The sequence below is a fragment of the Symsagittifera roscoffensis genome, chromosome 1, assembly GCF_963678635.1.
Source record: "Symsagittifera roscoffensis chromosome 1, txSymRosc1.1, whole genome shotgun sequence".
Lineage (NCBI taxonomy): Eukaryota > Metazoa > Xenacoelomorpha > Acoela > Convolutidae > Symsagittifera > Symsagittifera roscoffensis.
Window position 1 is genome coordinate 91,900,191 of NC_087062.1, and position 144,179 is coordinate 92,044,369.

Below are 144,179 nucleotides of genomic sequence, written 5' to 3' on the forward strand. Positions count from 1 at the left end.
AATTTCTCCAGTGAATGATCTTCTGGAGCTTATTCCTCAGTTTAGCCGTAAGGCTTATCGTCTACTCTTGTGTCGGCTCATTTGGCAGGTTTAGTTTGCCTCTGAGATGTCACTTTTGCGATAGACTGATCCCACACTCGTTTTGATTGTTGAGTCTTTTTCTTCGGCAACTCTTCGTTTGAGCGGGTAAGTGAGCGGTCTTCCGCTCTTCTTTTTCGATATATGTTCTCAGATTTTTTACAGTCGTCTTGCCGCTAGTTGGATTAGTAACTTTTACCTATGGAAATTTTGAAAATCGATCAATTGCCACGAGAAGGTTTATTTTCTTGCCCCAATTGTTTTTCATCGCCCCGCATAGTCTACCTTGAGTTCCTGACTCCGCATCGTGAGCAATGGTAGTAGTTTGGTGATTAGTTAGCGTTCTTAGAGTTTCTAGTTCAACTGTGGCGTTGCGCTGCAAGATTTACTATATCTTCATGCATATGGAGCCACCACAAGTTCGACCTTGCCAGCACTGCTTCTTGACACGAGTGCCCTCTGTGGATTATTTTTATAACTGCTGGTCGCAGCTGAACCGGAACATCCAAACTGTTATCCACTAAAAGGCAGTCATCCACCACTGCCATTTGGTTCCATATCGTTTCGTATATGATTACATCAGCTCAAATCCCTGCTCGTCCCCTTTTTCCACAACTCGTCTGAGTCGGTTCATCCACGCATCTTCTAATATGATCTCCGCTAGCAAAATATGGTCGAACAATATCGAAAGATTGGTCATACCTTTTTCCCGAAGCTGCTTTGCTTCGTTTTGGCTTTTTAAATTACTCCTTCGACTTCACAATCATCGGGTTCGCCTGAAATCTTTCACTGAGAACTCCGCTTCGGCTTGTCGTAGGCACCTGCAGTAGCTGCTCTCAGTGCGAGTCAGTCTCCTCTAATTTTTCCAGTGAATGATCTTCTGGAGCTTATTCCTCAGTTTAGCCGTAAGGCTTATCGTCTAATCTTGTGTCGGCTCATTTGGCAGGTTTAGTTTGCCTCTGAGATGTCACTTTTGCGATAGACTGATCCCACACTCGTTTTGATTGTTGAGTCTTTTTCTTAGGCAACTCTTCGTTTGAGCGGGTAAGTGAGCGGTCTTCCGCTCTTCTTTTTCGCTTCCTCCCTGAAAAACGTCTTTTTCGGAGATATCGCCGGGTTCTCTCCTTGTCTTCATTGAACCATTTTTCTCGCTAGTACATTAGTTCTTTCTTAAGCTCCGGGTTTTTTGACATGTCGGATCGCCATTCTCCGAATGTCGTTTTTTGCCGCCTCACTTCTCTCCTCGTTCCAACTTGTGTTTGCTTCGACCAGGTTTTTCAGCACTTTTATCCTCTCCTATTATCTTGCTGTTGACAGTTGTTGCTTAAATAGCGGGCTGGTGTCTCTACTCGATGACCCTTTTCTAACTTTTCACACTTTCACGCGACAGGTCAATCCTCCTATTAATTGTCAAGCCGTAAGGGTAGATCCTTCCAGGTGTGCATTGTCTAAACGATCAGAAAAAGCAAATCATTTATTCCTAATAATCTAGAATTCCTTTTTCGGCAATCTGTCCGAAAGGTACATGACACAGCGATGTCTGGACCGTTTTCTGTTAATTCCATAAAAAAGTGCGACTAATTGCGCTGAGGCAAATCTTAACCGAGATTTTACGTTCTTCATAAAACATTACTTCAAGCCTATGCTTTTTTGTTTGAATCGGTTGTTCCGCCAATATGCACCCTCTATGGCCGTCCACTGGGTTGAAATTTTGCTCTAAATTGTGTTCAGTACACATATGTTTTATAGTTTTGCCCTTGAATCCCAAGAATTGTTCAGCAGACTTCTTTAATTCCAACTTACCGTGCTGATAGATATATGTTCTCAGATTTTTTACAGTCGTCTTGCCGCTAGTTGGATTAGTAACTTTTACCTATGGAAATTTTGAAAATCGATCAATTGCCACGAGAAGGTTTATTTTCTTGCCCCAATTGTTTTTCATCGCCCCGCATAGTCTACCTTGAGTTCCTGACTCCGCATCGTGAGCAATGGTAGTAGTTTGGTGATTAGTTAGCGTTCTTAGAGTTTCTAGTTCAACTGTGGCGTTGCGCTGCAAGATTTACTATATCTTCATGCATATGGAGCCACCACAAGTTCGACCTTGCCAGCACTGCTTCTTGACACGAGTGCCCTCTGTGGATTATTTTTATAACTGCTGGTCGCAGCTGAACCGGAACATCCAAACTGTTATCCACTAAAAGGCAGTCATCCACCACTGCCATTTGGTTCCATATCGGGTTCGTATATGATTACATCAGCTCAAATCCCTGCTCGTCCTCTTTTTCCACAACTCGTCTGAGTCGGTTCATCCACGCATCTTCTAATATGATCTCCGCTAGCAAAATATGGTCGAACAATATCGAAAGATTGGTCATACCTTTTTCCCGAAGCTGCTTTGCTTTGACAGTTGGAAACTATCTTTCCTGGAAAGCTGGCTTATTGAGCGACTTGGTTCGAGTACGCTGATTTCCTCAACCTCCTCTTTATTTTCCTTTGTTGTTGTCAGGTCCACTTCGATGAAATGTATCACTTTTGCTTCTGTCTGGTTCGCTTGTGTTTCACACAGTTCGGCCGTTTCCAGTCATATCTGATTAGTTTGGAGATTCCTTCCTGGAGATTTCTTCGGTTTTTGACACGAGTTCATCATTGCTTCTAGATTGTTTGCTGGTGTCTCCCCCAAAAAATTGCCAGAATGAAAGCAGTCGGTTGTGACTCTTTATTACTCGTCGATCATGGTGCGTTTCACTCTCAGTGGTTGTTTTTTAGTCTCGCTTTCTGAACTGTCGCAGTTTTTCCGGCTTTCCCGGATTGCTTTCCATGTTCTCTGTACGGTTTTCGTCGCTACTTCCTCCTCCAAAAGGGTGTTTGCGTTACTACTTGCCCTGTTTTATCTTGGCTCTATGAGGCTACTTTTACGGCTTTTATCTTTTCATCCCTCATCCGGCATTTCGTTTCACCAATCGTAAATCTCGTAAACCTTCGTTGTCTCGTTCTTCGGGTTTTTTCTTGAAAATTATTGACGACTGATTTTTGTGGTGAAATTGAGTGAAACTGGTTGTTTTCATCCACAAGCTGTTGTTTTTCAGTTTTAACGGTCGCCAAAGTCTATTTGTTTCGTTCCGGTCAAACTTTGTTTGGTTTTGAACGATTTTGTTGTCATGGCAACCATATGATGTCGTGTTTAATTTTTCTCTCGGCCTTAACCTTCTAGATTGTTGTATTACATTTTCTTTCCGGTTGAGCAAAGTGTTCTCTAGAGGCTCATACAGTCTACCGCCTTATGAAATGCGTCATTAGCTGTAGCAACGAATCTTTTTTCTAATTCAGATTCGGGCCATGGCTTTCTATATTGTTCTTTAGGGATATAGTCTATTAACCTGATGTTCTTCACTGGACACTAAAATTTTTTAAATGACTATGCAAAAAATTATCCACCTAATCGTTCATTCTAGACTGGTTGGTTGCTTTCATGGATTCTTGGCCTAGGAGATTTTGTTTGTAGCGATATACTACCCAAGCAACGGAGGTAATTCTAAATTATAAGTTGAACTTTTTTGATTTTTAAGTACCTATGAATGAATACTATTGGTACCCAGTCCTCCTCGTCCGTTTTTTGTTCTAAAATGGCTCACAAACCATTATGAATAGCATCACATTTGATTCTCGTATCCTTTTTAGAATCAAAATAGTTCGATGCAAAATGTTTTCTACTGCCCCCTTCATGTTTTCAAAGATAGCCGTGTGTTCATTCAACCGCTCCAATATTTTTGCCTAAGTTGTTTAAATGTTCTCGGATGGCTTAAATTTAGAATCGCTTCAATTTTTGTTAGTTTCCATGTCAACCCCGAGTCGGATAAATCATTTCCCAACCAGTCAACTTAAATCCCTCAGAAGTCCCATTTCGATAATTTTGAAGCAAAATTTTCGTCAAAACGTTCCCTTTAACCTTACTAACTAGCTTTTCATGTTCAAACTTGTCCCTTATTGAGACGATCAGAATTTATCGAAGAAACAAAACGTGTTTTTCGCGTTATTTAACGTTCTATCCATTGCTGTTTGAAACTCAGCCGGTATGTCCTTCAAACCATACAACTCCGTTAGGAAGCGCAAGGTTGCCGTTACTATACCTCCAATTGTGTTGAAATTACATTACTCTGCTACATCTGCAGCTAGTTTCAATTGACTATAAGGGTTAGTAAAATCTAGCACTGTAAATACATTATATCAATGAAACAGTCGCTCGTGCTTTTGTCTAACTGCTCAATGTGTCCTCTGATAAAAAAAAATTGATTTATGTCTGAACTTCATCTTGAATGAGATTAGGGATTCGTCTCTCTTTTTCTGGGATTGGGCACAAACAATATTCAAAATGTCAGCTTTCTATATGTTTTTTTGATTTACCCTGTTGATTGAATAGTTATTTAGAATTTATTGAAAAGGTTTCTTTTCAACCTTCCGACTGCTCGCACAGTAGCACGTCAAACCTGGATAATTCACCTAGGGCAGTCCTTTGTGCGGCCGAAAATCTACTGCGATTGTAGATCCAGTCTCATTACGCATCTGGCCAGCCGTTCTGTTTTCAGGAATGATGCTCCTTTTACTTTCCATCTAACTGAACAAAAATCTATTTTAAAGCCCCCAAAAAAGATCGGTTAATTGTTTTAATCCACAAACTAAACTGCCAGAATAGTTTGTCTGCTGGAATATATATGGTTTTCCAGGATAATGTCTAAAATTAATTTCGTTACGGCCCAGTTTGGAAATGAAATTGGACTGCCAGTATCGAACTCAGCTGGAGAATGTCTCTCAATCCGAACTAAAGGATTAATGGTTCGTTTTGTTCAAATTTTGGTCTCGCAAAAAGCAAAAAATCCGAATCACCACTTCTTTTTCCTTCAATTTTTCTCAATTGAGTGTTTTGTTATTCATTCTTGAACATACTGTGAGATTTTTTCCACGATTGAGATACCTGTCTGAACTGAAATAGTTTAAATTTCGTCGCAGGAGTGGAAGTCTCGTTCAATTAGATTACATTACTCATTAATCTGTCAGAATCTTCTGCTACCTCACTGTTTTATTGTGACCTGCATAATTTTCATTTTTGCACAGTGATTAGGTTCTATGCAGATTTTGCATGTTGTTTTTTCTGTCGCAGGGCAGTTTTTCAGCTGTCTCTCTGAGAATGCTCGACTAAAACTGTTGCATGATTGCTTCTTGTTTCTACTTTTTTTTAAATCTGCAACTGTTCTGGTTTTTTTTTGGATTCCTGTTTAAATTGACTTCTTTTTTCTCCAATCGAACTCTTTACTGCCACTTTTGCTTCCTGTTGGATTTTTTTCCCCGAATTCGATGTGTTGTATTTTTGCTCTGCTTTAACAATGTCCCATTTCAATTTTTCTTCGGCGTGACTGTTTCAAAAATCACAGCTTCTTGAAGTGTTATCTTCCAAAATCTTTCAATAAACAAGTCTCGCACTAGCTCATCTTCGAATGTTTCTAATTCCAACCTAGCTGCTAGTGTAGTTAGCGCTGCATCGAGCGCTTCCGGTGTTTTTTCTTGTTCCAGATGGCGAGTAAACAAATTGTACCTTCCAAAGGTCATATTTTGTCTTTTTAGAAAACGTCCCTGACCATTATCAAGACTTCTTTGAAGTCCATTTTTGATACCTCCACAGGTGATTTTTGCAAGAATTTTTTTTTTGCTTTCAGTCTCCAGCTAGAAACAGTCTTGACACTAATCGTTTTTGAACCTCATTGTAATAGATGCTGTCTCCGATTTTAGTGGCTCTGGTTTTTTGTTCCCATTTGTCATGCCGGATTTTTTAGAGCTAGTTAATCTCTCAACTCTCTAGCTAGCAGCTACTGCCCCAGCATCTCCGCCATTTCTTGGGGTTTCAGGTCTATGTGGTGGATCCTCCAATACCTCTTTTGCATTCTCTAAATGTAATTTCAGGATTTACGCTTTTAACCGTTTCCTCCACCAAGAACTGCTTCAGCCAAATATTGAGTTGCCATGGTGGGTCTGACTTTGGTGACGCCCAGAATAAATGTAAGCAAATGTCCGTTCAAATATCCTCTGTTTAAACTTAATGGCCCGTTTCAAAATCTCTTCGGGTGTGATTGTTTCGAACGACAATGTTTGTTGAAGCGTTATGTTCCGAAGTCTTGAAATAAACAAGTCTCGCACTAGCTCTTCTTCCAAGCTTCATAGTTCCAATTTCGCTGCTAATGCCGTTAGCTCTGCATCGAATACTTTTAGCGTTTTACTTTGTTTCAGAATGCGAGTGAACAGTTTATACCTTTCAAAGGTCACACTTTTGACTTTTTCGAAGCCACCCTGACCATTACCAAAGTATCTGAACTTCTAAATAACAGACGCGAACGTAATCAAATTAAGAGCTAGTAGAAAAACCATCAAAAACAGATTTTAAAAAATATCTTTTCTCCATTTTATTAACAGCTCAAACAGCTATTCGCTTCTTATATTCGCTATTAATCATTCTAAACAACCTTTCCAAACAATTTTATCTTGGAACTACGAAGTTGTTTTGAAAAATTTGATTATCAATTGTCGAGTCCGAAAGATAATCGATACAGCGTTTGTGAGATAAGCTGGGCATCAATTCCATTTTGAACAACATCTCAGATTGCAAGATTCCTGATATTATCAAAAACCGCGAACAAAACAACCCTTCATCGCTAAAACACTACATATTTCATGAATTGATTCATATTTTAACTGATTGAGACTGACTTTTAAGAACAGGCAAAATTTAAAAGTATGTTTAATTTAAAAATGAAAATTAGTAGAACAATTATTGGTATAACGTTTTGGTAGTAGAAGGTCTCGAATTTGATAACAGATACTTGGAAAAAAGTCGAGAGATAAAATCTACTTGGAGATGAAAAAATCTAAAAGCTCCTGATTCTGAAATTTAAAAAAGCAAAAAATGATGTTTTACGATGTATCACAAGAAAAAGATGTTGTTTTTTGCAGAGGAAAACTCTGGTTACAATTGACTTTCAAATTTTTCTGACCAAACACATGTTTTTCAATTGTAGAGCGTATTTTATCTTTTTTCGATCAAATAAAATGTCTGAAATAATTCAAAAAACCAAAACAGCCAACAGACAGTTGGAAGAAAACCCAAAATAGGGTTGCCTTGAAATTTTTTCAATTTCAAGAACCATTTATAGTTGAAACTTTTTTTTGATAGAGTTAGAATCCAATTTGAGAAATCTTTAGCTTAACTTTTTCTTTTTTATTTCGTCAAGAAACCTGGTAATTGAATTCCATTTTCAAAATAAAAAACTACTCGTGACTTTTACTCTTTCGCTGTTCGCCAGTGGAGTGATCCTTTACATTGATCAAAAGAAACGAACTAAAATTTAAAAACAATCATAAATCAAACCAAAAAAAATTTTGCGTGAACAGTTTTTAAGATTTTTCTCAAAAAATCATCCCTGGAAAAAAAACAACTAGATAAGAGCTTGGATATAAAAAAAACAGAAGTGAGCTTAAAAAACCACATCCTGCACAAGATTCCTAGTTTTTTTTGACACATGACAACATTTGATTTTCATGATCTCACTACACGTGCACAATCGATACTGAGGAATATCAAATATGGCAGCATAAAGCACCTAAGCTAAGAAATAATTTGAAGAAAATTTTAAACAGGGATTTAAACACAGAGCAAAAAAAAGAAATTCGGCCACCGCCGATACGATAAACTTATAACATTTGAAGCTTGTAAAAAAAAGAAAAAAAGCAGCTGAAAAAAGGAAAAACTTTCGGAAAATCAAAGCTACAAAAACTTCAAAATTTTATGTGCCATTTTGTAACAAAAACACCTAAAGAGCACAATTGCCAGTGTTAAATACTCAAAAATCATCAAGCAGTTCGTAGACCGCCAAAAAATTAAGTCAACATCCCTAGAGACAAAAACAAAAACGTTCTGAAAAAGTTTTGAAAATTCTGAACCTGAAATTTTTCACTCCCACCCTCAGGATACGCACAAATAGAATACTCACTTTTTCTGCCAAATAATGCAAAACTAAAACAATAAGCCGGAAAAACTTGGCCAACTAGGCCGACGAAAAATAAACAGCCAAGCAATAAGCAGACCATTTTTTGCGTACGGAATTCTTCCCGTTTAAAAAAACAGGTTCTGGTCATATTTGTTGTCTCTAGAACAAGTGCGCCAAGCAAGCTAGAAAACTTGGATTGCTAATCAGCTAAGCTGTCAAATGATTCACCTGACGCTGTTGCACAAAATGGTTCAAAAAAGAAGTCTACACCGATTTGAAAACACTTATACGGTTACGTTTAGCATTGCGAACCTTCATTTTTGATCGTTAAACTCAGCTTTTAGAACTTTAGACATTCTTTATATTAAAACCAACGAATCGCAGAAAAATTTTAAGACAATTGAGGTGAGCTCAAAAAAATGAACGGTTGATATTTTAACTGACTATGCACCTACATTTTTATTTCTCCAAGTTAATGGAAAAATATTCTTTCGTTGTAGCCCAGTTTAGGAATGACACTGGAGTGCTATGTCGACGTCAACTGATTGATCTGTCTCTCAATCCGAACTAACGCAACTAATGTTTCATTTTCTTCAAATTCGATTCTCGTAAAAGGCATTTTTTTGTGACACCACCTCACGCTTCTTTAATTTGTCCCTATTGAGTGTTTCGTTTTTCTTTCCTAGACATACTTTGAGATTCGTTTCCCGACTGAAATACCTATCTGAATTGAAATAACTTCAATTTCGTCGCAGGAGTCAAAATTTTCTTTAATCAGATTATATTCTTCTTCTGATCTAACCGAATCTTCTGCTACCTCACTGTTTTGTTGTGACCTGTACTTTTTTGCGAAGTGAGTAGGTTTTATGCAGATTTTGCATGTTTTTTCTCTCGCTGTTCAATTTTTCAGCTGACCCTCGGAGAACCCGCGTTCCCATCTGTTGCATGGTTGCTTCTTTGTTTCCTTCCTTGTAATTCTGAGACTGTTTTATTTCTTGTACTGTCTCCTATTCCCTCCGATCGGGTTCTTTACCGCCATGATTGCTCCCTTTTTGATTTTTTCCCGAGTTCGATGTTGTTGCTGTTCCTGCAGTTGCCGCCGCATTCCTGTTCTGGAGTGAACACAAAGGCGAGTGTTGTCTGGCGAGTGTTGTCTGCTTGCTCTGTTCTAACTTAGACACAAAGGCGAGTGTTGTCTGTTTGCGCTGTTCAAACATAATGGCCCGTTTCAATACCTCTTTGCGCGAGAGTTTTTCAAAAGACAATGTATCTTGTAGTGTTTGTTTCGATTTTTTGAAATACGCGAGTCTCGCTTCAGCTCTTCTTCTAAAGATCGTACCTCCGTACTTGCTGCTAGTGCAGTTAGTGCTGCATCGAATGCTTTGAGCGTTTTCCTTTATTTCAAAATGCGAGTGATCATTTTATGATTTTCATAGGTCACGTTTTCGACTTTTATGAAAGTTTACTTGCCCATTATCACGATGTCTCGAAAATACTTTTTTCATACCTCCACTCGTGGACATTTGCAGGAAATTCAATTTGCCTGCCGTTTCGAAAGCTAGAAACAATCTTGACACTAATGGTTTTTGAACCTCATTGTAATAGATGTTTTGTCAGACTTTAGGGCCTCTGGCATTTCGTTCTTCTTTCTCGTGCAGGTTTTTTTCTACGGAATAGTTTATCTCTCAACTCTCTAGCTTGTTGTTACTACCCCAGCTTCCTCGCCAGTGGATCCTCCAATACCGTTTCTGGATTCTGCAAAAATAAATTCGTGGTTTTAGAGATTTTTTTAACCGTTACCTCCGTCAGGAACTGCTCCAGCAAAGTTTTGAACTGCCATGGTGGGTCAGAATTTGGTGACGGCCAGAGTACTTTTAAATGAAGTTCCGAGCAATTGTCCCGCTCTGAAAATCGTTCTGGCTGCGCCATGTGATATTCTGAAGAACTCTCGTTTATGTAAAACATTGGTAATCTAGAAGTAAATCAATTAACCTCTGATTTTTTTCCCGTTTGTTGTCAGCTTAGATATAATTGAGCCAAAACTTCAGTCGGAATCTTCCAGCAGCATAAACAATACTGTCTACAGTTACCTTGATATAAATATAATATGTCATAATTTTTTTTACATAACATTAAGCCATCAAGGTTACTGCTACCACAGTAACGCAAGCACTGAAGCTTTGCTGATTTGTCAAGGAGCTGATTCATTACTTCGATACTATTTGCACAGAGATGGTACAGAATCAGCTATGCTTGAACATTGTTACCTTTCTGCATTTTTAAAGATTGCTATATTGATGCAGTAGTGATCATTTCTGCTATGTCTTTACGGAAGTCGTCATTTAAGCGGAAACTACAGCATTGACAGAAAGAGTAGATCTTGAAACGGATCTCTACTTACAAGTTTCCAAAACGCTTTTTATCTTCAAAACTCTTAAGGAAACGTTTGATATCAGGCAACCGAAGATTAACATGAGAGAAGCCTTGGTTAAATATGAACCATCACTTCCAAAAAAGAATTTACTAGTGGTCTTTCAATGTGTCATATGTATAATTTGTGATATTTAATGAGAAATTTTAAACCAGTTTTTCTGAAAACTAAAAAAAAAACTTTTGGTTTTATTATTTTTTTGTAAATTGAATCATGGCTATAACAACTTCAAAACACAGAGGCAAAGCTGAGCTTCACACCACTTGTGGTTCGAAAACGAATGACTTTGATTGAAATTGAATGAAAAAATTTAAAATCGTCTTAACTTCACTTCGCTTTTGTCAAAAAAGTTTGCGAAAAAGCCCAAAAGATCCTGAAAAAAATTAAATGCACTTGTAAAAGCTTCTTAAAGATTTTATGATCGCTAGAATAAGTCTGCTCTTCAAAAAACACCTTTCTGTGCATAATAAGTTAGCAAAAATAAGCAGACCTAAATATCCAAGAAAAAAGCAGAAAAATTTCAATTTGCAAAGAACCAGGTCCCGACTGGAATCGAACTCCTGAGCTCTGTTGTCTCAAGCATAGGTGTTAGAGCAATTTGGCAGACAGTAAAAATTTTTGGAAAAAATTTTGGCTACGGGAATCGAGCCGACCAAAATGGGCGGACCGACGATAGGCCAAAAAAGCACAAAAAATCAGGTTTGCAAAACACATGTCTTGGTCGGATTCTAACCAGAGGCCTTCGCTGTTTCAATCAAGTGTGCTACCTCTATCACACATGCACCGGTTGGTTGACTGCGATTAAACTTATAATCAGAAATCATGCATTTGAAAGAAAACTGATAATAAAGGGAAACAAATGAAACAAAAAATCGCTTTTAAATTTTTTCTTTTCAAATTGAAAATTTTAGCGTGCATAAAAAAAACGCGAATAAAGAAGCTTTTCATCGGGTTACCTTTTTGAATTGAATTTAAGAATCAAGTAAACAAAATTCAAAAAGTACCCGGCAAAGACGCCGACAAAAATTAGCCCGAAATCAGTTAAACCTACAAAAAAGCAATTCTACAATTACTTTTTTTTTACCAGTATATCCATTAACGGGTTAAGTCTAGGCACAATTACTCTAGGTGTTAAACCTGCAAGATGCTGAAAAAGGAGATCTTCCTGTGCACAAAGTTGTTAATGGGAAAAGAAGTGTAATACCTGATTGCAATACCCTGGCTTATCGCAAGGGTAATGATACAACATCATATCAAATTTATATCTGCGCCATGTTGATTCATTGAGAGTTGGTGACGTGGTCGCATCAATAATTCTTGTTAAAAAATTGCAGGTTTTCTGAGCAGGTAGCAGCGAAAATTACAAACAGTGTTACTAGGATAACACTGTTATTAAGAATTGTTTTTAAGAATGTTCTGGCTGCGCCATGTGATATTCTGAAGAACCCGCGTTTATATAAAACATTTGTTATCTAGAAGTAAATCAATTAACCTCTGATTTTTTTCCCTTTTGTTATCAGCTTAGATATAATTGTGCAAAACTTCAGTCTGAATCTTCTAGCAGCATAAACAATATTGTCTACAGTGACCTTGACGTAAATATAATATGTCATGAATTTTTACTTAACATTAAGCCATCAAGGTTACTGCTACCGCAGTAACGCAAGCACTGAAGGATTGCCGATATGTCAAGGAGCTGATTCATCGATTACTTCGATACTATTTGCACAGAGATGGTACAGAAATAGCTACGCTTGAGCATTGATACCTTTCTGCGTATCTAAAGATTGCTATATTGATGCAGTAGTGATTATTTCTGCTATGTCTTTACGGAAGTCGTCTTTTAGGCGAAAACTACAACATTGACAGACAGAGTACATCTTGAAACGGATCTCTACTTACAAGTTTCCAAAACGCTTCTTATCTTCAAAAAATCTTAAGGAAACGTTTGATATCAGGCAACCAAAGGTTAACATGAGAGAAGCCTCGGTTATATGTGAACCCTCACTTCCAAAAAATAATTTACTAGTGGTCTTTCAATGTGTCATATGTATAATTTGTGACATTTAATGAGAAATTTTAAACCAGTTTTTCTGAAAACAAAAAAATATTTTTGGTTTTTATTTTTTTTTTTGGAAATTGAATCAAGGCTATAACAACTTCAAAACACAGAGGCAAAGCTGAGCTTCACACCACTTGTGATTCAATGACTATGATTGACAAGAGGTAGCACTTGTCAATCATGATTGACAAGAGGTAGCACAATGACAAGAGGTAGCACTTGTGATTCAATGACTATGATTGAAATTGAATGAAAAAAACTTCAAAATCGGCTTAACTTCAAATCGTTTTTGTCAAAAAAAATTTTGCAAAAAAGCCCAAAAGATCCTGAACAAAATTAACTGCACTTGTAAGAACTTTTTAAAGATTTTCTGATTGCTAGAAAAAGTCTACATTTCAAAAAAGTCCTTTCTGTGCAAAGTAAAATAGCAAAAACAAGCAGACCTAAAAATCCAAGAAAAAAGCAAAAAAATTTCAATTTGCAAAGACCCAGGTCCCGACTGGAATCGAACTCCTGAGCTCTGTTGTCTCACGCATAGGTGTTAGAACAATTTGGAAGACAGTTAAAACTTTTTAAAAAGTTTTGGCTACGGGAATCGAGCCGACCAAAATGGGCGGACCGACGATAGGCCAAAAAAGCACAAAAAAAGTTTGCAAAAAATATGTCTTGGTCGGATTCTAACCAGAGGCCTTCGCTGTTTCAATCAAGTGTGCTACCTCTACCACACATTTACTATTAGTTTTCTAGCTCTAACAGCGACTTGCCTCCTTTAATCAGTCTAAAAGACAGTGAAAACAACATTTTTAAACAGTTGTTTCTTGACACTACGAAGTTGTTTTGAAAATTTTTGATTATGAATGGTCGAGTCCGAAAGATAATTGATACAGGTTTTACAAGATAAGCTGCACGACACTTCCATTTCGAACAACATTTCACATTGCAAGCTTTCTGTGAGCACCAAAAAACCGAGAACAAAACAACCCTACATCAGTAAAACCCTACTCGTACCGAGAAAAATCTTTATTTCTGACATAGAATACTTAATATCTAATCTAAATTTCTGGCCAGAAATCTTTGTGAAAAGTTTTCACAAAGGCGAAGAGGCGAAGTTTGATTAGGTAATCTATATAACATTTCTATCTAGAAAAACATCCTTCATTGGGCACGGTTACACACTACATGACGTGATCGATACTATAATTGTTGATAGTCTGGAAATCAATGTTTAGAATGGCAAAATAAAAAAAATTGTATGAGTAAACTAATGAAAATTTGTAGAACAATTTATCAGCACAATTTACTCACTTAAATTTGCAAATTTTTGATACAAAGTTTCAGAAATCAGAGATGAAAACAAATTTAAAAAATTTCTTATTCTGAATTTTAAAGAAGCAAAGAATCACGTTTTACGATGTATCTCGAGAAAAAAAACGGATATTTTTTGCAGAGATATTTTATGATTAAAATTCATTTTCGAAACTGATGAATGTTTTAATTGAAAAGCGTAGTTTGACTTTTTTTATCAAACAGTCCAAAGTATTTTAAAAAACAAACACAGCCAACAGAGAGTTGGAAAAGAGTCAATAAACGCAAGTAAGCAAAAAAAAATAATGATTTGTTGTTTGATGAAATTTCACTTTTCGAACTTCTAAGAAAAAAATGCCTTGAAGCTCATTCTATTTCAATTTTTTAGATAACATCAACCCAATTTGAGAAATCAATAGGTTACATTTTTAAATTTTATTTCGCCTAGAAGCCTGGTAATTAAATTGCATTTTCAAAAAAAAAAGTTGGTCACGTTTCTCGTGACCTTCTCTTTCGCTGCTACCTAGTAGAGTTTTCCTTTATCTTTATTAGATGATATGAGCGAAAATTAAAAAAAAACTTAAATCATACCACAAAAAAGTTATGCGTGAACAATTTTCAAGACTTCCCTGAAAAAAATCATCCATGAAAAAATAAAAAAAACTAGATAAGAGTCTGAACATCAAAAAAAACAGACGTGAGTATAAACAATTTTTAATTTTTTCTTCTCAAAAACCTAAGCAACCACATGCTTTTTAAGTGTCTTCGCTTTTTTACTGACAGTTGACCTTTAATTTTATGATCTCACTGCACCACTAGCGCAATCGAGACTGAGGCATATCAAACATGGCAGCAAGCGGCACCTAAGTTGATAAATAGTTTGCAGAAACTATTAAACAGGAAATATAAACACAAAGCCGAAAAAGAAACTCCCGCCGTAGACAAAAAAATTTTGGCTGCAGTTTTGTCACAAAAAACAACAAAAAGCACAATTGCAATAGTTAAGTACTCAGAAAAATTCATTAAGAGTTCATAGGCCGCGAAAAATTAAGTTATGGAATATTTTTGAATCTCTAACTTTTCACGCCATGCCTCCGGAGAAGCATTAAAATCTCAATTTTTCTGCCAAATAATGCAAAATTAGGCCACTAAGCCGAAAAAAAAACTTTGGCTGAAATATTTGAGGGCAAATAAATTTTTTGAGGCCAAACAGGAAAAATTTCAAGAAAAATCCCTCATGCGGCAACTAGGCCCACGAAAAATAAACAGTCAAAGCGATAGGCCTTCAATTTTTTGTGCACGGAGCTTTTCACGATTAAAAAAACAGGTTCTGGCTATAACTGAACCCTTGAACCTTTGGACTTCCCAGTCGTAGTTGTTACCGCTAGAACAAGTGCGACAGATGAGCTGGAAAATTTGGATTATTTATAAGCCAAGCTGTCAAATGATTCACGTAATGCTGTAGCACAAACTGTCATCTAAAAAAGAAGTCCATTCCGATTTGATAACACTCATACGGATACTTTCAGCATTAAGAACGTTCATTTCTGTCAGTGAAACTCAGCTTTTAGAACCGTAGACAATCTGGGTATGAAACACAACGACTCGCAGAAAATTATTAAGACACTTGAGTCCAAATATGTCCAATGGAAAGTTACTCGTCCAGAAAAACAACCGGCTACACGGCAAACAAAATGCCTTACTTATTTTGGCTATAATTAACGCTTCGCTCTAATTTCGCCAAGTTCTGAACTGTTTTTTTTTTTCAAAATACAGACAACGTTTCTGAATTTTAATTGCAGCTCGAATCTTGGTAGTAACGGCTTGAACAATATATCACTCAACTTCCAACATGATAACTGTAACTTAATTATTGTGGGGAAAAACTCCTGAATCCGAAAATCCGCACCGAAATTCAACACAGAAGCTGAGCTTCGCATCACTTGCGATGAAAAATCGAAAAGGTCGAAAAAATAGATCTTTGGAACAAAAACATGACAAGACAATAGAATGTTCAATAAGCATCGAAAGATAATGCATCCAGCGGTAACAAAGCCAAAAATACATTGTCAGAAACCCTTTAAGCCGAAAAAAAATCAACAAGACTTCAGACATCTGAAAAGTTAATACGTCCACCTCAACCTGAAAACACTTCATTTGCTCGTCAAGCAAACAAAATGAGGACACTAAGCTGATATAGAATAGGCCGAAACCTATTAGGCCCAAAAAAGGAAAATAAAAAAGCCGGAAAAAAAACCATTAAGACTAAGAAGATGTTAAGTACCCCTCAACCTCAAAACACAGACACGCACACAATCTTTTTTCGCTTGTCAAAAGACGCAATATGAGGCCAATAAGCCGATACAATATAGACCGCAACCTATCAAGCAAAAAATCAATGAAGCCGGAAAAAAATTACTTCTATTTTAAAATTTAGCATTTTGCGCGATCCAAAATATGTTTCCGTTGAAACGGCTCGACATTAGATCACTACGCCGATAATAATTAAGCCGAAATAATTTGTGCAGAATAAAGTTTTTAAACGAAATATATATATATATATATGTATATACGAAATCAATTTTTGTGAAATTACAAACAGCAGAGGTTTATCTAAAAGCAACTATAATGTAAAAAACTTTTTGAAAAATCTACAATATGGAAACTAAGCAGACAATAAGTCGACAATTTTTTTTCGAAACGGACTATTTCCCGTTTAAAAAAAAACAGGTCCGGTCAGTGTCAAACCCAGGACTTTTGGCGTCCCAGGCTTATTGGTTACCTCCAGGTTAAGTGTGCCGGAGACGCTTAGAAATTCGAATTTATTATGAGCCAAGATACCAATTGATTCAAGGGATTGTTAAACTAGTTGTTTACCCGAAAAAAAAGTCTATATTCCAGTTTGATAACACTTGCTAATCGCAAGCGTAAAAAAAATGAACTCTCGGGGGTTTAACTTCAAATTATCGGGAGAATTCAAAGCACATTATCAACTAACATTACTGACTTGGTGAGATGTGACTTTTGCCCATTCCACAAAAACTTTCAAAGTGTGTTGATATATTTTCATGTTCGTTCATGTTTTGAAATCATTTCGGTTAAGCTGGCTGTTTTTATGTTGCCTTGATACTTTATTCTAATGCAGCAATAAATCTTTGAGCCGGGTTAGTGGTTCCTGAAGCTTATACCGATTTGTTTTCTAAGGGATACTTCAAAGTCATAGGGTAAATTTTGATATTATGAACATATGGTAACGAAGCATAGGATAAGTTGGATGATAGAGTTAGAGTTGCATAGGGGTTAATTGTCATGTAACCAATTGAATATTTGCGGATTGCATTCGATTACTAATATCCGTCAAAATTAGGCCGTACAAAAAATTATATTTCTTTCCAACATTCAGGTACTCATACAAACAAACTTCTGTATCAAGTAATTCAACTTCCTTAATTTTTATCCCGAATTGAAAAGTTTAGAAGCATATCAAATTATTGGCTCCTCTGATGTATTATTAATATCATTTTCCAGTTCAACTTGGATAGAGAGGTAGAGTACGTGTTGAATCACTGAGTAATAATAGCACGTTAAGACATCAAACACAGTATTCATATACTATGAAGTCAACAAACAGTAGTGAAGAGCCGCTTAGAGAATCATTTCCAAATAGATTTGAGGAGAAACAGCAGAACACAATGTATTTAATGAAGGTGATGAGGATGAGTCTTCAACAGCTAACTAAACTAATTTACAGTTTAAATTGTGATTCAGCAGTTCAAATTTTTGTTACTTTTGCTTAGTTTTTTTTTCCATATTACCTTGCCAGAGTCCTAATCAGATCCGCGCACATCTCGAAGAACTCCATTGTCTGATGTTCTCGCATGGCCTCGCTATTATTGGTCACTAAATTTGCGAACTCTTCCGGAGTCATGTCACTTGGACCCGCGAAAAACTGATTGGCATTGAAGGACGATGACATCGACCTCGGGTGATCAAACGCACGTGGCGACTCGCATATACTATCTCGGCTGCCCGATCTCGTAGTGTTACTAGTCAGACTATTCGCCCTTTGTCTCTGTCGCATCGACAGCTCTGCTTGTTTTATATTCTTGAAGTCCAACAGGTAAGACTTGTGGTCAACTTGATAGAGTTGAAGTCCTATTTTGACAAAGCTTGTAGGTTTCTTCGGGTTTTGCCTCCGCACTCGCACACAATATGGGTTCACAACTTTCCACTCGAACCCGAGTTGTTTCATGGCTTTGAAAACCTCTGACATTATATCAGCTGGTCGACTCTGGGACCTAATTCCCAAGTGCCAACGTGATCTTTTAGGAGGGGCGGATGGCACCACCGGTTGCTGTGTATTATCAAATGGTGTGCGTGAAATCTTCTGAGTCAGCCGCTCCGGGTGCTGTTTTGCATTCGACGGCAACGCTGCCAACTTTGACCTTAGGGGACTAGGGTGTGCGTCTGGAGTACTGGCAACGAAGAACTCTGACTTCATTTGTTCTTTTGCCGAATCAGCATTCGATCGTTTCAACTTCAGTTTTTCGTCAACGATCAAAAAATATGCTATCACAAACTGATTCGATGGATCTCCCAGGTAGATATCAGCAATGACCCTGTCTAAATCTTTGTTAAACGCCTCTGAAACTTCCTTCGCAGCCTCTTCGTCTATCGCTGTGGTGTCGTGTCCATGCTCCGGAAAAAGATAGGGCGCCAGATCTTTCTGGAACCACGGATTCTCTTTGATGTCCTTTATCGATGCCCGTTTCAGAGGATCCACATTGAGCATGGAAAGCATCAACTTTCGAACATGCTCTGAGATGTAGTCCGGGATGAAAAAGTGGCCAGCTTTAATCTTTCGGAACAAATTGGGCACGTGATCGTCATCGAACGGTAAGCTTCCACATAACAGCGCGTACAAAATAATACCCGACGACCAGATATCTACTTCTGGGCCCGCGTACAACTTTCCCGAGATGACTTCGGGCGCTGCGTAGTTCGGTGAGCCACAAGATGTACGGAGGAACTCGCCGTCCATCATCATATTACTCAAGCCGAAGTCTGCGACCTTGACGTTGCTGTGTGAGTCCAAGAGAAGATTTTCCGGTTTGAGGTCCCTGTGTACTATCATATGTTTGTGGCAGTATTCCACCGCTGATATGATCTGCTGGAAAAACCTTCTTGCTTCTGACTCTTTAAGTTTCCCTTTTTTCACGATGTAATCGAACAATTCTCCGCCAGCGACATACTCCATTATCATGAAAATATCGGTTGGCGTGCTGATAACTTGATAAAGCTTAATAATATGTGGATGACGAAACAACTTTAGGTTCTCAATTTCCCGCTTTATCTTACTCACGACATCCAAGCTTCTGATTTTCTGTCTATTCAGAATTTTCACTGCTACTTTATGCCCTGTAAGTTTGTGCTCTGCGATTTTGACCTTTCCGAAGGTACCCGAGCCAAGAGTCGTTCCCAGAACATAGTGACCGATTTTAATCTTGCCTCGATCTACTTTATCCATCACTGTATAATCTGAAACCACGAATAAAATCAGGTGATGATAAATCAAACAGAACTTGGTCGAGTAAGCAGTGTAGATAATCAAAAAAGCTACAGATTCGAAAACTTTAGATTCTGAAACAGGTTTTACTTTTAAACCAGTAAACTCAACAATTATACTTTTAACCAAAAAGATTTTCCTGCTCAGTTAATTGATTCTCATGAATAAACTTAGCCAACAGAAAACTGGAAAAGTGTCAATTAACAAGAGGAAACAGAAAAAAAAACTTTCGAATTTCGAAGACAAAAATTTATCAGTTTAAATCTTTTTGAACTTGTAAGAAAGAAACTCGTTCCGACCATATATATTAGAAAAAACTACAGAACAAAAGTTTTTTCTTCTAATTAGTGTTGTTTTAATGCGGGGTGTGACGAGAGAACAATACAATTGCCTCGAAAGTTAGTGAACTATACATTATCGACAGCCTTTGTTTTCAAAAAATAATAAAATTAAACAAAAAATTTTCAGTTTTTATTTTCATGAAATCAAGTTTTCTTAGCACTGGTTCGAAATTGGACTGAAACTCAAAAAATTCGATTTAGTTTTTATCATTAAATTTACAATTTGATGAAATTTTTTTTAACGTAGTTCGAATCACGATGCAAAAGGCTTATAAGGACGATGCAAAAGGAATGATATAGCAATAAATATTTTCGATACTTGATTTTGCGTGGAAATCAAAAGAAAAAAAACTGAAACACTCATATATAAAGTTCCTTCCCATTTTCATTGGTCGGAACAAAAAGGAAACATTGAAAACAGCAGACTCATGTTGTTGCACCTTTAAAAAGTGCCACACATTGGAAGGTAAAAGTTCACCCTTTGAATATTAGTTACCACCCATTGGTTACCAGATATTGAACAAAATAAATTTGAACCTAGCTAGTTCAGGTGCTTTTTACGTGTTCATGAACTACATGAGCCGAATGCCATAAGAGCAAAAGAAACGGAATAATTTTCAGAGAAAATTACGCAATTTAGCACTTCCAATACAAAATTAAGTATTAGCGAGAAATTAAGACAGATGTCCACTAACTTATTTCTTAAGATCACTTTCATAATGCAAGATAGCCAATCAGAGATTGGAAAAGAGCAATGAACGCAAGTAGACATATAATGAACGCAAGTAGACATAAAAAACACTAAGTTTCTTCAAAAAATCTCAAATTTCAAAGAATAAACTGGATACACTTTCAGCTCTTTGAATTTCTAGAACAATTTAAAACTGGCGCTTTTTCGATAAGATGAACTAAACTAGAGAAAACTGGACCAATAGATAAAGCTTTTATTCCGCTGGAAATCTTAAAATTAAATTCCATTTTCAATCGTTCACCGTTTTTTGTGCCATTTCCACGTTCATATTTGGAGAGGGCTATTTACGTCACTTTCAGCAGATAAGTTTCAATTGAACTCAAAGCTGCATATATACCTAAGCGTATTCACAAATGCATCAATATGCATGAATGCACATCTGTAGTTATTAGAGACTTTTAAGACTTTTTCTGAAAAAAAAAAACAAAAAAAAAACAGCAAGACCTCAATTAGAGTCTTCACTACGTTCAGTAGCGCGATCAATTTTGGAGCTGCAAAAACGATACTCTTAATCAGCAAAACAACAATTCCATACATTTGATCAAAAAATCCTGTATTAAAAATATCAAAACATTGAGAAAATTACGGCAAAAATGTCGCTTTCATTTAACTGCATCATTCGGAATATCAAAAATGGTACTCTAGAACAATAGGAAATAGCTGAAACTTCAGAAAACGCCGTTTTTATAGCCATTTTTCCTTATGTTAATTTGTCATGAAGAAAAAACGAATAATTACGAGGCCAAACTGTGTACTGGATAGGCGCACAATTTTGTGTCTGTATGTTCCTGGATTCAAGCGACAACACAACATGTTAAAAATTTGCCGAAACAATCAAAGCGAATGAAAAAACTTAAGAAGAACAAAAGAAGCGTCCTTGTTGCGGAATAAGCTTACAATTCACAAAACTGAACAAAATCAAGCCGTGAATAATCAATTTAGTGCGTGAACGAGAGAACCATTTTTTTAAAAAAACTTCTTGAAAAAAAAACAAGCACAAAGACCACAACACCGAAGTGATATGTTCAGCGTGAACAAATTTCAGGAAACAATTTTTCACGCTCAACATAGATTTATCTCGGATTGATTTCTCATTTATTTTAATGTTTTCTTTTTAATTAACATTTAAAAATGCTTTGAAAAACGAACTTTAAATTCACTTGAAACATTTGTAATACAGTACAAACAACAAAGGGTAGTAACGCTTGCATGTAACGCTAAAAACAGATTTTTAACATTGGTCGTTTTTTTTTCATCGGTGTCCTCTACACAGCGGCTCAAATGCTCCGTTGGAATAGGAATACGTAAATATGAACTTCATTTTATTTGAGTTCGACTGTAAATAAACCCCCGTTTTAGTGGGCGGAAACAAGCTCAATTGAACATGGTGAAAATATCTCTAAAACAAACCATTTCTGCTTCAGAATTATTGATTCAAAACTTGACAATTCGATCCGCTATGCCTATTAGGTTAATTTAAGGACTTTGAAAAATTAAAATCTATCCAAATCAAGCGTCTATCAATGAAAACTCAATAAGCAGAGGTAATAATATTAAGAGCAGTGATGTTCAGGGGGTGTATAAAATAAATCGAGTTTCTCGTTCTCAAATCGGTCGAATCAAACTTTGCATCGCTCAGTGTGGTTCGAATTGGCTTCAGGTGATCGCATGGCCTTCGTTTGTTCAATATGTATGTAGTTGAATCGATCAATCACCTGCTGCTTATGAAGAACTATTTGCGTGGTCTCATTTACTGAAAATATATCAAACATTTACTTACCAATTAGAACTCAAAATAGCTCAATGGAAAAATGAGCTGCTGAAACATGGCTAACGAAAGTTTCGAAAAATTTACCACTTCATACAGACACATGGCGACCTTAGCATTTACGGCCTAATTAGGTCCAATGTACATAACCTTCGCATTTAATGCCCAATTCGATCCTATGTGCATACCACCAAAAACAAGGACAAGTTTGCCCACGAAGACATTAAGTGTTGATTACATACATTGATATAAATACAGGAATTTTTCCAAAAGCCAATCAAAGTGCAAGACTTTTTAAAACCACAACCAGTGAGTGCTGTCGCAATTTCATTTTTTTACCAAATATTTTCGGTTGTTTGAAGCCATTACTCCACTCCCTTTTTCTCTTCATCGGGTTGCACCCTATTACAACACACGAACATATCATATATTGGCTTATGCAACAACATTATGTAACTAAATTATGCAACAATCTTTGCCTAATGCAACAAATCATTTTCTCTTCATCGCCTTGTTCCCTATTACAACAAATCATTCTTTGATTCATTGTCTATTGATTATGTGATTATGCAATCTTGACAAATCGACTAAAATCATCCGAGACTGCAATGAATACAACTGAACCTCACTAGTGAACCTGACCCCCCCCCCCCGCATATTTTTTTACTAATAAAAACTTCATTCACAATATTCCATTGTTTCAAAAAATGGCTTGCTCGCGAACAAATTGATTTCAAAAGGATTTGGTGTTCATTTTAAACCTAGTTAAATCACTTCGTTAGATCACCAAAGTTGATGCTTATGTGAGGTAACGATAAAGCTGTGAACCCTCCCGCAAACTGTTTCTATACAACACACGACTTGAATACTTTTCAGTCGGTAATACTGAGGTGCTTTCAACCCACCAGCCAACCTTCCCCGTCATTCCATTTTGAGAGCCCTTCTTTTTCTCAACAAGACTCTTAACTGGCAAGACTTTTCGATTGCTAGTAAAACAGGGAACTCCACTATTTATTAATAACCATAACTACTACTTCGTATTTATAAATAATCATACGGTCTGCCAAGTATATATCTTAGTTTTATTACCTGTTGGAAGATTTCGGTGGTTTATCATCGGCAGATGAACTTTTTTTCACCTTTCTGGGAAAAATCAAGAAGTTTTTCAAAATAGGTAAGCGAAAATGTCCTAATGGCTGAAAAAAAATACTTTACGGTTTGCTTCAGAATCGGCAGCTAAGAATAGGACTTTTTTCCAGTTTCCCACAAAATTTAGTTTTCCTTGTAAAATTCCAATATAAAGTTTTTGAACACTTTGTATAGAATGAGCAATTTCTATGCAAGAAATGCTGCTCACATTTACAAAAGAGCCCAAAATTTTGTAGTGGCGAAATTTTGTAATTATAAGGCAAATATCAAACAGGTTTAGGAAACTTTTGTAGTTTTGTTTTTTTTTGTAGTATTTTAACTGAAATGAAATTGTAGGAGCAAACCCATTTTGCCTAATTTAAACGAAACATGTATTACTTACTTAGTCCAAGTATCTCTGAAATCAAAGAAACCCAAGAAACTCACCACGTGCAACAGAGTAAAATTTTCAAGACAATCACCCATACTGACAACAAGAAAGCTGCTACTACAGTATATGTGAGACACGTAGCCTTTAAGGAATTAATTCTAAACTCACCTGGTGGACTTGGATCGAGATCTGGTGTTCTCCTTCCTCTTGCGTCTTCCGAATCTGTCCCTCGAGGAGTTAGACCTCGACCTGAACATACGAAACAGAAATGAACAGCAATAAGAAAGTGCTAGAAAAAATAGAAATTAGCCTTGAAGAGCAAAAATTCGACTAGGTCTAGGATTTGATGATCTGCGACTAACTGCAATTAGGAGATTTTGGGTCTCATGCACTAACCACCGAATAAAGCAGCTAGATATGCTAACAAATTGCCAATTCTATTCAGCAAAAGTGGCAGCAAATACAAACAGACTCAATTTTGCGAGTAAAATTTGAAATATAACAAAGTGAAGGCATCCACACTAACTTAACATGTAACAAATCGCAAAGCATAAAGCTGCATTATGTATAAAAACCGCATTCAAAAAATTGTGAGACATATTGAATTACAAAATTTATTACTAGTCGAATGTCAAAGATATGCTATCAAAAAGCTTAAAGGTGCTCCAAAGATGGGACCAATATTTGCGACTTGGGTTAGAAAAAAAGAAGGTTCTTAATAATAAACTTATCTGACTGTAGTGTAATAACATTTAAGAATCCAATGAAAACTCACCTCGTTCTCTGTCTTCGTGGTGAAGATGTACTCTTCGACCTGAAACAGGAAAAGCGTGAACAAACTATGAACTGCACAGATCTGTCACATCTTTTAGCACCACATCATCTATCACGACAAACGGCCATTCAGCCCCTGTTACCTCGATTACATACATACACTGAACAGAAAAAGCGAAGATCTCGGATAGATGAAGACTGTTTAGAGACAAGAGTACAATGAAATAATAGCAAGTAAGAAGCAAGTATGCAAGTCATTTTACCACGCTTTCGAAGCAGTAGAGATGTCTAGAAGAGTGGTTGCTCATTTCGCCAGTGCTGTCGCGACTGACGAGGATCTTTGCGGAGCGGTGCGCAAAATAAAGTTGAACAGATGCTGACCAACTTTGATAAAAAACTCTATTTGCAAAAATGAAAGAGCTCTTCATTCATTTTCATTTTACGTGGAATTTAACACAGAGGCGAAGTGGAGCTTCGCATCACTTGCGATACAAAAATGTACGACTATGAATTGTATGAAAAATTCCTGAACCAACTACTTGCATCAGTAGAAAACTTCACAAGGAGCTTTCAAAACGCCTAAAAGAAACCGAACCTTTTAGCGGGACCTAAGCCGGCTTAAAATTAGCAGACACGAAAGTCTTTCGAAAATTTTCAGTTTCGACAAAAAACAGGTCCCGAGTGAAATCGAACTAAGGGGATTTGTCGTCTCAAGCAAAGGTATTACCACTGCACTAAATGCACAGAACACTCCTTGAATTTGTAAAGAAACAATTTTTCAAATTTTTTTATGAACAGCATGAAAAAAATTTAAAAAGCGAAAAAAAATAGGCAGAACTTCTTGGAACTCAATTCCTTCTTGGAACCCAAAAACTTCTTGGAACCCAAAACCGGACACAAAAATGTTTTTTTTTTAATTCGAGAAAAAATGCCCAAATTTTAGGCGAACTTGGCGCTGCGGTAAGTAGGCTGGCAAAAAAGCAGACACATATTTTTTGACGCGAGGACAAATTTCCGTTTACAAAAAAAGGTCCTGCCCGGATTCGAACCATTGACCTTTGTCTTCATAGACAAGGATTACCTCTTCGCCACATGTGCGAAATAAAAAGCGATTTATGATTTCATGTGAACCAAAGGTAAAAAATGATTCAAATGATTCTGTTATAAAAATTCTACATTCAGGTTTGATAACGCTTGCTCATCGCAAGCGTAAAAATAAACTCTTTAAAAAATCCGAACCTTGATGGACAACAAAAAGAGGCGTCATTATCTAAAACTTGCAAGATAATTTTCCCCCTTTTTAGCTCAAAAAAAAACTTGATGCGGCATCATGGCGTGGCGTATCGTGATCAGTGATCTTAAGACCCTTTCGCCCTACCCCTTGAAATAATTGGGACGTGGTTGGTTCTCGGAAGATTGGGGGATGTTTTTGCTTTGCCTGAAGTTCAGGAGACGTGGCGTGAACAGAAGAGTATCTGGCGCTGGCGGAGAGCAGAGAGGCGGAGGAGGAAGAGGGGCGGCGAAGGAAGGACGGAAGGAAGGAAGACAAGGAGCATTGAGAAGAGTGTGATGAGATGATGATGCGAGTAGTTTTAAGAAGTGGAGGAGGAGGATGTTGACCTACAAGTACACATTCATCTTTAACCTCATTCATCCTCAGCATCTATACACTCCCCACTTCCAATGATTAAGAACAGTTAAGTACATCCTATCACACTAACCTAATTTCATATTCCAAAAAATCTCACTCGTGCGCTTCAATTATAAATCGGGAAAAACAGAAATCACGAACGAATTATACCATCTCATTTTTTTTAACATCAAGGCATCCTTTATTCAATTAACTTTACATTAAATATCGTTAGCCAATTGCCAAAAAACAGTACGAAATTGTTGCGGTGGCGACTGCGGCACCGCCGCAACAAACATTCTAAATATATTCATCACGTTCTACTGTATCAATATTCGAAATCACATGCATGCATTCTCTACCCATCAAAAAACATTGATAGCAGCTTAAGGGTGACCAATAGATGGAGTGATGGATGCATGAGGTTGTGCAGCCTACCTTCTTCCACGGCCTCCTCGTCCTCGGTCGCGACTGCGGCTCCTGCTCCTGCTTCTGTCCCTGCGTCTTCCGCCACCACCGCCTCCGAATCTATCTTCGCCTCTTCTCTTCCCATGGGACAACTCAACTCGCACTCGGCATCCACACACAGTCCTGTAACGATTGCTTAAATGGTTCATTTTTAAAATACTGCTTGTTTTATTAGATTTTGCGGGGATTTATAAATCTCAATATCACTCATAAAGATCATGCCCAGAAAACAGTTTTGAGTTTCCTTTTTCAAAGCCATGCCGAACATCATAGCATTTTAACATAAATTTAGAAAATTATTGCTGCACCCGATAGACCAAATATTGGATATTATAAAATTTTGGATAAATTAAAAAAAATTTTAAATTTATTTTTTTTCCTTGAAGAACGCCTGAGAACTCTAATAGTCAGTAGCAATCCTTGGCACCTGCATAACAAAGTTTCAAACGTGAGTGATATAACTTACGCTCCATCGAGTTTGTCGACGGCGTAGTCGGCGTCCTCTCGCTCGTAGAACTCGACAAATGCAAATCCGGGGGGCGAGCGGGCTATCCAGACTGTCTTGATCTCCCCACACTTCTCGAACTTGCGTCTTATCTCGTTCTCCTCCCCATTGTTGCCTAGATTGCCAATGTACACTTTGTGCACTTCGTCTCCTCTGCCGGGCATTGTTGATCAGTTCACACGATTTGATCTGAAATCACTAACTGTTAAAATGGTTCTTTTTTCGATACTTGGTTTTTTTTCAATTCTCTATAATTTTAAATTATTCAGTTTGTTAAACCGAAAAAAGAAACATTCACTACCACCGAAAATAGAAACTACACAATAGAGACCTGCTTTTGCTTTTTAACTCACAGCCAGAAAAAAAAACTAAAATGCATCTTTTCAGATAATGCACTTCTATTCAATCAGTCATATTTAAAATTAACAGAGGTGAAATAGAGCTTCCTCTACTTTGCTAAAAAGTATTTCAAAGAAAAATATTACTACTAGGAACAATCATCACATACTCCTCCGTCGATTTTACTTGCAAAATTATCGAAACTACAACCTGTATCAGACGCATACAGACGCAAACCGGAGCTTCGCACCACTTACGAAACACCGTCAATATAGCATGGCTAACTAGCTCTTAAAAATGACAAAAAAGTTGAAAAAAGAACCAAGTATAGAAAAAATTAGGTATATCATTAGATCTGTCATACAAACAATAGCTAAAAAAAAACTTGAGAAAAATTCAATTTTATTTTCATGAAAATCTATTTTTGCCTTGCAAAACGACCCAATATGAGGCAACTAAGCCGACAGAACATGCGCCGAAACATTTATAGCCAACAGTACCAGTTCAGTAACAAAATTCAATTATGCTAAGTCGTAATCGTTATAGGGCAATAAAGAATCAAGAAAAACTTTTTGGCACTGAAAAGATATTGATTGAAAATATATTGGTTGCTGCGCAAGGAGCAGAGAAATTCCTACCACAAACCACAATGACTGTTCTTTACTTGACTACAGTTATCATCCACAAAACAAATCACTGAATGAATTTTTTTAAATTCAATTTTGAGGTGCATATACAAAACAGTCCCATACAAAACAGTCCAATTCAAAACAGTCCGGTTTAAGGTCGCCGGTGGGCGCGCGTCGCCGCTTTGCGGTGATAACCGGCTCTAAATTTCGTATTAAGTCCTACCCTCTGTTGGCAAGCTCGCAATACGTTGGCGCGACTGCGGCGGTCACTATTTTGTTCATTATGCTTGTTGAACAAAGGACAATTCTCGGCCTCCCGGCTTGTTAAAACAATTATTAATTGGGACTGTTTTTCGGACTGTTTTGTATTGGACTGTTTTTTCGTTCATTTTCATACTTTTCCGGACTGTTTTGTATTGCACTGTTTTGTATGGGACTGTTTTGTACAGACACGAATTTTGAGATTTGCAACTGACTGAAAAGCAAAAAATTTGTTACTAGATTAGTTTACTTGTGTGGTCCCTCAAAAAAGCTGTAGTCCCTAACAAAACCGTAGGTACAGTATTTGGTTAACTCTAACAGTAAGCATCTTAACTTCTCTTTGCTGTTGACAAAACTGGCCAAGTTAGCCTAGAGGGTACGAATCCGGTTACCGACCCCAATGCAGATGCTCGAAACCCGTGCGGGCTTGTCTTATTAGAAAATAGGCGGGAGCAACCATCTCAACTAGTTTTGTCACTGGAACAAACAAGTTAAATAGTACCAAAACTAGTGCCAATTTTTCTCGACAACCGAAAACAAAAACAAGCGCCAAATTTCAATGGTGGGAACAGTTACACTAATTACTGAAACTGTAGAAAAAAACTGATAGCCGTTCATTGGAAAGACATAAATGAAAAACCCAGAATGTCCCACCAAGCATGTTTTAATTATGAAACTTAATTCTGTGTAAGACATGCATTTCATACAAACGCATATTTCATACAAATTGAATTTTCATGGGATATAAAATTAGTTAAATCGACGTATGGATTACGTTTCGATAACTAAATCTGTTACTTATCTTGTAAAAACAAAGTTATCTTGTGAAAAATTCTTTTTCTTTCCCTAAATCCATTTGAGGGAGGGGGTTTGATTGTACGATTCATCTGCAGAAACCGTATTGACGTGTCGGAATAGCCGTATCGAAGTTTTTAGAAAAAAACAATTGATTTCTTTTGGAAAACGTTCACCCTCATGCAATATCTGGTGATAATACAAATGATAATTCTGTGTTCATTAACAGAACATAGCAATTAGGTCGGTGGCAAATCAATGAACAGAATTGTCTAAGAGCAGAGAAGGTCAAGGAGCAGAAAAGCAGACAAAAATCTATCTATATGATATTCGATAAAAGCAACTATTAAAATCGTCAATAATACCAAGGAAATGAATAAATCATACATGAATTGAACAAGACTGCTCGTATCAGGGCGAAGCCCTGAATGTTCCGACTGCCTTTTAAGGTTTATGGAGCAGCAGTAATAACATAAAAAATTAAATGAAAACAAAACTAAATTTATTTTTTCTTAAATTTGAAATTTTTTATGAAAATCATCCCCCCACACGCCATATAAAGTACAACAAGACTGCTCGTATCAGGGCGAAGCCCTGAATGTTCCGACTGCCTTTTAAGGTTTATGGAGCAGTAATAACATAAAAAAATTCAATGAAATAAAAAAAAATGAAAAAAAAAATAGGCAAATAGGCTTCTTTTAACCAATTTGGAACGATTTGTAAGATGGATTAACTCTCCGCTTACGCGTTAACAACGCGAAATATATCGCGCGCTAATTGTCCCAAATTGGCCAAAATGGCAATCTTTCAACCCCCGTAACTTTACGAAAAATGATCACAGGTGAAATATCTTTTCAAATTTGAGCTCAGGACAACAATACCTTTCGAATGATATAAAAAATTCCGTCAAAAATGGCTAGTTAAAAAGTCGAAATTTGTCTGAAGAAAAAAAAACCCACCCCGAGCACAAATATTCCGTTACTTTCGTATCGAAAGTCGGAACAAAAAGATAGATTTCGTACCTTGTAACAAATCAATTATGGCAAATAAGCTTCGTTCAACCAATTTGGAACGATTTATAAGAAGGATTAAATCTCCGCTTACGCGTTAATAGCGCGAATTATATCGCGCGTTAATTGTCCCAAATTGGTCAAAATGGCAATCTTTAAACCCTCATAACTTTACGCAAAATGATCACAGGTGAAATATCTTTTCAAATTTGAGCTCAGGACAACAATACCTTTCGAATGATATAAAAAATTCCGTCAAAAATGGCTAGTTAAAAAGTCGAAATTTGTCTGAAGAAAAAAAAACCCACCCCGAGCACAAATATTCCGTTACTTTCGTATCGAAAGTCGGAACAAAAAGATAGATTTCGTTCCTTGTAACAAATCAATTATGGCAAATAAGCTTCGTTCAACCAATTTGGAACAATTTATAAGATGGATTAACTCTCCGCTAACGCGTTAACAACGCGAAATATATCGCGCGTTAATTGTCCCAAATTGGCAATCTTTAAACCCCCGAAACTTTACGAAAAATGATCACAGGTAAAATATCTTTTCAAATTTAAGCTCAGGACAACAATGGCTTTCGAATGATATAAAAAAATTCCGTCAAAAATGGCTAGTTAAAAAGTCGAAATTTGTCTGAAGAAAAAAAAACCCACCCCGAGCACACATATTCCGTTACTTTCGTATCGAAAGTCGATTTGAGAACTTTTCATGAAATTATTGTTCCGACTCTGACATGAAAAGTTTCTAAAAAAGTCTTGATCAATTTATTCAGTTTATGCAGTATCTATTAGTTTTTTTTAGTATCGAATGATATTCATCAGTTTTTCTGTTCTTAGACTCAATCTTCGCTTAGAACATTCTGTTCATTGAGTGGCCACCAACAATTCGTATCATTCTTTTTCAGATTAGCTTATAAAAATTAATATTTTTCTGCTCTTTGACCATTTTTCTTATTGCTCCGCCTCTTTTTGTCTCATAAAAATCTTATCAATTTGTAACATACACTACGCGTTCACAGAAAAATGACAAAAAATCTGCCGCAAATAATCCCGATCCCAAATTGTCAATTTTCATTTTTTAATATTACAAAAAAGGAACGCAGGTGAAATATCCCGAGCGCAAGGCATACGTATTTTCGAAAAACCTAACAGAACGCCCTGAGCAAACGTAAAAACATATATTTTTTTCAAGTTCCAAACGTCTATATTTTTTATTTCAACCTGTTTACTTCAACTGTTTTTTTTATTTTACTGAAAGTGGCAACTTTTTTGGAACACTCAATCAAATATACAAGCAGCGAAATGAAAACCTAGTTCGTAACTTTTACTTACCAATTTGAAATGGATCCAGATTTTTACAAATTTTACTGCTCACCAAAATAATTAATCTGATAGTTACATAAGATAATTTTTTTGCTTAAATGTTAAGCAGTTTTCCTAATAAATACAAATGATTTCAGCACCAAGGGGAAGATAATGTTATGTAAGGACGATAAGCGTGAAAGAGTCAGGACAAGGAAAGAGAGGAGACCACGTAAATAAGATATCAGATTTGTATCGATGGAACAGAGCAAATTGTTATAACCAACATGGCACAGTCGGGCATAACATAGATTTACACGGGACAGAGGAAACAACAATGAATGAATTAGCACAACTCACGCAATTGGAACTTGGTGACTCACCGAAATAAGTTAAGACACCAGTGCCTCATTTAAAACATACAGCTGATCATTATATCAAATCATGTCAGGACAAACAATAATTCAAAAAGACACAATACATACCAACTAATCGCTCACAACCACGTAAATTCATAATTTAGAGATTATGGTACGATATTGTGCATCTTATTCAGTGCCAACAATCAAAAATATACAAAGACTCAATTTGGTCCCAACTGAATACAAAAGTGCTTGGTAAGCTTTAGTGAAAAGTAGAAGTAATAATGGGATAATGAATAGCACTTATAGTAGTACGACCAGCATAAAGTTGCCACCCTCTCCCTGTCCAAAAGACCTTTCGTGGAATTTTCATCGCATATGTAGTAGAATCAGAAACAGAGAATAGTCACACTATACTAATGACGACTATAACTCGTCTCGCATGTATGCTATGGCATCCTTCATGCTTTGCTTCACGAATGACTTCAAGTTGTCTGTCGTCTTCTCAATCGCAGAGTCCATCTTGTAAGCTTTAGTACCCATGTAGAACATCACAAAAGTTTCGTCGTCACTAAATGCCTAAAACAGACTAAATGGTTCAGATAAGCTCCAAAAGCATCTAATCAAAGACTGAGATGGTGCTTTCGAATCCATGATATAGCTATAGCAACACCAAGTAAAAATCTATATCTCTGAACATACCTCAAAAATACCTAGCCATGATGTTCAGGAGGGATCCAATCCCCCCCCCCCCCCCCCAAACAGACCAAGACCAAGCATAGCGTGTAAAATGCCTCTCCCTTAAACCCAAAAAACAGCTACGTGTTGAATGATCTATTCTGATTGGCTAAAAATTCGAGCTTATTATCCTTCCCGCTAGAGGGCTTTGGGCAGGAGGATGTTGACTTTGTCCTTCATAGTGACAAATTCATAGTTCACTTGAGGAAAATCGAGGCTACTCATTTCTCACTAACAATTCTCAATCCAGAAATCGATCATAAATGTGCATTGTGATTTTATTTCAGAGGCAACTAGATGTTAGCTGTGACTAGCAGAAAAGTTTGAATTTTTCTGAGATTAATTTGATCATTATGATGTTATCTGATGAACTAGCGCGACCTTTTGGTGCTTGCATAGCTTCTCGGCCACTCCACAGTCCACTTCGTAAAAGTCCACTCCTTTCATGAGTCTGTCTTTGAAGTCATGATACACGTCCCTGTCCTTCACGTGCTGGTCAATACTGCAACAAAAATTACTCTGAGTAATGATTAAACTAACACTAAAAAGTTTTCATAATAAAAAATAACAAGACTGCTCGTATCAGGGCGAAGCCCTGAATGTTCCGACTGCCTTTTAAGCTTTATGGAGCAGTAGTAACAAAAACAAATTAAACAAGACTGCTCGTATCAGGGCGAGGCCCTGAATGTTCCGACTGCCTTTTAATATTTATGGAGCAGTAATAACATCAAAAAATTAAATTAAATTAAGAAAATGAAATAAAAATTTCTAAATTTGAAATTTTTCATGAAAATCATCCCCCCACACGCCATTTAAAGAACAAAAGGATAGATTTCGCTCCTTGTAACAAATCAATTACGGCATATAATCTTCTTTCAACCAATTTGGAACGATTTCCAAGACGGATTAACTCTCCGCTTACGCGTTAATAGCGCGAAATATATCGCGCGTTAATTGACCCAAATTGGCCAAAATGGCAATCTTTAAACCCTCATAACTGTACGAAAAATGATCACAGGTGCAATATCTTTTCAAATTTAAGCTCAGGACAACAATAGCTTTCGAATGATGTAAAAAAATTCCGTCAAAAATGGCTAGTTAAAAAAAACTGAAGAAAAAAAACCCACCCCGAGCACAAATATTCCGTTACTTTCGTATCGAAAGTCGGAACAATAAAAAAAAATGAAAATTTTTTTTCTCCAAAATTTGAATTTTTTAATGAAATTATCCTCCCACACGCCATATAAATTAGAAAAGAATAGGTTTCGCTCCTTGTAACAAATCAACTATGGCAAATAAGCTTCTTTCAACCAATTTGGAACAATTTCTAAGACGGATTAAATCTCCGCTTACGCGTTTATAGCGCGAATTATATGGCGCGTTAATTGTCCCAAATTGGCCAAACTGGCAATCTTTAAACCCCCATAACTTTACGAAAAATGATCACAGTTGAAATATCTTTTCAAATTTAAGCTCAAGACAACAATACCTTTTGAAGGACAAAAAAATTTCGTCAAAATGTCTAGTTAAAAAGTCGAAATTTGTCTGAAAAAAAACCCACCCGAGCACAATATTCCGTTACTTCTTCGTCCCTCGAAAGTCGGAATAATAATAAATTTGTTTTCAAGCTATGCGCGCTACAAAAATGTATAAAACTATATTTTAACATTCAAAGAGCACCAGCTTAAGTGGACACTGAAGGATATCCAGCCTGCTTAAACTGCCGCAAACAACCTTTCAATTCTTGAGAAGCATATGTTTGTCACAATTTGTTTGAATCGTAAAAAATGTTCCTTCTGTTACTTTGAAATTCGTTGACTATCTGATCATTTTGAAGAAGCTAAGAAAATAGGATATAGAACTGCAATGCTCAAAGCAAAAAAAGTCAAAAAAAGCAAAAAAAGGGTCTCAGATATGAAGACATATCAGGCAGCATGATTCATCAAAACATGTCTAAGTTAAACACTCGTTAAATTTACAACCGATCAAACAACAAAATGTCTACCAAAAATATCTGTGAAAAGTTCCGAATCAACTATATTGTTGTCTCTTAACTTGTGCAAAAATATACTGAAAACTGATTCATTCAAGTCAATAAATTTCGATAAATTTCCGTGTCAAATTTAGCCAGAATATTTAAAAAATTACGCGTACGTACAGATAACCGCTTTTTTTGTTATTTTATACTCAATTTTTGCTTTGTTTCGAGACAGTTGAGTCGTGTCTCTTCTTTTAAAGAATTAAGTGCTCCAAAATTTTCAATGAAGTTGTTAACGGACTCACTGCAATGTTGATATCATCTGATTTTACTCAGAAATTTTAGAAATTCATATACATATAGCTCAAACAAGGAACAGATTTGTTCGTTTCATCTTATAGTTCTTACTTCCTCAAACTTTGGCCGCCTAAAAATTACTCACAGGAAAAAATTCTGCTGACGTTGTAGAACATTTAACACTGTTTTATTTGAAGTGCCATAAATCGAAGTCGCATACTGATAAAAGGCAATAAAATTCACGAAAAACTCAATTCACTTTACAGAAAGCAAAAAATTTCAGCGTAGGAACGATGGTACAATAGACAAAAAAAAACGAAATATTTTGTACGTCTGATATTCTTTTACTAATAAATTCAATTCTTGTAGATAATCATTGGATTTTTACGTTTTCAAAAAAAAAACAGTCGGAAAAGCAACTCTCTCTCTCGAAATTTATTGTTTAAATTGAATCAAGACAACTAAAAAAAACCTGCAGCTCATATCATTGACAAACGAAAGTCAAATTTTCTTCTACCCGATTATATTAAAACGGAAACAGGGCACGAGACTTACGATGCGTGATAGAAGATAGTGACGAAGGCATGTCTAATGTCCTTGCGCATTGTCTCAAATTGTTCTACCGATTCCAGAGTTCCCACCTGTCGAGCAGTCTCCTTGCCCTGTTTGGACCCCCTCTCAGGAAGTACAATTGCGGCTAATTTGTTCTCTACAAACTCGCGTAAGGCCTCGAATTCCCTGGCACCTGAGTAACTTCCGAGCTACAACATCATATGGGATCCAATAAATGAGTGTGCATAGTAGCAGATTTACAGGATAGTCCCCTTTGAGTCTACATTACCATATCCTTTTGAAACATGATCTAATGAAAAACTTTAAAATCTTACCTACATACATTGCAAATTACAGAAACCTATGTTTTACCAGACAATAAATATCATGGAATAATTTCTGAGCCGCACTAATTTACCGCCTACGCTACGGGTTTTAAGAGAAATCTGGTAAAAGATACGCATTAATTATCCAAAATTGATAATAAACAAACGCCTATAACTTACCGAAAAGTGATCATAGGTAAAATACATTTTTAATTCTGAGCTCAGCATATCGATACTCTTCGGATGTTATAAAAATCCCGACGAAACACAGCGAAACAAAAGTCGAAATTTAATCGAATAAAACCGCAAAGAGCTTAAATAATATTCTGTCACTTTCAGATATTGAAAACATAGCCAACAAACAGTTGGAAAAGCTTCAATGAACTCAGCTAAACAGAACAAAAAACAAATTCAAAAGTCAAAAAAAAAATCTGAAAATAGAACTATACCACATTTTGTTGATCAACACTTTTTTCATTAAGGTAGCTCAAGAGAAAACTGAATTAATGGGTATTTTTTTTATTCCACTGGAAAATCCTTTTAAAATTAAAATCGACATCCGAACCTTTGAGTACTTCGTTTTTTTAGCGAAACTTCCGCTTTCTTAATTGGAGAGCGTAATTGACTTTAAAATCTTTCTACCAAATGAAATTCAATTGAAGCAAAAAAACAAATAGTCGAATCGCAAAATTCAATTTTACCTTAATCAACAACTTTTTTCTTAGAAAAACTTTAAAAATCAATGCGACAAAGGCTAAGCTTCGCAAACACTAGCAAAACACAAAAAGCAGCTCTATGGTGCACTAAGAAAAAATAGAAATAGGACTCGAATTAGTAGAAACTAGCGCAGATCTCGAACAAATGGTGCTTCAAATAGATCGTTGAACAAAAAAAGAAGTTCTGAAAAGATGTCCCAACACAGCAATATTTAATGAAACCATGAAGATAAACTGATCGTCTATCTCGAAAACCAAATTTATTTGAGCAGACTAAATTAGAGGGCAGCGTTGTTAACCTTTATTGTACCCTGACAGCATTCCACCATAGGGTTGAGAATTTCAGTTTGTATTAGTTTTTTAATCTAAGTCTTTGTGAAGTATTAAAAAAATCACGAGAAACGCCAATATCGGAAGCAAAACAGATTTGAACAATAAAAGTTAGAGGCCAAATAGTTTTTTTACCCTGACAGTGCCCCTGAACAAACCTTGACAGAAACACATGGTTAGGGTTGAGAAATTCAAGATTGTTTAGTTTTTTATCTAAGTTTTTTTGGCAAAATTGAAAAAAAATTATCATAAAAATGGTCACATCTCGGAAACCAAAAGAATTTGAGCAGTCATATTTTGACGCAACAATTGCAACCCTTGAGTTTGCCCTGACAGGGTCCCACTATGAGGTTGAGAAATTCAATTTAACTGTGGATTATATGCTATATTGAAAGAGTTATTTGTAAAAGACAAAAAATAAACTCAAAAATGCCAGACCAAGGTTGGGAAAAAAGTGAACTCGTAATGTGACATTGGCATGCTTTTGTAATTTGAAAACAGCATAGGTTTACCTCTTTCCCTTGTCTGAAGTAGATCAAAGTCGGGAATCCTTTCACTTTGTATTTGGCACAGCTCTCCTTGTTGTTCGTACAGTCAATCTGAAGAACATACAAATCTTACAGATAAATATCCATATCATGTCATTTGTTTCTGTATGATTGAGAACCTATGTTCCTTTTTTTATCATAATCAGAAGTGGGATTCATTGTACTTCATTGTACTGTATTTGCACAACGAATTCATCGAAACTTAAAAAATTACTTTGTTAATAAACACTTTATCATTAAAATGATTGAAAGACACGATTTCAGGGGTTGATCAGATTAAGTGCCTGGCTTATTTAGTAGTAATACTCTTCGTGATTTATATTGTACGAGTAAATGAATTCAAATAAAAATCCGATATTCCAATTTGATCATGATGGCTTTCCCCATTAGAACAGTTGATACACACAAAGCTGCAATCTCAATTTCGCTCTCTCTACTCATCTTCACTTACTCGACTTATTCTGATTGACAAATAACTCTGGTAACTCTCGGCCAGTTTTTCCCATGTCGGCATCAGCTTCTTGCAATGCCCACACCAAGGCGCGTAGAACATGACGAAGGCGTCGTTGTGACTGATATGGTGGGCGAACTGACAGTCCACTAGCTCCCACATTCCCTTCTCATTGGGTTTGGACTTGCTACACTTCTTCTTTGATTCCTCGACCTGATCCCCAGTCGAAATTTCTGTTCCGTTCACGCGGTTGTTTAGGAAGTTTGTCAGAGAAGTAACGTCTCGGCCTCCTGTATATTTTTCAACCTAAGACCATGGACTTATTTGAAGAAAGTGAAAAGAAATCAATTAGAAGGTCAACAAAGCGCACTGTTTATCCGAAATATTGCAATGGCTGGTAACTAAAAACATAGTCAAGTTTTTGTTGCTTTGTTAGAAAACATTTCGAACCACAGACGCAGCAGAAATGATGTTTGAAAGGCACGATATTTCAAAAGGTTATTCTTTTTGAACCAAAATTTAGGAGCTCACTATTCGATGCTCAATGGACAGTCTTCTGAGAAAGACGTAGCTCCGCCATAGAAATAAATATAAAACACAACAACGAAAGTACATTTTTTGAGCGGAATAAGCAGGGAAAGGTATGCCTAGAAGACAGCTTTTTAGGTCCACCGAATATAAATTATCTTCCTTCGGAAATTTTGAAGCTGTTTGGCATCATAGTACCTTCCTATATTTTACTACCATACTCCAAATGAATAGAACGATAGAGTTAACCTTCAGTTTTTGAGAAATGCAACCAAGGCTGAGATGATTTAATTAAAAAATTCAGTTATAACCACGCCGGCAAAGTAGAATCGATAACAACTGTTTCCACATGTGAGAAAAAGATTCTAACGACTGCTCACCTCTTTTCCGTCCTTGATGTACTTGACAGTTGGGAATCCGTGGACGTCAAATTTGCCACACACTGACTTGTACTTGGTGCAATCCAACTTCACAATGTTCACATTGTCGACTGAGGCCAAGTTAGCAGCCAACTCTGCCCAAGCAGGCGCCATACGCTTACAGTGGCCACACCTGAGCGAAAACAACTTCATAATTATCATCAATAATTAGAAAAGAAAAGATTGCAAACTGACTGTTGGGGGGAAGCAGATCAATGTTTATTGAATCGAAAATGTATTGCAGGCTAGCGAATAGAAAATGAGAACTGTAAAAATTTCAGATCAATCGTACAATTACCCCCCCCCCCCCCCAATCGATTTAGGGGGGGGGGGGGGGGGGGGGGGGGATGAGAAAATATGGATTTTTCAAAAGCTAACATGAAGTATAGTCTAAATGCCTTTAAATTAAACGTATTACTTAGTAAAACTGAACTAAAAAAAATTATTTGTGTAATTAACAGCAAACATATGCAATCCCGCATAAAAAAATGTAATAACCAATTATATTTGCTCGTTTGTATGAAATGCATATTTCATAAAGAATTATTTTTCAGAATTAATACATGCTGGGGGAGGGCAATCTACGTAGGTCACTTAGGGTGGAGATTGTACGGTTGATCCAAAGTTCCATGCAAAAAAAACTGTCTAGGAACACAACCACCAGCATTAAACAAGCTTTTATTATTTACCGAACAAACATTTAGCTGACAAAACGTGGGTACACGCCAATTGAGCCGATAAAAAACAGCCACAACCCACCGAAATTATTTTAATAAAACTTATCAATCTTTGCCCTTCAAATAACTTAAAATAAATTGAGTCAGAAAAAAATTAAGGGCCGAAATAGTTTAGGCTGGATAAAACTTTTAAGCGAAAAGAAAAACAGAAGTGCAATTTTTACTGGAAAACAGATTTGTCAGAAAGTTGTTACCAGGAAACAAAGTCTAGTTCCTTTCTTTCGCAAATTGTACTTAATTCATTCAGTTAGTGCAAAAAGATGAAAGCATGATTGAAAGTAAAATTGTAGAAAGTAGTAAGAAACCTCGAATTACTAAAAACTCGAAAGCATAATATATCGCGGACGCATAATATATCGCGAACACTGGCCACCATTAAAGCAGAGAACAGATGCTATGAAATTTCCAATGCTACAGATTGTGATTATAGCAAAAAGGCCACCAGATAAGTGGAAACTTCTATTGAACACTTTTATATGCGAGTTAGGTAAAAAAAGAAGATTCGTCCTAAAAAACTACGCTCGCAAGTGTAAACACATATACAAAGATGCGTTTCGCAAGCAACAGCGATGAAATGGCAAAAGGTAGCTATTAAAAAGTTTCAAAAAAGAGACAAAAGAAAAGAATAAAAAAAACTCTTGCTTGGAGCCTCCGACCAGGTTCGGGAGATAATGAGACTTACTGCTATCTAGATGCTATAAAAAGTAAAGTCTATGCAGCAATGTTATCAAATGAATTAAAACTATTGCTACATGTCGGAATTGAATCCCCCACCTTAGACTAGGTGCAAACGATTTGCATTGAAACAAGATGATCACCAAGAGAGCCCCTTTTACTTGCAAGTTCGGTTGGAAAAAATTAGAACTCGCTATAAGACGCTACACTCGTTAACTCGCATGTGTAATTAGTATGGAAACAAATATCTATTCCAGCCGTAGTCAAGACAACACTTAGGTTGACGACAATTGAGCCGAAAAAACTTTCCAAGCTTTACGCCCCACCAAAAAATAGCTTTTTCAGACGGTAAATTATGAGTCAAGCCAGTTAAAAAATCAGTATCTACCAACAGAAAAAACCACCTCGAGCACAAACATTCTAACAACTTCTCAAAAAAGTCAATTTCGATTGGCTGAACTTATAGAAAAAACGATTTCAAGTTCGGGTATAATGTTATATCTTTGATATTATACCATTACAGGAACTTCAATTGTTTCTGATCGAGATTTTTTGCCGGTAATGATGATAACTTGGCGCTAATAGTCACTCTCTACGAATCGGCTTTTTTCCAATATATTTTAATCCGTCGCTTTCAACGAGTTGTCGCCTTTCCCCAATTAGAAATTCCTGAATTTTGACTAATATAAAATTACCATGGAGCGTAGAACTTGACCAAACTGTGGCCAGTCTTCACGCCCTCTTCGAAGTTACAATCCTGCAGCTCTAGAAGTCCGTTATCACCAGATGGCACACTACACGGCTCCACTGTCGGTTCCGGCTCCTAAAACACTCAGCACAATTGTCTCCAAACTCGAAAAAAAAATTTTTTCCAAGGAACCGCTAAACGAAGCTTCTAAAAGTAGTTTTGGTTCTTAAAATCAAGTTTTTTTTAGCCTAAATGGTTCCGGCTTCTAAAACACTCAGCACAATAAATTAACTGAACGACACTGAAAAACAAATTGGCCAACTATTAGAAAAAACTATTGTTTCACTGATTTTAAATGCGGATCTAACTTTTTGCATTTCCTCATGTGAAAAACTAGGAAGAACAAAAAGTTTATTTCTCTAAATACATTTACTTCATTTCCAATAATTTCTATTCGGTTCGTTCAACAACAACTCGTTCAATTTCCGTTCACGATAAGTCTTAGTTTTTGCCAATATCACATCCTCGAGCTCGGCTGTAAACTCGAATAGCTTCATGTAGACATTTTTCTGACTGCCCTGAAAGATAGTTTTCAGTTTCTGGATTTTTCCATCCGACAAAGCGCAATTCAGACCCAACTCGTAGCTGAATTCAACAATGAAATGCCCCGGAAGCTCGCTAGGAATGAATTATTTGTTCGCGCATTGGTCGCATTTTATCCCTTACCGGTAATGATGTTTTCATAACACCTTTCGAATTTATAAATATCATCAATTCACAAAAACCCATTTTATTTACCTAAAAATACACGCCGTTTTTTTTGCTGCGTTATATTTGCAATCGATTAAAAGTCATTAAAAGTCAGTTGCCAAGAAAATTGGTCCAATTTCACTGTAGTTTATAAGATCATACAAAGCTTTTAGAAACTTCAGATTTCTCAGGGAAGCGACCAATACTCATGAAATAGCAGAACACTACTATCATTTTGGCTCTCTTTCTCTCGCGTTGAAAAGGAATCCCAGTGTAAATAGAGTATTTGGAGACATTCAGTACAGTCCCAAACTTCTCGAAGTGGTCAACGATAGCATCGCAGCTCAGGAGATTTCCATCTGTCCTATAAAGCAATAGTACTTTGTTTTTTTTTAAATAGACGGCAGACTTATGTTAGGAAATCCATGCGAAGTTTTCTTCTTTAATTCGTGTTTCATAGGCAATTGTTATAATGAGAAGCGAATAGAAAAACTTCAACGCCAGCGGATCCAAGATACAACTCTTGAATTTTCAAGAAATCCCCATTTCTCGTTGAAATCGCTGGACCAAATTGCAGAAAGCTATAATTACATAGGCGTCGTTTTGATCAGGAGTTTGTGATCCCGTGACGTTGCGGGAGTCTCCAGTTGACGTTCAGGTTCCACAGATGCTTCAAACTGGAATTGAGCTGTCAACACTGAACTCCGAGGTGCATCCAACAGCATCTGAGGAGCGGTAGAAGTCATCATGGACTCTGTTGGACAACGAGGAGTCATGGCTTCCAATGGCGTTTCAAATTGAAACTGAGGAGCTGCGATCGCAACCTTTTCCCGAGTTTTTTCTTTAGAGCTGTCTTCAACTGCCTTAAAGGAAGGCGATAAATTGTCGTCGCTTCCTTCACTTTCTTCATCCGAGTTTAATTGGTTTCTTCTCGAGAACCGGCTAAAAACTGCTGCATCAGTTGAGATTGAACTTTGCTGACCGCTTAGTAGTTTCGGCAAGGAAGTAAGATACCGCTCTTCCTCCGCAACTTTCAGCTCTATTTTCGGCTGTTTTCTTGGGATCTTGAAATCTCCCCTCAGTCGATTTTCACTCGAAGTAGTTTCGTAAGACATTGTCAAACAGTAATTTTGGATGATTAATTGCAGTCAAGAAAAAGCAGCGAAGCTGTGCTGTCTTTTCGAAAGAAAAATTTAGTTGAAGGTCGAGGAAAAAAGAGCTTTTTCATCGTCTATAGTTTTTAACAAACTTATTGGACGTCTTAAATTTCTGAAATAATTCTGGCCTTGAGACAGTTAAATTGAGTTGAAAATACAACCCAATTTTCAAAATTGCGTTTGAAATGTCACAAGAACAAACCAAAAATATTGCGCTTTTTCAGAGGTCAGTTTTTTTAATATAACTTCAAGCCTTTAATTTCAAAAATTTTCATTCAGCAGCAATCTCACATACAATTTTTCAAAAGTACAAGAACACAAAAAACGCCAACAAAAAGGCAATTGCGAAACTTCGAAGAACTATTGCTCATAAGTTTAAGCTTGAAGGTCAGAATTGTTTCGAAAGTTTAAGACGTTGTCCGACAAATTTGTTGAAAGCTATATTAAATTATGCCAAAATGATGGCAGTATAGTTTAGTATAACACGCAGCAAAAAGTTGGAACAAACAAATACAATTTAAAAGACCAATCTGCCAATTTTGAGCAACGTTTGCATGCAAATTTAAATTTTTTTCTTGACTTAGGCTTTCTATGCAAAATTTGACTCAAATAGGTCTTTTGCTCTTTTTAATTAGTTTTGTCTGTTGCAACGTTTTGCAACTCTCTATTATAATTAGTAGCAAAAAGTTCGGACAGACAGAAATAATTAAAATGAGCAATCAGTGCTTTTTGACGCTTTTTTGCATGCAAAATCTGAAGCCGGACAACTTTGAACTTTTTGTCAGACCAAATTCGAAAAGCAAGATCGTCGATTATCCGAGTTTTTATTTCCGCTGATGTCTAGGCAATTGCTCTTTTTAATTAATTCTGTCTGTCCGAACTTTTTGCAATTCTCTATAACGGACAGCGTCTTAAATATTTGAAATAATTCCGACCTTGAGACAATGAAAGGGCGTTGTATTTTAATTTGTAGCAGAAAAAAAGTCGCAGATAGAAGAAATTAATTAAAAAGAGTAGTTGACCTATTTTGAAAAAAATTTGCATGCTAATGCTCTTTTTAATTTTTTCTGTGTGATCAAACTTTTTGCACCTCCCTAAATCTCAATGTGGTCTGAAACATCAAAAATGCATGCAAAATGAAAATATTGCACGTTTTAGTCATCTCTGTTAAAATGGACAGACTGCTCTTTTTATTCATCTCTGTTTGTCTGAGCATTTTGCAACTCTCTAGGGTATTCGAATTGTCAAAAGATCAATGCAACAGGATAACGCTTTGTCGGATACGTCCATTTTTTGCCTAATTTCAAGACAACAAATAAAAAAAATCTATTCAACAATGACCTGCGGTCAGAGACGAAAAGAATAACACAATTCCTCAAAGAGCTATTTTAACTTAGTTTAAGCTTGAATGTCAAGTTTTTCAAAACTTTCAAACGTTGTCCAATAAATTTGTCAAAAACTATATCTTTTCGGCAGTCAACGAATCAGAACGGTTGACTAAATAAGGACTGCTCAATTTGACAATGGAAAAGAGTTCTCAACCCTTTAAAATATTCAAAATCTCATCAAACAAAATCTTACAAACAGAGCAACTGAACTCCAAAGCCTGCGCGAACTTCTGGTTTCAGGTCGAAATCCCATGGGAAATTTCAACATAAAACTCTTAAAACACCTCAAACACAATCCTGAATTAAAGAAACATATCAATTTTTCAATCAAATGGCACAAATTAAATTTACTAAGCCGAAACAATATTCAGCCGCAACCAATAAAACAAAAAAAAAGAAAACAAGGATATCCGGTTGCTGCACAAATAGCATATTATGTTCCGACCCTCATTCATAAACTACAAAAATAGATTGTTTCTTTTTTCTTCAATTAGTGTCGTTTGTCGTGCGTGGTGAGAGAACTACACAAATGCGTAGAACGTTAGTAACTCAGGCAAAATCTATAACAATTGTCTCCAAAAAATGAACAAATTTTTCCATTTTTTGCAGAAAACTTTTTTGAAAACCTTTTTTTGCCAAGGAACCGCTAAGTGAAGGTTCCAAAACTAGTCTTTGTTTGTGAAGTCATGTTTTATTAGCCTAAATGATCAATTTTATTTTAACAAACGTTCGAAATTCAGCTCGCTCGAAAGAGGACAAAATTTCAAAAACTCAAACAGAGGTTTAATACTCTAAAATTTCAACACAGGGATAATTTGTTGACATTTATATGTTTCGAATCTGGACTGAAAAAGCTTTAATAAGATATATCACACGAATTATTATTGGTAATTAATTTTGCATGGAAAACTAAAAAATATGAAGAAAAAACTAAACTACACAAGAATACAAAGTTTCTCTCCATTTTCAAAGGTCGAACAAAATCTTATGCAAAAAAAACAAGTTAGTAAATTGACCAAGTAACAGGACATCTGCGTATTATAGTAATTTAGTAAATAGTAAAAATTTTCATGCTTTAAAAATTAAGACAAAATTAGCATACAAACAAAACTCGAATTCAGATCTTTGGGTGCAAAGAAATCCTCGCTCCCTATAGACCAAGCCTTGGAAGCTGTTCAAGTTCAATAATAAATCAATTCAATGGTATGATGGAAAGTTGTTTGATTACAAGACACCTGCTCTCGAGAGTGTTATTAACCTTAAATTAGTACTTGAAAGCAATTAAGATGTTTAAGTTGGCCGATAGAGCCATGAATTTGGCAGCAATTGATTTAAAAAATAAATTCCTTTCTCATTAAACTAACCACATTAACACAAAGGCAAATTCAAATGAGTTGCCGTGCAACAAAAAATGTTTTATTCTCCTGAAATATGTTCTCGAATTTTTTTTTCTGTGCCAGAGCACAATCGAAAGAACATAACCAAACTGAAAAGCTCTTTAAATTCAAAATCGTTTACCTTTCAAATCTGATCTAAAATTAGAGAAAAAATGGTTGCCTTCTTATTATAGACGTAGTTTGCTTCACTACGACACCATAAAAATCAGAAATGGCTCAGTATAAAACTAACCACAGATTCTGGGTTCAAAGTTGCTTTGATGAACTTCTCAAACGCTTCAATTTCGCGGCCGCCAGTATACTTGGTCCCGTCAAGAATGCCTTTCTTGTACATCTTCAGCCTAAAATAATGAACATGATAAAATTATAAGCAAATTCACTTAGGTGGTATATAAACCAGCTGAAGTATTTATTAACCAGCTGCCATATAAGCCAGCCGATATACGGAGCTGTCACATAATAATGAAGTTAAAGTTGTAACAGCTCCGAAAAATATGCAAATTTTCACTAAAATGACGTAACTTTGGCTGGTTTATTCACACTCGTTCACTTACCATCAAAACAGTTTCAACAAAACTGTATATCGGTTTATTTTAGTCGGCTTAAAATGCTGAATGATAACAGGAAAGTTTTTTTCAATCGAAAAAACCGAAATAAAATTATCGAGGATGCTATCTTATTAAAACGCAGATTAATGAACATTAAAAAAAATGTTTTTGAAGAAATTAAGACTTAAGTTACTTACGTTGGATATCCCGACACGCCATGCTTCTTACACGTGTATGATTCAACGGTGCAATCAACGGCTGCAATCTTTGTCTCCGAAGTTTCAGAGTTCATCTTCCCACAGAACTCATTCCACTTGGGTTTCAACCTTTTGCAGTGGCCACACCATGGAGCATAGAACATCACAAAGTAGTTTGCACTTTTAACCGATTCCTCGAAGTTGGCTTCATCCAGAACTTCACAATTTGCTATATCTTCAGATTGCGCATCGTTGAATCCAAAGCATAGTAACAAAAGCAACGCAAATCCAGCAACAAACCGACTCATTGTCTCACAGTAGCAAAGAACTGAAAAAATCCAGTGACATTAAATTGTGATAGCACTTGCTACTCGCAACTGTAACTATGTCTACATTTTGTGTTAAGTACAATGCGCATAGTGGTATTAGCTGATTTTTTTGTTGACAATGATTCATCAAAATATGATCAAATTGAAGTGAAATACGAAAACTGATTGAATTTCGATGGTTTTTAAATAATTTACACTATTGCTGATCTCTTGTATCTTTTTGACTATCTCTTTGCAAAAGGGGGGATATTTTTTATTAGGCGCAAAATTAACATATTTTTAGCCATTGAATTAGTCCCTTACAGGGGTGGCAATTCGTTACTAGGTAACAAAGGGGGCGACAGTTAAAGAGATCCGGTATCTTTTACACTTTACGGATATATACAAACTGTTCGGAAAAGAAGACGACATCTGTTAAGACGACAATGTTTTGGATGGAAGTTTCCAATTGTATTTCTCAAAGACATAAACCGCTATAAATTCGAACAGTTCATTTCAAATGCTGTAAACCTCATTTGTCGTCTCAGTATGGATAGCTAAGAAACAAAAATTGTGGATGGAAATTGTCAATTGCCCAGTTGACAACCGTAATTTATCTCAAGGAAAAACTCAGCTAATCGAAAACACATTTATTAAACAACAAAAAACTAAAAACATCAGAAAAACTTGAACTAAAAATGAGCCCACCATAACAGACATCAATAAAATAATAAGCAGATTAAAACTTCGCAATGCCTATTTAGAAGAATAAACTATAAAAAAGACTTCTCAGCGTTGAATAGTCAATTTGGTCCCACAAGTCCTGTTTCTATTAGAAACATAAAAACTGTACAATTAAGCCGGGAAATATTTCATAACCAGGACAAATTAGCAGACAGAAATTGAGACGAAAACCGCTGTCTAAAAAAGTTTTGAGACAGAGGCGAAGCTGAGCTTCGCATCACTTGCAATACAACAAGCATATGATTAAACAAGCATGACGCCGAAGTAGCAAGGAAGACTTCGAGCGAGCAAAAAATTAAAACGAAAGAAGAAGTTTTTTCATGATTAAATGCATTTAAGTTTTTTTCAATAGGACCTTAAAAGGTTGATATTAAGCATTCAAAAATATATAGCCAGACTTATATATCTATAAAACAAAACAGAAAATTTGTAGGAAAAAATAGCCGAGAGAAAACTACAACCGACAGCCAATAAGCTGAAAAACAACAGAAATTTACTGCTTATAATGTATAACTAGCGCGTCAATCGAACCTCCGGTGCTACAAAACCAAGTCTTCAGAAAACAGACAAACCACAATTCTAAAAAAATATTAGGATTTGAAAAAAAAAATAAAAAAACGCAATTTCTCGAAAATCAAAAAGATTTGAGCAGTCATACATGGACGCCAGATTTGCAAGCCCTGAATTTACCCTGACAGCACCCCACAATAGGGTTGAGAAATTCAAGTTCGGTTAGTTTTTTAGTACCTAGTTTTTTTTATATCTGAATTTTTTTGAAAAAAAATTATGAAAAAATCAGAAAAAAACGCCATATCTCGATAAAACCAAAAAGATTTGAGCAGTCATACATGGACGCCAGATTTGCAAGCCCTGAATTTACCCTGACAGCACCCCACAATAGGGTTCAGGAATTCAAGTTCGGTTAGTTTTTTAGTATCTAGTTTTTTTTATATCTGAAATTTTTTGAAAAAAAATTATGAAAAAATCAGAAAAAAACGCCATATCTCGATAAAACCAAAAGGATTTGAGCAGTCATACTTGTACTCCAGATTTGCAATCTCTGATTGTACCCTGACAGCACTCCACTATAGGGTTCAGGAATTCAAGTTCGGTTAGTTTTTTAGTATCTAGTTTTTTTTATATCTGAAATTTTTTGAAAAAAAATTATGAAAAAATCAGAAAAAAACGCCATATCTCGATAAAACCAAAAGGATTTGAGCAGTCATACATGGACGCCAGATTTGCAAGCCCTGAATTTACCCTGACAGCACCCCACAATAGGGTTCAGGAATTCAAGTTCGGTTAGTTTTTTAGTATCTAGTTTTTTTTATATCTGAAATTTTTTGAAAAAAAATTATGAAAAAATCAGAAAAAAACGCCATATCTCGATAAAACCAAAAAGATTTGAGCAGTCATACATGGACGCCAGATTTGCAAGCCCTGAATTTACCCTGACAGCACCCCACAATAGGGTTCAGGAATTCAAGTTCGGTTAGTTTTTTAGTATCTAGTTTTTTTTATATCTGAAATTTTTTGAAAAAAAATTATGAAAAAATCAGAAAAAAACGCCATATCTCGATAAAACCAAAAGGATTTGAGCAGTCATACTTGTACTCCAGATTTGCAATCTCTGATTGTACCCTGACAGCACTCCACTATAGTGTTGAGAAAGTGAAGTTCGGTTAATTTTTTTTTACATCTAAGTTTTTTTGAAAAAAAAAAAAAATGAAAAAATCATAAAAAACGCACTTTCTCGAAAACCATAAGGATTTGAGCCTTCAGTTATACTTGGACGCCAGATTTGCAACCCCTGAATGTACCCTGACAGCACCCCACTATAGGGTGGCGAAATTCAAGTTCGGTTTTTTTTAATATCTAAGTTTTTTGGAAAAAAAACTAAAAAATCACAAAAAACGCAATTACTCGAAAACCAAAAGAACTTGAGTAGTCACAATTGAACGCCAGATTTTCAACTCCTGATTATACCTTGACAGCACTCCACTATAGAGTTGAAAAATTCAAGTTCGGTTAGTTTTTTTGTATCTAAGTTTTTTTTACATCTGAATTTTTTTGAAAAAAAATTATGAAAAAATCAGAAAAAAACGCCATATCTCGATAAAACCAAAAGGATTTGAGCAGTCATACTTGGACTCCAGATTTGCAACCTCTGATTGTACCCTGACAGCACTCCACTATAGTGTTGAGAAAGTGAATTTCGGTCAATTTTTTTTACATCTAAGTTTTTTTGAAAAAAAAAAAAAAATGAAAAAATCATAAAAAACGCAGTTTCTCGAAAACCATAAGGATTTGAGCCTTCAGTTATACTTGGACGCCAGATTTGCAACCCCTGAATGTACCCTGATAGCACCCCACTATAGAGTGGCGAAATTCAAGTTCGGTTTTTTTTAATATCTAAGTTTTTTGGAAAAAAAACTAAAAAATCACAAAAAACGCAATTACTCGAAAACCAAAAGAACTTGAGTAGTCACAATTGAACGCCAGATTTTCAACTCCTGATTATACCCTGACAGCACTCCACTATAGAGTTGAGAAATTCAAGTTCGGTTAGTTTTTTTGTATCTAAGTTTTTTTACATCTGAATTTTTTTGAAAAAAAATTATGAAAAAATCAGAAAAAAACGCCATATCTCGATAAAACCAAAAGGATTTGAGCAGTCATACTTGGACTCCAGATTTGCAACCTCTGATTGTACCCTGACAGCACTCCACTATAGTGTTGAGAAAGTGAATTTCGGTCAATTTTTTTTACATCTAAGTTTTTTTGAAAAAAAAATGAAAAAATCACAAAAAACGAAATTTCTCGAAAACCAAAAGAACTTGAGCAGTCACAATTGAACGCCAGATTTGCAACTCCTGAATATACCCTGACAGCACCCCACTATAGGGTTGAGAAATTCAAGTTCGGTTAGTTTTTTTGTATCTAAGTTTTTTTTATATCTGAATTTTTTTGAAAAAAAATTATGAAAAAATCAGAAAAAAACGCCATATCTCGAAAACCAAAAGAATTTGAGCAGTCATACTTGGATTCCAGATTTGCAACCTCTGATTGTACCCTGACAGCATTCCACTATAGTGTTGAGAAAGTGAAGTTCAGTTATTTTTTTTATATCTATGATTTTTGAAAAAAAAATCATAAAAACACATTTTCTCGAGAACCAAAAGGATTTGAGCAGTCAAACTTAGACTCTAGATTTGCAACCCCTGAACGTTACCTGACAGCACCCCATGATAGAGTTGAGAAATTGAAGTTCGTTCATTTTTCTTATATCTGTTTTTTGATCAAAAAAATGAAATCATAGAATACGCATTTGCAACCCCTGATTGTACTCTGACATCACCCCACTATAAGGTTGAGAAAGTGAAGTTCAGTTAAATTTTTTTTATATCTAAGAATTTGAAAAAAATAATTGAAAAAAATCATAAAAACACATTTTCTCGAGAACCAAAAGTATTTGAGCAGTCAAACTTGGACTCTAGATTTGCAACCCCTGAATGTACCCTGACAGCACCCCTTGATAGAGTTGAGAAATTGAAGTTCCGTTTATTTTTTTATATCTGTTTTTTGATCAAAAAAATGAAATCATAGAAAACGCAAATTCTCGAAAACCAAAAGGATTTGAGCAGTCATACCGGGACTTCAGATTTGCAACCCCTGATTGTACTCTGACATCACCCCACTATAAGGTTGAGAAAGTGAAGTTCAATTAATTTTTTTTATATCTAAGATTTTGAAAAAAATAATTAGAAAAAATCATAAAAACACATTTTCTCGAGAACCAAAAGAATTTGAGCAGTCAATATTAGACTCTAGATTTGCAACCCCTGAATGTACCCTGACAGCACCCCCTGATAGAGTTGAGAAATTGAAGTTCCGTTTATTTTTTTATATCTGTTTTTTGATCAAAAAAATGAAAAGATCATAGAAAACGCAATTTCTCGAAAACCAAAAGGATTTGAGCAGTCATACTTGGACACCAGATTTGCAACTCCTGAATGTACCCTGATAGCACCCCACTATAGGGTGGCGAAATTCAAATTCGGTTAGTTTCTAATATCTAAGTTTTTTGGAAAAAATCTAAAAAAAAAATCACAAAAAACGCAATTTCTCGAAAACCAAAAGAACTTGAGCAGTCACAATTGAACGCCAGATTTGCAACTCCTGAATATACCCTGACAGCACCCCACTATAGGGTTGAGAAATTCAAGTTCGGTTAGTTTTTTTGTATCTAAGTTTTTTTTATATCTGAATTTTTTTGAAAAAAAATTATGAAAAAATCAGAAAAAAACGCCATATCTCGAAAACCAAAAGAATTTGAGCAGTCATACTTGGATTCCAGATTTGCAACCTCTGATTGTACCCTGACAGCATTCCACTATAGTGTTGAGAAAGTGAAGTTCAGTTATTTTTTTTATATCTATGATTTTTGAAAAAAAAATCATAAAAACACATTTTCTCGAGAACCAAAAGGATTTGAGCAGTCAAACTTAGACTCTAGATTTGCAACCCCTGAACGTTACCTGACAGCACCCCATGATAGAGTTGAGAAATTGAAGTTCGTTCATTTTTCTTATATCTGTTTTTTGATCAAAAAAATGAAATCATAGAATACGCATTTGCAACCCCTGATTGTACTCTGACATCACCCCACTATAAGGTTGAGAAAGTGAAGTTCAGTTAAATTTTTTTTATATCTAAGAATTTGAAAAAAATAATTGAAAAAAATCATAAAAACACATTTTCTCGAGAACCAAAAGGATTTGAGCAGTCAAACTTGGACTCTAGATTTGCAACCCCTGAATGTACCCTGACAGCACCCCTTGATAGAGTTGAGAAATTGAAGTTCCGTTTATTTTTTTATATCTGTTTTTTGATCAAAAAAATGAAAAAATCATAGAAAACGCAATTTCTCGAAAGACAAAAAGGATTTGAGCAGTCATACCAGGACTCCAGACTTGCCACCCCTGATTTTACCCTGACAGCACCCCACTATAGGGTTGAGAAATTGTTGTTCGGTTAATTTTTTTTTTAATGTCTAAGTTTTTTGATCAAAAAAATGAAATCATAGAAAACGCAAATTCTCGAAAACCAAAAGGATTTGAGCAGTCATACCGGGACTTCAGATTTGCAACCCCTGATTGTACTCTGACATCACCCCACTATAAGGTTGAGAAAGTGAAGTTCAATTAATTTTTTTTATATCTAAGATTTTGAAAAAAATAATTAGAAAAAATCATAAAAACACATTTTCTCGAGAACCAAAAGAATTTGAGCAGTCAATATTAGACTCTAGATTTGCAACCCCTGAATGTACCCTGACAGCACCCCCTGATAGAGTTGAGAAATTGAAGTTCCGTTTATTTTTTTATATCTGTTTTTTGATCAAAAAAATGAAAAGATCATAGAAAACGCAATTTCTCGAAAACCAAAAGGATTTGAGCAGTCATACTTGGACACCAGATTTGCAACTCCTGAATGTACCCTGATAGCACCCCACTATAGGGTGGCGAAATTCAAATTCGGTTAGTTTCTAATATCTAAGTTTTTTGGAAAAAATCTAAAAAAAAAATCACAAAAAACGCAATTTCTCGAAAACCAAAAGAACTTGAGCAGTCACAATTGAACGCCAGATTTGCAACTCCTGAATATACCCTGACAGCACCCCACTATAGGGTTGAGAAATTCAAGTTCGGTTAGTTTTTTTGTATCTAAGTTTTTTTTATATCTGAATTTTTTTGAAAAAAAATTATGAAAAAATCAGAAAAAAACGCCATATCTCGAAAACCAAAAGAATTTGAGCAGTCATACTTGGACTCCAGATTTGCAACCTCTGATTGTACCCTGACAGCACTCCATTATAGTGTTGAGAAAGTGAAGTTCAGTTATTTTTTTTATAACTATGATTTTTGAAAAAAAAATCATAAAAACACATTTCTCGAGAACCAAAAGGATTTGAGCAGTCAAACTTAGACTCTAGATTTGCAACCCCTGAATGTACCCTGACAGCACCCCATGATAGAGTTGAGAAATTGAAGTTCGTTTATTTTTCTTATATCTGTTTTTTGATAAAAAAATGAAATCATAGAATACGCATTTGCAACCCCTGATTGTACTCTGACATCACCCCACTATAAGGTTGAGAAAGTGAAGTTCAGTTAAATTTTTTTATATCTAAGAATTTGAAAAAAATAATTGAAAAAAATCATAAAAACACATTTTCTCGAGAACCAAAAGGATTTGAGCAGTCAAACTTAGACTCTAGATTTGCAACCCCTGGATGTATCCTGACAGCACCCCATGATAGAGTTGAGAAATAGAAGTTCGTTCATTTTTCTTATATCTGTTTTTTGATCAAAAAAATGAAATCATAGAATACGCATTTGCAACCCCTGATTGTACTCTGACATCACCCCACTATAAGGTTGAGAAAGTGAAGTTCAGTTAAATTTTTTTATATCTAAGAATTTGAAAAAAATAATTAAAAAAAAATCGTAAAAACACATTTTCTCGAGAACCAAAAGGATTTGAGCAGTCAAACTTGGACTCTAGATTTGCAACCCCTGAATGTACCCTGACAGCACCCCTTGATAGAGTTGAGAAATTGAAGTTCCGTTTATTTTTTTATATCTGTTTTTTGATCAAAAAAATGAAAAAAACATAGAAAACGCAATTTCTCGAAAACCAAAAGGATTTGAGCAGTCATACCAGGACTCCAGACTTGCCACCCCTGATTTTACCCTGACAGCACCCCACTATAGGGTTGAGAAATTGTTGTTCGGTTAATTTTTTTTTAATGTCTAAGTTTTTTGATCAAAAAAATGAAATCATAGAAAACGCAAATTCTCGAAAACCAAAAGGATTTGAGCAGTCATACCGGGACTTCAGATTTGCAACCCCTGATTGTACTCTGAAATCACCCCACTATAAGGTTGAGAAAGTGAAGTTCAGTTAATTTTTTTTATATCTAAGATTTTGAAAAAAATAATTAGAAAAAATCATAAAAACACATTTTCTCGAGAACCAAAAGGATTTGAGCAGTCAAACTTAGACTCTAGATTTGCAACCCCTGATAGAGTTGAAATGAATGTACCCTGACAGCACCCCCTGATAGAGTTGAGAAATTGAAGTTCCGTTTATTTTTTATTTCAGTTTTTTGATCAAAAAAAAATGAAAAAATCATAGAAAACGCAATTTCTCGAATACCAAAAGGATTTGAGCAGTCATACTTGGACACCAGATTTGCAACTCCTGAATGTACCCTGATAGCACCCCACTATAGGGTGGCGAAATTCAAATTCGGTTAGTTTTTAATATCTAAGTTTTTTGGAAAAAATCTAAAAAAAAAATCACAAAAAACGCAATTTCTCGAAAACCAAAAGAACTTGAGCAGTCACAATTGAACGCCAGATTTGCAACTCCTGAATATACTCTGATAGCACCCCACTATAGGGTTGAGAAATTCAAGTTCGGTTAGTTTTTTTGTATCTAAGTTTTTTTTATATCTGCATTTTTTTGAAAAAAAATTATGAAAAAATCAGAAAAAAACGCCATATCTCGAAAACCAAAAGAATTTGAGCAGTCATACTTGGACTCCAGATTTGCAACCTCTGATTGTACCCTGACAGCACTCCACTATAGTGTTGAGAAAGTGAAGTTCAGTTATTTTTTTTATATCTATGATTTTTGAAAAAAAAAATCATAAAAACACATTTTCTCGAGAACCAAAAGGATTTGAGCAGTCAAACTTAGACTCTAGATTTGCAACCCCTGGATGTATCCTGACAGCACCCCATGATAGAGTTGAGAAATTGAAGTTCGTTCATTTTTCTTATATCTGTTTTTTGATCAAAAAATGAAATCATAGAATACGCATTTGCAACCCCTGATTGTACTCTGACATCACCCCACTATAAGGTTGAGAAAGTGAAGTTCAGTTAATTTTTTTTATATCTAAGAATTTGAAAAAAATAATTTAAAAAAATCATAAAAACACATTTTCTCGAGAACCAAAAAGATTTGAGCAGTCATACCGGGACTTCAGATTTGCAACCCCTGATTGTACTCTGACATCACCCCACTATAAGGTTGAGAAAGTGAAGTTCAATTAATTTTTTTTATATCTAAGATTTTGAAAAAAATAATTAGAAAAAATCATAAAAACACATTTTCTCGAGAACCAAAAGAATTTGAGCAGTCAATATTAGACTCTAGATTTGCAACCCCTGAATGTACCCTGACAGCACCCCCTGATAGAGTTGAGAAATTGAAGTTCCGTTTATTTTTTTATATCTGTTTTTTGATCAAAAAAATGAAAAGATCATAGAAAACGCAATTTCTCGAAAACCAAAAGGATTTGAGCAGTCATACTTGGACACCAGATTTGCAACTCCTGAATGTACCCTGATAGCACCCCACTATAGGGTGGCGAAATTCAAATTCGGTTAGTTTCTAATATCTAAGTTTTTTGGAAAAAATCTAAAAAAAAAATCACAAAAAACGCAATTTCTCGAAAACCAAAAGAACTTGAGCAGTCACAATTGAACGCCAGATTTGCAACTCCTGAATATACCCTGACAGCACCCCACTATAGGGTTGAGAAATTCAAGTTCGGTTAGTTTTTTTTGTATCTAAGTTTTTTTTATATCTGAATTTTTTTGAAAAAAAATTATGAAAAAATCAGAAAAAAACGCCATATCTCGAAAACCAAAAGAATTTGAGCAGTCATACTTGGACTCCAGATTTGCAACCTCTGATTGTACCCTGACAGCACTCCATTATAGTGTTGAGAAAGTGAAGTTCAGTTATTTTTTTTATAACTATGATTTTTGAAAAAAAAATCATAAAAACACATTTCTCGAGAACCAAAAGGATTTGAGCAGTCAAACTTAGACTCTAGATTTGCAACCCCTGAATGTACCCTGACAGCACCCCATGATAGAGTTGAGAAATTGAAGTTCGTTTATTTTTCTTATATCTGTTTTTTGATAAAAAAATGAAATCATAGAATACGCATTTGCAACCCCTGATTGTACTCTGACATCACCCCACTATAAGGTTGAGAAAGTGAAGTTCAGTTAAATTTTTTTATATCTAAGAATTTGAAAAAAATAATTGAAAAAAATCATAAAAACACATTTTCTCGAGAACCAAAAGGATTTGAGCAGTCAAACTTAGACTCTAGATTTGCAACCCCTGGATGTATCCTGACAGCACCCCATGATAGAGTTGAGAAATAGAAGTTCGTTCATTTTTCTTATATCTGTTTTTTGATCAAAAAAATGAAATCATAGAATACGCATTTGCAACCCCTGATTGTACTCTGACATCACCCCACTATAAGGTTGAGAAAGTGAAGTTCAGTTAAATTTTTTTATATCTAAGAATTTGAAAAAAATAATTAAAAAAAAATCGTAAAAACACATTTTCTCGAGAACCAAAAGGATTTGAGCAGTCAAACTTGGACTCTAGATTTGCAACCCCTGAATGTACCCTGACAGCACCCCTTGATAGAGTTGAGAAATTGAAGTTCCGTTTATTTTTTTATATCTGTTTTTTGATCAAAAAAATGAAAAAATCATAGAAAACGCAATTTCTCGAAAACCAAAAGGATTTGAGCAGTCATACCAGGACTCCAGACTTGCCACCCCTGATTTTACCCTGACAGCACCCCACTATAGGGTTGAGAAATTGTTGTTCGGTTAATTTTTTTTTAATGTCTAAGTTTTTTGATCAAAAAAATGAAATCATAGAAAACGCAAATTCTCGAAAACCAAAAGGATTTGAGCAGTCATACCGGGACTTCAGATTTGCAACCCCTGATTGTACTCTGAAATCACCCCACTATAAGGTTGAGAAAGTGAAGTTCAGTTAATTTTTTTTATATCTAAGATTTTGAAAAAAATAATTAGAAAAAATCATAAAAACACATTTTCTCGAGAACCAAAAGGATTTGAGCAGTCAAACTTAGACTCTAGATTTGCAACCCCTGATAGAGTTGAAATGAATGTACCCTGACAGCACCCCCTGATAGAGTTGAGAAATTGAAGTTCCGTTTATTTTTTTATTTCAGTTTTTTGATCAAAAAAAAAATGAAAAAATCATAGAAAACGCAATTTCTCGAATACCAAAAGGATTTGAGCAGTCATACTTGGACACCAGATTTGCAACTCCTGAATGTACCCTGATAGCACCCCACTATAGGGTGGCGAAATTCAAATTCGGTTACTTTTTAATATCTAAGTTTTTTGGAAAAAATCTAAAAAAAAAATCACAAAAAACGCAATTTCTCGAAAACCAAAAGAACTTGAGCAGTCACAATTGAACGCCAGATTTGCAACTCCTGAATATACTCTGATAGCACCCCACTATAGGGTTGAGAAATTCAAGTTCGGTTAGTTTTTTTGTATCTAAGTTTTTTTTATATCTGCATTTTTTTGAAAAAAAATTATGAAAAAATCAGAAAAAAACGCCATATCTCGAAAACCAAAAGAATTTGAGCAGTCATACTTGGACTCCAGATTTGCAACCTCTGATTGTACCCTGACAGCACTCCACTATAGTGTTGAGAAAGTGAAGTTCAGTTATTTTTTTTATATCTATGATTTTTGAAAAAAAAAATCATAAAAACACATTTTCTCGAGAACCAAAAGGATTTGAGCAGTCAAACTTAGACTCTAGATTTGCAACCCCTGGATGTATCCTGACAGCACCCCATGATAGAGTTGAGAAATTGAAGTTCGTTCATTTTTCTTATATCTGTTTTTTGATCAAAAAATGAAATCATAGAATACGCATTTGCAACCCCTGATTGTACTCTGACATCACCCCACTATAAGGTTGAGAAAGTGAAGTTCAGTTAATTTTTTTATATCTAAGAATTTGAAAAAAATAATTTAAAAAAAAATCATAAAAACACATTTTCTCGAGAACCAAAAAGATTTGAGCAGTCAAACTTGGACTCTAGATTTGCAACCCCTGAATGTACCCTGACAGCACCCCTTGATAGAGTTGAGAAATTGAAGTTCCGTTTATTTTTTTATATCTGTTTTTTGATCAAAAAAATGAAAAAATCATAGAAAACGCAATTTCTTGAAAACCAAAAGGATTTGAGCAGTCATACCAGGACTCCAGACTTGCCACCCCTGATTGTACTCTGAAATCACCCCACTATAAGGTTGAGAAAGTGAAGTTCAGTTAATTTTTTTTATATCTAAGATTTTGAAAAAAATAATTAGAAAAAATCATAAAAACACATTTTCTCGAGAACCAAAAGGATTTGAGCAGTCAAACTTAGACTCTAGATTTGCAACCCCTTAATGTACCCTGACAGCACCCCCTGATAGAGTTGAGAAATTGAAGTTCCGTTTATTTTTTTATATCTGTTTTTTGATCAAAAAAATGAAAAAATCATAGAAAACGCAATTTCTCGAAAACCAAAAGGATTTGAGCATTCATACCAGGACTCCAGATTTGCCTACCCTGATTTTACACTGACAGCACCCCACTATAGGGTTGAGAAATTGTTGTTCGGTTAATTTTTTTTTAATGTAAGTTTTTTGATCAAAAAAATGAAAAAATCATAGAAAACGCAATTTCTCGAAAAACAAAGGGATTTGAGCAATCATAGTTGGATTCCAGATTTTAATACTCTTCTAAGATTTGAGTAACATCTGTATACACCCTGACAGCACCCAACGATAGGGTTGAGAAATTGATGTTCGGTTAATTTTTTTTACATCTAAAATTTTTTTTAAAAAAATGAAAAAATCATAAAAAACGCAATTTCTCGAAAACCATAAGGATTTGAGCAGTCATACTTGGACGCCAGATTTGCAACCCCTGAATGAACCCTGATAGCACCCCACTGTAGGGTGGGGAAATTCAAGTTCGGTTAGTTTTTAATATCTAAGTTTTTTGGAAAAAAAACTAAAAAATCACGAAAAACGCAATTTCTCGAGAACCAAAAGGATTTGAGCAGTCATAATTAGACTCCAGATTTGCAACCCGTGAATGTACCCTGACAGCAACCCACGATAGAGTTGAGAAATTGAGTTTCGGTTATTTTTTTATATCTGTTTTTTGATCAAAAAAAGGAAAAAATCATAGAAAACGCAATTTCTCGAAAACCAAAAGGATTTTAGCAGTCATACCAGGACTCCAGATTTGCCACCCCTGATTTTACCCTGACAGCACCCCACTATAGGGTTGAGAAATTGTGGTTCGGTTAATTTTTTTTAATGTCTAAGTTTTTAGATCAAAAAAATTAAAAAATCATAAAAAACGCAATTTCTCAAAAAACAAAAGGATTTGAGCAATCATAGTTGGATTCCAGATTTTAATACCCTTCCAAGATTTTAGTAACATCTGAATACACCCTGACAGCACCCAACGATAGAGTTGAGAAATTGATGTTCGGTTAATTTTTTTTACATCCAAGTTTTTTTTTTTTTTAAAAAGAAAAAATCATAAAAAACGCAATTTCTCGAAAACCATAAGGATTTGAGCAGTCATACTTGGACGCCAGATTTGCAACCCCTGAATGTACCCTGATAGCCCCCCACTGTAATTCAAGTTCGGTTAGTTTTTAATATCTAAGTTTTTTGGAAAAAAAACTAAAAAATCACGAAAAACGCAATTTCTCGAGAACCAAAAGGATTTGAGCAGTCATAATAAGACTCCAGATTTGCAATACGTGAATGTACCCTGACAGCAACCCACGATAGAGTTGAGAAATTGAGTTTCGGTTATTTTTTTTATATCTGTTTTTTGATCAAAAAAAGGAAAAAATCATAGAAAACGCAATTTCTCGAAAACCAAAACGATTTGAGCAGTCATACCGGGACTCCAGATTTGCAACCCCTGAATGTACCCTGAGAGCACCCCACGATAGAGTTGAGAAATTGAAGTTCAGTTAGTTTTTTGTATCTAATTTTTTCTATATCTAAATTTTTTTGAAAAAAAAAACATGAAAAAATCATATAAAACGCCATATCTCGAAAAACAAAAGCATTTAAGCAGTCATAGTTGGACTCCAGATTTGCAACTTCTGAATGTACTCTGACAGCACCCCACTATAGGGTTGAGAAATTGAAGTTCGGTCAATTTTTCTTTATCTAAGTTTTTTTGAAAAAAAAAATCATAAAAAACGCAATTTCTCGAAAACCAAAAAGATGTGAGCAGTCATACATGAACGCCAGATTTGCAACCCCTGAATGTACCCTGACAGCACCTCACTATAGGATTGAGAAATTCAAGTTCGGTTAGTTTTTTAATATCTAATTTTTTTGAAAAAAACCTAAAAACCATATCTCGAAAAATAAAAAAAATTTGAGCAGTCATTCTTGGACGCCAGATTTCCAACCCCTGAATATACCCTGATAGCACCCCACTATAGGGTTGAGAAATTCAAGTTCGGTTGGGTTTTTTTTTCTATGTTTTTTGAAAAAAAATTTAAAAAACCAAAAAAGCGCCAAAAACAATATAAGGATTTGGGCAGTCATACTTGAACGCCAGATTTGCAAACCCTAAGCGTACTTAACAGCACCCCACTATATAGGAATGTATAGAACGTATGTATATATAAAATTTTCAAATCTTGCAATTTTTTGGCCTTTTAACAGATCAACAGACTTAAACATGAGCCAAATGAAATTTCTTAAGCATTTTAACCTACGGTATAGCTTAAACGTGCAAAAACATTTTCGTTAAATATGCAAAAAATAATATGTTGAAAAAAATTAAACATGCAAAAATAGGTACTTCTTAAACACGTCAACATAGGGACTTCTTAAACATGTGTCACGTGAAACGCCAATTAAATAATAGATAGATAGATTCTGCTTATAATAATAAATTGATTTTGAAATTATTATCATAAACGAACTAAAAAGCCGAAAATTGATTTAAACAGGGAATACCTAATAAAACATTAGGAAAATAAGCCGACAGAATTAAAGCCGCACGATCTCAGTGCCGAAAATCTACAAAAAAATTTCGAATCTGATAAAAGAAAAAAGCAACTCGTAACGTAAACACAAGGGCAATAGATTAACCATGCTGATTAATTAATCATGCTGATTACCGTTTGACCATTCTGTGACCAAAAACAATTTCGGGGGGAAAAGTCTTGATTGAACCCTAAATATCAGATATGAGGGGGTATTTTTTTGGTCAAAATTGTAACCCTTTGCCTGAGCAGAAAAATTTATTGAAAAAAATATTACTGCCCCTTTTCGCCTCATAATACACGCACGCACACAAAAAATTTTGATCCCAAAACGAAAAGGCCACTAGGTCGATATAAATTGAGCCGAAACTTGAGCCGATATAAAGACAAACGTAAAAACCGAAATTCTTACAAATCGAGTTGGTAAAATTACAACCAATGTACAACCAATGTAGATTCGGCCGGATTTTTTAAAATGCTAAGACACTTCAAATAACTACAGTGAACATTGTTTACAAATAAAAAGAGATTCTTAGATGGGGCATCTAAGCCGACAAAACAGGCAGACTAACAGGCCGAAATTTTTTTGAACCGGAATATTTAACATTTGAAAAAAAAAACAAGTCCTAGTCAGCTTCGAACCCAGGACGTATTCATTACCTTTGGAAGTATTCGTTACCTTTGCCGTCCGAGGCTTATTCGTTAATTCGAGGATAAATAATCGTTACCTTTGCAGTTTCGTTAAATCCAGGAACTTGAATTCACTGAATTCTAAAGAAACTTGAATTCATTAGGATCTAAGGTATCACCAGGAGTCCAGATGAGTCCTGTGAGCAAAATTGATTATGGGAAAAAAGTCTATTAACCGATTGCATTAACCTTGACCATCGCAAGGATAATAATGAGCATGGGTGGCACGTCGTTACTGCTAATACAAGAACTCCGTTGGTAACTCTTGCTCCTAATTTTATTTTTCTTCCGTATGATCTTTTCACCCAACCACTGTTTACCAATATTTAAATGTTATTTAACCGTTTCCATGAAACAGATTGCTTTACATCATCTACAATCTAATTTGAACACAACTTTGAGTTTGAGCTCTCCCAAAAAAAGTTGAATTGATGATTGCAAGCATGTTTTTAATTTTCCGGGTCGTGGACAATACTTGCTCGTTAATGACAGATAGATACCACGCATTTTCTTAGCCAACGCTTTAAGTCAGTAATATAAGGTGGGAGAATATTAGAGGGAGACGACAGGAGCAAGGGCGTTACTTGCTCGTTAATGATAGATACCACGCATTTTCTTAGCAAACGCTTGAAGTCAGTAATATAAGGTGGGAGATGTGACATTCGACCAGAATGGACAAAATGCAATCTCTGCAGTCTAGGAATTTTTAGCAGCGAACCTTCCGAGTTAGTGATTTTGAAGGATTAACGACGTTATTCGGATGATTAGTAGAACGGTGAAGGTCAAGATATTCTGGTATTTTGAAATTTTAAATTTTCGAAGTGATGACGTAACAATTCTGAGAAACGTCAGAAACGGCCATTTTGGCAGAAAAGCTAGAAAGCGACACAACAACGATAATTGCGCTGACGAAGACAACGAATTTTGTGATAAAAAACCACAGAGAGAAACAGAAGTAACAGAGACCGCTCCGAGTTGCAACTATTGTGTCGCTACAATAGCTGCAAGGCAGTTGCTAACAGTGAGGGGTGGAGACCAGCCTTCCGGATTACAGAGAAATCAAGTTGAACGTGCTTGGTTCAGTGGATTCGAGAATCCGGAGGGGTTTCGGGACTGAAACTTATATCATTTTATATGAACTTTTAGCATCCCTGTCATGTCCTGAATTGAATTTAATTAACATCCGAATTCATTCTACTAAGACGAGAAGCTAGGAGTAGGGGGAAAGGGTTGATCCATCTTCGATGGAGATGATGATTTTTATCTACTGAACAAAAACAAAAATAATTCAATAAATAGCAGTAGCCCTGTTTTTAGGAATGACCTCGTGGTCTGGGGATACTGAGATCCAGCCATGAGCTCACTAACTTTGCATGTAATTAAGTTAACTTGAGCGTTCTGGTCGAAGCCGGAGAGCAGTAACGTTTTTGTCGACCCGATGTTAGAAAGACCACCGAAAGTACTGGCTTGGTAGAGACGGTGAAAAGCATGTAAAGCTCTGTTTAGACGTTGGCCAGTCGTCTTAGGACTTAGTTTTATTTTCCGTCGATATGTATCTTCCGGGCGAATGTTACATAGATGTTTTTATGGCGCTCCTGGGTGTTATTCTTTTTTAACATCATGACCGGCAGAACCGTTAACGAGCACTCCGCGCCGAGCGGATGCTCACTTTAACGCCCTTAATAGGCCAAAACCGCCGGGGCGGAAGGGTAGTTCGGAACGCGGAAGCCTTCCGGATTACCGTGAATAGCTTTTTAACCTAGTTAAAACCGAATATTCACGAATCAGGAAGGGTGGGGGGATCGGCCATTCCCTCGTTCCCTGAGAGATTCGTGACCAAAAACACTTAAAGATATATATAAAACCAAACAAAAAGTAGTATAGTACCCAAGAAAAACTAAAAACAAAAAAAATTAAAACCAAAAACAGTAAAAAAAAAAGAAAAAAATCAGTAGAAATCATCCCCCCAGACAAGATGTGATCCGACCCTCCCGTTTGTTGTTGATAGATATATTGTTGTTACAGGCATTTATATCAGTCAGAATTGTTACGACCAGTTTTGTAGCCCGTTTGTGAGGCTTGTACTGTAGGGTCATTTGAGCATTTAAGCACGTTAATGATAAATTGCGCTCAATCCGGAAGGGTCAGCTGATTTGCGCTCAATTCGGAAGGGTCTTGGGAGAAGACTGATCCGGCAAGCAGTACAAGGAGCAACAAGAAGGGGCTCAACGACAACAACAATCGACTGTTGGGTATCGTTAACAAGTTTTGTATCCCTTTTGTTACAAAAATTAAGATAGTAATCTGTGGGGGGCTCGACAGTGCTGCACTGTAGTGACCCTTCACCGAACTGCGAATATCCGAGTTAAGCACCTAAATTCGGATATTAAACTAACCCGGAGGGGTATAGTATTACTAATATTATACTTATATAGCCTATATTAATACTCCTATATCGTTTTTCAGCGAAAAACACAGAAAGCAGACCGGTTGTTAGGGTCAAAATAGCGATATTTTGATCCCCACACAAATCGCGATTTTTGAGATATCGATATTTTTTGAAACGGAAAAAAGCGTTGAATTAGTGTGTTACATCGTAACTGCACTACTATAATAGATAGAACCGGTTAAGTTTAGTTCGGAAGTGGTTGGAACTATTTTGGAACCAAAAACCGAATTTTCGTGATTTTTGAGAAAACGGAACACTATTAATTCAGAAAATTTTTTGAAATTTTTGAGTTAGGACAGTAAAAATAGTTGTTCGGACAACGTCCACTAGTGAATCTACAAGTTTTAAAACCCGCTTCCCGAAAGCCTTCCGGGTTGCAGAGAAATCGAACTTAACGTGTTTGATTTGGTGGATTCATCAATCCGGAGGGGTCCAGGTAGCAGAGTTTTTCGCAAATTTTTTCAACTAAAGCGTTTTAGATCGGGTTTTTTGCATTGAACTAGAAGAGTATAGGCCTTTTGAGCTCGGATCGTGTGTGTGAAAAGACTCAAGTGAGAAACCAAGCAACCATGTTGTAATTGAAAACTGAAACATTTAGTTGAGTTTTGAAATTGTTGCATTTATAAATTTGCTTTTTGATTTTAGTTGAGTGGCTTTAGAGACATTTACTTACTATTTATTTAGAAAGGCTTAAGTAAAGGATTATATTTAAATATTCCAGCCTACATGACTGTTTTTAATCAGCAAGGAGAACTGATCACATTGTGGTGACATGAAAGGCTTGGGTAATCTCTCGAAGAGGGAGATTGTTTCATTGTTCTTTCTAACCACAAAGTTTCTTAGTTTTAATATTCAGGATAATAACAAGCGAGATTCCCGAAGGGAGGAAGCATAGTAGGATAATTTTAGCTTGTTGGTTGGCAGGACTGTCCTGCAAACCAACACCTTTTAAATCTAGGAGAGAAAGTTTTTAATCAGGACACTGACATTGGAAGTCGCAAAATATGTTTTATCTTAGGTCATATCCTCAATGTGCAGATTGATGAAAGAATTTGAAGGCTATAGTGAGGTAGTATGATGCCATTTATATTCTGCAGTGAGTCGATGTGACGTGGATAAAAGTAATTTCGTGCATTTTGTAATTTCTGTTCGATGACACTGTACCTATTTTACGAACGTTGCGAGATTCAATGAGGACATTGAACGGACTGTCCGGGGAGTATGTGACATTCGACCAGAATGGACAAAAAGCAATCTCTGCAGTCTAGGAAGTTTTAGCAGCGAACCTTCCGAGTTAGTGATTTTGAAGGATTAGTAGAACGGTGAAGGTCAAGATATTCTGGTATTTTGAAATTTTAAATTTTCGAAGTGATGACGTAACAATTCTGAGAAACGTCAGAAACGGCCATTTTGGCAGAAAAGCTAGAAAGCGACACAACAACGATAGTTGCGCTGACGAAGACAACTAAGATTGTGATAAAAAACCACAGAGAGAAACAGAAGTAACAGAGACCGCTCCGAGTTGCAACTATTGTGTCGCTACAATAGCTGCAAGGCAGTTGCTAAGAACAGTGAGGGGTGGAGACCAACCTTCCGGATTACAGAGAAATCAAGTTTAACGTGCTTGATTCAGTGGATTCGAGAATCCGGAGGGGTTTCGGGACTGAAACTTTTATCATTTTATATGAACTTTTAGCTTCCCTGTCATGTCCTGAATTGAATTTAATTAACATTCAAATTCATTCTACTAAGATGAGAAGCTAGGAGTTGGGGGAAAGGGTTGATCCATCTTCGATGGAGATGATGATTTTTATCTACTGAACAAAAACAAAAATAATTCAATAAATAGTAGTAGCCCTGTTTTTAGGAGTGACCTCGTGGTCTGGGGATACTGAGATCCAGCCATGAGCTCACTAACTTTGCATGTAATTAAGTTAACTTGAGCGTCCTGGTCGAAGCCGGAGAGCAGTAACGTTTTTGTCGACCCGATGTTAGAAAGACCACCGAAAGTACTGGCTTGGTAGAGACGGTGAAAAGCATGTAAAGCTCTGTTTAGACGTTGGCCAGTCGTCTTAGGACTTAGTTTTATTTTCCGTCGATATGTTTCATCCGGGCGAATGTTACATAGATGTTTTTATGGCGCTCCTGGGTGTTATTCTTTTTTAACATCATGACCGTTAACGAGCACTCCGCGCCGAGCGGATGCTCACATTAACGCCCTTAATAGGCCTAAACCGCCGGGGCAGAAGGGTAGTTCGGAACGCGGAAGCCTTCCGGATTACCGTGAATAGCTTTTTAACCTAGTTAAGACCGAAAATTCACGAATCAGGAAGGGTGGGGGGATCGGCCATTCCCTCGTTCCCTGAGAGGTTTGTGACCAAAAACACTTAAAGATATATATAAAACCAAACAAAAAGTAGTATAGTACCCAAGAAAAACAAAAAACATAAAAAAATAACCGAAAAAACCAAAAACAGTAAAAAAGTAAAAAATCAGTAGAAATCATCCCCGCAGACAAGATGTGATCCGATCCTCCCGTTTGTTGTTGATAGATATATTGTTGTTACAGGCATTTATATCAGTCAGGATCGTTACGACCAGTTTTGTAGCCCGTTTGTGAGGCTTGTACTGTAGGGTCATTTGAGCATTTAAGCACGTTAATGATAAATTGCGCTCAATCCGGAAGGGTCAGCTGATTTGCGCTCAATTCGGAAGGGTCTTGGGAGAAGACTGATCCGGCAAGCAGTACAAGGAGCAACAAGAAGGGGCTCAACGACAACCACAATCAACTTTTGGGTATCGTTAACAAGTTTTGTATCCCTTTTGGTACAAAAAGTAAGATAGTAATCTGTGGGGGGCTCGACAGTGCTGCACTGTAGTGACCCTTCACCGAACTGCGAATATCCGAGTAAAGCACCTTAATTCGGATATTAAACAAACCCGGAGGGGTATAGTATTACTACTCTTATTACTTATATAGCCTATATTAATACTCTTATACCGTTTTTCAGTGAAAAACACAGAAAGCAGACTGGTTTTTAGGGTCAAAATAGCGATATTTTGATCCCCCCACAAGTCGCGATTTTTGAGATATCGATACTTTTTGACACGGAAAAAAGCACTAAAGTGGTTTGTTACATCGTAACTGCACTACCATAATAGATAGAACCGGTTAAGTCTAGTTCGGAAGTGGTTGGAACTATTTTGTAACCAAAAACCGAATTTTCGTGATTTTTGAGAAAACGGAACACTATTAATTCAGAAAATTTTTGAAATTTTTGAGTTAGGACAGTAAAAATAGTTGTCCGGACAACGTCCACTAGTGAATCTACAAGTTTTAAAACCCGCTTCCCGAAAGCCTTCCAGGTTGCAGAGAAATCGAACTTAACGTGTTTGATTTGGTGGATTCATCAATCCGGAGGGGTACAGGTAGCATAGTTTTTCGCAAAATTTTTCAACTAAAGCGTTTTAGATCGGGTCTTTTGCATTGAACTAGAAGAGTATAGGCCTTTTGAGCTCGGATCAATAATTTTTAGGTCGAAAGGACCAGATTTGCGGAAAGTTAGGTGGAACCTATAAGAGAGAAATTTTTTGACTTTAAAAAAAAGACGTTTTTGTTAATAACTTTGGAACTACTGGGCATATCCAGTTGATCTTGGTACCAATAGATCAAAAATTAGCTGAGCTTACTGAGAGGGACAAAAGTTTTTCGGAAAAGTAAGCGTGAAAATTTTTTTTGAGATTGTTTTTAGCAAGTTCACCAATTTGGGAGGGTAGACCTTTCACGTTTTATAAATTTCTTTTAGAAAAGCCCTTATACCCCTACCAAAAGGTAATAGCGGTTGAATAAAGTAACTTTGGGCTGTTCTAGACGAAAAGGGAAGGCTAAAGGCACAGCAAAACCCTAATCGAGCCGAAGTTAGGCGAGCGATATGACCCTTCACCGTTAGCGTGAATTGTTAAATAAGAGGCTTAACTTCAATCCGGAAGGCTCTAGGAAAGCATTACATACCCCTTCCTAGTTAATTTAAAAAGCAAAATAGCATCGGAAAACGTATCCGGAGGGGTATAGGTTGAAAGAAGGAGATCTCCGAAAAGCTACTTTTACAAAACCAGAGGGCTCCCAATCCGGAGGGGTCAAAATTTTTTTTTCAAATTAGGAGGGGTCCGAATCCGGAGGGGTCTTATATTAACTAACTCAGAGGGGTCCTAATCCGGAGGGGTCTAAATTTTGTTAGTCCGGAAGGGTCCTATTTGTGCCAATCCGGATGGGTATTATTTTATTAAAGGACTTAGGTAGACGGAAGAAAGACTAAAGTGAGAGGTATTAGGTTATTAGCAGACAGGCTAGGAATCAGTGACTGCACTGGTAACTTGCCTTTCAATAAGAACCAGACCAAAACAAAACAGGTCCGAACTCGGATATTCGCCCGACTAAAAGTACAATACACATACGTTTTTTTTTATAGAGGTATTCATATTCTGTCATTATATATATATATATATATATTTTGTTCTTGATTTTAAATCTACATAAACTGTGCTTGATTGGGTAGTGAGTACACTATCTTTTAAATTGACTGATAACATCATATTGTGCTAGTTTTCAAATCTTACGACCGATAATCGGTTAGTGTGAATAAATTATATACAAACTGTACTCTGATAACATACAGGGATTCGTGGTCACTATTTTATGGAATCTTGTGAAATTTATTGTTTTGTGTCATTATTATTGGTAGTCAAACTATAAGGTCACTAGCAATCCAATTGAGTGTATAGGCATTAAGAAGTGACAAATTGAGAATGAGTCTAGACAAGTCAAGGATACCTAAACGAGGTAATAGCTCTAGGAAATTCATACCTGAAAAGCAAAGAAAAACGATGACCGACCCTTTTGTAGATTGGATCAAAGGGGAGACGGTTTCAGGCAGAATGGTTGAAACAAGGAGTCAGAAGACCGCAGAAGAGCGAAAAGAACTGTTAGAAGTGGAGGTCAATACGGACCATGCCATCAACGACAACCAGGAAGTACATGGACTGGAAGGGAGAGGCGGAAGGCTGGTGAGTGAATCTACTCCGGTAGAACAAGGCCATGATGTTGCCACTTCCACCGGGACATTGGATCGAGAGGAGATGTCGGAACTGTCCGACATCTCAACTGAAATAGCGGCAACTAGAAGATCTCCAACAGACAACACTACGATGGCAGGCGGAACTGAGAAACAAACAACGTCATCATCGTTCTCAGAAAGAATGAGGAACACCTTAGGAAACATCTTTCCATTCACCATGGGAGGGGGCGCAGGAAATGAAGGTGAATCCCAGGAGGAGGAGGACGAAGAAGAGCAAGTGGACTTTGGGTCTCAAGTCAGCCTCAATAATTCGACCCAGGAGAATGAGGCATACGTCGGAAGAGAGACTGGAACCATGGACAATTTTGGTGTAGTGAGAACGATAAGCAAAGAGGTAAACACACCGGGCCAGTCAAGAGACTTCGCGATTATGACAAATTCAGAGCTGCAAACTGGGGAGAATAGAAACAGAGGGCTTAGGCAACGCATTGGTGGATCCTGAGGTGGATAATGAAAAGACGTCGAGGCAGAGAGTCAAGGCCAGGATCTCGACCAGCACGAAGCTACCTGGGACCGACTGACGCCACTCGTGGATAACGGGGCAGCACTAGAAGAACATCAAAGGAGGAAGACGTATGGATCCACTAGAGGCAGGGGGCAGTTCATCAGGCTATGCCACAAGGGGTAATACAGCATGGGGCCCGAACAGTAGAGCAAGTTCAACGGGGAACAGACAAACCTCGAACGAACGACCAACGCAAAGCACACATGCGACTGGGAGAAGTGACTCCGATAACAGGGGGCATGCAAGCCCGGGGAGGAGCCATGTGGGCCAAGCGGGAAACACTCACGGCGATTCGGATTGCAGGGATGCACCACATACAGAGCCTTTGACAAGGTGTGAGGACACTCAGGCGGGACACTCAAGGGATGCTACGGCAATGGCCATAGCCTTTGAACCCCTAAACAGGTCTTTGGAGACATTCTTTACAAGGTTATCCAGAACCAATGAACGCAGTGAGAAGTCCAGAAGAGTCTTTAAGAAACCAAGATGCTATAAAGATGAATCTGATGGCTGTATTGATACCTGGATAGAGGTAATGAAGCTGCATTTCGAGGAAGAGGACTTGTCGGGGAGACAGGAATGCAGTGCGCTCACCAGCAACTTGGAAGGGACAGCCCTGAACTGTGTCATGGCCAAGAAGCAATATCAGCGTAACACAGCTGAGAAAATCTTCGAAATCGTGTTAAACCGTTTCGGATCAGGGCTGCAGGGGCACCAAGCGATGATGCGCTTCGAGAAACGGAGGCAACGAGAAGATGAAACGATAGACAAGTTTCTCGATGACTTGGAAATGCTGAGAAGACGCAGCCAACCGGATGAGTCAAACCGAAGGATGAACCTGGCCGTAGCCTCAAAATTCATCGATGGTGTGAAGAATGATGAACTTCGAACGATGCTAGCAACGCATTACACACCACTATCAACCAATGCGCCAACACCAGAGGAGTTGAGGCTCAAGTCAAAAGAGTATCTTTTGTTGAAACCTCCTTCGAGATCTGGATACTACAAGAACAATTATGGAAATTTTAACAACGGACCAGCAAACCAAGGGAACAATTGGTACAAACCGAGGGATGACATGGACAAGAGACGCTCTTGTGCCAATTGCAGTTCAACTGACCATCATGTGTCAGCATGCCCAACTTACAAACAAGGCATGAAAGCAATAGGCTTTAGCCTCGAGGACGAAGATGCGTCAGAATTGGACCATGAGGATTTCATAAGAGGAGTAATTGCAAAATTCGGCCCAAGGTGTTTCTTTTGCAACTTGGAAGGTCATTTTAAATCAGATTGCACGCAATTCTGGGATGCAGTGGCAGACATCAAGTATCCAAGACATGAAGAAGCTTTGTCAGGAGTGAAAGCCAGCAAGGCTCGCCTTTTGAGTGAAGCGGAGGCACGCAGAAAGGATAAACCTCAAGAGCTGGCGGCAAAGAAAATGCAAGCGGTAACAGAGGAGACACGTGAACCGGAACCAGCAACTGCGGCTGATGATTTCAAGATCGATTATAGGGCAGCCGCGAGGGATGCTCTAAATAGAGTGCAGCAGGAACTGGTGACGAAAGAGATCGAACAAAAAGTGAAACTTGAACTGGAGAATGAGAAACTACAGGAGCAACTGAAAACCTTCGAAGCAACGGAGGTCGAGGAGACTAAAGCAACAAGCAGTTTGAGCATGAAACTTAATGTGATCTCCGGTCAGAGGTTCGGCATGGTGCCACAAGGAAGCAAAATACAGTCGATAATCTCAGTGGCCGGACATCAGGTAATCAGAAATCTGAGCGAACCATCCGAGTTCACTTTGATGCATTTGGACACATATGCAGATTATCTGAGGCAGATGGAGCCACGCACTGAGTCGAGAGCTGTGCGAGCACTACTAACAACGGGTGGCCCTCGCATGAAGAAACTTCATGGACGCTACCTAGAGGTCTATGGGCCGTATCAAGTGATGCTGAACGTGGATGGAATCAGTATCTACACCAGGACTTATGTAACAACAGATGATGACCAAATGGGGCAGATCTATTTGGGTGAGGAGGAACTCAAAGTCCGCAGGATAGGCCATGACGCCATGATGGAACAAGACGCAGTACACATTGGGTATGAAGCAGATGTGACCGCACATCTGCTCGGCACCAACGGAACAAAAATTGGAGTCACAGGGCTTCTGGACACAGGAGCGGTAGTGAGTGTGATGCCGATAAAAACTTGGGAAAGAATGGGCTTCACGCGGGAAGATCTAATTCCAACGAATCTAAGACTGGCCGCCGCCAATCGAGGAGCTATTTACGTAGCCGGAAGAACACCAATAACGGTCCTCCACATGGGAGGACGGGATCTTTGGATGAGCTTCCTGGTGGTAGAGAATTTGGGCAGAGATTTTGTCAGGAATTTTGACGTGATGATTGACTTGAACAACGGTCTGATACGGATTAGAAACCCGGACCGGAAGTATGTTAAGAGACCAATTAATAGGATAATAACAGACGAAAACAAGGTACCAATTTTTTTAGATAGAAAGGTAAAACTACAGCCGGGACAAGCTGTGGTGGCAATTTTTAGAATGAGAAATTTGAATTCGTTAAGTGATAGTAAACAGGTTTGCTTAGTACCGAATCCAAATAGTCAGAGTTCGGTGATTTTAGGCCGGAGCTTCTCGGTAACGCGAAACGGACTGTGTGTCAGTGTGTTATTGAACACACTGGACACCACGGTTTCAATTCAGCGTGGAAAAAAGCTTGGTTACGCTTTACCGATGAGGACCGACTTTGAGGAGACACAAAACTTGAAGAAACACAGTGTGAAAGACTGTCCTTATCATGCCAATAAAGATAAAATTTTAAAGAGGATTAATGAATTGTTTTCAATGAAATCCGAAACGGACGAAGGCTTATCAAGCTGCTCGAATTTTCCGGAACGCCCCTCGTCATATGAACAAGAATCTGACAAACTGATTTTGCCAGAGATAGAACATTTAAAGGGGAAATAGGTGAGGGAGATTTTGAAAAATTGCGGGACCTCCTAAATCGGAACGCAGATGTATTTTCAAAACATAAGGCGGATATCGCTTGCTGTAATTTCGTCGAACACGAAATCGAACTTGAAGAGGGCGCCGTTACCCATAGGGAAGGCGCAAGACGAATGACGCCACACAAATCGGAAGCGTGCCGAGCGGAAATAGAAATGTTGCCTGAATACGACATGATAGAACCCTCGAGATCGCCATGGGCTTGCGGGGTAGTAATGGCGAAAAAGAAAGGGGGCAGCTGAGATTTTGTTGCGACTTTCGTTACTTGAACGCGGTAACGATAAAAGATGCGTACCCGATACCACAAATCGACGAGAGCCTATCTAAGCTAGGTGATGCCAAGTTCTTCACCACATTGGACTTAGGTTCTGCCTTCTGGCAGGTCCCTCTGCGGAAGAAGGACAGAGAGAAAACCGGATTCGCGTGCGAATTGGGATTGTACCAGTGGAAGAGGATGCCCTTCGGCTTGTGCAATGCAACGGCCACTTTTCAAAGACTGATGGCTCAGGTTTTGACGAGAGTGACCAAGAAGTACGGGAATCTCGTGATGTGTTACGTGGATGACGTAGTCATAGCGACACCGACCCTGGAAGACCACATTGATAGGCTCGATGAGGTCTTTGGATGCATGAAAAGAGCAGGATTGAAGTGCAAACCATCGAAATGTGAAATCCTTAGGGATTCGATTAAGTACGTGGGAAGAATGGTGGATAGGCATGGTGTGAGGCCGGACCCGGAAGCAGTGGAAGCAGTGTTGACATGGAAAGCTCCCAGAACGGACACACAGCTCCTGAGCTTCCTAGGGTTTGCCAATTACTACCGGGAATTCATAAAAGGTTATGCGGACAAGTTGTATCCGATGCAGAAGCTGATGCGCAACAAGGGGAAAAAGTTCGAATGGAACGATGAGGCACAGGTTGCTTTCGAGAACATAAAGCGGGAACTGTGCGAAGCGCCAGTGCTAGGCATGCCTACAGAAAAGGGCATGTATGTTCTTGACACAGACGCATCGGTAGTGGCCATCTCAGGAATATTGCATCAAGAGCAAGAATGGAACGGAAGAACAGTTCTCCGTCCCATTGCATACGGCAGCAAGGTATTGAGTGACACAGAGATGAAATATGGCGCACCAAAAGCAGAAATGTTTGCAGTAGTCACCTTCGTGAAAAAGTACCGTGCATACTTGGGGAGCGCTCCCTTCAAGTTACGCGTGGACAACAGAGCGTTATCCTGGTTGAAGACCTACTCGATGGATCAGAGTTATATTGGTAGATGGATAGTAAGATTGGATGGCTACCATATGATAATCGAACACAGGATGCGTGATAAACACCAGAATGCAGACAGTCTCAGCAAGAAAACTGAGTTCTATGAAAAATTGGAGCAGAAGCAAGCCAATCAGGCAGAAATAAAGGAAGGATTTTTGTTTCTGGACAAAGAAACTCATGAAGCGCTTCCCTTAACGAGATGGTTGGATAAGTCTGGACATCCAATTCCAGGGCATCCTGAGTTACCTGTAGAGAAAGCAGCCGAGATAAACATCCTATCCAAGGAGGACCCGGTCCCCTTGGATCTGTTGCTGCGCTCAAACCTGGTCCAACAAGAACTCTCTCGCATGAACATAAACAGCCTCTCATTATTGGATAAAACGGTGCAGGTCACACTGCAAGTGATGCGGATGCTAGGTGGATTGTTAGAAAGAGAAGTGACCAGAGATGACCCCGAGTGGACAGCAGCAGTAGCATCGCTAACAGTCAGTGAGAAGTTGAAGATCATGCCGTCCAGACGACAGCACGAAGAGAACCAGATGGATTGTAGGACAATAGTTCAGCAACTAGTATCCTCAATACCCCACGAGATTTTAACCAGTACTTCTTATGGACAGAAAGAACAGGGGAGCAGCAAGCGAAAGAAAACCGTCACCTTTGTGGACCAGGATAAGGAAGGTGAAAAGGTAGAACAAAATCTGCTGCAAGACTATTTGTCCGGGGAGACGAATGATGAGAAGAACCAGCGATCACAAGATCAACACCCGGGACAAGAAAATTTGTCCGGGGAGTCTGAGATAGACGAGAAAATTCCTGATGAGAAACAGGACCTAGAGAACAAGGTTTTGTCCGGGGAGTTCAGATGGATGCGAAGAAGGCACAGACATGATCTGGAGGAGCGTGCAGTCTCCAGCACAACCTCTTTGACGGATGACAATTCCCGAAACTCAGGAATGGACACCTATTCAGACAGGATCTCGAACTCGGGATCGGAACTGTCCGAACTAGCGATCCACACACTCCTAGTGGAAACTCGTGCAAGGGATCTGGACAGAGAGGTGTACCAGGATCCTGACAGTGATCGCTACCTTACACCAAGCGAAAGAGTCTTTGACAACGCAACGGATGATTTGGAGACAATAGCGGTATCGAAACAATCGATAAGTCTGTTGCCACAAAAAGAGGTAGTCAGGACTGATCTTCAGCCGTTCAAGCAAGAAACACAGCCGCTGGCGAAGATTTGAAGCGTTAAGATGGAAGAAGACACACACCAGCCCAATGAGCTGAATAGTCAGATGAGGGTCATGAAGATGCACTTGAAGGCGAGTACTTCACGCAGAAGGAAGGGAGGTTATATTTGAACAAGGACAGGATTGTGGCTTGCAAAAGAAGAGAAGAAGACAGAGTCCTATACAAGTACAACGCAATAGTGTTGCCGCAACTCTATCAGAGAGAACTATTACTCAGGTCGCATGATCTGATGGGCCATCAGGGGATCGACAAAGTATATCAGAAGATCCTGAAGCGCTTCGAGTGGCCTGGAATGAAAAAGGCATGCGAGAAGTGGGTAACAGCATGTCTGTCATGCCAACAGGTCAAGGATCCAAGGAAGTTGCGATTTCCATTACAATCGATAGAGTCGTCTGAATTCAAGGAGGTGGTGCAGATAGATCACCAGAAGATATGCATGACAGACAGTGGATATAATCAGGTGTTGGTCATGATAGATCATTTTAAGAAGTATGCAGAGGCCGTGCCCTGCATAACTGCCTCGGCGGAAGAGACATGCGACCACCTGATCAATACGTGGATAGCAAGACATGGCTGTCCGATGACGTTTCAATCGGATAATGGAACAGCTTTCGTAGGAGAGCTCACGAAAGAGCTTATGAGACGCTCACAGGTCGCTCAGGCTCACTCCACGACATACCACCCTCAGACGAATGGCTTAGTTTAAAGACAGAATAGGACGTTAGTGTCGATGCTGAGAGTATATTGTTCCAGGTACATGACCGATTGGGACAGATACCTTCCACAGGTGATGGGAGCATATAACAGCACGCAACACTCCACCACTGGAGTCAGTCCACACAAGATGCTAACTGGACACGAAAAGTCTTTACCCTTAACCTTCTTCTACCCAGAGTCTGAGGGAAAGAAAACGTCCCCACAGTTCTACGTGAGAGATGTGATCAGACGCCAACAGGAGTTGAACGATTTGTGTAGACGAAATACTCAGCAAGCACAGGCAAGGCAGAGGAAAAGATTCGACAAGAAAGCAGCTGGTGGAAAGGCCTTACTCGGTGGGAGACTACGTATGGGTATTTCAGAACGTTATACCACCGAAAGGGACGAAAAAGCTCTTAAAAAATGGAGGGGATCCTTCATGATTACAGAGGTGCACCAGGAGGGACGCTTTTATAGACTGAGTACTGGCCGAGCCACCCACTACGAGAACATCAAGCCACACAATCCATCGACAGAAGACTGGTGTATACCTGCAGACATGGAAGAAGGGGATTATCTAATGATGAATCCTGCTTGTGAGGTCAATGAAAAGGGCACCAGGGAGAAGAACGATGGAAACGAAGTCGTAGAGGAAGGTACGGATACACCGCTGGTCCTGGATCCAAACGAGGAGATCGAAGCGGACGATGAAACCTTACCCTACGCAGAGGAAGATTGGCAGGATCCCGAACAGATAGAGGTTCCCAAGAACTTGGAACCGGATCTTCCGTTCACGATACAGACTCGTCAGAAGGACGGGACGAGACCAAGAAAGAAATACAATCCTTACGGTGACGACTTTGTAATGGATAGGATAGATCTGAAGAAGATAGTCGAGGAAGTAGTGGGTCTAGAGGAAATAACTGTGTCACAAGACATTGACATAGTCGATGATCACGACGATGAGTGGGTTGACGACTGGTCGAAACCCGAGGTAGAATTCGACGACGAGCAACAGCAGTCATATGAACAAGACTTGACGAACCTGCGTGTCTTAGAGTGGCTGAACGAAACGACCTCGGATCCTGAGGAGACCAGTGTCACGATTCAAGACGTCGATTGTGAAAGCATGAAATACATCAAGACCGAACGAGATGATCCTTCCTGGGCTGCCCAGGAAGGACGACTACTCATTCCAGCTTCTAACCTCGACTTGATACCCGGTATGCGATCGACGGGGACGTCGATGGATATTTTTGTCCGGGGAGTGGGGGTAGGACTTACCCACACTAAAAACTTGATTATAAAAAAATTAAGAATAGCAAGAGAAACAGGAGACTTGGAAGCAGAAACAGGCGAAGAACCTAAGAAACCTGACATTTGAGTGATATTTTAACTTACCAAATGAATATTCAAGTAACATAATACTAACAGACAGTGATTTCATTTTCACAAATAGAACATGTGCGATAGCAATCACAGCAGACATGAGTTTTAGGACAGCGTTAGCGGCAGACTTCAAGAGAGAATACAAAAACGTGGAATTCCTTTGGAAGCAAAGACCAGGGATAGGGGGCGTAGCGGCCTTACCTCCGGCGGCGTCGCAGATACCGGGCAAATACCTATGCTTCTTGGTAACGAGGGCGAAGGAGAAGTAGCACGTGGACCCAGAGAACCTAGTCTTGTCCTTGACGAGGCTGAGGGACTTCCTCGTGGAAATGGACGTGAAGGAGCTCTCGCTTCCAGTGTACGATCCAAACAGGGGAAGACTGCATCCTCGGGAATTGTACGCGCTTGTACACGTCATATTCTCTGATACGAATATACAAGTATATCTACATAAGAAATATTACTTAAGTATAGGCTGAGTGACGTGCGAGAGGGTGTTAGGCCAAAGACTAAGTTGTATGTAATATGTGATATGTGTGTTATGTTATGTTATGTTATGTTATGTTATGTGTTAGGTTATTAAGATCGTGGGTAAGAAGGGGTTAGTGACCATGAACAACTGAATGACGATCTTAGGAATTGATCCAAGATACAAAGTTTGGACTGTCCAATCTTAGGTCGAATTCCAAAATTTTAGAGAACGATTGATTTTAATAAATTTTAGGATAAATATCTTTTTATCTGAACTGTTTTTAAGCAAATTTTAGCATTTTAGCGATACATGTTAAGATGAAACTGACAAGTGTGATATTCGTGACCTCTTTTCTAGATCCTGATTGATCGTTTAATTACTCACTTGAGTCAAATCTTTGAATCAAAACCGAATCGAACTTGAAAGAATAGAATGGATAACTTCAAAATCAATGGATGAATTGATGGACCTGGCAGAGGCATATATGGGACCGATGGTAGATGCGATCTATCGTCGGCTGATCGATCGAGACTTCGCTCTGGAGGACCCAGAGGTAGTCATGTTGCTGACCGCCCTGATCAACATCTTGGGGCATGACAACCGTGGGGACCGCCCCACGGAAGTCCTGTTGATGGCAGCATATGGAGAGAGGGGAGTACTAGACCGCCCGAACATGAGAGTGATGAGGTGGAGAAACGGGGCTCTCTCAGGGAGTGACTTGGCGAATGAGCCTGGATTGGGAAGTTCTAGGACTTACCAACCAGGTGAGATGCCTATGCCCTCCAAGCCCAAACCTGGGCTGACGAGAATGCATCAGTAGATGAATAGCGAGGCCGCCTCGTCTGGTTCACCACTGAGAGCAGCTGTGCCAACAAAAGGGGCGAAAGTAGGACAGAAGGTTCAGACGAACCAAACCATGCAAGATCTGGATGAGATGAACGATGAACTGAAAAGTACGAAGAAGGAGCTGGACGAGATGACCAAAAGTATGGTCAAGATTGAGGAATATCGAGACATGTGGAGACAATTGTTCGAAGACTGCAACAAAAAGCAGGGTCAAGAAATTGAGCGCTTGAGGCAGGACTACAAAGAGCGATCGGATCAGATGGCGTTGACAACGGCCGTGGAGAAAGTGATACCTGCAAGGAATATTCCTCGTGGGCAGTCCCCGATGGAGCTCTTGACGCCTCGAGAAATGAGTCAAACAATAGAGACACGGCTCCCGACAGAGACAAATCGAGTGACGATCCCGGATCCTAGTGACACCTTGGGTGACCCAGTCGTGGAACAGACAGTGAGGAAGCTGATAGAGACAGCTGGACGATTGGTCGCCAACAAGAATGCGCCAGGTTCCGGGGTGACTGCACCCTATGGAACGATCGACGACACGGGCAGAGTACGACTCTCCCAGACCGTGATCAGACAGGGGATAAGTGACGTGACGCCACTCATGGGGAGCTCGAGGGCCCCAGAGAGAAGAATACAGAAGATGCCAGCGAAGAAAGTGTCTCGCATAATAGACGTGCAAAAGAATAATCAATTGAAATAAAATTTCACGGGAGTTCCGGAGACAGATCCGAGGGCCTGCTTCAATCGAGCGACTTGGAGCCCGGCAGTAAACCTGCAGCAAACACCACTCGGGACATCTCATCTGATACTGGGAGACAAATTGGTTAGAGTGCTGTCGAATTTGAGGACCTCGTGGGTCACCACGGTGATGGCCTTTGGAGGCGCGACGATAGCCCAGTTATATCGAATGGTGGAACTGATGAATCCAGGGAGGATCCCCAATGTGATGATCTTGGTTGGGACGAATGACATCTTCAGAGGTTCAGATGAGCAGGAAGCACTATGGGAGTCAATGATGGTGTGTTTGTTTACTACCCTCTGGCAGAAATTCAATTGCGCGGTACTGACCGTTTGCACTGTGCCAATGAATGCGAGAAGCCTGACAGCATCAGGAAGAAGGCACAACGAGGGAGTCGTCAGGTGGATTAACATCTTGAGGAACCTCGCAAGTCGGAACGCCAGAAGAATGATCCTCATGGACATCGAACATGAGTTGAGAGCTATGGATCAGGCCAGACTGACCAAGGACGGCATCCACTTCGACAGTATCGAAGGGCAAGCTTGGTTGAATCAAGTCTTCCAAGAGCGGTTGGACGAACTAGAAGCGGAACTCTTTGACACAGGAGTGCTGAAGGAAGAAGGAACGGCGAGTGACGCGGTGATTACCACCTTTGTGCCTCCTAGCCTGGAAACACGCTTGGGTACGGTCCCAGCCTTCACGAACTACAGGAAACAGAGCTCCACCGAACCAGGTCAAAGGACAGACGTACAGGATCGATTGGGAGAAGTGAACGCGAGACCATTGCAAGACGTGAGGTTGAATCATGACGAAGGGAATCGAGAAGAGAGACCTGGAAGATTTCTAGTGACAAGGGCACCGATCGGACAGCATGTGAAGATGTTCAAGCAACTAAGCTCACCCCCTGGTTATGTGAAGGAGAGAATATACCCAAAGCTAGTGAATCAAGATGGTGATGCCCAAAGATACGGCGGATTGAAAGCGATAAAGAAAGATGAGACCATCTTCGCCGCCTATGACAAAGCAGAAATGAGGAAGTCCAAGATTATGATAGTAGCGAATTCAGAGTTCGTGTACACCTCCAAGTCTCTGTTTTGGCCGGACGTCATAATGTTGGCAGCGGTCGACCTGGACCTACTGCAATCGATATCTCTGGCTATAGGGGTACAACGGCAGACGGACATGAACCCAATTACGATCGTGTTCGCTGGCATCAATGACCATCTACACAGTAGAGGTTTTCTGAGCAGACTCAGAGATCCTACAACGGCAGAGAACGCTGTATGGCCAGCGATAAAAGATATACTTGAGTCGATGGGTGAAGTGGTGGATGCGACGAAGGAGGGGTCGTTCACCAAAGTGACACCGAGAATAGTATTCGCGTTGTCTCCGGGATATGCACATCTCCCGGATGGACTGAAATTTGTGTATGCGATTGTGACCTTACTTTCGGAAGGAAAATATGATGTGATCATATCAGCCCCGAATCGCATGATAGAGATGGAGAACCTGAGGCCACTCAAGGCTGAACTACCCGCAGTGTGGTCAGATATCTCAAACGCGATGAGAGGATTCAAGGACCATGCGCTACACATGTTAGTGTTGGACGAGGTGCTGGGGTTGGAACTGTCCAATTTCAGTCGACAATTCAAACTGAAACCGGGACTAGACGACGACCATCGAGTGATCGCGGCGATGTCCAACGACTTGTGGTTCCGAGCAATGGAAGTGACAGGTGAAAACACGAGAAGGAAAAATTCACTAGAGACGAGAGCTCATTTGGATGCGATGGTTTTGAGAACCAAGCCGGAAGCCAACCAGTGGCTACACCTGAATCCTAGAGTAGCGCCATTGGGTGCAGATGCTTTTGAGCAAGGCCCCGTGATGATCACAAAGATACATGCCTACTTGTTGAAGGAGGTGAACCTGGCGGAAAATGCCGGGGAAAAGACCGCTGAATTTGTGAACAGAATGTGTCAGATTACTCTGGAAATCTTCTGGACCCAGGAAGTGAAGGGACAGGAGGGAGGGCTTTGAACGGACAGACAGCATGCTAGAAGGGTTGGGAGCCGGATGGACCGGGTTGGGAGCCGGATGAACCTTCCTGGCAAAAGTTTACCCGAAAGTCTCGCATTATTTGATAAAAGAATTCCTCCAAGCAGTAGTGGAAGTGTCGATAGTGGAACTAATAGCCTTGTTCGTGACATTTGGAGCAGAGAGTTTCGTAAAAGGACCGGCGATACTGCTCACCGAAGGAATTCAGAACCTGCGGTTAGATGGACTTCTGACATTGATTGCAATTACCCACGGAAACTTGGCAGGGCTGATGAAACTGACACGTTGTCCAGAGCAGATGAGAGAGAGAGAGTGAGGAACTTAGATAGGAAGAAGTCCACGGACTCGTGGAATAAGATAAGAGACCTGAGACATACTCTTATCCAGTATCTCTTACAACAAAATCGCTTTGGAACGGGAGAAGACGAGACAATTGAAAGAGAGGAAGATGTTAGACGACATGTTGGAGGCATGCCCCTGTTAACCGATCTGAGCTTGGCTATGAGAACCGATCCCTTGGCGCTGATCAGAGGAGTCACGGAGTTTGTGACGGTGATCTATGGACCAGCAGTCACGTTTGCGCACCTGAACCTCATATCAGCAGTGGACGGTAGTACACTGAACTGGTGTTAGCAGCACACATTGCGGGAGCTCATGAGTGAAGATCTGTTGCTTACGAAAATATCGAAGCCAGAGATGACAGTCATCAATTTTGACGATCACTTCCGTGATCGCATGGGAGAAGTAAAAGAGGACACATCGAAGTGTTTCCGAAGCTTTGGAATCTGAGACCCTATGATAAAACGAATGGTGAAATAACCAGAGTGCCTCGTCTCACTGCAGCATATCATAAAGTGAGAGAAGAGACGAAGGACTGGGGTGATTACAAGAAGCTGCCGGAGGCAATCCCTGAATTCCCTCTGATAAGAAGGATGTTGCTCGGAGCAGTCTCCGTGGTACAAACTCCTAGATTGAGAGCATTCGAAACCAATGAAAGGAGAGTAGGGAATTTCATGGGAACGATGGATCCATACTTTGTAAGGAGAAAAGCCGCCGTGTTACAATACACACAATTTGCATATACGGATCAAGCGACGAGAAGGCGAATAAGCAACGCCGCGACTCCCAAGCCTGGAAAATTTGACGAGGAATGGACGGGATTAGGTTTAGCTCCGATGAGGATGAGAGGCAGGACCGAACTGCCTGAAGCCTCCTTAATCCTGATTAGTGTGAAACCGGAGTTGAAAGTGGGAGGAACACTGCAGGCGAGAACCTTCCTAGCACCCTTCGGCTGCGAGGAAATCAAAGTGGTCTATGGAGAAGAGGAAGATAGATCGGCCGGTACATTGATCATACCGAGATTTCCGGAAGGAGCCGACAATAATGAACAAGGACCCTCGAGCTCAAACAAGGATATGTCAGAAGGAGATGACGGACAGGGAGGAAGCCGTCAAACCGAAAAATCCATGCAACAAGATGCAGATCAAGCTGGTGGGGAAGACGACAGGGCATCGACAGGAGGAACATCCAGCCTGGACTTCAATATCTTCAGTGATCTTGAGAACAATGCAGATACGTTGGAGACGACTGAGCCAGCGGATGAAGGCATCTCGACACTGGAGCCTCGGTCAGCCTTTATGGAAATGAAACGGAATTTGTCGGAGAGCAGCTCTCCTGGCAATTCAAGAAATAACGAACAAAGAATCTTCATGGAATCACCTAGAAGAAGAAGAATTAAGGGCTCAGCCAGAGTACCTTTCTTGGGAACGTTGCCCGAAGAAGAATGGGAAGTACATCACCGAGACCACGAAAGTAGGACGGGATGCAAATTGGACAGAGTGGCGTTCATGGAAGAAGTCTGGACAGTGGTTCAGAGCTAAGGGACCCAGTCCATTTTGAAAACAAGTCTCAACCGACCATTGATGCGGGAAGTCCATGACAAACTTGATGAGAGTGAAGGGAGATTGAGTGAGTTGTTGATTGACTCAGCCACTGATGAAAGTGAGGCGAACTCTCCCAACAAGATGACACCGCAGGATGATAAAAGAGAGGTGGTGTATCTGTCAAGAACCAGGAGGGGAACGATGCGATCGAAATTGGTGATTGATAAAATCAATGCAATGAAAATGAAGTTAGGCAGCAGAGAGAGCGGTTAGTGAGCCTTCCGCCTTCCATGGAAAGCAGTGGTGTTGAAGTACTTCGAAGAGGAGATGAGGACTGCGCCAAGAATACAAGCTCTTATGGCAGAACCCTACGTAAGAACCGAATTACAGCTGAGGTTCGCCTGGTGCATGATGGGATTAACTCGCGGGGAATATGACTCAGAAGAAAGGAAAAGGTCAAAAGAAGAGAAAGTTTTCCTTATGACGAACCTGAGGGATCTGATAACCCAAGAGGGAGCAGCAGTAGCGTGCGCGAAGCGGAGAGACGCTCTCTGTTTCATTCGATTCCTGATAGAGCAGATTTCAGTACCAGCATTGAACACCTGTGCCAAGATGTTGAGGGAGGGCGATGAACGAGCAAAAGCTTTACTCTTGCTAGCACCGCTGGATATGCAGCAAAGTAAATCGATGAGGGTGAACATGAAAGAACCCGAGGAATTAGAACCCATGAGAAAGATAGACGAAATCAGGAGATTCTCAAACAAGGAGCTGAGACTCGCTAAAGAATCTATGGGGGCACTGCCGAAATCCAGTGAATACTGTGGACCGATCAAGAAGAAATCGTATAGCTACGTATCCGGGATCATAGGGATAGCGTACAACCCTTTCCTGAGTGAAGACATACGCGATTGCTTCTTCGATTACGAGCAGGCGGTGTTGCTAAGATTCTGGACGTCCAGAATTGTAACGATTAAGAGCGTTAACAATCCACAGGCCAAATTGGGACTGGTCTTGGAAGAGGTGACTGCACCTTCCGTACCAAAATCCGACATAAGAGTGGAGTTTGGGTTGGGATTCTCAGATGAATTACTGAGAACGAGCTTGATGGCAGTGTGGGAATTGATGAGGCCATCATGGTGTCCTAGTCCCAATGCTGACTCGATACTACGGGCGACACAAGACGTGCAGAGGGAACTGAATGCAGACTGTAACCTGCGTGACCTTAACATCATATATAATGTGATGATAACGGCCTCTAGGAGCAATGGAGAAGATAAAGTGGAGTTGCCTGGTTGGGGACCAGAAGACTGGGTCAAACCTGGTAGCTGTCTGGCGGAAGTCTGTGGACTGGAGGGTCACGTTTGTGGAGGTCTGGACTGTGTGAAGACCCTGGAGAAACAACACAAGCAATTGACGGTATTGTTTGGAAACGTAGTGATGAAAGCAAGAACAGAAACGGAACTGATAGCAGATTGCCATGGAGGAACCGAGGTGAATCTAGTGACCGCACTAGGATTCTACAGCATGTTTTGTTCTTTAGAGTTCTATTGAATCTAGAACAGAAACATGAGATGGTCACAGCCATCAGTGTAGAAGTATTCCCAGGAGTTTTGCAGACTGAGCAGAAATACATAGGAAAATGGAGGGAAGCAATCGAGACGGAAATGAACATCAGACACAGTGAGACTTGTTGTAGACCATCAGGAGCACGATATTTGGTGGGTTCAACATTAGCTCCAATGTGCAAGAGCAGATACCCTGTACATTTAGTAGCTGTGGACGTAAAGAGTACGAGAACGATCGTGGATCAAGCCTTCTCAGTGCCGAAGTTTGTGAGACTGGCGAGAATGTCCGAGAAGTCTTACGAGTTGCTATGTAAGATGTTCTCAGCAGTTCCAGAGAGAACCAAGCAAGAGTTGGAGTCAATACTAGGAAAGAAATTCATGAGATATGTGAGCGGGAACTTCAGTGACTTTGAGAGACAGAAACAGAGAGGATCAACTGTCACAGATTACAATACAGTTGACGAGAATGATGAAGTCCACCGAGTGATGATGGAAGTGGAACCATTACTGGAAGCTTCGGGAAAACGTAATTGGAGGAGCATCATGTTGACACATGACGAGTTTCCCTGCCACTGCTTGCTGCAGACCTGGTGGTATCCCAAGCGTAGTAACCTGATGTTGATCTGGAACTCTGGAGAGCTGCTCTCCATGGGTTTACCAGACTCATCACAGCCCATAACAATAGTGATAGTGGGAGTTATGATGGCAATACGATGGCTGGAAGCTCATGTGAAAGAAAATAATAGACAGGAGGCACCGACGAGAGAACAGTTGCGGAAATTGGATTGTCTAAAAGATATAGATCTTTTTGAGACAACGTCCAAAATTCTAAAAATTCCGATGGAAGTGAAGAAGATATGGGCAAGAAAACGATTGATGCCATGGTTCAGAGCTAACATGACTGCATGGTTGTATGAATATGCTAAGAAGCATTTGTTGCAGCACGGTAGAGTGTACAGTGAATATCAGCTGGACATTGGAGCAGGAGCTTTCAAGCGAGCTCTCGTGACTCATCGGAATGCAGTGACCACCGCTGTGAAAAGAATTTCCAGGATAAGTGAACGTAGTGGAAAGGAGAAGGCAGAGATGTTAAAGGAAGATTTGGAGAGAAATGTGACGTTGTGTCTCCACAACAGCTTCTGCAGGAACAGAGAATCTAACGTGGATCCCCTACCTTGTTGCAAACAGAGGGTAGAAGAGCATAAGTGTTGGAGGACGGCTTCCAGCAGCGTCAGGATAGCTAACGACGTGTTGCAGGATACGGAAACTGAGAGTGCAGAGTCAGTATCACAGGAGGAAGAAATGGAACATTGACGAATGGCCGAAAAACGAGATGCAAAAAGAGATGAAATTAGAAAAATTTAGAAGTTTTAGAACTTCTAAACGACGAAAAAAGAAGAAAACAAAGGAGTGATGAAGAAAAAGTTAAAACTCAGAATTGTTTATGTGTGTGAAAAAACTCAAGTGAGAAACCAAGCAACCAAGTTGAAATTGAAAACTGAAACATTTAGTTGAGTTTTGAAATTGTTGCATTTATAAATTTGCATTTTGATTTTAGTTGAGTGGCTTTAGAGACACTTACTTACTATTTATTTAGAAAGGCTTAAGTAAAGGAGTATATTTAAATATTCCAGCCTACATGACTGTTTTTAATCAGCTAGGAGAACTGATCACTTTGTGGTGACATGAAAGGCTTGGGTAATCTCTCGAAGAGGGAGATTATTTCATTGTTCTTTCTAACCACAGAGTTTCTTAGTTTTAATATTCAAGACAAAAACAAGCGAGATTTCCGAAGGGAGGAAGCATAGTAGGATAATTTTAGCTTGTTGGTTGGCAGGACTGTCCTGCAAACCAACACCTTTTAAATCTAGGAGAGAAAGTTTTTAATCAGGACAAATCTATCAGAGAAAGTTTTAATTCTGGATTTCTTCCAAAATGGCCGTTTCGGACGTTTCTCAGAAATATGACGTCATACTTCGAAAATTTAAAAATTTGAAACACCAGAATATACTAGCCTTCACCGTTTAGCTTATCGTCCCAATAACGCTGTTAATCTCTTAAAACCGTCAATTCTGAAGGTTAGCTGCTAAAATTTCGAATCTGTTGAATCTGAATTTTGGTCCATTTTGGTCGAATGTCACATACTCCCCGGACAGTCCGATCAATATCCTCATTGAATCTCGCAATGTTCGTAAAATAGGTACAGTGTCATCGAACAGAATTTTTAAAATGCACGACCTTACTTTTATCCGCGTCATATCGACTCATTGCAGAATATAAATGGCATCATACTACAACACTAAAGCCTTTAAATTTCTTCATTAATCTGCACATTGAGGATATGACCTAAAATAAAAACATCTTTTCTGACTTCCATTGTCAATGCCCTGATTAAAACTTTTTCTCCTAGATTTTTAAAAGATGTTGGTTTGCAGGACAGTCCTGCCAACCAACAAGCTAAAATCATCCTACTATGCTCCTTCCCTTCGGAAATCTTGCTTGTTTTTGTCCTGAATATTAAAAATAAGAAACTCTGTGGTTAGAAAGAACAATGAAACAATCTTCCTCTTCGAAAGATTACCCAAGCCTTTCATATCACCACAAAGTGATCAGTTCTCCTAGTTGAATAAAAACAGTCATGCAGGCTGGAATATTTAAATATACTCTTTACTCAAGCCTTTCTAAATAAATAGTAAGTAAGTGTCTCTAAAGCCACTAACTAAAATCAAAATGCAAATTTATGAATGCAACAAATTCTTTAATGTTCAAAGATCAACTAAATGTTTCAGTCTTCAATTACAACTTGGTTGCTTAGTTTCTCACTTGAGTTTTTTTTCACACACATAAAACAATTCTGAGTTTTAATTTCGTCTTCTTCGTCACTCCTTTGTTTTCTTCTTTTTCGTCGTTTAGAAGTTCTAAAACTTCTAAATTCTTCTAATTTTTTTTTCTTTTTGCCTCTTGTTCTTTCGACCGTTTGTCCATGTTCCATCTCTTCCTCCTGTGACACTGACTCTGCACTTTCAGTTTCTGTGTCTTGCAACACATCGTTAGCTCTTCTGACGCTGTTGGAAGCATTCCTCCAACACTTCTGCTCTTCTACCCTCTGTTTGCAACAAGGTAGGGGATTCACGTTAGATTTTCTATTTCGGCAGAAGCTGTTGTGGAGACACAACGTCACGTTTCTCTCCAAATCTTCCTTCAACATCTCTGCCTTCTCCTTTCCACTACGTTCACTTATCCTGGAAATTCTTTTCACAGCGGTCGTCACTGCATTCCGATGAGTCACGAGAGCTCGCTTGAAAGCTCCTGCTCCAATGTCCAGCTGATATTCACTGTACACTCCACCGTGCTTCGACAAATGCTTCTTAGCATATTCATACAACCATGCAGTCATGTTAGCTCTGAACCATGGCATCAATCGTGTTCTCGCCCATATCTTTTTCACTTCCATCGGAATGTTTAGAATCTTGCACATTGTCTCAAAAAGATCTAAATCTTTTAGACAATCCAATTTCTGCAACTGTTCTCTCGTCGGTGTCTCCTGTCTATTGTTTTCTCTCACATGAGCCTCCAGCCATCGTATCGCCATCATAACTCCCACTATCACTATCGTTAAGGGCCGTGATGAGTCTGGTAAACCCATGGAGAGCAGCTCTCCAGAGTCCCAGATCAACACCAGATTACTACGCTTGGGTTACCACCAGGTCTGCACCAAGCAGTGGCAGGGAAACTCGTCATGTGTCAACATGATGCTCCTCCAATTACGTTTTCCCGAAGCTTCCAGTAATGGTTCCACTTCCATCATCACTCGGTGGACTTCATCATTCTCGTCTACTGTATTGTAATCCGTAACGGTTGATCCTCTCTGTTTCTGTCTTTCAAAGTCACTGAAGTTCCCACTCACGTATCCCATGAACTTCCTTCCCAGAATCGATTCCAACTTCTCCTTTGTTCTCTCTGGAACTGCTGAGAACATTTTACATAGCAACTCGTAGAATTTTTCGGACATTCTCGTTAATCGCACACACTTTGGCACTGAGAAGGCTTGATCCACGATCGTTCTCGTACTCTTTACATCCACAGCTACGAAATGCACCCGGTATCTGCTCTTGCACATCGGAGCCAATGTCGATCCCACCAAATATCGTGCTCCTGATGGTCTACAAAAAGACTCACTATGTCTGATGTTCATTTCCGTCTCGATCGCTTCACTCCATTTTCCTATGTACTTTTGCTCAGTTTGCAGAACTCCTGGGAACACTTCTACACTGATGGCTGTGACCATCTCATGTTTCTGTTCTAGAATCAATAGTGACTCTAAAGAACAAAACATGCTGTAGAATCCTAGTGCAGTCACTAGATTCACCTCGGTTCCTCCATGGCAACCTGCGATCAGTTCCGTTTCCGTCCTCGCTTTCATCACAATGTTCCCAAACAATATTATCAACTGTTTGTGTTGTTTCTCCAAGGTTTTCACGCAATCTAGACTTCCACAAACGTGACCTTCCAGTCCACAGACTTCTGCTAGATAGCTACCAGGTTTAACCCAGTGTTCTGGTCCCCAGCCAGGCAACTCCACCTTGTCTTCCCCGTTGCTCCTAGAGGCTGTTATCATCACATTATATATGATGTTCAGGTCACGCAGGTTACAATCTGCATTCAGCTCCCTCTGCACGTCTTGTGTCGCCCGTAATATCGAGTCAGCATTGGGACTAGGACACCATGGTGGTCTCATCAGTTCCCACACTACCATCAAGCTCGTTCTCAGTAGTTCATCTGAGAATCCCAACCCAAACTCCACTCTTTTGTCAGATTTTGGTACGGAAGGTGCAGTAACCTCTTCTTCCAAGACCAGTCCCCATTTGGTCTGTGGATTATTGGCGCTCTTAATTGTTACAATTCTCGACAGCCAGAATATTAGCAACACTGCCTGCTCGTAATCGAAGAAGCAATCGCGTATGTCTTCACTCAGGAATGGGTTGTACGCTATCCCTATGATTCTGGACACGTAGCTGTACGACTTCTTCTTGATCGGTCCACAGTACTCACTGGATTTCGGTAGTGCCCCCATAGATTCTTTAGTGAGTCTCAGCTCCTTGTTTTCTGATTTCGTCTATCTTTCTCGTGGGCTCTAACTCCTCAGGTTCTTTCATATTCACCCTCATCGGCTTGCTTTGATGCATCTCCAGCAGTGCTAGCAAGAGTAAAGCTTTTGCTCGTTCATCGCCCTCCCTCAACATCTTGGCACAGGTGTTCAATGCTGGTACTGAAATCTGCTCTATCAGGAATCGAATGAAACAGAGAGCGTCTCTCCGCTTCGCGCACAATACTGCTGCTCCCTCTTGGGTTATCAGATCCCTCAGGTTCGTCATAAGGAAAACTTTCTCTTCTTTTGACCTTTTCCTTTCTTCTGAGTCATATTCCCCGCGAGTTAATCCCATCATGCACCAGGCGAACCTCAGCTGTAATTCGGTTCTCACGTAGGGTACTGCCATGAGAGCGTGTATTCTCGGCGCAGTCCTCATCTCCTCTTCGAAGTACTTCAACACCACTGCTTTCCATGGAAGGCTCACTAACTGCTCGATTGTCTCCGCCTGCATCTCAGATGACGCTAAAGTTCCATACGCCTTCTGCTTGTGGGTGGTGCCTCGCAACATCGTCTCCAGATAACCTTCCATGGCCTTTTCGTCTTCCAGGGCCATCACATACCCTCTAGCCGAGTTTCGGTATTCTAACATCTCCATGTATCCACCGGCAGGTTCATCTATTGACACAGTCTCTGACACTGTCAGTCGGTTATATTCCACTGGTACTAGTTGTCCTGCGACACTTCCCTTTTCGTGGTTCATGGGAGATGGTTTAAAGTCTTTCATCGTGCTTTCTCCACATTGGCTAAGTATTTCCAATTCTAAGGTTGCTCCAGTCAGAGTGCGGTCACTCCTTTTGGATTTGTAACCTGTTGACTTTATCCCTGCCATGAGAATGGGTGGCACCATCGCTACATCGGTTAACATTCTGTCCGTGCGAGATAATTGATAATCACCTTGTCCCAAATCCATGGCTTCTTTGAATCGTTTTCGTTTCGCTGAATTGACAGCTTTCATTGATATCTCTGAATCCGCCTTCGTCTTTTCTACTCTCCTCGGCATCACCTTGGTGCCTAACTTCATCTTTATCTCATTGATCTTATCAATCACCAATTTCGATCGCATCGTTCCCCTCCTGGTTCTTGACAGATACACCACCTCTCTTTTATCATCCTACGGTGTCATCTTGATGGGAGAGTTCGCCTCACTTTCATCAGTGGCTGAGTCAATCAACAACTCACTCAATCTCCCTTCACTCTCATCAAGTTTGTCATGGACTTCCCGCATCAATGGTCGGTTGAGACTTGTTTTCAAAATGGACTGGGTCCCATAGCTCTGAACCACTGTCCAGATTTCTTCCATGAACGCCACTCTGTCCCATCTGCATCCCGTCCTACTTTCGTGGTCTCGGTGATGTACTTCCCATTCTTCTTCGGGCAACGTTCCCAAGAAAGGTACTCTGGCTGAGCCCTTTATTCTTCTTCTTCTAGGTGATTCCATGAGGATTCTTTGTTCGTTATTTCTTGAATTGCCAGGAGAGCTGCTCTCCGGCAAATTCCGTTTCATTTCTGTAAAGGTTGACGGAGGTTCCAGTGTCGAAATGTGTGACATTCGACCAGAATGTGAAAAATGCAATCTCTGCAGAATTCGGAATTTTAGCAGTAAGCCTTCCGGATTGGTGGTTTTTAAGAACTAAGGGCGTTATTGGAACGTTTAGCCAAACGGTGAAGGCTGGAATATTCTAGTATTTTAAAATTTCAAAAATTCGAATGATGACGTCACATTTCTGAGAAATGCTGAAACGGCCATTTTTAACAAAAACGAGTGAAAAAACACAACAACAACATTAGTTGCGCTGACGAGAACAACTTTATCGAAATTGAAGAAGTCGAAATTGAAGAAAAACAGCAGCAGAGTGCAGAGAACGTTCCGAGTTGCAACTATTGTGCTGCTACAATAGTTGCAAGGCCGTTGCGAACAACGGTGAAGGGTAAGAAACCAGCCTTCCGTGTTATCGTGAATTCGAACTCAAGGAGCTTGATTCACTGGATTCAAGAATCCGGAAGGGTCTCGGGACGGAAACTTTTATTAACTCATATGAACTTTTAGCATCCTGTCATGTCCTGACTTGAATTTAATTGATATTTGGATTAGTTTTGACAAGGATGAGGTGCTAAGAGTTGGGGGGGGGGGGAAGGGTTGATCCATCTTCGATGGAGATGATGATTTTTATCTACTGAACAAAAACAATAGTAATTTAATAAGTAGTAGCCCTGTTTTTAGGAGTGACCTCGTGGTCTGGGGATACTGAGACCCAGCCATGAGCTCACTATTTTTGCATGTAATTCAGTTAATTTGAGCGTTCTGGTCGAAGCCGGAGGACAGTAACGTTTTTGTCGACCCGATGTAAGAAAGACCACCGAAAAGTACTGGATTGGTAGAGACGGTGAAAAACATGCAAAGCTCTGTTTAGACGCTAGCCAGTCGTCTTAAGACTTTGTTTTGTTATCCGTCGATATGTATCTTCCGGGCGAATGTTACATGTATGTTTTTATGGCGCTCCTGGGTGTTATTCTTTCATAACATCATGACCGGCGGAACCGTTAACGAGCACTCCGCGCCGAGCGGATGCTCACATTAACGCCCTTAATAGGCCTAAACTGCGGGGGCGGAAGGGTAGTTCGGAACGCGGAAGCCTTCCGGATTACCGTGAATAGTTTTTTAACCTAGTTAAGACCGAAAATTCACGAACCAGGAAGGGTGGGGGGAATCATGAACCCCTCATCCCCTGAGTGGTTTGTGACCAAAAACACTTAAAGATATAAGCAAAACCAAACAAAAAATAGTATAGTACCCAAGAAAAACAAAAAACATAAAAAATAACCGAAAAAACCAAAAACAGTAAAAAAGTAAAAAATCAGTAGAAATCATCCCCCCAGACAAGATGTGATTCAACCCCCCCGTTTGTTGTTGATAGATATATTGTAATTACAGGCATTCATATCAGTCAGGATTGTTACGATCAGTTTTGTAGCCCGTTTGTGAGGCTTGTACTGTAGGGTTATTTGAGCATTTAAGCACGTTAATGATAAATTGCGCTCAATCCGGAAGGGTCAGCTGATTTGCGCTCAATTCGGAAGGGTCCTGGGTGAAGACCGATCCGGCAAGCAGTACAAGGAGCAACAAGAAGGGGCTCAACGACAACAACAATCGACTGTTGGGTATCGTTAACAAGTTTTGTATCCCTTTTGGTACAAAAAGTAAGATAGTAATCTGTGGGGGGCTCGACAGTGCTGCACTGTAGTTTCCCTTCACCGAACTGCGAATATCCGAGTTAAGCACCTTAATTCGGATAATAAACAGACCCGGAGGGGTATAGTATTACTAATATTATTATTTATATAGCCTATATTAATAGTCTTATATCGTTTTTCAGTGAAAAACAACGAAAACAGACCGGTTTTTAGGGTCAAAATAGCGATATTTTGATCCCCCCACAAGTCGCGATTTTTGAGATATCGATATTTTTTGAAACGGAAAAAAGCGCTAAGTTAGTGTGTTACATCGTAACTGCACTACTGTAATAAGTAGAACCGGTTAACTTTAGTTCGGAAGTGGTTGGAACTAGTTTGGTACAAAAAACCAAATTTTCCTATTTTTTGATAGTAAGAAACACTATAAAATCAGAAAATTTTTTGAAATCTTTGAGTTAGGACAGCAAAAATAGTTGTTCGGACAACGTCCACTAGTGAATATACGAGTTTTAAAACCCGCTACCCGAAAGCCTTCCGGGTTGCAGAGAAATCGAACATAACGTGTTTGATTTGGTGGATTCATCAATCCGGAGGGGTCCAGGTAGCATTGTTTTTCGCAAATTTTTTCTACAAAAGCGTTTTAGATCGGGTCTTTTGCATTGAGCTAGAAGAGTATAGGCCTTCTGAGCTCAGATCAATAATTTTTAGGTCGAAAGGACCAGATTTGCGGAAAAAGTTAGGCGGAACCTATAAGAGAGAAAATTTTTGAGTTTGGAAGAAAGACGTTTTAGTTAATAACTTTGGAACTACTGAGCATATTGAGTTGATCTTGGTACCAATAGATCAGAAATTAGCTGAGCTTACTGATAGGGTTACCACTATAAAATCAGTTAATTCAAACAGCATAAAATCAACGCAGAACGTATCCGGAGGGGTATAAGCTGAGATTAAGAAAACTACGAAAAGCTACTTTGACAGAGCTAAGGGCTCCCAATCCGGAGGGGTCGAAACTGCACTACTGTAATAAGTAGAACCGGTTAACTTTAGTTCGGAAGTGGTTGGAACTAGTTTGGTACAAAAAACCAAATTTTCCCATTTTTTGATAGTAAGAAACACTATAAAATCAGAAAATTTTTTGAAATCTTTGAGTTAGGACAGCAAAAATAGTTGTTCGGACAACGTCCACTAGTGAATCTACGAGTTTTAAAACCCGCTACCCGAAAGCCTTCCGGGTTGCAGAGAAATCGAACATAACGTGTTTGATTTGGTGGATTCATCAATCCGGAGGGGTCCAGGTAGCATTGTTTTTCGCAAATTTTTTCTACAAAAGCGTTTTAGATCGGGTCTTTTGCATTGAACTAGAAGAGTATAGGCCTTCTGAGCTCAGATCAATAATTTTTAGGTCGAAAGGACCAGATTTGCGGAAAAAGTTAGGCGGAACCTATAAGAGAGAAAATTTTTGAGTTTGGAAGAAAGACGTTTTAGTTAATAACTTTGGAACTACTGAGCATATTGAGTTGATCTTGGTACCAATAGATCAGAAATTAGCTGAGCTTACTGATAGGGTTAGAAATTTTTTTTGGAAAAGTAAGCGAGAAAATTTTTGAGATTGTTTTTAGCAAATTACACAAATCCGGAGGGGTACACCCTTCACGTTTTATAAATTTTTCTGAAAAACCCTTATACCCCTACCAAAAGTTGATAGCGATTGAACTAAGTAACTTAGGACAGTTCTAGACAAAAAGGGAGGGCTGAAGGCACAAGACAACCATAATAGAGTCGAAATTAGGCAAGTGATAAGACCCTTCACCGTTAGTGTGAATTGTCAAATAAGTGCCTTAACTTCAATCCGGAGGGGTCTAGGAAAGGACCCTATACCCTTCCCAGTTAATTCAAACAGCATAAAATCAACGCAGAACGTATCCGGAGGGGTATAAGCTGAGATTAAGAAAACTACGAAAAGCTACTTTGACAGAGCTAAGGGCTCCCAATCCGGAGGGGTCGAAATTTTTCAAAGTCAGAGGGGTCCGAATCCGGAGGGGTCTACTTTCCACAAAACCGGAGGGGTCCGAATCCGGAGGGGTCTTATAGTTGCTAATTCGGAGGGGTCCAAATCCGGAGGGGTCTACTATTAACTAACTCGGAGGGGTCCCAATCCTGAGGGGTCTATATTCTGACAGTCCGGAAGGGTCCTATTTGTGCCAATCCGGAGGGGTATTATTTATTAAGGACTTAGGTAAACGAAAGAAAGACTAAAAAGCGAGAGGTATTAGGTTATTAATACACAGGCTAGGTATCAGTGACTGCACTGGTAACTTGCCTTTCAAAAAGAACCAGACTAATACAAAACAGGTCCGAACTCGGATATCCGCGACACTAAGTCTAAATTAAAAAGAGCGTGACTCATTGGTGTGGATATAAACATAATACGTTTTTGGGAAAAGTGACTGCCCTGAGGATTTTAGTAGGTCTAGCTCGGGCAGTCCGAAGGCAGAATAGGTAACACAGTACTCGGTGGGTGCAATAGACGCCCACTTGAGAAAATTACTGCCTTCAAAGTTTTGTCTGTTTGGTGCAGCACCAAGCAGGGAAAGCTTTTTCTTTAAAAGACAGGTTCGACTATTGTACTGCGACCGACTAAGAGTACAAGACACATACGTTTTTTTATATATACATTCATATTGTGTCAATATATATATTTTTTTGTTTTTTTTTTATTTTAAATCAACCTAAACTGTGCTTGATTGGGTAGTGAGTACACTATCTTTTAAAATTGACTGATAACATCATATTGTGCTAGTTTCCAGATCTTTGGACCGATAATCGGTCAGTGTGAATAAATTTTATACAAACTGTACTCTGACAACATACAGGGATTCGTGGTCACTATTTAGTAGGATCTGGTGAAATTTATTGTGTTGTGTCATTATTATTGTTAATAAAACTATAAGGTCTCTAGCAATTGAGTCAAGAGTGGGCATAGGAAAGTGACAAATAAAGAATGAGTTTAGACAAGTCAAGGATACCAAAACGAGGTAATAGCTCTAGGAAATTCATACCTGAAAAGCAAAGAAAAACGATGACCGATCCTTTTGTGGATTGGATCAAGCGAACCCGGTCCGATAAAGAGGAGACGGTTTCAGGCAGAATGGTTGAAACGAGAAGTCAGAAGACCTCAGAAGAGCGAAGAGAACTGTTAGAAGTGGAGGTCAATACGGACCATACCATGAACGACAACCAGGGAGTAAATGGACTGGAAGGGAGAGGCAGAAGGCTGGCGAGTGAATCTACTCCGGTAGAACAAGGCCATGATTTTGCCACTTCCACCGGGACATTGGATCGAGAGGAGATGTCGGAACTGTCCGACATCTCAACTGAAGTAACGGCAACTAGAAGATCTCCGACAGACAACACTATGATGGCAAGCGGAACTGGAAAACAAACAACCTCATCATCGTTCTCAGAAAGAATGAAGAACACCTTCGGAAACATCTTTCCATTCAGCATGGGAGGAGGAGCAGGAAACGATGGTGAGTCCCAGGAGGAAGAGGATGAAGAGGAGCAAGGGGACTTTGGATCTCAAGTCAGCCTCAATAGTTCGATCCAGGAGAGTGAGGCACACGTCGGAAGAGAGACTGAAACCATGGATAAATTTGGTGTAGTGACAACGATAAGCAAAGAGGCAAACACACCGGGCCAGTCAAAGGACTTCGCGATTAGGACAAGTTCGGAGCCACAACCTGGAGAGAGTAGAACCAGAGGGCTTGGCAACGCGTTAATGGATCCTGAATTAAATAATGAAAAGACGTTGAAGCAGAGAGTCAAGGCCCGGATCTCGACAAGCACGAAGTTACCTGGGACCGACAGGGTTACACCACCACTAGTGACGCCACTCATGGATAACGGGGCTGCACTAGAGGAAGCCTTAAACAACATAGTGGGCAGTTTAGGAGAACAAAATGAACAGATGTCGATAAGGATGAGTGAACTAGAAAGAGCAGTTCACATTGAAAGAGAAAGTCTGCGGGAAGAAATAAACCGCAACAGACAAGAAGTTGACAGAAGCGAAAAACGCTTGAAAGAAAGAACGGACGAACATATAACGAGGAACTTGTCGCGAATGACAAGAGAGGCGGAACAGAGGGAGTTACGTTTAAGAGCCGACATGGAGAAGTTAAGAATTCAGCAAGAGCAGTCTCTTGGGACTCTTGACACAAAGATAGACGCGATGATGGAGAGGCGAACTCAGGCTATCATGTATAGGTTGGACGGGCTACTAAGCAGCAAGAGTGGACCAAAAGAAGGAGAGCCGAACTCGGGAGGTCCCAGCAGGGAACCGAGGGTGAACTTCAATGAACATCAAAGGAGGAAGACGTATGGATCCACTAGAGGCAGGGGGCAGTTCATCAGGCTATGCCACAAGGGGTAATACAGCATGGGGCCCGAACAGTAGAGCAAGTTCAACGGGGAACAGACAAACCTCGAACGAACGACCAACGCAAAGCACACATGCGACTGGGAGAAGCGATTCTGGCAACATGGGGCATACAAGCCCGAGGAGGAGTCACATGGGCCAAGCGGGAAACGCTCATGGTGATTCGGATTGCAGGGATGCACCGCACACAGAGCCTTCGACAAGGTGTGAGGACACTCAAGCGGGACACTCAAGGGATGCTACGGCAATGGCCACAGCATTTGAACCCCTGAACAGGTCTTTAGAGACATTCCTGACGAGGTTATCAAGAACCAATGAACGCAGTGAGAAGTCCAGAAGAGTCTTTAAGAAACCAAGATGCTACAAAGACGAATCTGATGGCTGTATTGATACCTGGATAGAGGTAATGAAGCTGCATTTCGAGGAAGAGGACTTGTCGGAGAGACAGGAATGCAGCGCGCTCACCAGCAACTTAGAAGGGACAGCCCTGAACTGTGTCATGGCCAAGAAACAGTATCAACGTGACACTGCTGAGAAAATCTTCGAAATCTTGTTAAACCGTTTCGGATCAGGGGTGCAGGGGCACCAGGCGATGATGCGCTTCGAGAAACGGAGGCAACGAGAAGATGAAACAATAGACAAGTTTCTCGATGATTTGGAAATGCTGAGAAGATGCAGCCAACCGGATGAGTCAAACCGAAGGATGAACCTGGCCGTAGCCTCAAAATTCATCGATGGTGTGAAAAATGATGAACTTCGTACGATGCTAGCAACGCATTACACACCACTATCAACTAATGCGCCAACACCGGAGGAGTTGAGGCTCAAATCAAAAGAGTATCTTTTGTTGAAACCTCCTTCGAGATCTGGATATTACAAGAACAATTATGGCAATTTTAACAACGGACCAGCAAACCAAGGGAACAATTGGTACAAACCGAGGGATGATATGGACAAGAGACGTTCTTGTGCTAATTGCAGTTCAACAGACCATCATGTGTCAGCATGCCCAGCTTACAAACAGGGCATGAAAGCAATAGGCTTTAGCCTCGAGGACGAAGATGCGTCAGAGTTGGATCATGAGGATTTCATGAGAGGAGTAATTGCAAAATTCGGCCCGAGGTGTTTCTTTTGTAACTTGGAAGGTCATTTAAAATCAGATTGTCCGCAATTCTGGGATGCAGTAGCAGACATCAAGCATCCAAGACATGAAGAAGCTTTGTCAGGAGTGAAAGCCAGCAAGGCTCGACTTTTGAGTGAAGCGGAGGCACGCAGAAAGGATAAACCTCAAGAGCTGGTGGCAAAGAAGATGCAAGCGGTAACAGAGGAAGCACGTGATCCGGAACCAGCAACTGCGGCCGATGACTTCAAAATCGATTATAGGGCAGCTGCGAGGGATGCTATAAATAGAGTACAGCAGGAACTAGTGACGAAAGAGATTGAGCAAAAGGTGAAACTCGAGCTGGAGAATGAAAAATTACAGGAGCAACTGAACGCCTTTGAAGCAACGGAAGTTGAAGAGGCAAAAGCACCAAGCAGCTTGAGGTTCGGTATGGCACCGCAAGGAAGTAAAATACAGTCGATAATCTCGGTGGCAGGGCATCAGGTAATCAGAAATCTGAGTGAACCGTCTGAGTTCACTATGATGCATTTGGACACATATGCAGACTATCTGAGGCAGATGGAGCCACGCACCGAGTCGAGGGCTGTGAGGGCACTACTAACCACGGGTGGCCCTCGCATGAAGAAACTTCATGGACGCTACCTAGAAGTCTATGGGCCGTATCAAGTGATGCTGAACGTGGATGGGATCAGTATCTACACCAGGACTTATGTAACGACAGATGATGACCAAATAGGGCAGATCTATTTGGGTGAAGAGGAACTCAAAGTCCGCAGAATAGGCCATGACGCCATGATGGAACAAGACGCGGTACACATTGGATATGAAGCAGATGTGACAGCCCACCTGCTGGACACCAACGGAACAAAAATCGGAGTCACAGGGCTTCTGGACACAGGAGCGGTGGTGAGTGTGATGCCGATAAAAACTTGGGAAAGAATGGGCTTCACACGGGAAGATCTGATTCCTACGAACCTACGACTGGCCGCCGCAAATCGAGGAGCCATCTACGTAGCCGGAAGAACACCGATAACGGTCCTTCACATGGGAGGACGAGACCTTTGGATGAGCTTCCTGGTGGTAGAGAATCTGGACGACGCCGACCAATTCATCTTGGGCAGAGATTTTGTCAGGAATTTTGACGTGATGATTGACTTGAACAACGGTCTAATACGGATTAGAAACCCGGACCGAAAGTATGTTAAGAGACCAATTAATAGGATAATAACAGATGAAAATAAGGTACCAGTTTTTTTGGATAGAAAAGTAAAGTTACAACCAGGACAAGCTGTAGTAGCAATTTTTAGAATGAGAAATTTAAATTCGTTAAGTGATAGCAAACAGGTTTGCTTAGTACCGAATCCAAATAGTCAGAGTTCGGTGATTTTAGGCCGGAGCTTCTCGGTAACGCGAAACGGACTGTGTGTCAGTGTGTTGTTGAACACACTGGACACCACGGTTTCAATCCAGCGTGGAAAGAAGCTTGGCTACGCTTTGCCGATGAGGACCGACTATGAGGAGACACAAAACTTAAAGAAACATAATGTGAAAGACTGTCCTTATCATGCAAATAAAGATAAAATCTTAAAGAGAATTAATGAATTAAAATCTATTCATAAATTGTTTTCAATGAAATCCGAAACGGACGACGGCTTATCAAGTTGCTCAAATTTTCCGGAACGCCCCTCGTCATATGAACTAGATTCTTACAAACCGGTTTTGCCAGAAATAGAACATTTAAAAGGAAAAATAGGTGAGGGAGATTTTGAAAAATTGCGGGACCTCCTAAATCGGAACGCCGAGGTATTTTCAAAACATAAGGCGGACATCGGTTGCTGTAATTTCGTCGAACACGAAATCGAACTAGAAGAGGGCGCCGTTCCCCATAGGGAAGGCGCAAGGCGAATGACGCCACATAAATCGGAAGCGTGCCGAGCGGAAATAGAAATGTTGCTTGAATACGACATGATAGAACCCTCGAAATCGCCGTGGGCTTGCGGGGTAGTCATGGCGAAAAAGAAAGGGGGGCAGCTTAGATTTTGTTGCGACTTTCGTTACTTGAACGCGGTAACGATTAAAGATGCGTACCCGATACCGCGAATAGACGAGAGCCTATCCAAACTTGGTGATGCAAAGTTCTTCACCACATTGGACTTGGGTTCTGCCTTCTGGCAGGTTCCTCTGCGAAAGAAGGACAGAGAGAAAACCGGTTTCGCGTGCGAATTGGGGTTGTACCAGTGGAAGAGGATGCCCTTCGGCTTGTGCAATGCAACAGCAACTTTTCAAAGGCTGATGACTCAGGCTTTGACAGGAGTGACCAAAAAGTACGGGAATCTCTTGATGTGCTACGTGGATGATGTAGTCATAGCGACACCGACCCTGGAGGATCACATTGATGGGCTCGATGAGGTCTTCGGATGTATGAAAAGAGCAGGCTTGAAATGCAAACCATCGAAATGTGAAATCCTTAGGGATTCGATCAAGTACCTGGGAAGAATGGTGGACAGGCATGGTGTGAGGCCAGATCCAGAAGCAGTAGAGGCTGTGCTGACATGGAAAGCTCCTAGAACGGACACACAGCTCATGAGCTTCCTAGGGTTTGCCAATTACTACCGTGAATTCATTAAAGGATATGGTGTATCAAGACAAGGTGTATCCGATGCAGAAGCTGATGCGCAACAAAGGGAAGAAGTTCGAATGGAACGATGAGGCACAAGTTGCTTTCGAGAACATAAAGCGGGAACTGTGCGAAGCGCCAGTGCTGGGCATGCCTACAGAAAAGGGCATGTATGTTCTTGACACAGACGCATCGGTGGTGGCCATCTCAGGAATATTGCATCAAGAGCAAGAATGGAACGGAAGAACAGTTCTCCGTCCCATTGCATACGGCAGCAAAGTCTTGAGTGACACAGAGATGAAATATGGCGCACCAAAAGCAGAAATGTTTGCAGTAGTCACCTTCGTGGAGAAGTACCGTGCATACTTGGGGAGCGCTCCCTTCAAGTTACGCGTGGACAACAGAGCGTTATCCTGGTTGAAGACCTACTCGATGGATCAGAGTTATATTGGTAGGTGGATAGTAAGACTGGATGGCTACCATATGATAATCGAACATAGGATGCGTGACAAACACCAGAATGCTGACAGCCTCAGTAAGAAAACTGAATTCTATGAAAGATTGGAGCAGAAGCAGGCCAATCAGGCGGAAGTAAAGGAGGGATTCTCGTTTCTGGACAAAGAAACTTATGAAGCGCTTCCCTTAACGAGATGGTTGGATAAGTCTGGACATCCAATTCCAGGGCATCCTGAGTTACCTGTAGAGAAAGCGGCCGAGATAAAGATCCTGTCCAAGGAGGATCCGGTCCCCTTGGATTTGTTGCTGCGCTCGAACCTGGTCCAGCAAGAACTCTCTCGCATGAATATAAACAGCCTCTCATTATTGGATAAAACGGTGCAAGTCACACCACAAGTAATGCGGATGCTGGGTGGATTGTTAGAAAGAGAAGTGACCAGAGATGACCCCGAGTGGACAGCAGCAGTGGCATCGCTGACAGTCAGTGAGAAGGTGAAGATCATGCCGTCCAGACGACAGCACGAAGAGAACGAAAGGGATTGTAGGACAATAGTTCAGCAACTAGTATCCTCAATACCCCAGGAGATTTTAACAAGTACTTCTTACGGACAGAAAGAACAGGGGAGCAGCAAGCGAAAGAAAACCGTCACCTTTGTAGACCGGGATAAAGAGGGTGAAGTTGTAAAACAAAATCTGCTGCAAGACTATTTGTCAGGGGAGAAGGATAAGGAGAAAAACCAGCGATCACAAGATCAACACCCGGGACAAGTGAATTGGTCCGGGGAGTCCGAGATAGACGAGAAAATTCCTGATGAGAAACAGGACCTAGAGAACAAGGTTTTGTCCGGGGAGTTCAGATGGATGCGAAGGAAATACAGACATGATCTGGAGGAGCGTGCAGTCTCCAGCACAACACCTTCGACGGATAATGATTCCCGAAACTCAGGAATGGATACCTATTCCGACAGGAACTCGAACTCGGGATCAGAACTGTCAGAACTAGCGATACACACGCTACTAGTGGAAACTCGGGCGAGAGACCTGGACAGAGAGGTGTACCAGGATCCAGACAGCGCTCGCTACCTTATACCGAGCGAAAGTGTCTTTGACAACGCAGCGGATGACTTAGAAACAATAGCAGTATTGAAACGTTCGATGAGCTTATTGCCACAGAAAGAGGCAGTCAGGACTGATCTTCAACCGTTTCAGCAAGAAACACAACCTTTGGCGAAGATTTGGTGTGTTAAGATGGAAGAAGACACACATCAGCCCAACGAGCTGAATAGTCAGATGAGGGTCATGAAGACGTACTTGAAGGCGAGATACAGACTCTCGGACCTTCTAAGGGCGCAGAGAAATGATCGCATGACAAGCAACCTAAAAAGGTGGATAGAAAACGGTGCACCTGACAAAGGTGACCTAGAAGAAGACAGCTATAGGATCCTGAGACAATAATTCATGCAGAAGGAGGGGAGATTATATCTGAACAAGGACGGGATCGTGGCTTGCAGGAGAAGAGAAGAAGACAAGGTCTTATACAAATATAACGCGATAGTGTTGCCGCAACTATATCAGACAGAACTATTATTCAGGTCGCATGATCAGATGGGCCATCAAGGGATCGACAAAGTGTATCAGAGGGTCCTGAAGCGCTTTGAGTGGCCTGGAATGAAAAAGGCATGTGAGAAATGGGTAACAGCCTGCCTGTCATGCCAACAGGTCAAGGATCCAAGGAAGTTGCGATTTCCTTTAGAGTCGATTGAGTCGTCTGAATTCAACGAGGTGGTGCAGATAGATCACCAGAAGATATGCATGACAGACAGCGGTTACAACCAAGTCTTGGTCATGATAGATCACTTCACGAAGTATGCAGAGGCCGTGCCCTGCATAACTGCCTCGGCGGAAGAGACATGCGACCACCTGATCAATACGTGGATAGCAAGACATGGTTGTCCAATGACGTTTCAATCGGATAATGGAACAGCTTTCGTAGGAGAGCGTACGAAAGAGCTTATGAGACGCTCACAGGTTGCTCAGGCTCACTCCACGACATACCACCCCCAGACGAATGGCTTAGTGGAAAGACAGAATAGGACGTTAGTGTCGATGCTGAGAGTAAATTGTTCCTGGTACATGACCGATTGGGACAGATACCTTCCACAGGTAATGGGAGCCTATAATTGCACGCAAAATTCCACCACTGGAGTTAGTCCACACATGATGCTAACTGGACACGAAAAGTCTTTACCCTTAACCTTCTTCTACCCAGAGTATGAGGGGAAGAAAACATCTCCACAGGTTTACGTGAGGGATGTGATCAGACGTCAACAGGAGTTGAACGATCTGTGTAGACGAAATACTCAGCAAGCACAGGCAAGGCAGAGGAAAAGATTCGACAAGAAAGCAGCTGGTGCAAAAGCTTACTCGGTGGGAGACTATGTATGGGTATTTCAGAACGTTATACCACCGAAAGGGACAAAGAAACTTCTAAAGAAATGGAGGGGACCCTTCATGATTACGGAGGTGCACCAGGAGGGACGCTTTTATAGACTGAGTACTGGCCGGGCCGCCCACTACGAGAACATCAAGCCACACAATCCATCGACAGAAGACTGGTGTATACCTGCAGACATGGAAGAAGGGGATTATCTAATGATGGACCCTGCTTGTGAGGTCAATGAAAAAGGCACCAGGGAGAAGAACGATGGAAACGAAGTCGTAGAGGAAGGCACGGATACACCATTGGACCTGGATCCAAACGAACAGATCGAAGCAGACGATGAAACATTGCCCTACGCAGAGGAAGATTGGCAGGATTCCGAACAGACAGAGGTTCCCAAGAACATGGAACCAGATCTTCCGTTCACGATGCAGACTCGTCAGAAAGACGGGACGAGACCAAGAAAGAAATACAATCCTTACGGTGACGACTTTGTAGTGGATAGGATAGATCTAAAGAATATAGTGGAGGAAGTAGTGGGTTTAGAGGAAATAACCGTGTCACAAGACATTGACATAGTCGATGATCACAACGATGAGTGGGTTGACGACTGGTCGAAACCCGAAGTAGAATTCGACGATGAGCAACAGCAGTCAAATGAACAAGACCTGACGAACCTGCGCGTCTTAGAGTGGCTGAACGAAATGACATCAGACCCTAAGGAGACCAGCGTTACGATTCAAGACGTAGATCGCGAAAGCGCGAAATACATTAAGACCGAACGAGATGATCCTTCCTGGGCTGCCCAGGAAGGACAACTTCTCATTCCAGCTTCTAACCTTGACTTAATACCCGGTATGCGATCGACGGGGACGCCGATGGATATTTTTGTCCGGGGAGTGGGGGTAGGACTTACCCACACTGAAAACTTGATAATAAAAAAATTGAGAATAGCAAGAGAAACAGGAGACTTAGAAGCAGAAACAGGCGACGAACCTAAGAAACCTGACATAGGCAGGGTAGTTGAGTCATATTTTAATTTACCAAATGAATATTCCAGTAACATAATACTAACAGACAGTGATTTCATACTCACAAACAGAACATGTGCGATAGCAATCACCGCAGACATGAGTTTTAGGACAGCGCTAGCGGCAGATTTTAAGAGGGAATACAAAAACGTGGAATTCCTTTGGAAGCAAAGACCAGGGATAGGGGGCGTAGCAGCCTTACCTCCGGCGGTGTCGCAGATACCGGGAAAGTACTTGTGCTTCTTGGTAACGAGGGCGACGGAGAAGCAGCACGTGGACCCAGGAAACCTAGTCTTGTCTTTGACGAGGCTGAGGGACTTCCTTGTGGAAATGGACGTGAAGGAGCTTTCGCTTCCAGTGTACGATCCAAATAGAGGAAGACTGCATCCTCGGGAATTGTACGCGCTTGTACACGTGATATTCTCTGATACGAACATACAAGTATTCCTACATAAGAAATATTATTTAAGTATAGGCTGAGTGATGTGCGAAAGAGTGTTAGGCCAAAGACCAAGTTGCATGTAATATGTGATATGTGTGTTATGTTATGTTATGTGTTAGGTTATTAAGATCATGGGTAAGTAAGCGTTAGTGACCATGAACAACTAAATGACGATCTTGGGAATAGATCCAAAGTTTGGACTGTCCAATCTTAGGTCGAATTCCAAAATTTTCGAAACCAATTGATTTTAACAAATTTTAGGATAAATATCTTTTTATCTGAACTGTTTTAAGCAAATTTTAACGATATATGTTAAGGTGAAACTGACAAGTGTGACATTCGTGATTTCTTTTCTAGATCCTGATTGATCATTTAAATTACGCACTTGAGTCAAAGAATCGAATCAAATCAAACTTGAAAAGAATAGAATGGACAATTTCAACCTGGATGAATTGATGGACCTGGCAGAGGCATATGTAGGACCGATGGTAGATGCGATCTATCGTCGGCTGATCGAACGAGACTTCGCTCTGGAGGACCCAGAGGTGGTCATGTTGCTGACCGCCCTGATTAACATCTTGGGGCACGACAACCGTGGGGACCGCCCCACGGAAGTCCTGTTGATGGCAGCATATGGAGAAAGAGGAGTACTAGACCGCCCGAACATGAGAGTGATGAGGTGGAGAAACGGGGCTCTCTCAGGGAGTGGCTTGGCGAATGAGCCTGGATTGGGAAGTTCTAGGACTTACCAACCAGGTGAGATGCCAATGCCCTCTAAGCCTAAAACTGGGCTGACGAGAATGCATCGGGAGATGAACAGCGAGGCGACCTCGTCTGGTTCACCACTGAGAGCAGCTGTGCCACCAAAAAGGGCGAAAGTAACACAGAAGGTTTAGACGAACCAAACCATACAAGATCTGGACGAGATGAACGATCAGCTGAGGAGTACGAAGAAGGAGTTAGACGATATGACGAAGACCATGCTGGCGATGGAGGAAGACCGAGACATGTGGAGAAAGTTGTTTGAAGACTGCAACAAAAAGCAGGGTCAAGAGATCGAACGCTTAAGGCAGGAATACAAAGAGCGATCGGAACAGGCGGCGTTGACAACGGCCATTGAGAAAGTGATACCTGCAAGGGATATTCCTCGTGGGCAGTCCCCGATGGAGCTCTTGACACCTCGAGAAATGAGTCAAACAACGGAGACACGGCTTCCAGCAGAGACGAACCGAGTAACAATCCCGGATCCTAGTGACACCTTGGGTGACCCAGTCGTGGAACAGACAGTGAGGAAGCTGATAGAGACAGCTGGACGATTGGTCGCCAACAAGAATGCGCCAGGTTCCGGGGTGACTGCACCCTATGGAACGATCGACGACACGGGCAGAGTACAACTCTCCCAGACAGTAATCAGACAAGGGATGAGTAACGTGACACCTCTCATGGGGAACTCGAGAATCCCAGAGAGGAAAGTAAGGAAGATGCCAGCGAAGAAAGTGTCTCGTGTAATAGATGTGCAGAAGAATAATCAATTGAAGTATAATTTCACGGGAGTTCCGGAGACAGATCCGAGGGCCTGCTTCAATCGAGCTACCTGGAGCCCGGCTGTGAACCTGCAGCAACCACCACTTGGGGCATCTCACCTGATATTGGGAGACAGCTTAGTCAGAGTGCTGTCGAATTTGAGGACCTCATGGGTCACCACGGTGATGGCCTTTGGAGGCGCGACGATTGCCCAATTATATCGCATGGTGGAGCTGATGAATCCAGGGAAGATACCCAATGTGATGATCTTAGTTGGGACGAATGATATCTCCAGAGGATCAGATGAGCAGGAAGCATTGTGGGAATCAATGATGGTGTGTTTGTTCACTACTCTCTGGCAGAAGTTCAGTTGCGCGGTACTGACCGTTTGCACGGTGCCAATGAACGCAAGAAGCCTGACAGCATCAGGAAGGAGGCACCAACGAGAGAACAATTGCGGAAATTAGATTGTCTGAAAGATTTAGATCTTTTTGAGACAATCTGCAAAGTTCTAAACATTCCGATGGAAGTGAAGAAGATATGGGCAAGAAAACGATTGATGCCATGGTTCAGAGCTAACATGACTGCATGGTTGTACGAGTATGCGAAAAAGCATATGTCGAAACATGGCAGAGTGTACAGTGAATATCAGCTGGACATTGGGGCAGGAGCTTTCAAGCGAGCTTTCGTGACTCATCGGAATGCAGTGACCACCGCTGTGAAAAGAATTTCCAGGACGAGCGAGCGTAGTGGAAATGAGAAGGCAGAGATGCTGAAAGAAGATTTGGAGAAAAACGTGACGTTGTGTCTCCACAACAGCTTCTGTAGAAACAGAGAATCAAACGTGGATCCCCTACCTTGCTGTAAACAGAGGGTGGAAGAGCAGAAGTGTTGGAGGACGGCTTCCAACAGCGTCAGGATAGTCAATGACGTGCTACAAGACACGGAAACCGAAAGTGCGGAGTCAGTGTCACAGGAGGAGGAAATGGAGCATTGACGAATGGTCGAGAAAACAAGAGGCAGCAAGAAAGAAAATTAGAAGAATTTAGAAGTCTTAGAACTTCTAAACGACGAAAAAGAGGAGAACAAAGGGATGATGAAGAAAAGTCAAAACTCAGAATTGTTTTATGTGTGTGAAAAACTCAAGTGAGAAACCAAGCAACCAAGTTGTAATTGAAAACTGAAACAATTAGTTGAGTTTTGAAATTGTTGCATTTATAAATTTGCATTTTGGTTTTAGTTGAAGTGGCTTTAGAGACACTCACTTATTATTTATTTAGAAAGGCTTGAGGGAAGAGTATATTAAAATATTCCAGCCTGCATGATTGTTTTTAAATCACTTAGGAAAACTGATCACTTTATGGTGATGTGGAAGGCTTGAGTAATCTCTCGAAGAGGGAGATTGTTTCATTGCTCTTTCTAACCACAAAGTTTCTTAGTTTTAATATTCAGGACAATAAACAAGCAAGATTTCCGAAGGGAAGGAGCATAATAGGATAATTTTAGCTTGTTGGTTGGCAGGACTGTCCTGCAAGCCAGCACCTTTTAAATCTAAGAGAAAAAGTTTCAATCGGGACATTGACACTGGAAGTCAGAAAATATGTTTTATCTTAAGTCATAGCCTCAATGTGCAGATTAATGAAAGAATTTGAGGGCTATAGTGATGTAGTATGATGCCATTTATAATCTGCAGTGAGTCGATGTGACGTAGATAAAAGTAATTTCGTGCATTTTGTAAATTCTGTTCGATGACACTGTAACCATTTAGAACATTGCGCGATTCAATGAGGACATTGACCGGACTGTCCGGGGAGTATGTGACATTCGACCAGAATGTGAAAAATGCAATCTCTGCAGAATTCGGAATTTTAGCAGTAAGCCTTCCGGATTGGTGGTTTTTAAGAACTAAGGGCGTTATTGGAACGTTTAGCCAAACGGTGAAGGCTGGAATATTCTAGTATTTTAAAATTTCAAAAATTCGAATGATGACGTCACATTTCTGAGAAATGCTGAAACGGCCATTTTTAACAAAAACGAGTGAAAAAACACAACAACAACATTAGTTGCGCTGACGAGAACAACTTTATCGAAATTGAAGAAGTCGAAATTGAAGAAAAACAGCAGCAGAGTGCAGAGAACGTTCCGAGTTGCAACTATTGTGCTGCTACAATAGTTGCAAGGCCGTTGCGAACAACGGTGAAGGGTAAGAAACCAGCCTTCCGTGTTATCGTGAATTCGAACTCAAGGAGCTTGATTCACTGGATTCAAGAATCCGGAAGGGTCTCGGGACGGAAATTTTATTAACTCATATGAACTTTTAGCATCCTGTCATGTCCTGACTTGAATTTAATTGATATTTGGATTAGTTTTGACAAGGATGAGGTGCTAAGAGTTGGGGGGGGGAAGGGTTGATCCATCTTCGATGGAGATGATGATTTTTATCTACTGAACAAAAACAATAGTAATTTAATAAGTAGTAGCCCTGTTTTTAGGAGTGACCTCGTGGTCTGGGGATACTGAGACCCAGCCATGAGCTCACTATTTTTGCATGTAATTCAGTTAATTTGAGCGTTCTGGTCGAAGCCGGAGGACAGTAACGTTTTTGTCGACCCGATGTAAGAAAGACCACCGAAAAGTACTGGCTTGGTAGAGACGGTGAAAAACATGCAAAGCTCTGTTTAGACGCTAGCCAGTCGTCTTAAGACTTAGTTTTGTTATCCGTCGATATGTATCTTCCGGACGAATGTTACAATGCCTTCATCCGCTGGCTCAGTCGCCTCCAACGTATCCGCGTTGTTCTCAAGATCACTGAAGATATTGAAATCCAGGCTGGATACTCCTCCTGTCGATGCCCTGTCGTCTTCCCCACCAGCTTGACTTGCATCTTGTTGCATGGGTTCTTCCGCTTGACGGCTTCTTCCCTGTCCGTCATCTCCTTCTGACATATCCTTCTTCGAGCTTGAGGGCCCTTGCTTTTCATTTTCGGCCCCTTCCGGAAATTTCGGTATGATCAGTGTGCCAGCTGATCCATCTTCTTCTTCTCCATGGACCACTTTGACTTCCTCGCAGCCGAAGGGTGCTAGGAAGATTCTCGCCTGCAGTGTTCCTCCTACTTTCAATTCCGGTTTCACACTAGTCAGGATCAAGGAGGCCTCACACAGTTGGGTCCTGCGTCTCATCTTCATAGGCGCTAAGCCTAATCCCGCCCTTTCCTCGTCAAATCTTCAGGCTTGGAAGTCGCGGCGTTGCTTATTCGCCTTCTCGTCTCTTGATCCGTATAGGAAAATCGTGTGTATTGTAACACGGCGGCATTTCTACTCACAAAGTATGGATCCATCGTTTCCACGAAATTCCCTATTCTCCTTTCATTGGTTTCAAATGCTCTCAACCTAGGAGTTTGTACCACGGAGACTGCTCCGAGCAACATCCTTCTTATCAGAGGGATTTCGGGGATTTCTTCCGGCAGCTTCTCGTAATCACCCCAATCCTTCGTCTCTTCTCTCACCTTGTGATATGCTGCAGTGAGACGAGGCACTCTGGTTATCTCACCATTCGTTTTATCATAGGGTCTCAGATTCCAAAGCTTCGGAAACACCTCGCTGTGTCCTCTTTCTACTTCTCCCATGCGATCACGGAAGTGATCGTCAAAGCTGATGACCGTCATTTCCGGCTCTGATATCTTCGCAAATAACAGATCTTCGCTCATGAGCTCCCGCAACACGTGCTGCTCACACCAGTTCAGCGCACTACCGTCCACTGCTGATATGAGTTTCAGGTGCATCACCGACCTCCTGTACGCCTCCACCTTGACATCAGAGAACGCAAATGTGACTGCTGGTCCATAGATCACTGTCACAAACTCCGTGGCTCCTCTGATCAAGGCTAAGGGATCAGTCCTCATGGCCAAGCACAGATCGGTTAGCAGGGGCATGTCACCAACATGTCGTCTCACATCTTCCTCTCTCTCGATAGTCTCATCTTCTCTCGTTCCAAAGCGATTTTGTTATAAGAGATATTGGATAAGAGTGTGTCTCAGGTCTCTTATCTTATTCCACGAGTCCGTGGCTTTCTCCATGTCCAATTTTCTTACCCTCTCCTTCATTTGCTCTGGACAACGTGTCAGCTTCATCAATCCTCCCAAGTTTCAGTGAGCAATCGCAATCAACGTTAGAAGTCCATCTAACCGCAAGCTCTGAACTCCTTCGGTGAGCAGTACCGCCGGTCCTTTCACGAAACTCTCAGCTCCAAACGTCACAAACAAGGCTAGTAGCTCCACAATCGATACTTCCACTACCTCTTGGAGGAATTCCTTTATCAAGTAATGAGAAACTTTCGGGTAAACTTTTGCCAAGAAGGACGCGGTCCATCCGGCTCCCAACCCTTCCAGCATGCTATCTGTCCGTTCAAAGCCTTCTTCCCCCTTCACTTCCTGGGTCCAGAAGGTTTGCAAGGTAATCTGGCACATTCTATTCACAAACTCAGCCGTCTTTTCTTCAGCATTTTCCGCCAGGTTCACCTCCTTCAACAAGTAGGCATGTATCTTTGTGATCATCACGGGGCCTTGCTCAAAAGCATCTGCACCCAATGGCGCTACTCTAGGATTCAGGTGTAGCCACTGGTTGGCTTCCGGCTTGGTTCTCAAAACCATCGCCTCCAAATGAGCTCTAGTCTCCTGTGAATTCTTCCTTCTCGCTTTTTCACCTGTTACTTCCATTGCTCGGAGCCATAAGTCGTTCGACATCGCTGTGACCACTCGATGGTCGTCGTCTATTCCCGGTTTAAGTTTGAGCTGTCGACTGAAGTTGGACAGTTCCAAACCCAGCACCTCATCCAACACTAACATGTGCAGCGCATGGTCCTTGAATCCTCTCATCGCGTTCGATATATCTGACCACACCGCAGGTAGTTCAGCCCTGAGTGGTCTAAGGTTCTCCATCTCTATCATGCGATTTGGGGCTGATATGATCACATCATATTTCCCTTCCGAAAGCAAGGTCACGATCGCATACACGGCTTTCAATCCATCCGGGAGACATGCAAACCCCGGAGACAGCGCGAACACTACTCTCGGTGTCACCTTGGTGAACGACCCCTCCTTCGTCGCATCCACCACTTCACCCATTGACTCCAGGATATCCTTTGTCGCTGGCCACACTGCATTTTCTGCCATTGCAGGATCTCTGAGTCTGCTCAGAAAACCTCTACTGTGCAAGTGGTCATTGATGCCAGCAAACACGATCGTGACTGGGTTCATGTCCGTCTGTCTTTGTACACCTATTGCCAGAGATACGGCTTGCAGTAGGTCCAGGTCGACCGCTGCCAACATGATGACATCCGGCCAAAACAGAGACTTGGAAGTGTACACGAACTCTGAATTCGCTACTATAATAATCTTGGCCTTCCTCATTTCTGCTTGGTCGTACGCGGCAAAGATGGTCTCATCTCTCTTTATCGCTTTCAATCCGCCGTACCTTTGGACGTCACCATCTTGACTCACTTGTTTCGGGTATATTCTATCTTTCGCATGACCTGGGGGTGAGCTCAACTGCCTGAACATCTTCACATGTTGTCCAATCGGCGCCCTTGTTACCAGAAATCTTCCAGGTCTCTCTTCTCGATTCCCTTCATCATGATTCAACCTCACGTCCTGCAATGGTCTTGCGTTCACTGGTCCCATTGTGTTATTAGAGGGCAGTCCCTCTAGGTCAGCAAATCTCAAGGCCGTCGTAGAACTGAAATTTATGACAGCGGCTCTTAACCAGTCTACGCCTGTTATCGAGTACAGTCTACTGACGGATAGCCTCGCTCCATTTAGCATCCTCCTGGCGTCCTCGATGAAGCTCACACTCTGGAGATCCAGCTTCATTAGTTCGTCCTTGTACACATGCCAGGGAGATGGTATGGGTCTTGACCACATCAATGAGCCTCTATCCGGGCGTCTCTCTTTCCGACTGGTACCTGTCGTCTCCGATCTCGTCTCTGATCTGGACGTGCCAGTTGTCTCTTCCATTGGGTTGACTGGCCCTAGTTTTCTCCTAGGATGAATGGTCCTCCTCACCGGCGCTTCTCCCAATCGATCCTGAACGTCTGTCCTTTGACCTGGTTCGCTGGAGCTCTGTTGTCTGTAGTTCGTGACGGCCGGGACCGTCCCCAAGCGCGTTTCCAGGCTAGGAGGCACAAAGGTGGTAATCACCGTGTCACTCGATGTTCCTTCCTCCTTCAGCACTCCTGTGTCAAAGAGTTCTGCTTCTAACTCATCCAACCGCTCTTGGAACACTCGATTCAACCAAACCTGTCCTTCTATACTATCGAAGTGGATGCCGTCCGTGGTCAGTCTAGCCTGATCCATAGCTCTCAACTCATGTTCGATGTCCATGAGGATCATTCTTCCGGCGTTCCGACTTGCGAGATTCCTCAAGATGTTATTCCACCTGATGACGACTCCTCCGTTGTGCCTTCTCCCTGCTGCTGTCAAGCTCCTTGTGTTCATTGGCACAGTGCAAACAGTCAGTACCGCGCAATGGAATTTCTGCCAGAGAGTAGTAAACAAGCACACCATCATTTATTCCCATAGTGCTTCCTGCTCGTCCGAACCTCTAGAGATGTCATTCGTTCCAACCAAGATCATCACATTGGGGATCCTCCCTGGATTCATTAGTTCCACCATTCGATATAACTGGACTATCGTCGCGCCTCCGAAGGCCATCACCGTGGTGACCCAAGAGGTCCTTAAAGTCGATAGTACTCTGACCAAGCTGTCTCCCAGTATCAGGTGTGATGTCCCCAGTGGCGGTTGTTGCAGGTTTACTGCCGGGTTCCAAGTCGCTCGATTGAAGCAAGCTCTCGGATCTGTCTCCGGAACTCCCGTGAAGTTATATCTCAATTGATTGTTCTTTTGTACGTCTATTACACGAGATATTTTCTTCGCTGGCATCTTCTGTATTCTTCTCTCTGGGGCCTTCGAGCTCCCCATTAGTGGCGTCACGTCACTTATTCCCTGTCTGATCACGGTCTGGGAGAGTCGTACTCTGCCTGTGTCGTCGTTCTTTCCATAGGGTGCAGTCACCCCGGAACCTGGCGCATTCTTTCCATAGGGTGCAGTCACCCCGGAACCTGGTCTCTATCAGCTTCCTCACCGTTTGTTCCACGACGGGGTCACCCAAGGTGTCACTAGGAACCGGGATTGTCACTCGATCTGTTGCTGTCGGGAGCCGTGTCTCCGTTGTTTGACTCATTTCTCGAGGCGTCAAGAGCTCCATGGGGGACTGCCCACGAGGAATACTCCTTGCAGGTATCACCTTCTCCACAGCCGTTGTCAACGCCATCCGTTCCGATCACTCCTTGTAGTACTGTCTCAAGCGCTCAATTTCTTGACCCTGCTTTTTGTTGCAGTCTTCGAACAATCTCTTCCATATGTCCCTACCTTCCTTCGTACTGAGCATGGTTTTGGTCATCTCGTCCAGCTCCCTTTTTGTTCTTTCGAGCTCGTCCTTTATCCCATCCAGATCTTGCATGGTTTGGTTCGTCTGAACCTTCTGTTCTACTTTCGCCCTCTTTGGTGGCACAGCTGCTCTCAGTGGTGAACCAGACAAGGCAGCCTCGCTGTTCATCTCCTGATGCATTCTCGTCAGCGCAGGTTTGGGCTTGGAGGGCATAGGCATTTCACCTGATTGGTAAGTCCTAGAACTTCCCAATCCAGGCTCATTCGCCAAGTCACTCCCTGAGAGATCCCCGTTTCTCCACCTCATCACTCTCATGTTTGGGCGGTCTAGTACTCCCCTCTCTCCATATGCTGCCATCAATAGGACTTCCGTGGGGCGGTCCCCACGGTTGTCATGCCCCAAGATGTTGATCAGGGCGGTCAGCAACATGACTACCTCTGGGTCCTCCAGAGCGAAGTCTCGATCCATTAGCCGACGATAGATCGCATCTATCATCGGTCCTTCATATGCCTCTGCCAGGTCCATCAATTCATCCAAGTTGAAATTCTCCATACTGTTTTTCAGATTCGATTTGATTTGATTTGATTTCAAGGTTTTGACTCAAGTGAGCAATTAAATGATCAATCAGGATCTAGAAAAGAAGTCATGAATATCACACTTGTCAGTTTCACCTTAATTTCTCGTTGAAATTTACTTAAAAACTTTCAGGTAAAAAGATTTTTGTCCTAAAATTTATTAAAATCAATCGGTCTCTAAAAACTTGGAGTTCGACCTAAGATTGGACAGTTCAATTTTTGGATCTATTCCTAAGATCGTCATTCAGTTGTTCATGGTCACTAACCCCTTCTTACCCACAATCTTAATAACATAACACATAACATAACATAACACACATATCACACATTACATACAACATAGTCTTTAGCCAAATATCCTCCTACCCGTTACTCAGCCTATACTTAAGTAATATTTCTTATGTAAATATACTTCTATATTAGTATCAGAGAATATCACGTGTACCAGTGCGTACAGTTCTTGAGGGTGCAGTCGTCCTCTGTTTGGGTCGTACACTGGAAGCGAAAGCTCCTTCACGTCCATTTCCACGAGGAAGTCCCTCAACCTCGTCAAGGACAAGACTAGGTTCTCTGGGTCCACGTGCTGCTTTTCTGGTCTTTGCTTCCATAGGAACTCTATGTTTTAATATTCTCTCTTAAAATATGCCGCTAACGCTGTCCTAAAACTTATGTCTGCTGTGATTGCTATCGCACATGTTCTATTTGTGAGTATAAAATCACTGTCTGTTAGTGTTAGTATTATGTTACTTGAATATTCATTTGGTAAGTTAAAACATGACTCAACTACCCTCCCTATGTCAGGTTTCTTAGGTTCTTTGCCTGTTTCTGCTTCTAAGTCTCCTGTCGCTCTTGCTATTCTTGATTTTTTTATTATGAAGTTTTCAGTGTGGGTAATTCCTACCCCACTCCCCGGACAAAAATATCCATCGACGTCCCCGTCGATCGCATACCGCGTATCAAATCGAGATTGGAAGCCAGAATGAGTAGTCGCCCTTCCTGGGCAGCCCAGGAAGGATCATCTTGTTCGGTCTTCATGTATTTTCTGCTTTCACGATCTACTTCTTGAATCGTGACACTGGTCTCCTCCGGGTCCGACGTCATTTCGTTCAGCCATTCTAAGACACGCAGCTTCGTCAAGTCTTGTTCATATGACTGCTGTTGCTCGTCGTCGAATTCAATCTCGGGTTTCGACCGGTCGTCGACCCACTCATCGTCGTGATCATCGACTATGTCAATGTCTTTTGAAACCGTTATTTCTTCTAGACCCGCTACTTCTTCCACTATCTTCTTCAGTTCTATCCTATCCACTACAAAGTCGTCACCGTAAGGATTATATTTCTCTCTGGGTCTTGTCCCGTCACTCTGACGAGTCTTCATCGTGAACGGAAGATCTGGTTCCAAACTCTTGGGAACCTCTATCTGTTCGGGATCCTGCCAATCCTCCTCTGTGCAGGGTAAGGTTTCATCGTCTGCTTCGATCTGTTCGTTTGGATCCAGGTCCAATGGTGTATCCGTGCCTTCCTCTACGACTTCGTTTCCATCGTTCTTCTCCCTGGTGCCTTTTTCATTGACCTCACAAGCAGGGTCCATCATTAGATAATCCCCTTCTTCCATGTCTGCAGGTATACACCAGTCTTCTGTCGATGGATTGTGTGGCTTAATGTTTTCGTAATGAGCCGCTCGGCCAGTACTCAGTCTATAAAAGCGTCCCTCCTGATGCACTTCCGTAATCATGAAGGGTCCCCTCCACTTTTTTAGGAGCTTTTTCGTTCCTTTCGGTGGTATAACGTTCTGAAACACCCATACGTAATCTCCCACCGAGTAAGCTTTTGCACCAGCTGCTTTCTTGTCGAATTTTTTTCTCTGCCGTGCCTGTGCTTGCTGAGTATTTCGTCTACATAAATCGTTCAACTCCTGTTGACGTCTGATCACATCCCTCAAGTAGACCTGTGGAAACGTTTTCTTCCCCTCATACTCTGGGTAGAAAAAGGTTAAGGGTAAAGACTTCTCGTGTCCAGTTAGCATCATGTGTGGACTAACTCCAGTGGTGGAATGTTGCGTGCAATTATAGGCTCCCATTACCTGTGGAAGGTATCTGTCCCAATCGGTCATGTACCAGGAACAATTTACTCTCAGCATCGACACTAACGTCCTATTCTGTCTTTCCACTAAGCCATTCGTCTGGGGGTGGTATGTCGTGGAGTGAGCCTGAGCAACCTGTGAGCGTCTCATAAGCTCTTTCGTACGCTCTCCTACGAAAGCTGTTCCATTATCCGATTGAAACGTCATCGGACAACCATGTCTCGCTATCCACGTATTGATCAGGTGTTCGCATGTCTCTTCCGCCGAGGCAGTTATGCAGGGCACGGCCTCTGCAGACTTCGTGAAATGATCTATCATGACCAACACCTGATTATAACCACTGTCTGTCATGCATATCTTTTGGTGATCTATCTGCACCACCTCGTTGAGTTCTGACGACTCGATCGATTGTAAAGGAAATTGCAACCTCCTTGGATCCTTGACCTGTTGGCATGACAGACATGCTGTTACCCACTTCTCGCATGCCTTTTTCATTCCAGGCCACTCGAAGCGCTTCAGGATCCTCTGATATACTTTGTCGATCCCCTGATGGCCCATCCGATCATGCGACCTGAGTAATAGTTCTCTCTGATAGAGTTGCGGCAACACTATTGCGTTATACTTGTATAGGACTCTGTCTTCTTCTCTTCTTTTGCAAGCCACAATCCTGTCCTTGTTCAAATATAACCTCCCTTCCTTCTGCGTGAAGTACTCGCCTTCAAGTGCATCTTCATGACCCTCATCTGACTATTCAGCTCATTGGGCTGGTGTGTGTCTTCTTCCATCTTAACGCTTCAAATCTTCGCCAGCGGCTGTGTTTCTTGCTTGAACGGCTGAAGATCAGTCCTGACTACCTCTTTTTGTGGCAACAGACTTATCGATTGTTTCGATACCGCTATTGTCTCCAAATCATCCGTTGCGTTGTCAAAGACTCTTTCGCTTGGTGTAAGGTAGCGATCACTGTCAGGATCCTGGTACACCTCTCTGTCCAGATCCCTTGCACGAGTTTCCACTAGGAGTGTGTGGATCGCTAGTTCGGACAGTTCCGATCCCGAGCTCGAGTTCCTGTCTGAATAGGTGTCAATTCCTGAGTTCCGGGAATTGTCATCCGTCAAAGAGGTTAAGATGGAGTCTGCACGCTGCTCCAGATCATGTCTGTGCCTTCTTCGCATCCATCTGAACTCCCCGGACAAAACCTTGTTCCCCAGGTCCTTATTCTCATCAGGAATTTTTTCATCTATCTCAGACTCCCCGGGCAAACTTTCTTGTCCCGGGTGTTGATCTTGTACTCGCTGGCTCCTCTCATTATTCGTCTCCCCGAACAAACAATCTTGCAGCAGGTTTTGTTCTACCTTCTCACCTTTTTTATCCTGGTCCACAAAGGTAACGGTTTTCCTTCGCGTTCTGCTCCCCTGTTCTTTGCGTTCGTAAGAAGTACTATTTGAAATCTCGTGGGGTATTGAGGATGATCTTCACGGCATGATCTTCACCTTCTTCCTGATTGTTAGTGAAGCCACTGCTGATGTCCACTCGGGGTCATCTCTGGTCACTTCTCTTTCTAACAATCCACCTAGCATCCGCATCACTTGCGGTGTGACCTGCACCGTTTTATCCAATAATGAGAGGCTGTTTATGTTCATGCGAGAGAGTTCTTGTTGGACCAGGTTTGAGCACAGCAACAGATCCAAGGGGACCGGGTCCTCCTTGGATAGGATCTTTATCTCGGCTGCTTTCTCTACAGGTAACTCAGGATGCCCTGGAATTGGATGTCCAGACTTATCCAACCATCTCGTTAAGGGAACCGCTTCATGAGTTTCTTTGTCCAGAAACAAAAATCCTTCCTTTATTTCTGCCTGATTGGCTTGCTTCTGCTCCAATTTTTCATAGAACTCAGTTTTCTTGCTGAGACTGTCTGCATTCTGGTGTTTATCACGCATCCTGTGTTCGATTATCATATGGTAGCCATCCAATCTTACTATCCATCTACCAATATAACTCTGATCCATCGAGTAGGTCTTCAACCAGGATAACGCTCTGTTGTCCACGCGTAACTTGAAGGGAGCGCTCCCCAAGTATGCACGGTACTTTTCCACGAAGGTGACTACTGCAAACATTTCTGCTTTTGGTGCGCCATATTTCATCTCTGTGTCACTCAAGACCTTGCTGCCGTATGCAATGGGACGGAGAACTGTTCTTCCGTTCCATTCTTGCTCTTGATGCAATATTCCTGAGATGGCCACTACCGATGCGTCTGTGTCAAGAACATACACGCCCTTTTCTGTAGGCATGCCTAGCACTGGCGCTTCGCACAGTTCCCGCTTTATGTTCTCGAAAGCAACCTGTGCCTCATCGTTCCATTCGAACTTTTTCCCCTTGTTGCGCATCAGCTTCTGCATCGGATACAACTTGTCCGCATAACCTTTTATGAATTCCCGGTAGTAATTGGCAAACCCTAGGAAGCTCAGGAGCTGTGTGTCCGTTCTGGGAGCTTTCCATGTCAACACTGCTTCCACTGCTTCCGGGTCCGGCCTCACACCATGCCTATCCACCATTCTTCCCAGGTACTTAATCGAATCCCTAAGGATTTCACATTTCGATGGTTTGCACTTCAATCCTGCTCTTTTCATGCATCCAAAGACCTCATCGAGCCTATCAATGTGGTCTTCCAGGTTCGATGTCGCTATGACTACGTCATCCACGTAACACATCACGAGATTCCCGTACTTCTTGGTCACTCTCGTCAAAACCTGAGCCATCAGTCTTTGAAAAGTGGCCGTTGCATTGCACAAGCCGAAGGGCATCCTCTTCCACTGGTACAATCCCAATTCGCACGCGAATCCGGTTTTCTCTCTGTCCTTCTTCCGCAGAGGGACCTGCCAGAAGCCAGAACCTAAGTCCAATGTGGTAAAGAACTTGGAATCACCAAGCTTAGAGAGGCTCTCGTCTATTCGCGGTATCGGGTACGCATCTTTTATCGTTACCGCGTTCAACTAACGAAAGTCGCAACAAAACCTAAGCTGCCCCCTTTCTTTTTCGCCATTACTACCCCGCAAGCCCATGGCGATTTCGAGGGTTCTATCATGTCGTATTCAAGCAACATTTCTATTTCCGCTCGGCACGCTTCCCACTTGTGTGGCGTCATTCGTCTAGCGCCTTCCCTATGGGGAACGGCGCCCTCTTCAATTTCGATTTCGTGTTCGACGAAATTACAGCAACCGATATCCGCCTTATGTTTTGAAAATACATCTGCGTTCCGATTTAAGAGGTCCCGCAATTTTTCGAAATCTGCCCTCACCTATTTTCCCTTTTAAATGTTCTATCTCTGGCAAAACCGGTTGTCAGATTCTAGTTCATATGACGAGGGGCGTTCCGGAAAATTCGAGCAGCTCGATAAGCCGTCGTCCATGATATTGGTATGATAAGGACAGTCTCTCACACTATGTTTCTTCAAGTTTTGTGTCTCCTCATAGTCGGTCCTCATCGGCAAAGCGTAACCAAGCTTCTTTCCACGCTGGATTGAAACCGTGGTGTCCAGTGTGTTCAATAACACACTGACACACAGTCCGTTTCGCGTTACCGAGAAGCTCCGGCCTAAAATCACCGAACTCTGACTATTTGGATTCGGTACTAAACAAACCTGTTTACTATCGCTTAACGAATTTAAATTTCTCCTTCTAAAAATCGCCACCACAGACTGTCCTGGCTGTAGTTTCACGTTTATATCTAAAAAAATTGGTACCTTGTTTTCGTCTGTTATTATCCTATTAATCGGTTTCTTAAAATACTTCCGGTCCGGGTTTCTAATCCGTATCAGACCGTTGTTCAAGTCAATCATCACGTCAAAATTCCTGACAAAATCTCTGCCCAAGATGTATTGGTCGGCGTCATCCAAATTCTATACCACCAGGAAGCTCATCCAAAGATCCCGTCATCCCATGTGGAGAATGCTCCTCGATTGGCGGCGGCCAGTCGGAGATTCGTTGGAATCAGATCTTCCCTCGTGAAGCCCATTCTTTCCCAAGTTTTTATCGGCATCACACTCACTACCGCTCCTGTGTCCAGAAGCCCTGTGACTCCGATTTTCTTCCCGTTGGTGTCGAGCAGATGTGCGGTCACATCTGCTTCATACCCAATGTGTACTGCATCTTGTTCCATCATGGCGTCATGGCCTATCCTGCGGACTTTCAGTTCCTCCTCACCCAAATAGATCTGCCCTATCTGGTCACTGTCTGTTGTTACATAAGTCATAGTGTAGATACTGATTCCATCCACTTTCAGCATCACTTGATACGGCCCATAGACTTCCAGGTAGCGTCCATGAAGGGCCACCCGTTGTTAGTAGTGCTCGCACAGCTCCCGACTCAGTGCGTGGCTCCACCTGCCTCAGATAATCTGCATATGTGTCCAAATGCATCAAAGTGAACTCGGATGGTTCACTCAGATTTCTGATTACCTGGTGTCCAGCCACTGAGATTATCGACTGAGTCTTGCTTCCTTGTGGCACCATGCCGAACCTCGGAGATCACATTAAGTTTCATGCTCAAACTGATTGGTGCTCTAGTCTCCTCGACCTCCGTTGCTTCGAAGGTATTCAATTGCCCCTGTAGTTTCTCATTCTCCAGTTCGAGTTTCACTTTTTGTTCGATCTCTTTCTTCACCAGTTCCTGCTGCACTCTATTTAGAGCATCCCTCGCGGCTGCCCTATAATCAATCTTGAAGTCATCGGCTGCAGTCACTGGTTCCGGTTCACGTGTCTCTTCAGTTACCTTTGCATTTTCTTAGTCGCCAGCTCTTGTGGTTTGCCTTTTCTGCGCGCCTCCGCTTCACTCAACAGGCGAGCCTTGCTGGCTTTCACTCATGATAAAGCTTCCTCATGCCTTGGATGCTTGATGTCTGCCACTGCATCCCAGAATTGCGGACAATCTGATTTAAAATGACCTTCCAAGTTGCAAAAGAAACACCTCGGGCCGAATTTCGCAATTAATCTTCTCATGAAATCCTCATGGTCAACTTCTGACGCATCTTCGTCCTCGAGGCTATAGCCTATTGCCTTCATGCCTTGTTTGTAAGTTGGGCATGCTGACACATGATGGTCCGTTGAACTGCAATTGGCGCAAGGGCATCTCTTGTCCATATCATCCCTCGGTTTGTACCAGTTGTTCCCTTGGTTTGCTGGTCCGTTGTTAAAATTTCTATAATTGTTCTTATAGTATCCAGATCTCGAAGGAGGTTCCAACAAAAGATATTCTTTTGACTTGAGCCTCAACCCCTCTGGTGTTGGCGCATTGGTTGATAGTGGTGTGTAATGCGTTGCTAGCATTGTTTGAAGTTCATCATTCTTCACACCATCGATGAATTTTGAGGCTACTGCCAGGTTCATCCTTCGGTTCGACTCATCCGGTTGGCTGCGTCTTCTCAGCATTTCCAAGTCATCTAGAAACTTGTATATTGTTTCATCTTCTCGTTGCCTCCGTTTCTCGAAGCGCATCATTGCTTGGTGCCCCTGCACCCCTGATCCAAAACGGTTTATCAAGATCTCGAAGATTTTCTTGGCTGTATCACGCTGATATTGCTTCTTGACCATGACACAGTTCAATGCTGTCCCTTCCAAGTTACTGTTACTGGTGAGCGCACTGCATTCTTGTCTTTCCGACAAGTCCTCTTCCTCGAAATGCAGTTTCATTACCTCTATCCAGGTATCAATACAGCCATCAGATTCGTCTTTGTAGCATCTTGGTTTCTTAGAGACTCTTCTGAATGTCTCTAAAGACCTGTTTAGGGGTTCAAAGGCTGTGGCAATCGCCGTGGCATCCCTTGAGTGTCCCGCCTGAGTGTCATCGCACCTTATCAAAGGCTCTGTATTCGATGCATCCCTGTTATCCGAATCGCCGTGAGTGTTTCCCCCTTGGCCCACATGACTCCGACCTGGGCTCGCATGTCTCCTGTTACCGGAATCACCTCCCCCAGTGGCATGTGTGCCTTGCGTTGGTCGTTCGTTAGAGGTCTGTCTGTTCTCCGTTGAACTTGCTCTACTGTTTGGGCCCCATGTTCTATTATCCCTTGTGGCATAGCCTGATGAACTGCCCCTACCTCTAGTGGATCCATATGTCCTCCTCCTTTGATGGTCATTGAAGTTCACATTCGGCTCCTTGCTGGGACCTCCCGAGTTTGGTTCCCCTTCTTTTGGTCCACTCTTGCTACCTAGTAGCCCCTCCATGATAGCCTGAGTTCGCCTCTCCAGCATCGCATCTATCTTTGTGTCAAGAGTCCCAAGAGACTGCTCTTGCTGAATTCCCAACTTCTCCATGTCGTCTCTTAAGTGTAACTTTCTCTGTTCCGCTTCTCTTGTCATTCGCGACAAGTTCTTTGCTATGTGCTCGTCCGTTCTTTCTTTCAAGCGTTTTTTGCTCCTGCCAACTTCCTGTCTATTGCGGTTTATTTCTTCCCGTAGACTTTCTCTCTCAATGTGAACTGCTCTTTCTAGTTCACTCATTCTTAAGGACATCTGTTCGTTTTGTTCTCCTGTACTGCCCACGATGATGTTCAAGGCTTCTTCTAATGCTGCCCCGTTATCCACGAGTGGCGTCACTAGTGGCGGTGTCACCCTGTCGGTCCCAGGTAGCTTCGTCCTTGTCGAGATTCGGGCTTTTATTCTCTGTCTCAACGTCTTTTCATTATCCACTTCAGGACCCGCCAATGCGTTGCCTAGCCCTTTGTTTCTACTCTTCCCAGTTCGCGGCTCTGAATTTGTCATAATCGCGAAACCTGTCGACTGGCCCGGTGTGTTTACCTCTTTGCTAATCGTTCTCACCACACCAAATTTGTCCATGGTTCCAGTCTCTCTTCCGACGTATACCTCATTCTCCTGGGTCGAACTATTGAGGCTGCCTTGAGACCCAAAATCCACTTGCTCTTCTTCGTCCTCTTCTTCCTCCTGGGATTCACCTTCATTTCCTGTGCCCACTCCCATGGTGAATGGAAAGATGTTTCCTAAGGTGTTCCTCATTCTTTCTGAGAACGAGGAGGACGTTGTTTGTTTCTCAGTCCCGCCTGCCATCATGGTGTTGTCTGTTGGAGATCTTCTAGTTGCCACTATTTCAGTTGAGATGTCGGACAGTTCCGACATCTCCTCTCGGTCCAATGTCCCGGTGGAAGTGGCAAAATCATGGCCTTGTTCTACAGGAGTAGATTCACTCGCCAGCCTTCTGCCTCTCCCTTCCGGTCCAGGTATTTCCTGGTTGTCATTCATGGCCTGGTCCGTATGGACCTCTACTTCTAACATAGCTTTTCGCTCTTCTGAGGACTTCTGACTCCTCGTTTCAACCATTCTGCCTGAAACCGTCTCCCCTTTGTCGGTCTGGGCTCGTTTGATCCGATCCACAAAAGGGTCGGTCATTGTTTCTCTTAGCTTTTTAGGTATGAATTTCCTAGAGCTATTTCCTCGTTTAGGTATCCTTGACTTGTCTAGACTCATTCTCAATTTGTCACTTCTTAATGCCTATACACTCAATTGGATTGCTAGTGACCTTATAGTTTGACTATCAATAACAATGACACAACACAATAAATTTCACAAGATTCTATTAAATAGTGACCACGAATCCCTGTATATTATCAGATTACAGCTCGTATATAATTTATTCACACTAACCGATTATCGGTCGTAAGATTTGAGTACTAGCACAATATGATGATATCAGTCAATTTAAAAGATAGTGTACTCACTACACAATCAAGCACAAATTATGTTGATTTTAAAATCAAAAACAAAAAAATATATAATGACAGAATATGAATACCTCTATAAAAAACGTATGTGTATTGTACTTTTAGTCTGTCGCAGTACAATAGTCGAACTTGTCTTTTAAAGAAAAAGCTTTCCCTGCTTGGTGCTGCACCAAACAGACAAAACTTTGAAGGCAGTGATTTTCTCAAGTGGGCGTCTATTGCACCCACCGAGTACTGTGTTACCTATCTGCCTTCGGACTGCCCGAGCTAGACCTACTAAAATCCTCAGGGCAGTCACTTTTCACAAAAACGTATTGGGTTTCAATCCACACCAATGAATTATGCTCTTTTTAGTTTAGACTTAGTGTCGCGAATATCCGAGTTCGGACCTGTTTTGTTTTGGTCTGGTCTTTATTGAAAGGCAAGTTACCAGTGCAATCACTGATTCCTAGCCTGTCTGCTAATAACTTTATACCTCTCACTGTAGTCTTTTCTCTATTTACCTGAGTCCTTTAATAAAATATTACCCCTCCGGATTGGCAAAAATAGGACCCTTCCGGATTGGCAAAATTTAGACCCCTCCGGATTGGGACCCCTCTGAGTCAGCAAATATAAGACGCCTCCGGATTGGGACCCCTCCGGTTTTGTGAAAACAAGACCCCTCCGGATTGGGACCCTTCCGAATTTGAAAGGTTTTGTAAAAGTAGCTTTTCGGATTTGTAAAAGAAGCTCCCTTCCTCTGGTTTTGTAAAAGTAGCTTTTCGGAGATTTCCTTTATTTTCAACCTATACCCCTCCGGATACGTTCTCCGATGCTATTATGCTTTTTAAATTAACTAGTAAGGGTATGTAATGCTTTCCTAGACCCTTCCGGATTGAAGTTAAGCCTCTTATTTGACAATTCACGCTAACGGTGAAGGGTCTTATCGCTAGCCTAACTTCGGCTCGTTTAAGGTTTTCTTGTGCCTTTAGCCTTCCCTTTTCGTCTAAAACAACCTAAAGTTACTTTATTCAACCGCTATTACTTTTTGCTAGGGGTGTAAGGGAGGGTCTACCCTCCCAAATTGGTGAATTTGCTAAAAACAATCTCAAAAAATTTTCACGCTTATTTTTTCGAAAAACTTTTGTCTCTATCAGTAAGCTCAGCTAATTTCTGATATATTGGTACCAAGATCAACTGAATCTGTCCCGTAGTTTCAAAGTTATTAACCAAAACGTCTTTTTTCTAAAGTCAAGAAATTTCTCTCTTGTAGGTTCCGCCTAACTTTTTCCGCAATTCTGTTCTTTTTGACCTAAAATATATTGATCCGAGCTCAAAAGGCCTATACTTTTCTAGTTCAATGCAAAAAACCCGATCTAAAACGCTTTAGTTGAAAAAATTTGGGAAAAACTCTGCTACCTGGACCCCTCCGGATTGATGAATCCACCAAATCAAACACGTTAAGTTCGATTTCTCTGCAACCCGGAAGGCTTTCGGGAAGCGGGTTTTAAAACTTGTAGATTCACTAGTGGACGTTGTCCGAACAACTATTTTTACTGTCCTAACTCAAAAATTTCCAAAAATTTTCTGAATTAATAGTGTTCCGTTTTCTCAAAAATCACGAAAATTCGGTTTTTGGTTCCAAAATAGTTCCAACCACTTCCGAACTAAACTTAACCGGTTCTATCTATTATAGTAGTGCAGTTACGATGTAACACACTAATTCAACGCTTTTTTCCGTTTCAAAAAAATCGATATCTCAAAAATCGCGATTTGTTTGGGGATCAAAACATTGCTATTTTGACCCTAAAAACCGGTCTGCTTTCTGTGTTTTTCGCTGAAAAACGATATAGGAGTATTAACATAGGCTATATAAGTATAATATTAGTAATACTATACCCCTCCTGGTTTGTTTAATATCCGAATTTAGGTGCTTAACTCGGATATTCGCAGTTCGGTAAAGGGTCACTACAGTGCAGCACTGTCGAGCCCCCCACAGATTACTATCTTAATTTTTGTACCAAAAGGGATACAAAACTTGTTAACGATACCCAACAGTCGATTGTTGTTGTCGTTGAGCCCCTTCTTGTTGCTCCTTGTACTGCTTGCCGGATCAGTCTTCTCCCAAGACCCTTCCGAATTGAGCGCAAATCAGCTGACCCTTCCGGATTGAGCGCAATTTATCATTAACGTTGCTTAAATGCTCAAATGACCCTACAGTACAAGCCTCACAAACGGGCTACAAAACTGGTCGTAACGATCCTGACTGATATAAATGCCTGTAACAACAATATATCTATCAACAACAAACGGGAGGGTCGGATCACATCTTGTCTGGGGTGATGATTTCTACTGATTTTTTACTTTTTTTTTACTGTTTTTTGTTTTTCTTGGGTACTATACTACTTTTTGTTTGGTTTTATATATATCTTTAAGTGTTTTTGGTCACGAATCTCTCAGGGAACGAGGGAATGGCCGATCCCCCCACCCTTCCTGATTCGTGAATTTTCGGTCTTAACTAGGTTAAAAAGCTATTCACGGTAATCCGGAAGGCTTCCGCGTTCCAAACTACCCTTCCGCCCCGGCGGTTTTGGCCTATTAAGGGCGTTAAAGTGAGCATCCGCTCGGCGCGGAGTGCTCGTTAACGGTTCTGCCGTTCATGATGTTAAAAAAGAATAACACCCAGGAGCGCCATAAAAACATCTATGTAACATTCGCCCGGAAGATACATATCGACGGAAAATAAAGCTAGAAATAGTGAGCTCATGGCTGGGTCTCAGTATCCCCAGACCACGAGGAGGGCTACTACTATTTATTGAATTATTATTGTTTTTGTTCAGTAGATAAAAATCATCATCTCCATCGAAGATGGATCAACCCTTTCCCCCAACTCCTAGCTTCTCATCTTAGCAGAATGAATTCAGATGTTAATTAAATTCAATTCAGGACATAATAGGGAAGCTAAAAGTTTGTAAAAGATGATAAAAGTTCCAGTCCCGAGACCTCTCCGGATTCTTGAATCCGGGGAAATAAGACTCTTATTCTCCTTCCGGAAGGCTGTCTTCCACCCTTCACCGTTGTTCGCAACGGCCTTGCAACTATTGTAGCGACACAATCGTTGCAACTCGGAACGGTCTCTGCTAGTTCTGCAATTTTTTGTTGTTTTCCAATCACAATTCTCGTCGTTATCGCCATCGCAACTAATGTTGTTGTGTTTTAATTCTGGATTTCTTCCAAAATGGCCGTTTCTGACGTTTCTCAGAAATATGACGTCATTCTTCGAAAATTTAAAAATTTGAAACACCAGAATATTTTAGCCTTCACCGTTTGGCTTATCGTCCCAATATAATGCTGTTAATCTCTTAAAACCGTCAGTTCGGAAGGTTAGCTGCTAAAATTTCGAATCTGTTGAATCTGAATTTTGGTCCATTCTGGTCGAATGTCACACGAACGTAAAAAAACGTTGTCTGTCCACTCTCTCAAAAGTCGCTAGCTTTGATGTCTAGCCTCGCGTCATCTTCAGTTGATGTGGTTTGTAGTCTGAATACTTCGTTATCAATTTTTGTCAGTTGTGGTTCGACTTCCACATTGTTGCATATCCTTGTTAGCGACCCTGCAAGAAGGTTCCGAAGTTTGTCATGCCTCGCGAATATGAAACCACCTTTTTACAGCACAGGGCATGATCAACTGAAAAAGCTTTTCCGCATGGAGGGATATTTCGGGGGATATTTCGCAGCGGAATTTTGTATCGTAATCTCAGCGAGTCCCGAAATTCGGTTTTTGTGAGGGTCATTCCTTGGCTTTTTAGAGGTAGGGCGGTTAGCCAGGTACTAGCTCCCTTTTCTTTGTTTTGTTTCAACTTCTTTTTTTCTTCGGTGGTAAGTAATTGTGAGACTGCTTCTTCTAATTCTCTCTCTTTTGCGTTTCTGAGTAGCTATTTGTTTTCTCCCGTCGCTATACTCGAGAGTGGTATCCGAAAGCTGGTCAATGATGGCTTGCTTATGGGGCTTTGAGAAAATTTTTGAGTTTTCATTTGCAATCTTGCTTCTTCATTTAGCGCTCCGAAGCCAAGACCGCCTTTGCTTATTGGTAACCCAGAAATTTGTCTTTTCTTGTTCTCCAGTGGGGACTCAGACCCGAAGAGCGCTGGAATAAGCTTGTTCTCCAGAACGCATTCTAGTGGTTCGAGCATATCAGCTATTTCAGGTATAGTCCGAAAGAAGCATGATTTGTTTTAATTCCTTTGCTAAACGCAGAGAATGCTGCATGTAGTTGTGAAACGGCAAACCCACTCAACACGTTCAATTCCTTAGCCCATATTTCAACTTTATCTTTGCAGTAAGCAGTCTTGAAATCTTGAGACCCAAGTGCAGCACCCAGGTGCCTTTTGCCGGCCGTGGTGACATTTATTGTTCCATTAAACATCACTTTTGCCGTTTCAATCAGACTCTCCGATTTCACTACCAGCCAGCATTTCAGTTTGTTAACAAAATAACCGCTTTTCTTTCCTTCTTCAATTAGTTTCCCGTACCATAAGTTCGCAATGCTTCCGCATGCGGTAGCGTCATCTGCCAGCCATGCTTGCTTCACCTCAGTTTGTTCGGCAAGTACATTGATTAGTCGTCTGGTGTTGATAGAGAACCAGGGCATCGCGAGTGGATCTCCTTGCGTAGTTCCGTCGCTTGATTTTAATTCCCCGACTCCTATCACAAATAAGCGCGATGGCTGCCTGTATGTGTTTATTAAATACTTGACAATCGTTCGGCACAGTACTTGTATGTTGTTTAGAGCCACTGCTCTGTTCATGGAGTTAAAGGCATTTGAGGCGTCGATCATTATCACAGCTTCCGAGTTCTCTTCCTCGTAGAGTTCTTTGAAAGCATGAATAGCTGCTTCTGCACCGGCTTCGAATCCGGCACATGTTTGCAGGTTTCCTGCGGCTTCCTTGATTGGGTCTTTGAATGCATGGACAAAACATTTGCTTAGAAGTCTACGGAGAACTTCCCCAACCCCGATTGGTCGCACTCCGGGGTTCTTATCAAGGGCTAAAAGACGACAAGACGTCAAAGGCGCAAGTAACCCGGGGCAGTGGTGAATGTTGCACAATCTGAAGCACATCAAAGAGATTTCTTCTCTCAGCATTTTTCCGTCTTGGGCATAATTTTTTGACCAAAGCATTCTCTTGAATACTTCAGCATCTAATCCCGATGGACCAGCGGATCCATTCAGTCTTCCTGCAGTTTTTGCTACCACATCTTCTGTGATGGACTTATATGCTACTTCGGGAATGGTTTCCGTTGGCCCAAAAAGGAGTGATGTTCTATCGGGAACTGCCATGGTTGGGTGCAACTGCTTCAGTTCCTTCTCAACCGTTTCTGTGAAGGGAAGGCAACCAACGCTCGGATCTTCTTCTAATAGCTTCAATGCGTTTTTGACTTTCCCTTGAAGAAGTAGTTTGGCAAAGACATGAGCTTGGTCTTCAGATGAGTTGTTGCGTTGCGTGGTCTTTAGTCGTTTTTGAATATAATAAACTTCATCCGCTAGACCCTTTATATCTCCACGTTTCCACTTTTCTAAGCGCCGAGAAAGTGGTTCAGTGTGATCTTTGCATTTGGAGGTCTGGAAGGGTTTCTGTAGCAGTAAACCGGTTAGTACCATGAAAACTTTTATGGCCATGGAATTGTATTTTGAGTTTGAAGAATTAAACTGTTTCAGCCAGAACGTGAGCTCCCTGATGAACAGCTTTCCAGCATTTCCTGAAGGGAGGTTAAATAGATTTCTTTTCATGAAAACAACTTTTTCATAAAAACTTTCAACTCCGGCGGCAAACTGGTTTAAATTAGTTACTCCAAATTTATCCGCAGAAGGGAAGCAGTTTGCTGAGACATCAATCTTAGGCAGGTCCACTAGTTCCTTCAGCTCGGTAGCCTTTTGCTGGTCGTCAATGCGATTCTTTTTAACTGTCATGTTTGTCATCATCTGTGATAAGCCTGAAAATCCGTTAGAAGGCTGTTGATGACAACTAGTACAGAAAAATTGAGGGAGTTTTGCGAGTTCGCTTTTCGTTGTTTTAGCACGGCTGATGTGAAACCAGTTATGGCACCCATCACACTGCACTCCACTGGAAGCTACGATTCCGTTGTGGGGACAGTTGACGTTGCCGCAAGGTGCTGTGTCTGGCATCTTTCCCCCCAGACGCAAAAGGGCGTGTCCGTACAGGAACAACGCCCTGCGCAATTTGTAGAGCCGAGGTCTGTACGCCAAACTGGGATCACTCGTCGCCGGATCACACCAGTTTTGTCCAGGGTTCGTCTAGTGGGGACACCGCTACCTTCAATTTTTCACCTCAGGATCCATTCCATCTCTTAAACTATTTAATAGGTTTATCACAACAATTAGGCTAATACAATCACAAAGACAACGGAAATATTCGTGATTGTATTGTTTTGACAGAAATATTGAGAACATTGACTGAAATTTTGAGAACATTATTCGTCATAAAGAAAATCGTAAGGACAACCGGTAACCTCATCTTTGACAGAAATATAACTACTGGCGTATCTCCAATCGAGCGAAAACAAATAAATGCCAGTCTACTGCAGGATAACGGGCATTTTTAGATATTTTAGAGGATCTGCGGAATACAGAGATAATCGTCATAAAGACAACGGGTAACCTTATCTCTGGAAGCAAGAGACAGAATCCTGGGGTCCTCAGTGAGTATCTCCAACTGCACCAGTCAAGCAAATTGGAATTGAAGTCACTACGGGTGGTGCTGTCCCATCGAGACTACCTGCCAGGCATTTTCAAGATACGGGTTGGGGCTGTTTTTCCTTTTCTGAGTGCCACATGAGTTTAAGTGCACGTGGCCTGCAAAAAAGAGATGACCGCAATTTTGCTGCCACTACTTTTCCTTAGATTGGTCCTGAAAAGAAAACTCACCTGGAAACTTGTGTTAGATTTTTTAAAATATTTTAGTAAATTTAAAAGCAGTTTCCTGAGATTTAATTTTTTGAGAAAGTATCTCGATAACGCCATTATACCACATTTTATACGGTTTCGCGTGCCTGATAAGGATGTTTTTTCGGATCAAGCGGTGCACAGCTTTCATTTGAGACTACTGAGATCTGAGGCAAATGCGGATAGGGCTAAGGCATTGGGAAAACTAATAAAAGCAAGGGAGTTAGTGAGAAGGGGTATAGATGAGGAGTGGTGGCCTTCGGTAAGATTCTATCTGAACCTGTAAGCAAGGTGTAGTGTCAATAACCTGATAAGCCGACACAAGAAAAAGCCTGAAGAGCTATCGGAAAGACAGGATAGACCATTAAAAAACTTGGATAAAAGGTCAGTCAGAATTTTAGATGAACTGATTTTGCCGCAGTGGGTGCGGGAAGTGTTAAGTTTTGGACCAAAACATCCGGCAAGAGACAAATTTAATGAAATTCAGTTCCTTGCGGACATTGATAGTTTTTTGTCTGAACTGAAGTTAAGTAGAATACCCGGAAAAAAATTCTGTGAGATTGAAGCAGCTGCAAAGAAAATGCTAAGAAGGTAAAACAGACCCCCTCTGACAAACGTGTTGAAAAGCCAGAAAATACTTGAAGGACAACGGTCTTCTGGCAATGCCGTTTGATAAGAGGGTGGATTTTGTGTAATGAAGAAGGAGACATATGAGAAGAAACAGAAACAATTATTACAGGCAGAACATTTTGGTGAGAGGAAGAATCTGACGGACAGCGTGATCATAAAAATTGAAAAAGATATAAACAAAGAATTACTCGCCATGAAAAAGTACCAAAATTAACTGTGCTAAATGCGGATAACAAGGAAATCTGCCCTGGATGTCAGAAAAAGGTGACATATCGAGCTAAAGGGGTAGAATGCGAAGCTTGTTTGAATTGGTACCACTTAAGGTATGTTAACATAACGGAATCCGAATATGCAGACCTCGCTGAAACAGTATGGGTTTGCATGACTTGCTAAAGCAACAAGAAACAGATCGGACTGAGAATGGCGTTAAAGTTTTTTTAAGATATGTGGTTGAAAAAGTTAGAACTGTCAAGGGCGATACTGGGGTAGTCCTCGAGGCTGCCAATAAGTTGCATCCAAACTTGCAGTTCACCATTGAAGAACTTGATAGTAGCGTTAATTTGGCCTTTTTGGATTTAAATGTCAACGTGGACTCTGGAATAAAGGTCACATGTGGGTGGTACCAAAAACCCACTGATACCGGCACCATTGCACCAATTTAAATTTTAGAGGTTGCTCACCTTTGCAATACAAAAGAAAGGTTATTGAAGGGAAAGTCCATAGTGTTTTCAGAAGTGCCTCAACTTGAGAAAATTTTTGACCGGGCATTGGAAAAAAATTGGAATCATGGGATTGAAAAACAATATCCGAAAAATTGGTCGGACAGGGTAGTGCTTGAAAACCTTAACAATATCATTGAGGGAAAGTAAAATTTAGAGGTGAAGGCATCAGAAAGGCTCACCCTCCATTTTACAGTGCAATATCGAGGTAACCCATCTCAACTGTTAGCTGCAAAGGATCGGCAAATATCAGGGTAACAAAAAATTTTTACAAAAAGAAAATTGAAAACAGGCTTGCCATCCCTCAAAACTTCCTTTGCTCGTGAACTGAGATCCAAAGCGGTATATAAGCTTACATGTAGTCACAAGGGTCAATGAACACCGCAAAGAGGACTCCACATAAGGGCAACACTTATTAGAATGTAATAACGGGGTAGGTGGTACTGCTGAGCTGAAGTCAGAATTTATAGACCAACAGCCAACACTGAGAAGCAACACTAGAGGATTTGCATATTTGGAGTGAGAGGCCGAGAATTAAAAAAAGCGATGAAATGAGGAGCCGTGAATTAACACTAAAATTATAGTCCATGTATAAGATGGCTGAAATTCAAAAAAGTGACACGACAGATTTAAAAATATTCCCAAATCGAACTTTTATAACAACGAAAGAACAAAAAACTAAAAAATCGCTGAAACTAACAGGAAAATTTTGATAATGATTTTGTAATTCATTATGTATTTAAAATCGTTTAAATTTGACTGGTTAAAAAATTCTAGAGCCTTTTCAGACATGTTTCTCAATTTTTCAGATCTTTGATCGTTTTGTAAACGTAAAAAAAAAGTCTTATAATCCTGATGATGCACAAAACGTGCGCAGACGTTTGAATTAACATTTTAAAAATCTGATAATGACGATAGCGTAGTCAAGAACTAAGTTTAGTGAAGTGTACGAAATCAAGGAAAAATTATAAAAACTACATTTATGAAAAATCAGTCAACTTCATTTTCGAAAAAACAAAGAAAACAGGAAAGCACTTTTGCGTTTTCTCTAGACATTCATGCTTTCATGGTAATTATTTAATATCCTGCCCTTTTCCAGCTTAAATTTGAACGAAATATCAAAAAAACCTGACACTAAGAATTTTCTGACACACACTGCACGGGCAGTATCCTTATCGTACTGCCATCTGCCCGAAGCTAGCGCGTATGATCACAATTAGCACAGTTCCAAACGTCAATGCGAGCTCCAAAATTCATACACAAAATTATCCAAAATTTTCTCTGAACGAAAATCCTGCCGCTATCCATGTACACGGAAATCCATGAGGTCTTGTAATATATTTCTGTACTACAAGGAAATTACGCACCTGATACAATAACTGCAATATCCAGTCGTGGACGTTCATAAACTGAGTTCTACGTGTCCCTAGCCGGCTTTTAAAAATGCGAAGAACACTTTTGAATCCGAGCGCCCAAACTACTGAACATAGTAAAGAGGAGTGCACAAATAGATGGGGTAATCGACAAAATTGCATCCAAACTTGCAGTTCACCATTGAAGAACTTGATAGTAACGGTAATTTGGTCTTTTCGGATTTATATGTCTACGTGGACTCTGGAATAAAGGTCACATGTGGGTGGTACCAAAAACCCACTAATACCGGCACCAATGCACCAATTTAAATTTTAGAGGTTGCGCACCTTTGCAATACAAAAGAAAGGTTATTGAAGGGAAAGTCCATAGGGTTTTCAGAATTGCCTCAACTTGAGAAAATTTTTGACCGGGCATTGGAAAAAAATTGGAATCATGGGATTGAAAATCAATATCCGAAAAATTGGTCGGACAGGGTAGTGCTTGAAAACCTTAACAATATCATTGAGGGAAAGAAAAACTCAGAGGTGACGGCATCAGAAAGGCTCACCCCCCATTTTACAGTGCAATATCGAGGTAACCCATCTCAACTGTTAGCTGCAAAGGTTCGGCAAAGATCCGGGTAACAAATAATTTTTCAAAAAGAAAATTGAAAACAGGCTTGCCATCCCTCAAAACTTCCTTTTCTCGTGAACTGAGATCCAAAGCGGTGTATAAGCTTACATGTAGTCACGAGGGTCGATGAACACCGCAAAGAGGACTCCGCAGTAGGGCAACACTTATTAGAATGTAATAAGGAGGTAGGTGGTACTGCTGAGCTGAAGTCAGAAATTATAGACCAACAGCCAACACTGAGAAGCTACTCACACTAGAGGATTTGCATATTTGGAGAGGCCGAGAATTAAATAAAGCGATGAAATAAGGAGCCGGGAATTAACACTAAAATATAGACCATGTATAACATGACTAAAATTCAAAAAAATGACATGTCAGATTTAAAAATATTCCGAAATCGAATTTTTATAACAATGAAAGAACAAAAAACTAAAAAATCGCTGAAATTAACAGGAAAATTTTATTAATGATTACGTAATTCATTATGTATTTACAATTGTTTAAATTTGATTGGTCAAAAAATTCTAGAGCCTTTTCAGACATGTTTCTCATTTTATCAGATCTTTGATCGTTTTGTAAACATTGTAAAAAAAAAAACATTTTAATCCTGATGGGGCACAAATGTGCGCAGACGTTTGAACTAACACTTTAAAAATCTGATAATGACGATAGCGTAGTCAAGAACTAAGTTTAGCGAAGTGTACGAAATCAAGGAAAAATTATAAGAAATATATTTATTGAAAATCAGTCAACTTCATTTTCGAAAAAAAAGAAAACAGGAAAGCATTTTCGCGTTTTCCCTAGACATTCATGCTTTCATGGTAATTATTTTGTATCCTGCCCTTTTCCCACTTAAGTTTGAACGAAATATCAAAAAAACCTGACACTAAGAATTTTTTAAAGGACCCACTGACACACACTCCACGGGCAGTATCCTTATCGTACTGCCATCTGCCCGAAGCTAGCGCGTATGATCACAATTAGCACAGTTCCGAACGTCAATGCGAGCTCTCAAATTTCATACACAAAATTATCCAAAATTTTCTCTGAACGAAAATCCTGCCGCTATCCATGTACACGGAAATCCATGAGGTCTTGTAATATATTTCTGTACTACAAGGAATCTACGCACCTGATACAATAACTGCAATATCCAGTCGTGGACGTTCATAAGATGAGTTCTACGTGTCCCTACCCGGCTTTAAAAAATGCGAAGAACACTTCTGAATCCGAGCTCCCAAACTACTGAACATAGTAAAGAGGAGTGCACAAATAGATGGGGTAATCGACAAAATTACAATCACAAAGCTATATCAAATGTTCTTCCTAGAAAAACTCAACGAGGTTTACTCATGCACACGGCGACACATGTGAAAACTGCAACAATTTGAAAAAAATCAATTTTGTTTCAGATGAAAACGGAGGGGTGAAAACCCTTGGAGAGTGGTCCAAAAGCCCATACTACTACTAATCCTACTACTAATACACTCATTTGAATGACCACTCCACACTTCAACTCATGTTTTACGGCCCAATAAAAATGTGCCAAAAAATTTAAGTAAACAATTGGAAATTGCATAAGAAAAAAATATTTGACATTATCAGTAAATGAACATAATAGACAACATGTTTTTTTGAGGATGAATTAGGTCTTAAGTTTCATTGAATGAAGCATTTGTGTTGATTGATTTATATAGGTTTAATTTCGCTCTCCAGTGCAAGTTTGATGTCTTTCTTGTTATCAAAAAAAAACTTCGCTGTTAGACATGCTTTGTCCATGTGCTCATTCCAGTTGAGGTCCCCTGAAATAATCAACCCAAAATCCAACTGAGGATGTTAAGTCAGCCTTTTTCTAAGTTTCCTAAATTATTATCACATTTTAAAATCAAAATATTGATTGAAAAAATTTTGACTATATTTTGAAACAATTGTTTAAGGATAAATTGTATACAAGCTTACGATATTCAAAACATCTTAATTGCCCTAAATATAAAAGATTCAAAATATCACTTTATATCCAGATTTTGCCTTATTGCCAACTTTTTGAAGCAGCGTAGCCTTATAAAACTGAAAACTTGGTCAAAATATAGGCAAATATAAGAACTAAACTGTCAAATCACAAATTGAAAATTCAAGAGTTTGATAAATTTAACCAATCGGTCATTTGCAGAAATTATTCGCATTTACATAATCAAAAAGAAGACTACCGCAAAAATATTGAACTCATAAGAAGAAGAGCTGGATCAGGCAGTGACAACAAAATAACAGATGCAACAACCCTCAAATCGACTGTTCTCCGAAGCCGTGAGACATTTACCCAGTTCCTTGTACCAGGCTCGGATAAAGATTGAAAACCTCTCTAATGACAGAATAGTACATTCATACAGGAGTTGCACCACTGAAGAAAAAACGATGTTCCTAATCTTTGTAGTAGCCTTCCTCTGTTTGTAATTACTCTAGTAACCTTGCCAGAGTCAAATAATCTACTGATCATGCATTCCAAACCCAACTGCCTTCAAAGGATCATTTCAGCAGTATGAATACTCTTATTTGAACAACAATACTTTTCCTAATAGCTTTCGAAAGCACCCTAATAGACGCCATTCTAACCATAATCCAAATCAAATTTTTTTCTTTGTCCTTTCCGGGGCTACAATCAATGTAATTATCAAACTTTCAATTCTACTAGGGTCTTTTTTCCGTAAATTTAACAAGTTACGAAAATTTTTTCGAAAGTTCTGCTATTTATTTAATACCAAATGCTAATCTTCTTAGTCTTGACCAGTTTAATTGTGCTGGTTTTTTAAGACACGAAGGGCTAGTGATTTACGATGTTTTGAATAGAAGAAACAAAAGAAATTGAAACAGTTTTTTTTTCTAAGGTTGCCAAATTTTTTTCCAATAGATTTTTTTTGGTGCCTCTGCAGCATACTCTTGATCCAAAATAGGGCCTCTCCAGCGCACTACCTTGACATTGAAAATAGTTTTAAAATTTTTTCTGCCCTGTAGCTTTTACATCAGCCACTACTATTACAAATATAACTATTTTTATTTTTTTTTTACAATAACCAGACACACTCTTCTAGAATAAAACTTGTTCAATCAGGCAACGTCTATCCAATTCCTGTTGCACTGAAATAAAGTAACCTCAAAAAATCTAGAAAACTACAAAAAGTTACTAAAGTCTTACATCTATATTGCAAAAGCATAGCCACGAAACGCTCAGACCCAAAATAAGAAAACGATTGATGAAAAAATCCTGTTTGATTTTCGGGAAACTTGGCTAAAGACTCGAATGAGCAAAAATTATGGGCTATAAGTAGTGAAAAAGTAGGTTCATGTAGATGTGACAGATCAGTCGGAGCCAGCAGGAAAAAAGGAGGCGGCGTCATACTTTTAGCGCTCAACAAAGTTTAGCAAAACTACTTCAAAACTACTCCTGACAGTTTTTGGAATGAAATTAAAACTGCATCAAATAAAAAAATTATCCTTTAAACACATTTCAAAACTGAAGCATAGTAATCATACTGAACTCATTGAACAACTTGCTTAGTCAATTAACTATGCACAATCCTATAGCAAAAGTATAATAATTTTAGCAATTATCGCATTTTTTGTTTTAACCTTGACGATAAAATTTCTTTTGATACACTTCGCACACTGCAGAAAATCTGCTCAATCGAAATAACTAATGGACTACATAATCATCGATCTTATATTATAAGACCAAACAAAGAAATCAATCCTAAATGCAGCTCCTCTAGAAAACGGACCACTTAGCAAATACTTTCATGACTGAACTTGAAGTAAGGGGAAACAAAACTCCATTCAAGTGCAAAAACATATGATACATAAACTACTCAGATAAGTTATTCAAATCAAATCCGGCAAAAAATCGATGGGCAAGCTTCTACCAGCATTGCAACCCAGAAGCAATGCTCACTATTTTCAGTCGAAAACTAATAGAGAAATTTAAAATATGTGCTCCACATATGACAATCAATATACGTAATGAAAAACCAAAGTAAATTTAAAATTTATTGACTGAAAAAAAACTAAACCAAAATCATATCTAAGTTATTCAATTCAAAATAAAACGAAAGTGATAAATGGATAGCTGGGAAACAATCTTTTTCCGCAGAAGCTTAAAAAATCAATTGTTACGCCAATGGAAACAGAAAAAATCCTAAAGTACCCTAAAACTACAAGCTACGAATTTTTTTGAGCACTATCACAAGTGTTTGAAAAAATTTCAGGTACACAATTTATTCAAAAGCTTTTAACTGAAAAGCTTTTAAGCACTACTCGATTTAGCTTTAGAACATCGTACGCAAAAAATTATGCTATTTCATTTATTGTGGAACAATTCAGAAAATCGAATAATACCAACAGTTTTGTTTCATGCTCTCTATTAGATCTTTCGAAAGCTTTTGATTCTTTCGACCATAACCATCTAAGACAAAAACTCAAACAACAACAGACAAAAGCTCAACCAGAAAATCAAAATTTTCCTGAACTTGCTATAGATTTGGTAATTATTCAAAAGCGACCAATATCAGAAAACAATGGAAATTAACACTGAATCGGAAACTGTACCAGACTTTATCAAGATTTCCCTCAAGGAACTGCACAAGGACCTCTCATTTTCAACCTATACGTCAATGATCTTAACAATCAACTGAGTAACTCATGCAAAGTAGTTCAATATGCGGATGACAAAATTCTGTTCTGTGAATGTAAAATCAAAAAAACCGTACCAGACAAGTTGAAAAAAGCATTTTTTTGTCACACTTACTCCAATGTAACGCTAAAAAATGTGCGTCTAAGGTTTTTATAAAAAACAAGTTTCAAAAATTGAAAAAACATAAAAACTGTCTTAGACAAAAGTGTCGCAATTCGTTTTTGTAACAAAGTGAACTTGAAAAAAGTTGCAGTATTTTATCAAATATTTTTGGAGATATTTACACTATATCAATGCGAAAAACGGAGCTTATCATCTTCAATAGAAATCTTGCTAAAAGATGAAAAAAACACATATTTGTCCGGGAACAAAAAGTACTAATTAAAAAAGTCAATGTGAAATATCTCAAAGTAATATTAGACCAACTTTTGACGTTTCGATCAAACAACAATCTTAAGAAAATTGCCCGGCGTGTTTAAACACTACAGTCGAGCAAAAGTATTTTTCTATCACAAAAGACCGCACTCATTACCGCACTCATTATCAGTCATCTATGCTATCCTATCATCTTTCTAATTAGAATTTGAGCAAAACTTTACTCTCATCAAAAAAAATGAGCTCTGCAATTGAAACTTGTTGTGATCGTGCAAAATTCTATTCATACTCTGATTTTAATTCAAATTACAATGTTATAACAGCAACTATGTTTCTTGACTGGAGAGTAGTTTTTTTTCGGCAAATTTGGTTATAAGAAACTGTTCGCACTTTTTCTTTGAGCTGCGTCCTCGTTAAACAATTTTGTTTGTGCTGCCGTCCCGAGAAATTTGTTTATTATTTTATTCTGATACAAACGTGGCTGTGTCCTCAATAAAACCTTGGGTTTCGAAAAAAGAACAAATTTTCCTTAAAAACTTTGAAATGATGCCAAAACAGTAAATCTGATCCAAATTTTTGCAAAGTTTTGGATTAGTTCGGAAATAAAAAAACTTTTGTAACGCTTCATTTAAAAAATGAGATTCTGGTTACAATTTTTACTGTCAATAATAGCAAAAAAATTGAAACTAAATTTTTAGCATTTAGTCGATGGCGTCATATTCTTTTGCAATTTTTACTCAAATAGTTTGAAATTTTTCCGTATAAAACTTTTCCCTAGGCTGCCAAAGTTGGATCTGTTTTAATTAAAAGTCAATAAAATTTAAAAATTTAATTTTTGCTTTTTTGTAGGCAAGAATATTCTGATAATTGATCTTGCCATCATTATTTTTGAACGTTTGTATGGGAATCATATGGCATTATTTTGGACTTTGTATTCAAAAAAATCCGAGACTCAAAAAACGTATAATTGATTTGTGGTAATAGTTCTATTGGTCCTTGTGCAGTCTACAAACCAAAATCTGAAGACAAACTTACGCTACAAAGACATCCTCTTCAGTATGCCAAATTTAAAGTTGTCCAATAGTTTACTTAAAAAACACTATGTCAATAGTCCATCATGGCTGGTTACATTGAGATACTCTTTCGGACAGACCAAAGTAGGAAAATTCTTTTCTGACCCTTGCTGCCAATCTTTTCCCAAAAGTTAATTTAATGGCCTGATACCACTAAGCAGACCGTGATAATAGCTTGTCGTTACAAGGAGCCTAATACAGGGATAAAAAACTAACGTTCCAGTATAATTTCCCATAGTTGATTTAACACCTTTTTTCCCTAATTACTAAAATGATACAAAAGAAAATCTCAAATAAATTCGAAAACTTGACAAAAAGAACGCAATAAAACCCTTATCGTCGGTTTTTTGACAATTTTCATGCAGAAGTATCTGTAAACAGCTGAAAAAAAACTATTTTATGTTCTGATTATTTTTTTTGAGAAATTTTGTTAGATCGGAGAATGATTTGCAATTTTTTTATCGTGTAAAATTATTGTGAAATCGTCGGAGAATGATTTGCAATATTTGACATGCAGGAAAACACTGATATACGGTTGTGACGTTTTTAGTGCTATCAATAGATAATTATTCATAGTTGCTGGTGATAGACAATTAAAATGCTCTAATTTTGACCAAAAACCAACGTCCTGTTGACCTAAAAACATTCCAAAAAATGGTCTCCTTTTTTGAAAAGTGATTGTTTTTCATCGTATTTTTCTTGATGGTATATGAGGTGAACATTTGGCTGCAGTAAACTGGGTTCAAGTAAAATTTTACGAAACAATCAAAAAAAACTTCAAAACTATCCACCGAACTGGTACCTGCCGTCTTAGTATATATAAAACGGAGTATATATAAAAGCATATAGAAATATATGTGTTTATTTTGATGGCAATCAAATAAGTCTCCATCTAAGTCCATTTCCTGAACTTGCTATAGATTTGGTAATTATTCAAAAGCGACCAATATCAGAAAACAATGGAAATTAACACTGAATCGGAAACTGTACCAGACTTTATCAAGATTTCCCTCAAGGAACTGCACAAGGACCTCTCATTTTCAACCTATACGTCAATGATCTTAACAATCAACTGAGTAACTCATGCAAAGTAGTTCAATATGCGGATGACAAAATTCTGTTCTGTGAATGTAAAATCAAAAAAACCGTACCAGACAAGTTGAAAAAAGCATTTTTTTGTCACACTTACTCCAATGTAACGCTAAAAAATGTGCGTCTAAGGTTTTTATAAAAAACAAGTTTCAAAAATTGAAAAAACATAAAAACTGTCTTAGACAAAAGTGTCGCAATTCGTTTTTGTAACAAAGTGAACTTGAAAAAAGTTGCAGTATTTTATCAAATATTTTTGGAGATATTTACACTATATCAATGCGAAAAACGGAGCTTATCATCTTCAATAGAAATCTTGCTAAAAGATGAAAAAAACACATATTTGTCCGGGAACAAAAAGTACTAATTAAAAAAGTCAATGTGAAATATCTCAAAGTAATATTAGACCAACTTTTGACGTTTCGATCAAACAACAATCTTAAGAAAATTGCCCGGCGTGTTTAAACACTACAGTCGAGCAAAAGTATTTTTCTATCACAAAAGACCGCACTCATTACCGCACTCATTATCAGTCATCTATGCTATCCTATCATCTTTCTAATTAGAATTTGAGCAAAACTTTACTCTCATCAAAAAAAATGAGCTCTGCAATTGAAACTTGTTGTGATCGTGCAAAATTCTATTCATACTCTGATTTTAATTCAAATTACAATGTTATAACAGCAACTATGTTTCTTGACTGGAGAGTAGTTTTTTTTCGGCAAATTTGGTTATAAGAAACTGTTCGCACTTTTTCTTTGAGCTGCGTCCTCGTTAAACAATTTTGTTTGTGCTGCCGTCCCGAGAAATTTGTTTATTATTTTATTCTGATACAAACGTGGCTGTGTCCTCAATAAAACCTTGGGTTTCGAAAAAAGAACAAATTTTCCTTAAAAACTTTGAAATGATGCCAAAACAGTAAATCTGATCCAAATTTTTGCAAAGTTTTGGATTAGTTCGGAAATAAAAAAACTTTTGTAACGCTTCATTTAAAAAATGAGATTCTGGTTACAATTTTTACTGTCAATAATAGCAAAAAAATTGAAACTAAATTTTTAGCATTTAGTCGATGGCGTCATGTTCTTTTGCAATTTTTACTCAAATA

General features: G+C 40.0%; 3 protein-coding genes across 6 annotated transcripts; all 3 read right to left on the reverse strand.

The window, feature by feature from the left end:
- Positions 1-17,116: 17,116 nt before the first annotated feature.
- Positions 17,117-19,466, reverse strand: LOC134852420 (5'-AMP-activated protein kinase catalytic subunit alpha-2-like). Its single transcript, XM_063868548.1, has one exon. It carries the CDS (start codon positions 19,431-19,433, stop codon positions 17,718-17,720), a length of 1,716 nt encoding a protein of 571 aa, XP_063724618.1. The 5' UTR covers positions 19,434-19,466; the 3' UTR covers positions 17,117-17,717.
- Positions 19,467-22,198: 2,732 nt separating this feature from the next.
- Positions 22,199-32,058, reverse strand: LOC134852452 (probable splicing factor, arginine/serine-rich 6). 4 transcript variants are annotated; one of them, XM_063868550.1, is made up of 7 exons: positions 31,600-32,058; positions 27,190-27,417; positions 26,694-26,846; positions 24,627-24,665; positions 24,020-24,100; positions 22,672-22,734; positions 22,204-22,317 (listed from the first exon to the last, which is right to left on the reverse strand). In XM_063868550.1, the coding sequence occupies exons 2-6, from the start codon at positions 27,390-27,392 to the stop codon at positions 22,698-22,700; spliced, it is 513 nt and encodes a 170-aa protein (XP_063724620.1). In that variant the 5' UTR covers positions 27,393-27,417; positions 31,600-32,058; the 3' UTR covers positions 22,204-22,317; positions 22,672-22,697. The 4 variants fall into 4 exon arrangements, 2 of the variants coding, with proteins under 2 accessions (XP_063724621.1, XP_063724620.1); XM_063868551.1 differs by lacking the exon at positions 22,672-22,734 and having other exon boundaries at positions 22,199-22,317; positions 31,600-32,054; XR_010164295.1 differs by lacking the exons at positions 22,672-22,734; positions 31,600-32,058 and adding an exon at positions 26,004-26,245 and having other exon boundaries at positions 27,190-27,305.
- Positions 31,614-92,699, reverse strand: LOC134852436 (thioredoxin domain-containing protein 5-like). Its single transcript, XM_063868549.1, has 10 exons — positions 92,689-92,699; positions 46,352-46,681; positions 45,839-45,947; positions 40,922-41,049; positions 38,776-38,947; positions 37,868-38,173; positions 37,381-37,467; positions 35,500-35,705; positions 33,051-33,171; positions 31,614-32,510 (listed from the first exon to the last, which is right to left on the reverse strand). Exons 2-10 carry the CDS (start codon positions 46,657-46,659, stop codon positions 32,358-32,360), a joined length of 1,590 nt encoding a protein of 529 aa, XP_063724619.1. The 5' UTR covers positions 46,660-46,681; positions 92,689-92,699; the 3' UTR covers positions 31,614-32,357.
- Between the last annotated feature and the right edge of the window lie 51,480 nt (positions 92,700-144,179).

Excerpts from the sequence above, each read along its gene's own strand:
- LOC134852420 (XM_063868548.1), bottom strand. The coding sequence starts at position 19,433 with ATGGATAAAGTAGATCGAGGCAAGATTAAAATCGGTCACTATGTTCTG.
- LOC134852452 (XM_063868550.1), bottom strand. The coding sequence starts at position 27,392 with ATGCCCGGCAGAGGAGACGAAGTGCACAAAGTGTACATTGGCAATCTA. Across the intron at positions 24,666-26,693 it reads CGAGGAGGCCGTGGAAGAAG|GTCGAAGAGTACATCTTCAC; the intron begins GTAGGCTGCACA and ends TTCCTGTTTCAG. Across the intron at positions 24,101-24,626 it reads CCACGAAGACAGAGAACGAG|GTCGAGGTCTAACTCCTCGA; the intron begins GTGAGTTTTCAT and ends TCGTATGTTCAG.
- LOC134852436 (XM_063868549.1), bottom strand. The coding sequence starts at position 46,659 with ATGAGTCGGTTTGTTGCTGGATTTGCGTTGCTTTTGTTACTATGCTTT. Across the intron at positions 38,948-40,921 it reads GTCAAGTTCTACGCTCCATG|GTGTGGCCACTGTAAGCGTA; the intron begins GTAATTTTATAT and ends GTTTTCGCTCAG. Across the intron at positions 32,511-33,050 it reads AGCTATGCAAGCACCAAAAG|GCATTTAGTGACGACGAAAC; the intron begins GTCGCGCTAGTT and ends AGTCTGTTTTAG.